The sequence below is a fragment of the Myripristis murdjan genome, chromosome 4, assembly GCF_902150065.1.
Source record: "Myripristis murdjan chromosome 4, fMyrMur1.1, whole genome shotgun sequence".
NCBI lineage: Eukaryota > Metazoa > Chordata > Actinopteri > Holocentriformes > Holocentridae > Myripristis > Myripristis murdjan.
This window is the reverse complement of record NC_043983.1, coordinates 6,411,470-6,553,533: the sequence shown is the minus strand read 5'-3', so window position 1 is coordinate 6,553,533 and position 142,064 is coordinate 6,411,470. Positions and strand designations below refer to the sequence as shown.

At 41.2% G+C, this 142,064-nt stretch overlaps 9 protein-coding genes, 1 long non-coding RNA gene, 1 other non-coding gene and 1 pseudogene across 21 annotated transcripts; 2 read left to right on the top strand and 10 right to left on the bottom strand.

Moving 5' to 3' along the window:
- The first annotated feature begins 8,315 nt into the window (after positions 1-8,315).
- LOC115357643 (vitellogenin-like) lies at positions 8,316-18,034 on the top strand. Of its 9 annotated transcripts, none has more exons than XM_030049225.1 (35): positions 8,316-8,355; positions 8,703-8,723; positions 8,941-9,092; positions 9,181-9,432; positions 9,515-9,676; positions 9,778-9,926; positions 10,020-10,170; positions 10,272-10,429; positions 10,511-10,676; positions 10,761-10,886; positions 10,974-11,192; positions 11,283-11,500; positions 11,581-11,678; positions 11,766-11,890; positions 11,981-12,082; positions 12,241-12,360; positions 12,465-12,651; positions 13,127-13,220; positions 13,326-13,511; positions 13,599-13,740; positions 13,821-14,037; positions 14,124-14,318; positions 14,421-14,588; positions 14,682-14,732; positions 14,840-14,907; positions 15,009-15,215; positions 15,311-15,453; positions 15,546-15,681; positions 15,783-15,909; positions 16,029-16,209; positions 16,326-16,420; positions 16,664-16,758; positions 17,039-17,204; positions 17,655-17,820; positions 17,947-18,034. In XM_030049225.1, the coding sequence occupies exons 1-35, from the start codon at positions 8,316-8,318 to the stop codon at positions 18,032-18,034; spliced, it is 4,971 nt and encodes a 1,656-aa protein (XP_029905085.1). The 9 variants fall into 9 exon arrangements, with proteins under 9 accessions (XP_029905085.1, XP_029905086.1, XP_029905083.1 ...); XM_030049226.1 differs by having other exon boundaries at positions 14,124-14,352; positions 14,494-14,575; positions 14,684-14,728; ... (1 more) ...; positions 17,655-17,816; positions 17,922-18,034; XM_030049223.1 differs by having other exon boundaries at positions 14,124-14,352; positions 14,449-14,575; positions 14,684-14,728; ... (1 more) ...; positions 17,655-17,816; positions 17,922-18,034.
- A 6,775-nt stretch (positions 18,035-24,809) lies between these two features.
- Positions 24,810-27,097, top strand: LOC115357914 (putative nuclease HARBI1). The gene is made up of 6 exons (XM_030049673.1): positions 24,810-24,957; positions 25,469-25,822; positions 25,904-26,019; positions 26,303-26,414; positions 26,682-26,968; positions 27,068-27,097. The coding sequence occupies exons 1-6, from the start codon at positions 24,810-24,812 to the stop codon at positions 27,095-27,097; spliced, it is 1,047 nt and encodes a 348-aa protein (XP_029905533.1).
- A 69-nt stretch (positions 27,098-27,166) lies between these two features.
- LOC115358228 (uncharacterized) lies at positions 27,167-29,948 on the bottom strand. Its single transcript, XR_003928165.1, has 7 exons — positions 29,850-29,948; positions 29,637-29,751; positions 27,827-28,001; positions 27,682-27,750; positions 27,526-27,594; positions 27,409-27,444; positions 27,167-27,338 (listed from the first exon to the last, which is right to left on the bottom strand). It is a non-coding gene; the product is annotated as an uncharacterized LOC115358228 (long non-coding RNA).
- A 3,064-nt stretch (positions 29,949-33,012) lies between these two features.
- Positions 33,013-42,242, bottom strand: LOC115358227 (afadin- and alpha-actinin-binding protein-like). 2 transcript variants are annotated; one of them, XM_030050108.1, is made up of 14 exons: positions 42,124-42,242; positions 40,547-40,651; positions 39,530-39,693; positions 38,981-39,184; positions 38,775-38,885; positions 38,090-38,225; positions 37,857-37,932; positions 37,422-37,602; positions 36,864-37,011; positions 36,633-36,769; positions 35,396-35,569; positions 34,839-34,956; positions 34,155-34,302; positions 33,013-34,064 (listed from the first exon to the last, which is right to left on the bottom strand). In XM_030050108.1, the coding sequence occupies exons 2-14, from the start codon at positions 40,563-40,565 to the stop codon at positions 33,917-33,919; spliced, it is 1,764 nt and encodes a 587-aa protein (XP_029905968.1). In that variant the 5' UTR covers positions 40,566-40,651; positions 42,124-42,242; the 3' UTR covers positions 33,013-33,916. The 2 variants fall into 2 exon arrangements, with proteins under 2 accessions (XP_029905968.1, XP_029905969.1); XM_030050109.1 differs by having other exon boundaries at positions 35,396-35,566.
- Positions 42,243-44,853: 2,611 nt separating this feature from the next.
- LOC115357913 (atrial natriuretic peptide receptor 2-like) lies at positions 44,854-59,102 on the bottom strand (annotated as a pseudogene).
- Positions 59,103-62,941: 3,839 nt separating this feature from the next.
- Positions 62,942-70,043, bottom strand: lpar3 (lysophosphatidic acid receptor 3). The gene is made up of 3 exons (XM_030050397.1): positions 69,944-70,043; positions 68,440-69,200; positions 62,942-64,400 (listed from the first exon to the last, which is right to left on the bottom strand). Exons 2-3 carry the CDS (start codon positions 69,185-69,187, stop codon positions 64,072-64,074), a joined length of 1,077 nt encoding a protein of 358 aa, XP_029906257.1. The 5' UTR covers positions 69,188-69,200; positions 69,944-70,043; the 3' UTR covers positions 62,942-64,071.
- A 2,524-nt stretch (positions 70,044-72,567) lies between these two features.
- Positions 72,568-89,809, bottom strand: mcoln2 (mucolipin TRP cation channel 2). Its single transcript, XM_030050389.1, has 14 exons — positions 89,655-89,809; positions 88,536-88,689; positions 87,820-87,993; positions 87,309-87,465; positions 85,451-85,529; positions 85,272-85,368; positions 84,952-85,051; positions 84,024-84,136; positions 83,474-83,623; positions 81,671-81,772; positions 81,260-81,382; positions 79,049-79,255; positions 77,882-78,015; positions 72,568-73,070 (listed from the first exon to the last, which is right to left on the bottom strand). The coding sequence occupies exons 1-14, from the start codon at positions 89,696-89,698 to the stop codon at positions 73,034-73,036; spliced, it is 1,671 nt and encodes a 556-aa protein (XP_029906249.1). The 5' UTR covers positions 89,699-89,809; the 3' UTR covers positions 72,568-73,033.
- Positions 89,810-93,812: 4,003 nt separating this feature from the next.
- clcc1 (chloride channel CLIC-like 1) lies at positions 93,813-120,191 on the bottom strand. Of its 2 annotated transcripts, none has more exons than XM_030049872.1 (10): positions 119,843-120,191; positions 105,179-105,465; positions 103,446-103,556; positions 103,048-103,269; positions 102,728-102,868; positions 102,516-102,615; positions 99,605-99,702; positions 99,155-99,301; positions 97,277-97,497; positions 93,813-94,233 (listed from the first exon to the last, which is right to left on the bottom strand). In XM_030049872.1, exons 2-10 carry the CDS (start codon positions 105,413-105,415, stop codon positions 94,194-94,196), a joined length of 1,317 nt encoding a protein of 438 aa, XP_029905732.1. In that variant the 5' UTR covers positions 105,416-105,465; positions 119,843-120,191; the 3' UTR covers positions 93,813-94,193. The 2 variants fall into 2 exon arrangements, with proteins under 2 accessions (XP_029905732.1, XP_029905733.1); XM_030049873.1 differs by lacking the exon at positions 119,843-120,191 and adding an exon at positions 105,592-105,696 and having other exon boundaries at positions 105,179-105,435.
- LOC115358070 (chloride channel CLIC-like protein 1) lies at positions 112,148-119,849 on the bottom strand. Its single transcript, XM_030049871.1, has 10 exons — positions 119,643-119,849; positions 119,436-119,543; positions 117,741-117,851; positions 117,342-117,563; positions 117,022-117,162; positions 116,835-116,934; positions 116,400-116,497; positions 115,950-116,096; positions 114,909-115,571; positions 112,148-112,590 (listed from the first exon to the last, which is right to left on the bottom strand). Exons 1-10 carry the CDS (start codon positions 119,790-119,792, stop codon positions 112,483-112,485), a joined length of 1,848 nt encoding a protein of 615 aa, XP_029905731.1. The 5' UTR covers positions 119,793-119,849; the 3' UTR covers positions 112,148-112,482.
- On the bottom strand, positions 120,036-126,927 carry LOC115357911 (solute carrier family 2, facilitated glucose transporter member 9-like). The gene is made up of 11 exons (XM_030049671.1): positions 126,847-126,927; positions 126,399-126,559; positions 126,078-126,202; positions 125,810-125,955; positions 125,064-125,196; positions 124,586-124,767; positions 124,387-124,497; positions 123,120-123,221; positions 121,939-122,115; positions 121,334-121,496; positions 120,036-120,136 (listed from the first exon to the last, which is right to left on the bottom strand). The coding sequence occupies exons 1-11, from the start codon at positions 126,925-126,927 to the stop codon at positions 120,036-120,038; spliced, it is 1,482 nt and encodes a 493-aa protein (XP_029905531.1).
- Positions 126,928-129,370: 2,443 nt separating this feature from the next.
- Positions 129,371-140,659, bottom strand: ftsj3 (FtsJ RNA 2'-O-methyltransferase 3). The gene is made up of 21 exons (XM_030050319.1): positions 140,456-140,659; positions 140,229-140,334; positions 139,420-139,466; positions 139,048-139,127; positions 138,464-138,563; positions 137,908-138,102; positions 137,683-137,798; positions 137,028-137,132; positions 136,406-136,506; positions 136,175-136,261; positions 135,866-136,012; positions 135,462-135,597; positions 135,133-135,326; positions 133,287-133,401; positions 132,934-133,018; positions 132,514-132,682; positions 132,064-132,158; positions 131,516-131,618; positions 130,870-131,053; positions 130,645-130,739; positions 129,371-130,120 (listed from the first exon to the last, which is right to left on the bottom strand). Exons 1-21 carry the CDS (start codon positions 140,520-140,522, stop codon positions 129,841-129,843), a joined length of 2,607 nt encoding a protein of 868 aa, XP_029906179.1. The 5' UTR covers positions 140,523-140,659; the 3' UTR covers positions 129,371-129,840.
- On the bottom strand, positions 133,967-134,101 carry LOC115358547 (small nucleolar RNA SNORA17). The gene has a single exon (XR_003928192.1). It is a non-coding gene; the product is annotated as a small nucleolar RNA SNORA17 (small nucleolar RNA).
- Positions 140,660-142,064: the final 1,405 nt, after the last annotated feature.

Genomic DNA, 142,064 nt, shown 5'->3' with positions numbered 1-142,064 from the left:
CAACATTAGCCTGCTAACTTTAGCCGTGCTAGCTATAGCCGCACTCCTGCTGCTGCTTGGTTGAGATTCATTAATGTTAGCCTCACTCTGGAGTGTATCGAAAACATGACATTCCTGCAGAGTAATTGCATGTTGTGTGGACAAATGTTTCTGCTGCTAGCACTTCCTCCCTTTGTCGAAATAGAATTTTTTGCAACTGTTGCAAGCGGCTCTGTTGTCGTCTTTCCAAGTGAAGTATAACCAAACCTTTGAACACCTCTGCCTCGACGCCATGCTGACTCTAAAGCAAGGCAGCGTGCGACGTCATAGCGCATGCACAGTGGACTTGATAGCGGAATCATTAAGCACTTCGGCAAACGAGTCCGAGGGTTAGGACCACTGAGAACCGGTTCTTAAATGGTAATCCCTACGTATACTGCAAGTTATCATGTTTATACTACAACCTAGAGGCCTTCACAGCAAAATAATCTTGCTCATCCAGCAGAGACAATTTTTAAGCTACTCTCCCACAGGTTAATAAAATTTTTACATCAAAACAGGGGAAGCCAGTTAACTGTTAGCCCTTATACCATGTTTTAAATTCCATCCATTCACCCTGTAAGGACTCCTTGAGTCCTTGTGATGGTTGAAGTCATAACTTTTTAATGGTTTTATCTTTTACGATTTTTTTTTTAATGTTATTTAACTTCTCTGCCACCGTGACTGTTGTAATTATAAACCTAAAATGAGTTAATGAACCCTTTACAAGCCAGTTTCTGTGATGTACCACTCATTTTATACAAATAAACAGCCCAAAAATGAAATATTCTAGAGTGAATAGAGGAAGAGTGAATTTTTTTTTTTTTTTTTTTTATCATTACAACTGTCTGAGGTCAGACAATGTTCATGGGAGATATCAGTTTTTATGCATTTTTACTTTTTTTGTAGTGTTAGATTGAAACTAAATATAGCTTTCAACCTGTTAAGGAGAGAAGTTACATTACAAAAAAGAAAAATATTGAAATGTTAAACCATTAAAAAGTTACACCTTCAGGCATCATGAGGACGCAATGAGTCATAACAGGATTTGGAACTTCAATAAAGAACTTCAGTAAAGTGGCTATGAAAATCAAATAATTCGACAGGGTACTGGTAATGTGATTCAACAAAAAGATAACATTTTGTCCTCTTAGCAGCTATGCTAGCTAACTTTAACTGAAAGCATTACCATGCATGCTTGCAACATGTGGTTCACACCAAATAACATTAAGCAGTAAATTTGACTTTTCAGCAAAAGCACAGTCAATAAAATGTATATTCAACACAGAGTGACAAAATGCTGACTTTGCATGTACCTTGTTAAGTTAGCCACAGGAGCAAAATGGAGCTGAGCAGGGAAGCAGCAGGTGATGGAGCAGGATTGTGCTCAAATGAAATGTGGACGGACTAAAGCTCAGTTGACTGAAAAAGACTAGCTCTAATGCCTGCTGAGTCATCACCAGGAACTCTTCATCCGCACTATCCCTGAAGAGCTCCTCATACAAGTCATCTTTGTGCTGTTCTGCAATCTCCTCTGGGAAGAGTGGCTCACCTTCCAGGAGGGAACTGGCATCCTTGCTCCATCTCTCTATTTGTTTTCTCATTGTGAGAAGGTGTTTGTTCAGGGTAAGAATATTGAATCCTGCTGTGTTCAGCACAGCAGGATTCTCTCCTGTGCATCAACGACAATGGCTCTCAGAAGTTGGTTGGGGTTGGGGAAGGACTGAATAAGGTCAGTGATGTGGTGACGGTGGTACTACGCAGCCGCTGCATTGTGACAAAGGATGTTCACTCGATTTCCAATGAAAGTCACCATTTCATTTTTGAGGCCAAGGGGGGCAAGGTGGGCCTCCAACAGATGAGGAATTCCAGCCTCATCAGATCCACGGGCAGTGAAAGCCTTGCAGGCTGTTCTGACCAGCCGTGCAGCCCCAGATTCAGTGGTGGTAAAGCTGTGTTTTTCCCCTTTTCCACCAAGAAGAACCCGATGCTAGTTCGGTGCTGGTGCTAGAGCCAGTGCTTAACTAGTTCCAACAAAGAACTGGTTTGCTTTTCCATCGGCCAAGAGCCAAGCGGAGCCAAGTCAGAGCCACGTCATTACGTCAGTGTAAAACGTGATCATGTTGGTGTAGGTGTGTGAGACGCTCGATCGGAATTACAACAACCAACATGGATGACAAATAGACGACCCATTATAGCGATGCAAATACTGCTCGTGTCTTTACAAGCCTACATTGCGATCCAGAGGCGAAAAACGCAATTATTGCTGGCTACCCGTCGTATTTGTGGTCAGAATGAACGAGGACTATGTTTAGCTATACGTTTATAGCTTTCGCTGTTCCCGTTTGGGTCTGTAACCCCGCCCACCAATGGTGTGGTGGGTCGCGTCATCGGTTCTTTCTCTGGCCCCTGTTTACCCCCTGCTCGAAGTTGGTGCTTGCCTGGAACCGATTTGGCAGTTTGGCCGGTGCTTGGGTGGTGGAAAAACAAAGAACCGATGCTAAGTCAGGCACTGGCTCCGAACCAGCCCTGGAACCTCTTTGGTGGAAAAGGGGTATTTGGTGGAAAAGGGGTATTTGTTCTTTCCTTCTTCCACTACAACAAGTGTCTTTTTTGCCTCCTCTTCAAGATTAACGATGAGATGCATCTTGCAATAAAAACTGGACATATCACTCAAGTCAAATTTTGTTTGAACACTAAGATTGTCCCAGTTCTTGATTGCCACAGGCAGAAGGTCCTCTCTGACTGCCTACAGGTGTCTGTTGAAAGCGGGGTTTATTAGACCGTGATCGCTCATGGTGGTTTTAAATGAGGCAATGAGCCTTGTGATATTTTCTTCTGTTCTTCCATCCTTGATGGACTCTGCAAGCTCCTTAATTCTGTAATGAAAAGACTCAAATGTTGTCTCCGTGTCTTCCCCTGCCTGGTTGACTAATCCAAGGGTCATGGTTTGTCCTGTCATCAAAGTCACTTCAAAGTCCTGATAGTGTTTGTGGAACTTTGAGGTCCCATCCCCATGCAGGCAGTGTCCCTTCTCGGTTTTGATATTATCTTGTAGGAGGTCTTCTGCTAGCTGAATATCAGCTGGCCCTCTGGCCTCAACCAGGAGCTGAGATTTCAGCCAGTTGCTGGGCAGTTGTACAACATCTTTTCCAGCCAACTTCTTTAAAACTGTCTTAACAACACTGTCAATCTTTGACATGGACACATTCATTGACAGATGATCCATTATTACTTCTCATATTTCATTGGTGTATTTCCCATCTTGAAAGGTTGTTATAACATCTTCATCCATCAGCACTTTCAGTTCAATTAGTTCTTGCTTCTCTTTTTCCAGTTTCTTCAATGTGTCTTCCATCTCTGTTAGTGTGTTCGTCGTGTCTTCTTGACTGTCCATTTCCCTGTATTGCTTGTCAGTCATCCTTTTGATTTTCTTCCAGCAGCTGTCCTTTATAGATTTGATCTTTTGTTTCAGGTCATCAATCTTCCTCACTGTTTCTTGCTCTCTTTTCTCAACAGTGTTCTTTGTCTCTTCCATTGCTGCTAGTTCCCTCTCTGCTATTTGTTTTGCTTCCTCTGCATTCTGAATTTTTTGGCAGAGGACCATTATGGTTTCCTTGTGTGTTTTGATTTGCTCTTCCCTCGTTTTCAGCTTCTTATTTAAATTGTGCACCTTACTTGTTGATGTTTTAGCCTGCTGTCTGCCCATTTCTTCTTTCTCATCCAATGTTTTTGTAGACTGTCACTTAACTCCTTTACTTGTCCTACCTCCTCTGTTTTTGTCCTCCAGACACTGCAGCTGGCTCTGCAACAGCACTCTCTCCTCCTTAAGTGTTCTGCTCTCCTTCTCTGCTTTAGAAAGCCTTTTCTTCATAATTTTCATCTCCTGAACCATCTGACCGTTTGGCTCCTTATTCTGCATTCCCTGCCTCTTACTTTTTAGAATTGAGTATGGACTGTTTGTGTATTCAGTCAACTCTGCATTACTTCTTTTTTGCAGCTTTCTGAAAGTCTTACGTATCCTGTCGACTGACATACGAATTGCATCATCACTGACACCCTCCACCTCTTTTCTTTGTGACTCAGAAGTCACCTGGCAGAGTTCCTGAATCAATGCCTGTGTGTTCCCATGTTTTCTTCTGAGTTCTAGTACCAGGCCATTGGTTAAGACACTGTTCTCCTCTCCTGATGCCATCTTGCCACAGAATCTGGAAAATGAATGAATGAATGAATGAATGAATGAATGAATGAAAAATACTTTATTAATCCCTGTGGGAAAATTCAAGGTAGAACCACCGCTCACATCTAACACAAGATGTACCGAACAGTACACAGACAGACACAGAACAATACACAGTAAAATATGCATAAAGTACTTAATGTGAATAAAGTGAATAAAAGTATGTGGGGTGTGGATATAATACAAGTCCCTGGATAAATACGTAGCAGCATTAAGAGCAGAGATAATAGAAATCAGTAGCAGCACACTAGGTCAGGTTGCACATGTTCATATTGCACATGTTTCAGTCATAAACAATCATAATTAATCAATCAATCAATCATGTTTCAGTCACAATCAATCAATCATGTTTCTGCCATAATCAGCCATAATCAATCAATCATAGTACGTCACAGTGCACACGTACAGCTCAGAGGCAGCGTCCCATCTCAGGTGAGCAGTCTGATGACTGTCAGGATGAAGGACCTCCAGTGATGCTCCATGCATGAGCATACAGAGAGGAACAGAGAGGTGGATAAAAGAGAAAAGTATGTGGATAAAAAGGGTGTGTGTGTGTGTGTGTGTGTGTGTGTGTGTGTGTGTAAATGTGGAGACAGGGATTTTGCGTCTTTCTCAAAAAAGCAGAAAGCCAGCACAGCTGAAAATTCCGCTCATGGCTTCCTATACGTTTCAGCTGACAATTGATGGAATATCAAAACAAACATGATAAAAACATTTTGATATGATTTATTACACTTACTGGTCTATTTTTATGGTGAAAATAGACAAATTGATGACATATTGTTTCAATACAGTAACTTTTTATTACAAGATGGATGGTATTTTTCATAGAATTTTGACATAGCGACCAGGTTTGTCACATGACTCTAACATCCTAGTATTATACCATAAAATTCTACAGTGGCTTGCCGTTATTTTTTGTTCCTCAAACATTTACGGTATTCAATTGTATTTATGAATAATGGTACATGACCATAAAAAACACCTGTATTTTTACAGCAAGTTGTTACAACGACTGTATTTTACCGTGAAATCTTACGGTGGCCTACCGTTGATGTCTGTTCTTGGTTTTGGCACCAAAAGAATCAACATTTACAGTATTTTACCATTTTTAGAATTAACGGTACCTTATTGCTAGAATTTGGCCGTATTTTTACAGTTATGTTTTACAGTGTATATGTAACAGATCCTTTCTAACAGGTATTTTTCCGGATAAAATGAAAATTGCTATGGTGGTTCCAATATATAAAAATGGTGACAAACACACCATATCAAACTATAGACCTGTGTCCTTGTTACTTCAGTTTTCTAAAATACTTGACTTGATAACTTTATTGAGAAACATGAGTTATTGAGTGACCATCAGTATGGGTTTAGGAACAATCGATTGACGTCATTGGCAGTGATGGATTTTGTGGAAAATACAGCAACAGCAGTAGATAAGAAACATTATGGTGTAGGTGTATTTATTGATTTACGCAAAGCATTTGACACAATTGATCATTTAATATTATTGCAGAAACTGGAATGTTATGGTATAAGACGTGTCACGCAACAATGGTTAGAAAGTTATTTAAGTAATAGGTTTCAATATGTAAAAGAATACTGCATCTAATCTTAGAAGAGTAACCTGTGGTGTTCTGCAAGGTTCAGTATTGGGACCTACGTTATTTATACTTTATTTAAATAATATTTGTACAGTATGCAATAAGTAGAAATTTGTTACATTTGCAGATGACACTAATTTATTTTGTTCAGGGAAGGATATAGAAGAATTATTGAAAACAGCAGAAAGGGAATTGATAATGCTAAAAAAGTAGTTTGATATCAATAAGTTGGATTAAAACTGAATATAAATAGTGTTTAAATTGAAAGAGTATATGAAAGAAAATTTTTGGGAGTGATTTTAGATTCCAGACTCAGTTGGAAGCCACATATAGAACATATCAAATGGAAATTAACTAAATCTGTTGCTATTCTGTACAAAACAAAGGATATGCTGAACAGAAAAAGGCCTGCATATATTGTATTGCTCACTTGTAATGCCATATATGTCTTACTGTGTTGAAGTTTGGGTAAATGTATATAAAACAAATGTAGACCCTATAATTAAACTCCAGAAAAGTGCCATTAGAATAATAAATAAAGCCTATTACTATGAGTCTACTAATCCATTATTCATAGCATCATGCACTTCAAAATTTTTAGATACTGTTTATTCAAGAACATTGGAAATACTTTTTCAAGTTAGGAATAAAAGTGTTCCTGTTGGTCTTCAACAACTGTTTAAATTAAGAGAAACACATTATAATTTAAGAGGGTTAAATATTTTTGAAACATTTAAAGTGAGAACTCATGTAAAATACAGATCTGTTTCAGTTTTGGGAGTTAAATTCTGGAATGGCCTCAGTGATGAGCTGTTGTGTAGCTCTCTGTTGAGTTAAAAAAAAAAAAAAAAAAAAGCCTTAAAGTGTAAATTAATTAAGGATTATAACTTAGAGTAAATTTTCTTTCATATTTCTTTCTGTTGTGATGGTACTCTGGGTTATCGTATGGATTGTACTGGACAGGCAAAAATGGACAGGCTTCAGCCTGTTCCCTTTTTTGGTCATTGATGTGGGAAATTTGTTGTGTGTAATGGATCAGTGTGGACAGGTATGATAATATTTTGTTGTAAATTCACACAAAGTGTATTGTTCTTTATAATGACCAAAAATAAACTATTCATTCATTCATTCAGATAAGTGTTTCATGAGACAAACAATGTAGTTAACCTGCAAACAGAAGTACGGAGGGTTTTTTTTTTCTTTGTATTCATTTGACATTTGTAGATGCCATGGAGAAAACATAGCATTTGGTGCCCTCTGGCTTAGAAGTACAAAAAGGCAAACTGACTGGTATAGGCCCATGCTGACATGACAGAAATGTAAAATGGATTAATAGAGCAGAAAACATCCAAAAAATTTAAAAGGATTCCTGGCCCCAGGTGTTTGTCTGGAGTATTATTCTCCAACTTGCAGGTCACGGGTGTTGTTGTTGCAAGATAACAATATTCAGTGCACTCCCAAAAATCAACAACCCTGATGCGCATGATGCTCACCTCCTGCCTGTGTAAGCTTGTAACACTGTAAAAACAGATACGCTGAAATGTCGTGTCAACAACGGTCACTTTGACCACATGAATAAAGATAAAGTGAGCAAACAGTCACAGTCATTGTGTCCTTTTATTTGAACTTTGAAACACCATTTCAACAATATGATGGAGAGATGCCACAAACCTCCACGGCTCTAAATATAACTTACCAAAATTCTATGGTAGCATTAGAAATATAGTGAGAATAAAAAAAAAAAAAAAAAAACACGCAAAAACCTGCAATGTATGTCTTATATGAAATACAGCGATACGAACTAAACCAGACATTTACTTCTGCTGGACAGGACTCCAACTGTTGACTCAAGCGTTGATGTCTTCATGTGTCCATGAAAACCATCTTCCTAATCTACTAATCTTCCTAAAAAGCAAAAAAAAAAAAAAAAAAAAAAAAAAAAAAGTCAGAAAGAAAGAAAGAAAAAGACAAACAGCATGTTTGAAAAAAAGAGAGGCAACCTATTTTTTGAGAAACAGAATTGTTGTCCCTTTTCTTTCTTTTTGCCAGATATCAAATAATAACATCAAACATAAAAAACAATTTTGCAAAAATCTTGCCATTTACTTTAACTAAGGCCTTAAAGTAAACTGGTCTGGAATTAATACATGATTTCCTTTTAATATGTTACCGTAAAAATGAAGTGTGAGACACAGAGCAAACAATGTGGATCTGATACTTAACACTGATATAACACTGGTATATTTGAGCAGAACAAGTCAGGTGGCCCTAACCTTCTAATGCATTGATGCACACCCTCCGTAGCCCAAAACAATCTATCCAATCAGTTTCCTCCGTGGCATATGTCTGGGTTGACCTGACATCCCACCTTATCGTGATATGGTTGTGTCAGCAGAAGGTTCTCTTTAAAAGGCTCCCTGTGGCTGCAGAGGATCACAACCCCATCAGCCATGAGAGTGGTTGTGCTCGCCCTGACTCTGGCCCTTGTGGGTGAGTACAATTTTTCCAGAGTGTGAAGATGTTTCACTCTTACACACACACCTTCGACTAGATCGTTCTTAAGACTGATTTTTAATATTCCATTTTTGGACACGTCTTCTAATGCTGCATTGAGAATGGTTTACTATTGATCATGAGCTTGAATCCAGATGTGATTTATCATAGTCCAAGCAAATATCTTGTACATGGGTGTCTGTTTTCACATGTAATTTTGAGGAAGTAGGAGTGTTTTTAAGATTCATTTTAGACATCAATTAAATTTCCAGCACATCTATTTGGATTTGAGAGTTTGATCATTGATATGCTAGATGATTAATTACTTTGTCACTTTCTTTCAGCTGGTCAGCATTTGAACCTTGGTAAGTGTAATACCGTAGTATAATTTTAAAGGATTGTTTCCCTTCAAGAAATGTATGATATAGTCACTAGTAACTGATGCAAAAATGTACAAAATTTACCAGCTGAAACTTAGTGAAAATGACTCCAGATAACATGAAGAATTTTGTAAAAAATTACTTAAATTACCTAAATGACATATGTAGTCTGAGGTGTCATGAGTAATAACTGTTTTCACAGCTCCTGACTTTGCTGCCAGTAAGACCTATGTGTACAGGTATGAGGCCCTGCTCATGAGCGGCCTGCCTGAGGAGGGTTTGGCAAGGGCTGGTGTAAAAGTTAGCAGTAAAGTCCTCATCAGCTACTCTGCTCACAACACCTTACTGCTTAAGGTAAAGTTGTAACTTCACCTTTAATCAACACTCAACATTTCTAAATTCAAGCTACCCTGCATTTAACACTGTTGTTTTTGCACTATAGCTTGTGGAACCTGAGCTCTACGAATACAATGGTATTTGGCCGAAGGACCATTTCATCCCAGCCACGAGGTTGACTTCAGCTTTGGCCTCTCAGCTCATGACTCCCATCAAGTTTGAGTATGCCAATGGTATTGTGGGAAAGATGTTTGCCCCTGAAGGAATGACACCCATGGTTCTGAATATCTATAGAGGAATCCTGAATGTCCTTCAGCTCAACATCAAGAAGACACATAATGTTTATGAGCTACAGGAGGTTCGCCGGAATCCTTCAAAAGCCATTACAAATCCATAACAGAAAGTAGGAGCTGCCTTGTAAGCTTTCTTCTGTCTCCTAGGCCGGGGCTCAGGGTGTGTGCAAGACTCTCTATGCCATCACTGAAGATGATAAGGCCGACCGCCTCCTTCTGACAAAGACCAAGGATCTGAACCACTGCCAAGAGAGGGTCATTAAAGACATCGGTTTAGCTTACACCGAGAAATGTGCCAAGTGCCAGCAGGTAAAATGATCTCATCAAAATCATTTTGTGTCACAAAAATGTACACAAAAGTACACAAGCTTCATGATAGAGCAATGACTGCATGTGACCTATCTTCACAGGATGCAAAGAACCTAAGAGGAGCTGCAGCATACAACTACATCATGAAACAAGTTGGTACTGGTGTTCTGATCCTGGAGGCAGCTGTTAATGAACTGATTCAGTTCTCTCCATTCAGTGAGATGAACGGTGCTACTCAGGTGGAGACCAAGTATGTTGATACTGTAGATATTCACAGGGAAACAAGAGCAGTGTTCACATTTCACAAAAACACTGCCTAACAGTTTGTTCCATTATATTTAAGGCAATCCTTGGTGTTCCTTGAGATTCAAAAGGTTCCAATTCTACCCATCGAAACAGAGTACCATCACCGTGGATCCCTTCAGTACGAGTTTGGCTCTGAGATTCTTCAGACACCTATTCAGCTCATTAAGATTAACAACGCACCTGCACAGGTATCATTTCAGGGTATTTTATAAGTATAGATCAATAGTCATATTTGGAAAATTGCTAATCATGGTTAATATTCAGCAACTTGGACTTCATTTGTTCTCAGATTGTGGAGATTCTGAATCATCTGGTTACCTACAATGTGGAGAAGGTCCATGAAGATGCCCCTCTTAAGTTTGTGGAACTTATTCAGCTCCTTCGTGTGGCCCACTTTGAGGATATTGAGATGATCTGGAATCAGAACAAGGCCAAACCTGCTTTCAGGTGATTTTCAATGTGTGAGCATTTGAGAAAGACTAAAAAATGTTTCCTTTACATTTACATAACTGCCTGCTAATTTCTTAGGCACTGGATATTGGATGCCATTCCTGCCATTGGAACTTCAGTCACTCTGAGATTCATCAAGGAGAAGCTGTTGGTTAATGAACTCACTCTTGCTGAAGCAACACAGGCTCTGGTGGCATCTATGCACATGGTGACAGCTGACCCTGAGGCCATCAAGATTGTTGAGGTAAGGAAATCTTACTGCCAGCATGTTAATTGCCAGTTATGATATTAGAAGTATAATACAATTTCACCGTTTGTACTGTTCTAGGCTCTGGCATTAAACCAGAGAATTGTGGAAAACCCCATTCTGCGTGAAATTGTCTTGCTTGGCTACGGTACCATGGTTGCCAAATACTGTGCTGAGAAGGTTACCTGCCCTGCTGAACTTCTGAAGGTGAAATGATCATTTTTAATTGTTCTACCTTCTTCTGCACATTTTTGGATGAGACAGAAAATCTCAATGGCTAATTTCTACCCACAGCCTATCCACAATCTCATGACTGAGGCCGTTGTTAAGCGCGAGACTGAGGACATCATCCTGCTTCTGAAGGTTTTGGGCAATGCTGGCCATCATATTAGTCTTAAACCCATCACAAAGGTCCTGCCCATATATGGCACTGCAGCTGCATCTCTGCCTATGAGAGTCCATGCTCACGCCATCCTGGCCATGAGGAACATTGCAAAGAGGGAGCCTAAATTGGTCTGTGAATTTTTGTTACTAAAGGATATTATATCTATACTAATACTGACAGAGCATTTCACATTAACTTTATCATCTCTTGCAACTTAGATCCAAGAAATGGCTATTCAACTCTACATGGACAAGGCTCTTCACCCAGAGCTCCGTATGCTTGCTTGCATCGTGCTATTTGAGACAAGGCCTCCAATCGGCCTCGTGACTACCCTTGCCAACATTCTGAAGACAGAGGAGAACCTGCAGGTGGCCAGCTTCACTTACTCCCACATGAAGTCCCTGACCAGGAGTACTGCACCTATCCATGCTTCAGTGTAAGGCCACTCTCTGAAACCTATAAACACTACGTACATCGTGATGCAGTCGTCATTCACTCATTATCTTTTCATTGCAGAGCTGCTGCTTGCAACGTGGCTGTTAAAATCTTGAGCCCCAAACTGGACAGACTGAGCTATCGTTACAGCAAAGCCATCCACATGGATATCTATAACAGTAAGCGTAATACATGGAGTTAAGTTTTCTTGAGTTTGATATTTACCATGGCATCAACTAACTGTACTGCATTAAACTCCTTGTAAGATCCTTTGATGTTTGGTGCTGCTGCAAGCGCTTTCTACATCAATGACGCTGCCACCATCTTGCCCAGATCTATTGTAGCTAAAGCGAGTGCCTACCTTGCTGGGGCTGCTGCTGATATCCTTGAGGTAAAAACAATTTAACTATGTACTTTCTAAATTATTCACAAATTAATAATCAAAAGATTTGATTATCTTAATATGATTGACTTTCCATAGGTGGGAGTAAGAACTGAGGGACTTCAGGAGGCTCTTTTGAAAAATCCTGCTGTTAATGAGAATGTTGACAGAATCACCAAGATGAGGCGTGTCCTTAAAGCAGTAAGTAATGACACATCACTAACTCACAGTTACAGGGAGGAAGTATCGAGAGATTTATCGGGAGGTCAAAATACAATGAGTATTGAATACAGGTGTAGTAAATAACAGGCACACATTTCTGATAAGATGGATTATATGATATCTTCTTTTTTCCACAGCTGTCCGAGTGGAGATCATTGCCTACCAGTGAGCCTCTGGCATCTGCATATATCAAATTCTTTGGACAAGAAATTGCCTTTGCCAACATTGACAAAGACATGATTGAACATGCCATTGCGGTATGATTCAAATTATAATCTCTCAACCTCAAAACTGAAAAAAGATGTCTCTGGTTTTGTGAGACATGACAGCTATTAAATTAAATTAGATCCTTTCCTTTCAGCTTTTCACTGGACCCTCTGCTCAAGCATATGGCAGAGAAGCTCTGAAGACTCTGTTGTCTGGTGCTTCTTTCCATTATACTAAGCCTGTGTTGCTTACTGAGGTACGCCGTATCTTGCCCACTGCCGCTGGTGTGCCAATGGAGCTAAGTCTTTACACTACTGCTGTGGCTGGTGCATCAGTTGAAAGTAAGTGGTTACAAACTACAGAAGATCCAGAATCAATGTTATTTTTCAGCCAATATGTAAAGAGTTTTGATGATCCCTTTGTCTAGGTATTATGACTTTCTGCAAAACAATGCAACAGTTTAACTGGCTCCAATAAAATTAGCACTGTTGGTATATCAGTGTTAATGGTGTGTGTTGTAGGCTAATGTTAGTAAGTTCTATATTGACAGACACTATGAAGAAGTGAGCTGCCTCAACTTGTTCAACTTCTAGTTTTACTTAGTTTTACGCTCAGATCTAAATCCACTGCTTCCTGTCTTTAAGATAAATTTTAATAGCTGAGGATGCTATCACTTTAGTGACAGGCCATCGGAAACCCACTTACCAGGACACTGGTGCCCTTAGTTTTAGCCCTATTTTTAATCTAGCTTCCAGCATGTGCTGGGTTAAATATGTTATGCCAGAAAGTGACATGCTTTTGCTTGCTTTTCTTCAGTCAAGGCAACCACTGTGCCAGCTCTGCCAGAAAACTTCCATGTTGCTCACCTCCTGAAAACAGACATGAAGGTTGAGACTGAGATCAGGCCAAGGTAGGTATGACATCCAGCACTAAAATTGTGCTAAGCTACAAACAGAATATATATCTACCTATAATGAAATCTATTAACTTAACCTAACATGTCCTCTTCCTCCAGTGTTGCCATGAATACATTTGCTGTGATGGGAGTAAATACTGCTCTGCTCCAGGCTGCTGTGCTGGCAAGAGGCAAAGTCAACTCTGTTTTGCCAGCTAAAGTAGTAGCAAGACTTGACATCACTGAGGGTAACTTCAAGATCGAGGCACTGCCAGTTTCTGCACCTGAGCACCTTGCAAATGTGCAGTAAGTAACCCTGTGTACACGCCAAACATTTAAATTTCTTCTGGTATTTTCAAAAACAGCATTCTAACATTTTCATTCCTTCAACAGTGTTGAAACTCTTGCGATCTCAAGAAATATTGAGAATCTTGAGGCTGCAAGAATCACACCCATCATCCCTGCTAAAATCTACGAGCCTATCTCAAGGGAGACCCTCACATCTAAGATGATCTCCTCCGCTGCTGCTAGTTGGGTGAGTTTTTTAACATTGTTAAATTTGTGAAAGTAGTTTATACATTCACCATATAACTTATCTCTTTTGTTCTTTTCTAGTCAAAATCCAGTGAGATTTACTCTGATGTGACATCTAACATGAAGCCAATTATTAAGACCAAACTAACCCACTTTCTGAAGAAGTATTGTGCCAAAAGTACTACTGTTGGATTCAAGAGCTGTGTCAAGGTTTCCTCTGAGAATGCTGCCTTCATCAGGAACATTGCTCTGTACAAACTGCTTGGAAAGCACTCTGTTACTGTTTCCATGAAACAAGGCAAGTATTGAGAATACACTTTGCAATGCATTATGTAGACATAGTGTACATAAAGGATAATATTACAATAAAATGCATGTTTTCAGTTGAAGGTGAAATAATTGAGAAACTGGAGATGGAGGTTCAGGTTGGACCAAAGGCTGCAGAGAAGATCATCAAACAGATCAACCTGAGTGAAGAGGAAGTTATTGAGGGAAAGCCTGTCTTGTTCAAACTTAAGAGAATCTTGGTTCCTGGTCTGAAGAATGGCACCAGATCTTCCTCCAGCTCCAGCAGCTCTCGTTACAGCAGCTCCCGCTCTAGCCTTCGCTCTAGGTCCTCTTCTGCCTCCTCCAGCTCCTCATCTCGTGTCAACAGCAAGATTATTGATGCAGCTGCCCCAGCCAGCAGACTTCATAGCAGCAGCAGCAGCCGTAGCAGCAGCAGCAGCAGACTTAGCTCCAGTAGATCAGTGAGCAGCTCCTCTAGGTCCAGATCCAGCTCCATGTCTAGCCTCAGTTCTTCCAGCTCCAGCTCTTCCAGTGCACATGTCTCAAGGGTAATGCTTCAAGATGATTACATGGCTTTTTATAAAAGAATATGTTCAGTTTCTTCATATCATAATGTTAATGGGTGGAATTTGACATAAAAATTATGTTCCAAACAGACTGTGGTTTACCACCACAAGTTCCAGAAGAACCACAAGAAGCAGGTAGGTTTCTAGGATGTTTTGTACAATGACAAAACATTATACAATTTGAGGTGGTTTCTCATGTTGGTCTTTGATTTTCATACACATTTTTGTAGATTATCACTTCTCAAGCCACCTCAGCAGGCAGGATGTCCAGGAGTAGAAGCAGTGCTTCAAGCTTTGAGGCTATTTACAAACAGGTGAAGCTTGATCATCCTGGTAGAAAAAAAATCTATGCAATTAATCTTCTTGCTTACATGGTTTGTAGATTTATAACAGTTAACACCACCTGTTTCCACAGAACAAATTCCTGGGCAATGATGTTGCTCCTACTTTTGCAATCATCTTCCGTGCTGTCAGAGCTGACCACAAGATGCAAGGATACCAAATCACTGCCTACTTGGACAAGCCCACCGCCAGGGTGCAGTTTATTATCGCTGCTTTGGCTGAGGCTGACAACTGGAAGTTCTGTGCCGACGGAGCTTTGCTCAGCAAGCACAAAGTTACAGTAAGAGCCCTTTCTTCTCGTATCACAGCATAACGTAAATATGGATATGGCACCCTTAAAAGTCAACTGCCTTATTACCACATTTATTTCAATAGGCCAAGTTTGCTTGGGGAGCAGAGTGCAAGCAATACAGCACCTTGATCACAGCTGAGACTGGTCTGGTTGGTCCAAGTCCTGCAGCCCGCTTGAGATTTGCTTGGGAAAACCTACCTTCTGCCCTGAAATACTATGCAAAGATGTATGGAGACTTACACATACGATCTGGAGCATATTCACGCATAATAAAGACTGTAGAAAATTGCTGATGTTGAGCTGAAATTTCTTTTACAGTGCATATGAGTACCTTCCTGCTTCCTTCCTGGCTGGCATGATAGAAGGAAAGGACACCAACAGCGAGAAGCAGCTTTCACTAACAGTGGTGGCAACATCTGACAGGACCCTTGACTTCATCTTTAAATCACCAAGGGTATGTATGATCAGATTTTGTTTGTTTGAGGACAAATGAAGCTGTGTTTGTTTTAATTTGGAAACATTTTCTCTAATTACTGCAAATTACTCTGGTTACAGCGGACCATCTACAAACTGGCTTTGCGTCTTCCAATTGCCCTGCCACTTGATGAAGCCACAGGCCTTACCCCCTTTGAAGACAACCTTTTAGACAAATTCCACTACTTGTTTACCAAGGCTAATGCTGGTAACACTAATGGTTGACCTAATTATTTAAAACAGAATACTTTTGGCAATTATTTTTGATTAAATGCCAAGGATTAATGCAAATAAGCCATTATTTGTTTTTGTATTCTTCCTTCTCAGCTGAATGTAGCTTTGTCAAAGACACATTGACCACATTCAACAACAGGAGATACCAGAATCAGATGCCCTTGTCTTGCTACCAAGTTCTGGCTCAGGATTGCACCCAGGAACTCAAATTCATGGTGCTGCTGAAGAAGGATCTCATCGAACAGAACCACATCAATGTGAAAATTGAAAACATGTGAGTGTTCATTTAACAAAAAAAATAAATAAATAAAAAAATAAGAAGAATAAAACATACAGTAAATATTTATGTTGCCATACCAAAATGTGACATTTAAATTTTTGCATTTTTAGTGATATTGACCTGTACCCAAAGAACACAGAGGTTACAGTGAAGGTTAATGGAATGGAAATACCCATCAACAACCTCCCATACCAGCATCCTACAGGTTTCTACAAAGTTTCATTCCACCTTGACACCTTATACTGCAAACTGTACATTGACACGTAATTTACCATATCAAATATACAATGTACATTATAGCATTGACAACATTTTTATTTTTCTTCACCACGGCAACAGCTGAGTGTATGATTAATACTTTACACTTTGCCCTGAGGGAATTTTGTTCAAGTACTTTGTGATAAAACTGACCTGAATAAATAACCAAAACAACTACTTTTTATTCCAGCTAAAATCCAGATCAGACCAAAGGGTGAAGGTATCTCTGTCTATGCTCCAAGCCATGGTCTTCACGAGGTCTACTTTGATAGGAACTCATGGAAGGTAAAAGAAAGAAAATGAATCATGGCCAATTTCAAAATATGAAAATTACTGCTCTTCAGACAAAAGTATTGTGACCAAAGGCCAAACCTTGTAGCTGTACTAAAATCAACATAGATGATCAGCAATTAAATCCTTTAAACCTTGATTCCCTGGAAACATCAAGTTTAAGTCACTTGACCGTTGAAATGTTAGATTCCCTCTAAAGATTATAATTGAACTTTTGGTAATTTGATAGATAGATTCAATACATTCTGATGTCCCATTTGGTCTTGCCATTCAGGTTAAGGTTGTAGACTGGATGAAGGGCCAGACCTGTGGACTGTGTGGAAGGGCTGATGGGGAAGTCAGACAGGAGTACCACACCCCCAATGGACGCCTGACTAAGAACGCAGTCAGCTATGCTCATTCCTGGGTTCTTCCAGCAGAGAGCTGCCGTGACACCTCTGGTAAGCTTTTACCTTGTTGCAGCATCATTTTGAAAGCAATAATCTGTAGCATTTTTTGATCAGTAAATGTCCTTTCGGCAATCTTTAGTGCATCTTGACATAGCAAAGTAGGTATACATCTTCAGCCAAAAGGAAGTAATGTGATTTTACGTTTCCACCAGTAGAACAGTAGTTTGTTTTAAGTAAACAAGAAGAACTGGGCAGTTAGAATGAACAGCAATAGCCTCCATGGCTGAACAACAAAAGACAAGAAATCCAAACTTGGACCACCTGTTTGATTGACATGTGATTCCCGTGAAGTGCAGTGTAAAAAATGATTGCTTAGCACCAAAGTTCAACCTTTAAAGCAAAGAATACACCATGATCATCAGCATATGAGTATATACCCATACATAGTCTCTCAAACATCTGATGACACACTAGGTACTTTTCCATACCTGTCCATTGCAGAATGCCGTGTGAGACAAGAGTCTGTGCTACTGGAGAAGCAGATGACCATCCATGGTCAGGAGTCTAAATGCTACTCTGTTGAGCCTGTGCTCCGCTGCTTGTCCGGTTGCTTCCCAGTGAAGACCACCCCTGTCACTGTTGGCTTCCACTGCCTGCCAGTCGGTGAGTCTGCAACACATGACAGCATCACAATAAGACAGACCTTTAAAATGTAGAGGAAGAACCACATTTCCCAATCCAATTGCTTTGCTCTCCTCACTGCTGCAGATTCCACCATGACTCTTCCTGAGAGTCTGCCCGGCATCTATGACAAGAGTGTTGACCTGAGAGAAACAACAGAGGCCCACCTTGCCTGCAGCTGCACTGCTCAGTGTGCTTAATACCATTGTCTTCTGTCACAATGATTTGTATTATTTTATATGTCAGATCTGAATTCTGAAATATTATGTTTTAAATGTAATTTAAATAAATTCAAAGCAGCATCCTGAAGTGTGTCTGGGAGTTATTTCAGTCTTGGTATATACTGGGGCAATGCACATCAAATGACACTCTAAAACCTGTGGAACATTCTTAGCTTTGTGTGCATAACTGGATTTAAGATCACAACATATATGTTAAGGATACAATTACTGGGCTCACAAATCATACTTACAGCCTGCATTCCTGTACTTTAACACATAACACACATCGATCTTTTAGCTGGTAGCTGTACAGGTATGAATTACTAGAGCATGACAACAACTGTGAAGTGTAGTATATCTTTCATTAATGTAGGCACTGGTGGCTGCTGGTTGCATATTATTTCTCACAAACCATTACAACAACAATTTGTCTCTGTTATGGGCATTGTTTTGTGTTTAAAGCAACAGAAAAATAGACACAAATGCACATGTTCAGATCTTTGGTCTAAAAAATTCTCCTTGCGATTGTAGCCGAAGAACTGTTTGAGCAGGACATTACTTTCAATGGATCATTAATAATAGGGGCACTGCAAAAGTCCTTTTTAAAATTATGTCTATCCCGGAGCCCCATGGGCGTCTTAATTTTGGGGGAGCAGATTTAGAACTGAAGTACTGTGCATGGAAGGAGCAGCTACAGGGACTGTTGGTGTGCTTGTCTAACAGAGCCACAGAAAGTGAGCATTTTACTGGGAGCACTGACTGGGTTAGCCAAATTGCAGGTTCAGGGTTTGCTGAGGGTAACAGCAATATAGCAGCCAAAATCTTTAGAGAAAAAGATGACCATTGCATTTAGGTTCCAACAGAGCATAGATGAACCGTTCACATAGGATACCAAATAAAATAAATTACCTGCACAATACCTGACCAAACTATGATTGCATATGCATAAGGCTCATGTAACCCCCACCCAAGTAATCAGAGATATGGCTGAGTTAAAGTCAACATAACATGATTTATTTAAAAAAAAAAAAAAAAAAAGTTTGTCATCAAACATGACAAGACAGTGTGTATTCCCAAATATAACATCTATGATTGGAAAGTAAATGAAAAGAAGCCAGTTTGCGTAATACATGAAACATGGATATACTCACACCTTTGCCTTATCCTCTGATGAGTAGACAGTTGTTGGTAGAGGGCTGAGATATAGCTAAACGAAAGGCAGCTATATAGACTTAGACTTAGACTTAGACTTCTTTTATTGTCATTGCACAAAAAAACACAGCAGTGAGATTTTGGCAACGAAATGTCGTTGGGGGGGGGGGGGGGGGGGGGGGGGGGGGGGGGGGGGGGGGGGGGGGGGGGGGGGGGGGGGGGGGGGGGGGGGGGGGGGTTTCCCGGACTGGGCTACACACCCTGGGCCTGAAGAAACCATACCTCCATAATCTCACACAATTTAGACTTTGGAAAAGTATACAAAAAAAAATTAAGTTCTTGTATCAGAAAGGAGGAGCTAATCAGTGAAATCACCTGGTGGAGGTCTTGGTTGGAATGAAAACCTGCAGCCTCTCGGCCCTCCATGGCACATGATTGGTGACCCCTGTCCTAGATCAAGGTGTGACAGGCCCACTGGCCTGTCATGTGTCACAGCACAGGGAGTGAGCACTGTCCGCTGCCTGCCACAGACTGAGCACAAATGATCTGTGCGTGCAGACCCCTAAAGAAAGCCCCGTCCCCGCCCAACTTCTGCAATCTGGCTGCTATCTTACAATTGCATCTTCACTTTTCCACTCCTGCAAAACTTTCAGCAGCTCATTTTAAGACTTGTCCCAACCTCGTGTATCTCATTCTCCTCAGGGACTCAGCCTTGTAAACAAGTGACATACGATAGAACACTAGTGTAGAGATTGCTTGCATTCTATTGCATTCTATTTTGCTGGTCATTCTGAGGTTACATGCAATGCATCCGTTTTTCAGAGCTTTTAAAAAATGTGCTCCTGCCCCTACCAGTAGGATCATGGTGGCGATGTTGTAGCTAGCACCTCAGCAGCTAGCGCTGCACCTACCCCTACCAGTGTTGTAGCTAGCAGCACAGCAGCTAACGTTAGTAGCGATCCTGCTGCCTGCATCATTCCAACAGTAGCTAGCATAACACCAGCAAGCACTACTTCTACTCTACCTCCTCCTTTCCCAGGTGTTGTTACAGTTAACCCCAAACTTCCCATTTTACCCAGTGATTTAACCACCATTGCACCATCCCAGCTATTATTAAATACCCAAAACGTGCATATGGCAAAAAACTGAGGTCGTTCAATCCTGCCTGGTACCACACACGACCATAGCTTGAATACTCTGCTGAACTGGGTGCATGTCTCTGCTTTCCCTGTCGCAAATACAGTACTGTGAATGAGAGGGATGTTGTGTTCACTTTGACTGGTTTCAACAACTGGAAAGTTGCACTGGAAAGTGATAAAGGGCTGCAGAGGCATGTGTCCTCCCGCAACCACGTGCATGCTTCTACTCTCTGGGCTGAGCACCAGAAGAGAGAGGCTACTGGGGGGAATGTTGACACATTATTGGTTGGCAAGACACAGGTAGAGAAAAACTGGTACTATGTAAAGAGTGTGGGCAACGCTGTGAAGTTCCTCTGTCAATGAGTTGTGTCTATGGATGGGTCAATGGAACTCATGCATGATGCTGCTGGTCTTTTTCTTAAGTTAATGGAGTATACCCTTGAGGAAGATGAAAAACTAGCCAGCATCGCCAAGGGTATCCCAAAGAATGCAACATATACATCAAATCACATACAAAATGAAATAATTGACACACTGGCAAGCATGGTGCTCGGAGAGTTAAAATATATATATATATGAAAATGCTGATGCTGTGGGGTTTTGCCTCAAGATTGATGGGACCAGGGACAGGTGTAATGTCGAAAACCTGTCAGTTATGATTAGGTTTGTCAGTGCTTCCCTACCCGAGGAGCATCTCATTGGGTTGCTTGACCTCGGCCAACTAGATGCACAGTACATAACCTCTGAGATCCTGAAGTGCCTCTCTGATGCTGGTTACAGTGCTGACAACTTTCTTAGCCAGTGTTATGATGGAGCTTCAATGATGAGTGGGGTGAGAGGAGGTGTTCCAAGCTCTGCTCAACCAGAAGCTGGGAAAGTATATACCCTACATTCACTGCTACAACCACCAACTGTACCTGGTGGTTGTGCATGCCATGCAGAGCGAACAATGTGATAAAAGATTTTTTTATCTGTCTTCTTCCTCGTACAACTTTTTTCAGCACCACTACGTCACTAGGAAATATGACGCTCCTAATCTTAGGAGGCTACTTCAAATCCGGTGGACAAGCGACTATGAGGTGACAAGTTGCATAACTGAGAATGAAGATCAAATCATCACTGTTCTGTCTGAGGTGGCAAAGGATGATGATGCTGCAGTGGATCTGTGCACTGAAGCATCAGGCCTGCTCTGTCAGATTAAGAGGCAGCACTTCTTTGAAATTGGTAAGTTTCTGGTGCAAGTGCTTGGTCTACTGAAACCAGCAAATGCTATACTACAGTCTCAGTCTGTGGATATGTGCAGAGCCTCAAATATGGTTGGTACAGCACTGGATTCTTTGAGGGCCATTAGGGATCACAGTGAAGAGTGGGGAGAGGGAGATCACAAAGCAGCTGGGGATGAACTTACAGCAAAGATAAGGAGAACAATGAATAGGCACCTCAGTGACAGTGTTGTAATTACAACAGTGGTGAACAGACACAGATGACAGTGTCCCCCCCATCAGTCACTTAAAAGACTTCTACTAAACATTCTGCACAGGCCAATTACCGAGATGGAGACAAGATTCTGCCAGAAGAATTTGGAGCTGATGAAGGCCACGTCCAGCCTTGTGCCTACATCTGACACATTCCTCCATGGAGCTCTGTTGCATCCTTTGGTTGAGCTGGCTGGCACTGATGCAGGATGTTTGAAAAACGAAATCCTGGTGGCAAAGCCCACGTTGCTTAAGGAATGCCCCATTGGGGTTTCTTCAGCTGCATGTGAGAGCTCTTTCTCTACATTGTCCCGTGTCTTAACCCCCTTTCGCAGAACTATGCTGCATCACAGAAAGAGGAACCTGGTTATCTTGGCCCATGTAAAGTCCATTACAAACAAGCTGGACATGGACGAATTCGTGAGAGAGTTTGCCAAGGGAAACAGGACGCTGACGTTGAACTTGAGATCTAGGAGAACATAACTAAAATTAGTGGCCAGCAAAAACTAACTGCGCCATTTAGCTAGCTAGCTCATCGACAGTGTTTTGCAGATTAATAGGCCTATGTTTTATTATTTTCATCTTATAAAAATAAAATAAATGCAAAAATGTTCATTTTGGTACATTACCAGCTATTCTAGCCTAGGCTATATCTGTTCTATTTGTTGATGTTGACAAAATGCTGGGTATTTTTCCAGTCAATTACAGGATACCAGGATGCCTGGGGCCTATTCCATCAAGCTGGCTAACAGGACAGCCTGGCTTATTTCGATAATCCTCGCTAATTAAGTGAGAGTTCCGTGGCTTACATGAGTTGCAGCTCAGTAACCATGGTAACTTAGTCAGCAGAACTAGCCTGCTCCGTGGCAGGCTTACGGTCAAGCTTAGCTCAGCTGCGTATCAAAGAATGTCCGACGGACGGAAACAAATGACGGTACCATCAAATTTAATTATGTAGCACAATGTCCGAATAGGAAATATAAGTTCAGACTTATTTCCCACAGTGTGACCAAGCATGAATGTACGTGTTTACTTAATAAAAATAAATGTAATGAAAATATGTGTTACTACTGTCAGTCTCCGAAATCAACCGAATACACAACCAATTACTCAATCAAATTTTATTCATATAGCACAAGTCATACATCAAATGCAACAAGTGTTGAACATAACACTTAAAAAGAACATAAATTTAAATTTAAATTTTTAAAAAAAAAGACGTCGTATTTTATTTCCCACCCGCAATTTGTGATAATAAGTAAGTAAGTAAAATTTTATTTATATAGCGCTCTTCTCAGTACGAATACACAGAGTGCTTTACAATAAAAAACAGATAAAACGAGACAGTCAGGTGACCGTCGACAACAACAACATTTCAATATCGACAACGTCACACATAAGCAACAAAAACAAAACATCATCAATAGTAATGCCATCGCAGTGTGCAGGAGGTAGTGCGACATAGGTGCAGGTGCATTTCACCAACAAGAAAGAGCAGACCATAAAGCTGTACAGATGAAAACTAAAACATAAAAAGGCCCGGAGAGGACGTAACCTCAGGCCTGTGTTGGGAAAGCTTGCCGGAACATATGGGTTTTAAGTAGCTTTCTAAAACTATCCACAGACTGGGCAGCTCTCAGAGCCTGAGGAAGCGAGTTCCAGAGGCACGGTGCCACTGCTGCAAAGGCCCGATCACCTTTAGTTTTTAATTTAGTGCGGGGCACTGCCAGGAGCCCCTGGTCAGCTGACCGCAGAGAGCGACTGGGGGTGTGATGGTGGATGAGTTCACAGATGTAACTGGGAGCAGAGCCGTGGATAGCTTTAAAAGTGAACAGTAATAACTTGTATTGGATCCTGAAAGTAACAGATAACCAGTGTAGGGCGGCAAGTATTGGTGTGATATGACATGATTTCTTTGACCTGGTGAGTAATCTAGCAGCTGCATTCTGGACCAGTTGGAGACGGTTTATGGATGCCTGATTTAAACAAGTGAACAGCGAGTTGCAGTAATCAAGCCTGGAGGAGATAAAAGCATGTATGGCCATCTCCAGCTCCGAGTGCGAGATGACAGAGCGCAGTTTAGCAATGTTTCTTAAATGAAAGAAACAATTACGACTCAGAGCCTTCACGTGGGTATCCAGGAGCATTGACTGATCAAAATGTACACCAAGTTTCCTGATACTAGGGCGGGCGTTGATTTTGAGGGGGCCCAGATGTTCTAATACCCTGGCTGTGACACTAACAGGGGCAATGACTAGCACCTCGGTCTTGGCCGCATTTAACTGAAGGAGGTTGTTCACCATCCAGCCCTCGATGGCGGCCAAACACTCCAGCAGAACACTGAGACATTGCATATTCTCGGGTTTGAACGAGAAATGCAGCTGGATGTCGTCCGCATAACAGTGATAAGCTACACCGGGAAATTCTCTAATGAGCTGACCTAACGGCAGCATGTACAAAGCAAGTAATGGGGCCAGCACTGAACCTTGGGGTACACCACAGTGTAAAGGGGTGGTGTCAGACTTGAAAGGGCCAGCAGACACTGCGAAACTACGCTCACTGAGGTAGGAGGCAAACCATTTTAGGGCACCTCCTGACACACCAACCCAGTTCCTCAGCCTGTCCAAAAGGATGCCATGGTCGACCGTGTCAAAAGCTGCGCTTAAGTCTAGCAGGACTAAAACAGAGCATTTGCCAGAGTCGGAGGCCATCAAAATGTCATTTGACACTCTAAGGAGTGCAGACTCAGTGGAGTGTTTTTTCCGGAAGCCAGACTGAAATTTGTCACCGATGTTATAGGTGGACAAGTACAAGTTGAGTTGGTTAGCTACAACTCTCTCTAATACTTTGGATATGAATGGAAGTTTTGAGATGGGCCTGTCGTTTTGTGGAGAGGAGGGGTCCAGGTTGGGCTTTTTAAGGAGGGGTTGGACTGCCGCCTCCTTAAAATAGGAGGGCACCACACCTGTGACCAGGGAACTGTTAATGATGGTGACCAGGCAAGGGGCAACAGACAAGATGACTTGCTTCAGCAAGGAGGTGGGGAGAATGTCCAGGGGGCTTGAGGAGGTCTTCATGCAGCTAACTACCTCTAAAACCTCGTCAAGAGAAACAGGTGAAAAACTGCTCAATGAAGGTAAAGCAACTGGACTGGGGACCGTGGGGGAGGGGGAAGGGGTGATTTTGGCTCTTACATCTGCAACCTTGTTAACAAAATACCGAAGAAAGGTGTTACAATCATTATTTGACAACACAGGTACAGGTGGAAGAGGAGGAGCAACAATTGTATTAATGATGTTAAATAACACTCTAGGGTTGTTCCTGCTAGAGGAGATGACATTAGAAAAATAAGCAGCCCTTGCCGTTTCCACCAGCTTATTGTATTCAGACGTGAGGTCTTTATAGTACAGTCTATGGACTTCCAAATTTGACGCTTTCCAGTCTCTCTCCGCTCTGCAGCGTTTTCGCCTGGGCGCACAGATCTCCTCATTAATTAAAACTCCACCAGGTGATTTCACTGATCACCCTACCTCCAAACAGAGAGGCGGGACTAATCAGTGAAATCACCTGGTGGAGTTGTTGGTTGGAATGAAAACCTGCAGCCTCTTGGCCCTCCATGGCACGAGTTTGACACCTGTGTCCTAGAGTGTTCAGAGACAGGAGCAATCCTCTGGCCTCTGATGAATACCTGTGGGAGAGATACAGATTTACTAGGCCCAGTATTGTGTATATATGTAGCCTGCTGGAGGCACACATTAGAAAGTGCACCCACCGTAACCAGGCATTAACCACTGTGCAGTCTATCTGCATAGGACTGCGTTTCTTTGCCTGTGGGACATTTTTATACAGTGTGGGTGATGCAGAACGTCTGTCAAAGGCAACTGTGTGCAGGGAAATACGTCGGGTGTACCTTGCCCTCAAGAATTATCTTAATAGTTTTGTCACTTTTCCTGGACATCTGGAGGCACAGAAGATCAAGGAGGCATTTTATTCAATTGCAGGTATGTCACAGTTAAAAAAAAAAAAACATGTAAAATTGCCTATAGTCTTACATGTTTCTGTATTAACATACTTTCTTTCAGGCTTCCCTAATGCCATAGGTGCCATAGACTGCACCCATGTCCGTATCCAGGCCCCATCTGGACCTGTGGAGGCAGATTATGTGAACAGAAAATCTTTCCACAGTCTAAATGTACAGGTATGTACGAGGGGCAGCTGTCCATATACTGTCTGACAATAGTAATCATAGGATCTGGAAGATATGTGCAAATCTGTGATAATAGATTAAATTAGCTTTGATGCCAACATTTCTTTGGATGTAAATCCTGTTACCCTAGCAGTTGTTCAGAGATGTGCATTTCAATGTCAGCCTTACACAAAGAGGCACTTGTACCTACTGTACAGAGATTGTGTCAGTGGAGAAGTCAGCTCTACCAAGCAAAGTGTGCCATATCGTTGACGGTCACTCTCTATGCTGACAGATGATCTGCGATGCAAGTTGCCTGATATCCAACATCGAGGCGAAATGGCCGGGCTCTGTGCACGATTCTAGGATCTTCCGTGCATCATCACTGTCCCAGAGGTTTGCACAAGGCAAGAGAATGTTACTACCCAAAAGGGTAGTTACTTCTGTAATATATATTGCACGCTCATAAATGTGGGAATTTGTAATGAGGGAGAAGGTGTAGATGTCAATTTAAGGAATTCAAAGTGGTAATTATGGTTCTTTTCCAGAAAACTATCAGGCACACATCATTGTTCCAATTATCATAAGTCGTAAATACATGTGTGGAGGGGATCATTAATCTATGTTAACCATAAAAATGCCATGTATACTGAACCAATACTTGTATTCTGCAGGGGAGTTTAATGGAGGCCCTCTCTGCAACGGATGCAGAGAGGGCATTCAACTGTGCCCACACAAGAACAAGGGCACAGATAGAAATGGCATTGGCCAGCTCAAATCAAGATTCCAGTGCCTAAAGAGCCCCAAGGTCACTCCAGACAGGGCCTGTGACATTATTATTGTCTGTGCTGTCTTGCATAATATTGCCTTTATACGTCGTGAGAGACTGCCCGCAATGTTGCAGGAGGAGCATTGGGAGGACATTGTCCCAGCTATTCAGGAGAACATGGATGGGAGAACAGTGAGGGACCTTTACAAAAACACATTTCAGTTAATCCCACTGGATTCATGGTCATCCCACTTTTGGAATAATCCTTTTTATTTGGATTTTTACATGTAGAATTTCAGAAAGACTGTGCCTAAGTTGTGAAATCATTTATTAACCATTAAAAAAAAAAGAAAAAACTCAAATCATTTTGTTGAAGCTGTGAAGACAAAGAATGAAAGCATTAAATACAGTCCAAACCTTGGTTTTGTGTTGTTTAAATTTATACTTCTCCAGTTTTGATTTCCAGCTTCCGCTTTTTTATTTTGAGTTTCTTGTATTCTGCATCAAGTTCCTGGTTTTCAATTTGGAGGAGCAGATGGCGTTTGTAAATAGATCTTATGTCCTGTGAAAGAGACAAAGTGTCAGAGAGTAGTCCTTTATGTAGATGGTAGGTAATACAAATAGTTACTTACTTCATTCCTTGCAGATCACCTTGTTCCAGTCACATCCTGCAGCAAGGTGTATGGTTAACCAGTATACGCAATTTGTAGAATGCAGATAAATCCAAAACATTTCACATTTGGTCGTACCTCTGGCATTTCTATATCTGCAGATACAGCGTCCTCATCAAGGGCCCTAGATGTACTGGCGCCATCTCCCTGCAGATAGATGAACACTGCAGTTGTTAATGTGAAAAGAGACAGACTTACATAAGATGCAGTGTTTTAACAAAAGAAGACACTCACACATGGGTCAGGTATGCCCTCAGTATCGTGAGAGGGGGGGATTCATCAGCAAAATCGTGTCACCACTCACTGAAAGATATAGACCAACTGTTAGTTATTAACATTGTGAGACTGATACCTGTGGAGGGAAGGTAGCAGACAATACCTTGAATCTATGGCTTCCGCGCTCCCTGGGGAATGACATCTGAGGACGTCCCCCTCTATTCCCTCTAAAAGTGGACACCCCCGGTTGCAGCTCAGCGCCAGCTCTTCCGCAGGGGTGAGGTCCTCAGGTGGAGGACCACCACCAGTAGCGGCTGCCTCAATTCTTTTTCTGGTGGCTACAATAGTACATATTTTCAGCTCACATAATATTTTAACAAATACATTTCATTATAGGCTAGCCTACTTACACTCTAAAAAAATTCCTATTTTCACCTGATGGCTGGTTCATTTTTCACTATTCAAATTTCTTCTGTTGAGATGTAGAAGAGAAGAATTAATATAGGCCAAGGGATACTTGGCGCACACACACACAAAATTAGGCTGATTGAAAGTAAATGCATTACAGTTATATCGGTTCTCCTAAGATAGCCTATACTATTATTTTAAACATACATCTGATATAATCTAGCATACTGATAATATCGCCAGTCTTACAGTATCTAGAGATCTGAATGTTCAATTATTAAAAAATAGAAATAAAATATTTAGACATGTATACTTACGCGTTTAATCTGCCTGCAATCTTTTGCTAAGCCATCTACCTCGCTTTATTGATTGCAACAGTGTTGCCTTTTTTGTGATCATCTCCTTATATTCCTCATATAGTTCCATCAGCAGTGTCTGCTCCGCCGCTGAAAACGTCGAGGCTCTCCTTTTGAGACATTTTTATCTTCGTTTCGACAATCAACTGTTTTGGGCTGCTTATGTACCCCGTGAACGCGCACACTTGAGGCTTTTTCAAAACGTGGCTAGAATTAGCGTTGACTTGACACAGGTGAATCGCGTTAGTGGAACGGGTTGAGGCTTTAGTGAAAGTTGACGCTAATTCAAGCCAGGCTATATCACGTAAGCGGAGCTTTCTTTAGCTGCTTTTATGGAACAGTCCCCTGGGCTTTTGTTTTGGACATGTTTTTGACATGCCTAATGGTCTCATCCAGTAGACCTAAGGAACTGTTAAGTTGTTTGTTTTGTCTAGGCTAATAGCCTTTGTTTTTTTTCTTTAATTTTATTTAAAATAAATAAATAAATACTAAACAAAAACGTCCTCCTAAGGGTATTATAAAAATTTAAAAAATACAATACAAAAACATCCTCCTAAGGGTATTATAAAAAATACCAAAAATACAAAATCATCCTCCTGAGGGATTGCCACCTTATTGTGGTCAGGAGGTTTGAGTGCCTCAGTGACCTTAAGAGCTATACCAACAGAAGCTAGTCTTCATAGGGACACCCAAGTTGGGCAGGTCTTAGGGTAGAGGCCTGACAAAGTGCCATCAGTTTAGGTTGAGGGTAGGACATACACACAGCAACCCAAGTTCATGAAATAAATATTGTTAGTCTAACAACAATAACTACAATAACACAAGTGCCAAGCATTTGAGACCACAGTACTTTACAAGGCACTTGCTCAGTGTCCCGCATCCTAGTGAGTGAATTTGTCAGTTAGACACGGTAAAAGGTGCTGGAGCACAATGCCCCATCAAGATTTGTGCCCCCTCATACATTCCTGCCTAGACCCGGCCCTGGTTACTGCAATCCTTTGAGATTTTGAAATACAATTCATTGTATTTAATAATTCTTAAGAGGCAATATGGTACATGTATATAAACTATCAAATTATATTTCAGTATATTAAATTGTTTAATGTACTTCTACATACAATAAAGAACATTCTAGTCATTGTACTTTTTACTTTCACATTCTTTAAGTTGGTTGTACACTGCTGATTTAAAACAGACAAACCGGGTCACCTTTGTCTGTTGTTGGAAAGTGCCTGTGAAATATTTGGTTCCACCAGCACTTGTAGTGATGTCTGAGAAATGATGAAAGTATCCAGATATCTGGTTTTGGTGGTCATTTTCGATTCTGCCAAGAGCAAAATAGAAGTGTGTGACTTATTAACTGATTTTTACTTCAATTTGTTGAAGATTGATCATGAAACCAAAGAAAAGTAGTTTACATACCTTTTGTTTCTTTTGTGTTGTCTGCTTTAGTTTGATTTTTTTTTTTTTTTCCCTGTTGCTTTTTCTTTGTTAAATTGTCTAAATTTTCTTTCAATGACATCCTCTTTGAATGAAGTGGGATCTTCAGCTTGGGCTTTTATGTCAGCTTGATTAAGTCAAATAACAAACACCTGTTCTCTGAAGTGCAGAGTCGTGTAAGCTATTTCTCAACCCTGCATGTCTTCCAACACACCTGATTCAAATGTTAAGCTCGTTATCAAGCTCTGCAGAAACCAGATAATAACATACATGGAGAGTGATTTCATAAGATCAGAGGTGAGAAGCACAGATAGTGACAGAAACCACAACACATCTGTAAAATATAACACAGCGGGGAAGGCAAAAAAAAAAAAAAACATAAAATAAAATATTTTCATGTACCTTAATTCACACAGCACAATAACCGAATAGGTATAAGATTCACTCATTCTGCCTGCTATAACCTGAATGTTGAACTTTCAACCTCTATCACCAAAGTCAAGAGATGATTTAGTTGGGCTATATAAGAACATTGAAAATTTATTTAGCAAGAATTTGCAGGTATATATTTACAGTAGCATTTACAGCCAAACATTTTGATGCACTGTGGACTCTGTACTGTAGATCAATCAAAATCTGTGCAGATCATTTGTATAGGACAGTCTGAAGATGCTCTGTAGCAAGTTTGGTGTTAATTGAGCAAAAATTGTAGGAGGAGATAGTTTTAAGAAGTTTTACAGTTTTTTGAAAAAAACAGAGTGATGAACTTAATAATTTTTAATAGGTGTAAATGTACAAAAGTTTTAGTATTAGGGCTACAGTTTGATGAAAAATGCAAAGCTGTAGCACATAAGGTTGATTTGTTATGAATTTACAAAGTTTTGAACTTAAGCCACTTGTTGTAGCACCACCATCAGGACTATTGGCTTGAATTTGCAGCTGAGGCAATCTGGGATGAGATTGGACCTTTGAGCAAAGTTTGATGAGTTTTCACCCATGAGAAGTAGGATTTCCTCGGAGGAAGAAGAAAGAAAGAAGATTATAGTTACTGAATTAGCACCAGTTGAGGATTGAACTTGCAACTTCTTACTCTGGCATTAAGGACAAGGCTCTATCTCACTGAGCTAATTGGCAAGTGTCAATTCATGTGAGGCTTCACAAATTGACTGATCCAGTCACATGATAGCAGCCGCCTATGCATGGAAAGACAGATTTCAGACCACTGTAAAAAAAAAAAAAAAAAAAAAAAAATCAGTCATCAAGACAAAAATCTTACAATGATGATCTGGCATGGGACTGGACCTTTCTGCAAAGTTTGGTGAGTTTTCACACATGGAAATGTTGCACAAGCTGAGGCTTGAACTCACAATCTTCGACACCGAGGCCTGACCTCTATCTCACTGAGCTAAAACTTCACATGTAGCTTCACAAACTGACTGAGCCAGTCACTGACATGCAGGGCAGAAGCCATCTATGCATGGAAAGACAGATTTTAAACAGCTGTCAAAAATCCAGTTATTAAGACAAAAACCTGAAAATACACTTATTGCATCTAGACAGCATGGAGATATTGATCATTTGTTTTTTTTTAAAAGATTGATTTGCTGCATAAGTGAAAAACTGGTGTTTAAAAATGCCATTCTTGCATTGACTCCAATTTTGTCAATTTTTTTCATGAACATTGAAGATTTATTTAGCAAGAATTTGCAGGTAAATGTTAACAGTAGCATTTACAGTCAAACATTTTGATGCACTGTAGGCTTTCTGTGAACATCGTTTCTGTAGGACAGTCTGAAGATGCTCTGTAGCAAGTTTGGTGACATCTGAGCAAAAATTGTGGGAGGAGATAGGTTTAATAAGTTTTACAGTTTTTGAAAAAGTGATGGGTTTAATACACTACTCACAAAAAGTTAGGGATATTCGGCTTTCGGGTGAAATTTCAGGATGAACCTAAAATGCATTATAACCTTTACAGGTGAACTTAATGTGACCTTCTGTAAACTTCTGAATGCACATGTCCAACTGTTCAGTGTTTCAGTACTTTTTGTACAAGTTGCTGTTCTCTAACAAGGAGTTTAACGGCAAAATTCACATCAGGTGTTTGATGCTCCAGCTCATCGAGGTCGTATCATTAGGGAACGGCTGCTGGAGACTGGGGTACCTCAGATGGAGTGGCCTGCACTTTCTCAGACCTGAATCCCATAGAAAACCTATGGGATCAGCTGAGTCGCCGTGTAGAGGCTCGGAGCTCTGTACCCCAGAACCTCAATGTCCTGAGGGCCGCCCTTCAAGAAGAGTGGGATGCCATGCCTCAGCAGACAATAAGTCGACTTGTGAACAGCATGAGACGTCGTTGTCAAGCTGTAATTGATGCTCAAGGGCACATGACAAGTTATTGACACTGACATTTTTTGTTGCGGTATATCCACCACTGTTGTTGGCTTTTGTTTCAAGAAATTGTTTCTTAAATGCCCTACTTTCATGATATAATATCACAGTAGCGTGAACATTTTACATTTTCCATAAATTTCACCCAAAAGTCAAATATCCCTAACTTTTTGTGAGTAGTGTGTGTGTGTGTGTGTGTGTGTGTATATATATAATATATATATATATTATTATTATTATTATTATTATTATTTATTTATTTATTTTTTTTTTTTTTGATGAGGTAGTTCACCTGCTGTCAGCAACAGAAACCTCCTCTGATGTGGACACAATAAGACAGTAGACCCCACTGCACTCTGCACTTGCAACCAAGCTGTCACAGGAGGGTAGCTCAGTTCAACTGAGAGACTCATTTTGTGAGATTTGGCACCTCAGGCTGCAAGACCACTGGCATTGCAACACATGTCAGCAAGACAGGATTTAAGGGAGAAAAAAAAAGTTGCATTATAGTACTTACCTCCTGTTCTCTAAGAGTAGATGGGTTTCTGCCCCAAGTTGCAGCTTACTGGTCTCTGTTTTGAAATGCTTGGCCTGTCATTCCTGTCGGTCTTTGCAGCTGTAGCCACTGCTCAAGGGGACTGTTCATGCCAGTGACTCCCAGTTTGTCATCAGAGGCTGATAAAAGTAATCAGTTACTTAATATGCTCATAATTTATGCAATTGGATTTTATGCAAAGTAACTACAGAGCACTCAAACTTATGTTTCAGATACATATAATAAGATTGTCTCAGGTACATTATTTCACATCTCACTGTAAGAATGACCATCATCTGTCAGTATAAAGCCACTATGATAATTACATATCTATGAGAAAAATGCTGAGAAGAATTCAAATTCACATTGATATCAGAGTGGTCTAATCCATAGCATCAGGATTTTGCTTTCGCCCTTTCTGTTTCTACCTGCACTCACTAATGAGTCACATTAATGTTGCTTATAATGTAGTTAACAGTACTGTACAATTCATAGGGAAAAAAATGTGGTTTGTTAAGCACACTTCTATGGTTACTCCTAGAAGCATATCGTATATTATTCCCAGTTTCTTATTGCATTTAGTGTAGCAGCATTTCATTCTACATTCTACAATGTTGTGCCAGTTCACAAAAGTTTTACCATGATAACATTACTTCAAAGGCAATAACACACAGGGCAGCATTTTTTCTGTGCAACACTAGCTGTGAGGGTAGTTAAACAATCAGTTATCAGTTACCCGTGTTTGATCATGTGTTACAGCCACCTTGCCAAAAAATACTGCTCTCTGTGTTACTGCTCTTGATATGATCAAAGTTGGAAAGCAACATTTACAGAAACAAATAAATAAATACAAAACAGTTCACCAAATCTAAGAATACAAAAGTAAGCTAATAAAAACAACAAAAATAATAAATTACAACTTATCGCTCATGTCACACAGCACCCAATACACAGAACACCTGGGGCCTGTCTGAACCCCCTCTCCGGTTTTCACTACTGATAACTATTTAGTCGTCCCACAAGGTATCTTCAAGTGTTTGGCATTCCCCATTCAGCTGCATGGTTGCAACTCCACAGATGGCATTTAATGTGTCGATAGTATCGCCACTGAATCAACTTTTTGGGTTCATATCGAGCTATTCTTTTCCTCATTAGGTGTGTGGCTCCTGGGGTCTTCTCTGTCGTTCCACTGTTTGTGCTGGACCAGGACATCACCGTTGCGAAAGACACTTGACTCTTGCACACATGAAATTCTTCTCTTTGGTTTGGCTGTGCTGGAAGGTACATTTTACACACAATCAGGTTTTTATCACAAACGTGTTTTTATCTTGAATCTTGTTAGGTCACTGTGCTAATGGTGGTACCTGTTTTCTGGGATAAGGCGAAGTGTGCGATACAAGTCTGCTGCGGATGGTGATTTGACCGGGGCACATTTGGCAGTGGAGAAAGTTGTGTGGGACTGGGATTTGTCAAGATTTCCCGAAGTCGACGCTGCACTAGCCTCCGGTTCAGCTGTAAAGGCAAGATGAGATAAACAGAAAGTTTTGAAAATTTGATCCCTGTGTGGGGATTGGCTCATTACAGCTGTAAAATAATAGGCTGCACCTGGGAAAAGGGAGTAGCATAAAAGCACACAACGCAAATATAAAAATAAGCAACAAAACATCAGAAACAATAAATACTACAGAAATAAAATCATAACAATTGTGGGGTTACATAAACATATGTTGCCAATTTCAAAAGTATAGGCGAAAAATGTATTACTAACATTTTTGCTACTTCAGTGTATGGAACGGTAGAATCATAATGAAAATCTACATACAGCAATGCAAATACACAACTTAATACTATAATAAGCAACATATTCAATACACCTCAGGAAGCAGGTGAATTTACACTAATCTACATGATATGGAAATGTCCATAGCAGGAACTCAGATGAAAAAAAACTTTCACATACTACAGTGCATATCATCCTAATGATCAGCGTGTTTCTGACATTGTTAGGAATAAACAGGATATCTAAGTAAACCAGGGCAGAAACTCACTTATTGAAAAGGCACTTTTTGACTTTGACATTGGGGGTTTCTTTGGGTCTGCGAATGGCGTCAAGTTTAAAAACTGGTGTTTGAGCCATGTTGCCCGGTCCTCCTCGAAGGCCTTCCTCTGCAAGTTAAACCACATGCACATTAGCTCAACAACAACCACCATACTAATACAACTAAAATTCATAAAAAGGGACTATTTCCTGTGGTCCTCTGAGGCTCACTGGGTAGAATAAGGCTTTTTAACACTGCCAGGGTTAATCAGCATCATGCAAGACTTACATTTTTTGTCATATAAATAACCTCTAGTGTTTTATTTAACTTCTCATAGTGCATGCCAACACTTTGACACAGGGGAATCTTTACAGAGGATAGCATGACCTGGCTAAACATCATTGCAAAAGCACCATAGCTGACCAAATATTGACCACACAGAGGTCAAAGCACAATCAATCTTTTAGTACACAATGGTAAGTTAAACAAACAACAAACACTTGTCAAATCCCCTAAATTAAATTTCTGAACAAATTTTTGCAGATTAAAAAGGAAAGAAAAATCACCTCATGGCTCAGTCTTATGGCTGCCTCAGTGAAGTTCCTTCTCTCCTTCTCCAAGTTCTTTCTCTGTCCCTCGAGGGTCTTCCACTCCTCCTTGAGGCGCTCCTTCTCCTCCAACATGTAGCAGTCGTTCAGCAGGGACGCCGTCTCCTCGTCGCATGGAGAGCTCAGCTGCTGCTACAAGGGAAGGAAGAAAATGTTACCGAGCTGAAACACTCGAACCATACTCTGCACATCTGAGGATTTGGTTCTGTCACAATTTATTGTCAAGTTTTCTAAAGGTGGCGTGTACCTCAGTCAAATAATGGTCCGCACCTACTAACCTTAATACTATCCCAGAAACTACAAGATATTATGGACTTGCTGACTGCCTCCACAGATCCTGGCTGTGAACACCATAACTCATACAACTTTTATGTAAATCTTTGTAAATCTGATGGACACACTCATGACCCCTCTACCCCAGGAGGAGCCCTGGTGATTTTTGTGACCCCATAACTTTTCCTCTAGCGACATCATCAGGCCAATCGCTCAATTTGCAATTTGGTCAGAACCTATGTTTGCTAAATGCTTGGACCTTAATGACAGGCATTGTATATTTATGTACTGAGTTAAATCTAACAATATTTAGTATCAAAGAAAATTCTACAAATCAGTTAATCTTCCAAAACACATGAATAAAAACACCCCCTGAATACAATTCAAAAATAGCTTTTTAAACCTCTACTCTGAGTTAATGTAGCAATACACAGACAAATACTGGAGAGACAGGTTATATCAAGTAAGTTTGACTGCATAAAATAAATACCATTTGAAATAGTAGTAAAAAATTGCAAAGTATCCAACGCTCAGCCAAAAACAAACATTCAATCATTTTCTATCTGACACTTTGTCTTTGACACTTGTGTTCCTTACAGCAGGATATTTTAGTTAGTATCATCTGAGAATTTAAGTTTTATACTATCGCTCCGGTAAGTTGGTCCAGATGCAAGTGTCTGCCTAAAAATTAGGCATAACAGACCTATTTTACTGCAGGTGTTTTGACATGAACTAGCAGGGTAAACACAGGTGTTACCAATGACATTGAGGTTCCATTTTAGTAAAACTGCATGAGAAATAGCAGGACCCTGGCTCTGTTAACCCTAAATGGAACAGAACCTTAATTAATGTCATTAGTAAAACCTGTGTTTACCTGCTGATTCATTTCCAAATAGCTGCTGTGAGACTCTTACAGGCATACCTGCAGGAGCTGCTGCTGTGTGTGAATGAAGTCTTTGCACTGCTGGATCTCCAGTTTTAGCCTGTTCATCTCCTCGTCGTGAGCCTCCCGTGGAATAGCGTCTACGTTGGTCCTCTCACCCATCTGCGCTAAAGATGCTGAGGAACAATCACAATACATTTAACATTAGAATCGCGTCAGTTCGGCGATTTAAATGGAAAAGAGGCAGGAAAATTGTTAGAAATGACCAACCCTGGCTGTCCAGTCTCTCAACGTGGCTCTTGAGTCTTCTCCACTGAAGGCGAATGCTGTTGGTCAGCTTCTCTCGGGCGTGTACACAGGACAGCTCTATGCTCTCCTTACTGGAATCAAACACTTCCTCTTCCTCCTCTGAGTCCACCTGACGTGACAATGGGAATTTAGCAATGTACTGTTGGTAGAGCAGACGAATATCAACTGCAAGTCAAATTCGGAAACATTTTGGCCGTGGGTTTCTTTATTCTACCAGCCCCTTTTAGTTTCAATTCCATCTAATTTTAGCTGGTGAAATAACAAAGTGACTTGTAGATTCTAGACAGAAGAAAACATGTGTTTCCTAACCCTTGGTAACAGCTCTCTTCATTTTACATGTTGAGATAAGGGTCTTTAAATGTGAATGTTATCAGTACCTTATAGGACTGACAACAATGAACTGCAAGAGTTAATATAAAGCTATAGGTCTACAGCTGGAGAAAAAAAAAATCGCCATCATACAGCGTAATGTGAAACCTGGGAAAAGAGGGGTAAAAAAAAACAAAAAACATGTCTAACCTGTATTATGCCATCTTCATTTTTCTCGCCTTTTGGAGTCGGCTTCCTTGAACTCAGAATGGTCACTATGTCTCTTTTCATCTGCTGCAACACTTTGCGCAGCTCTGTGTTCTCCAGCACCAGCTCCCTCTGTCGGTTGTCATAGTCGCTCAGCAGAGTCTTATACATCTCCTCCTCATGCCTTAGGGTGAGAAAAACAATTAGTGTTATCACTTTGGCGTCTAAAGTGACACTGTTAATTGTTTACGCTCAGGCCCTTTAGAAAACTGACAAAGGAGCTACTGTACAAATTCACATTCAAAACAGAGAAGGGCATTTTAATTTTCACTAATTTGTTCTCCTGTATTCTTTAATGTGACATTTTAGGTTTACACATTTCATGAAAAGGTCACAGAGCTCTGTTTAATGAAATAAAGCCGTAAGCAGCAAACTTACTTGGCCTCTGTCTTCACAGTTTTCCAAAGGCTCCTCCTGCCATCTGCTCTGCCAATGTAGTTTAATACTTCAATGGCTGAAAGCAAAAGTGACAAAGAAGAGAATCATAATTTAAAAGGTGAAGTTTGAAAAGGCATGTGAAACCGTCAAAAAATAAAAAAAATCTTAGTAGTGTTTAAATATTAAATGTCACTCAGTGCACAGAATGAGGCATAAGAGATTTTCCATTTAACCTTGCTTCTTCTCCTTTTTGTCTACCAGCAGTTGGTTCAAGCGCTCCTTCAGTTTGTTGAATTCTCTTTCCTTCCTTTTCATGTCATGATTGTACTGGATGGCCCGGCTGGAGATGATGTTCTGAAGTTTTTGTACCTGGTAAGGGTGACACACAAGCCATTACTGCTCAAACTGTAAAGCTATCTCAGCTGGTTTGAAAACAAAAAAGCTCAAATGGCCAATAGCTGTGACCACGTACACGCATGCATGCATTCACACACACACACACACACACCCTCACACACTTGACCTCCTTGACTTCCATGGCAAATTTCAGCCTCATCGGTAGAAAGTCCAATAACAAATCCTGCAAGGCTCTATGACAACTGGTCCATGAATTATGAAAAGGGATGTGGCAAAGTGGTGAGTGTGTATATGTGTGTGTGTTTCTACAAAGTTTGGCCATGTTAAGTGAATCCGTGCAGAAGATACACACCTTTTTGCAAAATGCTACCCCTATTGCAACGCCCCATTTTGGCCAATTGATATGAACACAAATACACACCTTCACACACACTTGACTTCCATGCAACATTTGAGCCTCCTAGGGCGGAAAACTGTGGCCACCAAAGGCTGGGGAAGTTTTTGTGCACCGACCGACAGAGCTATCTGCCATATTTCCTTAAAGAACAGATGCCTCTTTACCTCTTCCTTTTCATTTTTCAAGCAGTTCTGCAAGCTCTTCACTTTCAGCTGTAGCTGTCGTTCTCTCTCAAGAAGCCCTGTGTTTTCTCTTTTCGAAAGCTCAAGCTGCTCCTGAGATGACAGAGTAGCATAGACAGTGAGAAAAATATACTCTTGTTGACAACTGATAAATGGGTGGGGTTCAGCTGGTTGACCAGGTTTGTCACCTTTAGCCGGGTGTTGGTGAGCTGCAAGAAGTCGACATTACTGCTTGACTTAAGCTGCTCCACTTCCATGTCTTCCAAGGTCCGGAGGCCTTTGCGGTGCAGCTGAATCAGGTCATACATGCTGTTCAGCACAGCCACGACATTCAGCTCTGAGCTCCCACCTGACTCAGTCCAGACTGGTCGGAGACCAAGGGCAGAAACCTCCTGGAAAAGTAACAGAAAAGGAAAGGAAAATCAAAAACGGATATGATGAGTTGGAGCTAATTTATTTTTTCCTACCCTATCTGTCCTGGTTTAAATCCCAGCTCTAGCTTTAGTGTGGTTTGCAGTGCTTACAATATAGGGGGACACTTCATAATACACTCATTCTTATTACGTAGCAAACTTTGTGGGATGTATATGTGTAGAGAACACTCATGCTGTGGTGCACGCAACACAGAAAAACCAGCCTTAACGGATCTGTACAGCTAAACACTGTAAAATTTCAGTATAGTTAAATATCGGTAGCTGTGCTACTTGTGCATCACAGGTACATGCAATTTTACCAACCTGATTGATGTGTGATAGACATTCTTGCATGTTGTCTTCGGTGCAGAAGGCACTGAGCATGTAGGAGTTTCTGTGCACTCGCAGCGGCAGCAGCGATGATTGGCTGAACTGCCTCATGGGAGATGTTCCACATTTGAAAGAGCTGCCGGAAATGTCCTTGATTTCTGGAGAGGGGGGACATGCTTGAGCTGACAAATGTCCCAACATGTTTTTTAATACTTAAGAAAAAAGAAGTCTAATCAGACCATCCACTCTGCGGGGAGTATCTGCACTCAAAATATGAAGTTTCTGTTATGGATGGTTGTTGAGGTGTGGTGTTCACAAATGTCATGCCATTTCTCCTCCACAATCAGATCATCTGCTCTGCAGGGGTGCCAGCATGTAATCTCTATTAATATCTGTCATAATATCTGTGGTGTGAGCATGAAAGTTCCTATTTTATCAAACCCACAACATTCTGTCTAAACACCAGCAGGATGATATAATGCCCTACATACCAGGAACCGTGAAGGCAATGACATTTGGAAAATACCTTCATCTGTCATATGTAAACCCAGGCCTACCTTAATAAACTATTCATGAATACATTCATTACTGTCAGCATGTAAATAAATGAGCCAGAAATAAGCTGCAAAGTGGATCACCTTCAGACTTTGTAAGAGTAAGAAAACATTTTCTTCGGTTTCTTTCTCTGTAAGAAAAGGAATCTCTTCAAAGGAACACATTTCTGGAACTGAAGTTAGTGATGACACAGAATCTAGAAATAGCTTTTATCTTTAATTTGTGTCAATTTAACCTGTTCTCTGCACAGGAGGCTTGATACAGAGCCCTGGAGAGAGGACACAGTTGCAGCCGGCTCAACACAGCAGTGCTTTGGTTAAGTTAAAACCAGGGATGGATGGCAACTTAAAACCAAAAACACAGTAACAAAATATCCACTGGTGACATACAATAGGCAACTGTTAACATCATGTCGAACAAATAGATGTATTATTTACACTCTTAATATGTACTCACCAAGGGATGACTCTGGCATTATCGCGTCGTGCCTTCCAGGCTACGTGTGGGATTCTCCGCTACATGTGCAGGACACACAAGGCTCACCACAAGATCAGTGTGCTCCTGAAATAGAGGGTCAGATTAGCACTATCCATTAAACACTGTCTGGATTACAACGGGTGACGGGGTAGACACGTAGCAGGTGCACAACACATGCTGCAACCTAAATAACAGGGGTGGTAAGGACAGCAGATTAGGGATGGACAGGTCATTTATCCAGGCTAGGGGCTTAATTTTAAATACTTCATGGAAATTTTTCGTATGTTGTGACAGGATGGCAACTAGCTGACTGTGTCTGGAGTGTCATAATATGAGATTACATGACATGCAGTTGCTTTGTAGACTCTTGAATAAGTTTGAACAGCAGTGCACTGGACATTTGTAATCCTTTCCCTGATAGTAGTCTTAAAATGGTGACAGGAGATCCACTGTAACAGGTCACACGTTATAGTGGACCGGGCATGTTATCTCACAATGCTCTTAACACCTGCTGATCAACACAAGGCCAGACATTTACTGATTTATCTGAAGAGAGACAAAAATCACAGCGAACCGCAGACTATTTTCCTTCAAATGCTATGTTATCAGAAAACAGGCCGACTGTCTGTAAGCAGAACTGATCACATTTAGTGGAATACAAGAGTCCCATCTCACAACAAAAACTACCAGAGAATTAGCAAAAGCTTTTAATTTTATAACAAAACAAAACAAAAAAAATAAAAATAAAAAATAAAAATAAAAAAAAATCAACCTATTTGTGATATTTTGTTTCTAAGTTACTTTTTCAAATATTTCAGTGCAGTGTGTTTCATCAGAGGCTTGGAGCTGTGAGGACACTTAATCATGGCATGAGACAGATGGCAAGCCTGGCCACGAAGCTTAACAAGTCATGATCCTGCTTACCTCGGCTAACATGTCGTCTCCTGTTAACCTTTCATTTATTAGAGAAACAGCGTTACACCTCTAGTGCACAGCCGGTGTACATTTTTAGCTAAACTTTTACAGAGCACACGAGCCCTGTATCATGTAAACAGAGGACCGTGTTGGCACTCACTAAAACATCATGCATTCACATAATCTTTCTTAGTTACTTTGGGATTATATTATGTCCACAATATGCAAAGAAGACGCTGGCTAATGTCGCACATGCATAAATTGCTATAATTATGGAATATCCTCGAACAAACATGATGATGATGATGATGATGATGATGATGATGATGATGATGCAAACCTGTGGATTGCGCAGTCTCATTGCTAGCTATCACCGAGATGACGTTCAGCGTAGTGTTATGTAATAACTGTAAACAACAACAATAATAACAAACACTGCTGTTCTTGTCTTTTTTCTGCCCCTCATGCCGCACGAGGAGCCCTGCTTGTTTGGCTCCAGCCGCACAGCTGACATTGACGCACACGTCTAGCTAGCTAGCTAGCGTTAGCTAAGTATGCTGTCTATTCAGGTTGCGGTAAGTTTGGTATAAATACCTTATGTTTCAAAACGGAGTGTATGACACGGTGCACGAGTTACTTACAGAGCGTTACGGCAGGTGTCGTTTTAGTCTCTGTGCCAGTCTCTCCCAGTCGACAGCAGCTCCTCAGACTGGTCCCGACACAGAGTGCGACTGTGCTGGCCACACACGGGCTGTTAACGTAATTGGTCAGCTCGTTGTCAAGCAACCGAACGCTGCACAATTTGATTGGCTCTTGGCTGTGATGCACTTCCGGTGTGTTTAATTGGCAAAGTACTACAAAAGTCAATGCAGTGAGAGAGCTAACCGTCTCAGTCAGTGAACCGCAGTTTTCACTGTTTTTATGTGAATCCAACTTAGAAACACGAAAAAAGTAATAAAGCTGTCAAAATGCACTGTGGACTCTTTAAAGAGGAATAACTTATATGTTTTATTTTTCTTCTCTGATGATTTTATATTAATGGACCCAATGCTTTTTTTTTTTTTTTTTGCATATATCTATGTTTTGTTTTGTTTTGTTTTTTTTTTTTTTGTTTTTTTAATTTAAATTCATACTCACCATTATATTGAACATATGATGTCTGAAATGTGTTTTCAACAAAAATGAAAATCTAGATAAATTGAAAATTAAATAATTAGAATGACGATGCAAAAATAAATAAAAAAAAATCTTAAAATAAATAAATAAGGATGTCTTTATTTATATATTATACATTTGTTTATTTATATAATTTACATTTATATACTATTTTGGTCGTGATCAGCTCTCCTGTTTTGTGATGTATACTTGCTTGTGCCTGATGTAATATCTATATTTTATTGTGAATACAGTTGTGTAAAAAAAAAAAAAAATACAAACTCTTCTCAAATTATACTGATGTGCCTCCTCCCTTTATTCATTCATGCATTTATTTATTTTCACTTGTATCACATGTCTGTCCCTCATTTTGTACCTTATATATCTATTTTCTTCCTTTTGAAATTTTTCTGTATGTCCAATTTACTTTGTCAGTAAAGCATAAAAAACTTTACATCAAAGTGACAATAATAACTGATGTTATTGTTGAAGATCAATTATACAAGAAGTCAATGTTTTTCCTTTAATCACACATCATTTTGCGACAATTTCAATATGTTTGTTACTAAAACGTTTGGAATTCTTTTGCATTTTATCTGTAACCCAAATTTGTCTCAGTTACATGTATTAGAATTGTTTTCAGTTTCTTGAGGGAAGTGTAACAAGATTCATGATTAACAGATAATTGCTTTTTTTAGATAGAAAAATGTAAAGGAGCCCATCTATCATGTTGTCCAGTGTAAGAGGGAGAACTTAATAACTGGAAAACACATCAAAGTGTGCAGTATCCGTTTGGAGGAGAGTGATTCCGTTCTTTTTGCGTGCTATTCACATGATCAACACCAGCCTCATGGAGAAAAAGAGCCGCCAGAGAGCTGCTGCTGCTGCTGAGAGGGGCCAGACGGTGGGCTACACAGTGACCCACGATCACAGTCACAACAAAGTCCCAGAGCGTTCAGCGCTGGCTTTTGCCCGGCCAGAGTATTATGAGCTTACTGGAGAAAAAGAGGGGCTAAAGCCTGTGGCTCCAACAGAGCATTTTGGTCTCCAATTTGTAGATTCCAGTGAAGCAATCTAGTGATACATAGCCCCTTAAAGGCATTAGTTCACCAAACCAAGTCCGGGATTTGTGCATGTTGCATGTACACATAACTAAGTTCAAAATTTTTACGTCATGTGTATGTCTGGATTAAGCCAGAGCTGAACCCTGATTTAACTCTCAGCAGGTTTCTTCAATCCAGTGGCTCCCTGGTGTGTGATTGAACCAGCAACTGCAAAAAAGATGGATTTGCAGAGTGTAGATTTATAGATTCTCACCAGGAGAGTTCAGCTTGGAAAACGACCAGTGAGTCTACAATGAAACTGAACTATAAGCCAACACGGTGTTAAACGTGTCACATCACATCAGCAAACAGCAGCTGTTCAGTGGCAGAACATGATTTATAGCTGATATCTTCACGTGAGTCTGTCAGGCCATGGCAATAATAGATGATTTGCATACAAGTCCAACAAGATCCATGTTACAACATCCAAGACTCACTTCTGTCAATGCATTTTGAGCTTCAGTGTCAAAAGAGGGTCACAGTTCACGTGGCTGTGGAGAGTAAAGTGCTACCTGGTTACACTTGTGCTTGTTGATTTCATAGAGCTTCACTGCCAAACCCAATATGGTCAAATCTGAGCTTCTCAAATGAAGGATAAGTTTCATGCTACACTTGAATGTGACTGCACCCTCAGGGCAAGGAGGGGGGGGGGGGTTGGGAGGACACCCAGTGAGTCAACCACTTTTGTATCTGCTGTCTTTTCTGGATCCTTGAGTGATGAGGAGGCTTTCCAGAGGTCAGGGTGCAGAGCCTGACTGAGTCCTGATGACACAACCGTAATGGTGGACAAGACAACCTTTGTCCATGCAAGATCCATCAGAAAAGGAAAGAGGTAGTGGTGCACAAGTCCTAGTTATAACCCAAATGGACAGTTAGACTTCATTTGTCTTCATCTGTCTCCATTACATTCCGTGACATCAAATGACGATACGTGACATTATGTCAATTAGCAGACACTTTTGTCCAAAGCGACTTACAGTAAGCACATTACCTCGATGGTAGTCAAGGTCTTCATTAGCTAAGCCTTCAACAGGAATAAGTTGGACTCCTAGATTTATTTTATTTTTATTTTTTCAATGCTTTTATTACATTTTAAAGGTCCAGTGGGGTCCATCATCAATGACAGTATGACCGTACAGTAAAAGTGTAAGAAAGTCCTGACTCTCGTTCTACGGCACACAATTCAACACCGTGCTGATACAATCTCATATTCAAATTACGGGGAAAAGCCATGTTTGAATTCTGAATAAATGCTTTAGTTTATGATTGTGTCTACACATTTCTTCACAGTATCATTACCAAAACACACCACTGGAAACATCTTTACAGCACAGCACGATTTTTCAACACTTTTCATACAGTTATGGACGAATTTGAGGTTACACCGAGACGCCTCTCCTTAGTCGCTCACTGGCACTGGGACTCCTTTGAAGTCAATGGCTCTGAGCAGCGGGTCTGTGTGATCGTCTCTTTTCGCCTCAAGCCACCACGTTGTCATCTCCCCTTTGCCCTGTTTAGTCAAGAAAAAGGAGAAAGAGAGAGAGAGAGGGAAGGTTCATAATGTGAAGCATGTGTTCTCTCTCTGAATTTTAAATGAGGGCCATCAGGCTTGGTTGGGGAGCAGAGCCCAGCAGCTGAGGCCTGCCCTAATTAAGACATAAGACAATCAGTCAAGCGCCCCATCCCTTGGGACGAAGGAGCGCCCTCCCTCCCCATAACCACACTAGCACCACCCACATAGATGTCTTAGGTTACAATGTGAATACAAAGGCAATGGGACAAGACAGAGTGAATATTAGACACACCCAGCCCATGCTCTCTTGAAATCTCTTCAGTGGGGGTCAGATTTCCTGTGATCATTTTAAATCTCAGCTTCATCATTACTCCTGTGCCTTTTCCAGTCGGTTTCAAAGAGGATCACAGTGGCTTTCATGTGTCTATCTTTGCAGCTAACGGCCTTTTAAAAGTACCTTCCTCCCAGAAGAGTATTTATTGATAACCAGAGGTAATTGGAGAAAAACTGTGCATGGCAAATCTGCTCAGTCTAACTGGGTGCAGTTCAAGAGATTGAGTGGATTCGACTCTGTGAGATGTGCACCCATCCACAACAAAAGGTCAAGTTTCTATGGCAACCACCATGACCAAGTCCAGGAATGTCTTTAACATAGCCCTCTTTGCAGTGTTTTGAGGAGGCATGTTTTCCCAGGGATATAGGTGGGGTTCTTGGTGTGATTTTGCTGCCTCAGCAAACATTGCAAATGTCACAGTGCAAGTTGCACACATGGACTTACGTTTAAAACACAAGTAAGCTCACCTTCACATTGAGAGAGCCCCTGCACGTCAGAACGTACCCTCCCAGCGTGTGAAGCAGATCAGCTGTGGCTCCGCTCACCTGGATCTTCAGAGCTGTCAACACATTCATTAATGAGGAAACTCATACAGTGACTGATATGCAACATGCACGGTGCAAATTGACCAATAGGTTGAGAATAGTTTACTGTCTCATCCAAAGTGAATTAGTTTTAAAATACACTATGCAGAAATTTGCAGCACATTTTCTATTTAAAAAATTCCCATATTTTTAATACCTCTAAAACTTGTGAAATTTCCCCACCGTGGGACTAATAAAGGAATATCTTATCTTATCTTACTTCATGCTGTACAATCAACTGATAATATATTTCAAAACGGCCAAACTGAGAGCACAATAAAAATGCCCAACCTAAATATAATATGGCGATAGCAAAGACCTGGTGTTTGGACCATTTTTATGGATATCTTTTTAAAGTTGGACCTTTGTATTTTTTTCTGTTAGGCCTACAGTCTGCCCTTCTCTCCAGAGCCTCACTGTCTCCCTCCATTGTCCCACTTGCTTGGTGCAGAGGATTAGGTGCTTAGTGAGCAGTGTCTGTCCTCATTGATGTAACGGCACAGTGGGGGGCTGGTGAGCCTGCACAGAGAAAATCTATCCTGGCACAAAGGCAGCAGCCACAGCACAGGCCAAAGACTAATTCTGTCCTCCTGTCAGAGCCATTTACAACACAAACCGTACTGTAGACACATTCTTCAACCACAGCAGGACCACATTAGCAGCGACTATGCACGCGATGCAGTGCAATTTTACAGATCCTCAGAAAATAATCCCGACAGTATCCTTTATTGGGTCAAGGCCTCTGCACTGTATCAAATCCCTCATTACCTTCACTTGTTGATTCCATCCGTGAGGCCGTGTTCACCGTGTCCCCAAAGAGGCAGTAACGTGGCATTTTGGTGCCAACAACACCGGCCACAACAGGTCCTGTCAGGACAAACAGCAGCAACTGAAAGCACCGCTTTTAGCCACAAAGTGAATAGGAGAAATAATCAAGATAAAGGGAATACTACAGTAACTATTGAGGTTATTTAAAGGGGAAGGGGAATATCACTCAGTTTAATAGTTCATCTATAGTCCCGCAGTATGTCTCAACAGAACTGTGATGTCATCGTGATGTGAAATATAGAGCTGATCCATAGCATGAGCAACATTTGTGAAGAGAAACTCAAGTATCCCATGGGTCATCAAAATCAATGTCCCGCTCACGGTCTGCAGCTCCTGGCTTCACATCTTGATGACATCACGAGTTCAAGTGTTGGGCTCTCTGGTTTCTGTCTATAAGCACCTTCTGCTAAAAGGATGTTCAATGCCATATCCATTTTGTGATTACCCATACAGTCATTTATTCAAATTTAGGCAAATCTCTAAATAGTTTTTCACTGAGTTGATAACTTTTAGTGTGGTAAATTCACTCATTCTCTCAGCTAAATGTTTGCTGGTTTCTCACAAGTCAGTTGAGTTTCAGTGCTACATTTTAATGCTCCTATTATGTCTGGGGTTAACCCCATTCATTCATTTTTTTTTTTTTTTTTTTTTTTTTTTTTTGCTTCATATTGACTGATACATATGACTTTTCCTGATTTGATGGGGATAAGTGGGTAATTTTTTTTTGGGTAAAGTTGACCCTATGGATTTTTAGCTGTTTATTTTTATACATAACATTTTATACACCTTTGTTTTAGTTGTTTTGGATGACACTGAGGAACTATAACATGCCATTTATAACTCCCTCTGTTTTAGCCCTAACCAAACATAACCATATTTATAGAAGTGCGAGAATTACAGTTAATGTGACACATTTGGGAGGGAAAAACATGATTTCAGTATAATTAATTTCAATATAATTATAACTTTAATGTATAGTGTGTGTGTGTGGGGGGGGGGGTATGTTTTATTTAAAGGGCTGTGTAGATCGTCAACAAGAAACATAAAGTACCTGACACATAAATTTGGGTAACATTTTTTATGAAATTTTCCAGCGTTTTAAATTACTGGGGTCAAATTGACCACAATTGATTCAAAAAATGTTACAAAGATTTAAGATATAAATGCTTATATGTATGGATTCAACAAGGGTACTCTCTAGTCCTAAGGCTATAAAATCACCTTTAGAGGTTTAATCAGTTGATGTGTCATCTGAAAGCCCTTTCTTTTCCTAACCCATGGAAAAATATTGGTGTCTGTGTTATTGTACCAAATTTTAATGTACCCATACCATCCCATAATTCAATAAAACAGAGGTTTCTGGCTGGAAGACAGTCATTAAATGGACTGCCACAGACCGATGGATTACTTTTTTTTTTTTTTTTTTAACTGAGTGGCAGTCTGCCCTAAATTGGCTGGGACCCTGTGACCCTGGATGTGATTGATGCAAGTGGACAAAGAGATCCCAGTTGCAGACGGGATGGAGTGCAGTACCTGAGTGGATGCCGGCACGTATCCTCAGCTGCGTGGTGGGCTTGTGTGGGATCTTAAAAGCATGGCAGACGCTGACCAGATCCAGGGCCATGCTCGCTATCTCCCCAGCATGATTGATGCCGTTTTCATTCGGGACCCCAGAGACCACCATATCTAGAAGATTGGCCATTATTCCATACCAAGAGAAGTGTGGGATAATACATCTCTAAACATGGGTAAAATGGGGTACTATAAATTGGCAAAACACATATTTAGTGGTAGAATATAGACACATTGCTGCCTTTTCAGTGTTGCTATCCATTTTAGTTGTATCTTTGTCATATTATATTTTGTTCTTTTCTAATTTGCATGTTTCATGCTGAGATGCTCTCATATTCCTGTTGTGTGTTTCTTCCTGCAGCAGTTTTGATGTTCTTTCTTTTTGTTTTTTAGGCACTTCATCGCTATGTTTCATCACTTTACTAATATAATTCTCCATACTTACAAGCATCCCCTATTGTCTCAACTTTGTAGACGTCGTAATTGTCAATGATGTCATCGAAGGTGGTGTAGAGCTGGTTAAGGAAGTCCACTACCTGGTGGGGAGTGCTGGCACCTGATAGCTGAGTAAAGCCTACAATATCACTGCCACCAGGCAACAAGACAATGTTAGTTTTTCATTGGATCAACTGGTCTCTTTGAGATTAAAGTGAAAAAAAATAAATAAATAAATAAAGTGGCTCTGACAGAGAAATATCAAAGATGCAGGCAACCAGAATGCACAAGTTTGCTGATGAAAAATTTGCAAGTGAAACTGTATACTGTAGAATCTACAATTAGATTATATGTCCATTGAAAAAAAAAATCAAACTTTAGAAAACATTTGTGGCTATTATGCCACAATTGGATGAGCACACACCTGAAGTAGACTGTTGCATTTGAGTAACTCTGAGCCTCAGCCGTTCGGCCTTGACGAAGGTCATCAGCCACTGGCTTTGGTAACATACCTGAGCATGAAAAAAAAAAAAAAAAAAAAAAATCAGACACAGAGCAAATGCACACCTGGAGTATTGAGGTGCAGGTCAGACTGGTGACAAGCACTTGATAAAAGGAAAATGTCACCGTATACTCCAAGCTCAAATGCAAAAAGATTTATTTAGGTAACACACATCTCAGCAGCTGAAACATTTATTACATGAATCTTGGTTATCCTGGAGTGTGTGTTGACATTCTGCTTTCTTCGAACATATCTAACCACAGATGGCCTGAATGAAATGATTTGTGCTATATCTAAAAGATAACAGAAACTGACAGCTTTTTTGTTGTTAGAGTAATTTTTTGGGGGGGTCTGGTTGGGTAGGAATGATGTAAGTGCCACTCTTTCACCACTAGATGGCAGTGCTGATTTGGCCTATGTTATCTCAAGATACACCAGATGAACAGATGATTAGACAGTCACAACACTTCCTCCTACAGCTGCAGCTCTTGTGGAAGGGACATACATAATGAATGTATATGTACAGTGATTTTAATGGACCACTAGTTAACACATGTCTTGCCTTCCGTTTGCACCGTGTGCACTTTAAATCCTGTCCTGCCTGGACCAAACATGCCCAGTGCTGTCTACAAAATCACGGAGATAAATTTCCATTAGGTGTGCTTGGCAAAGGATTGTAACTGGAATCAGTGTGGCTCCTCCCTCATCACTCCTCGTGTTTATCCAGACTCACTGTATAACAGCCGATCTGTCTTCTGTTTCTCTTGAAGAAGGTCCTGTGTTCTCTCAGCGACTATGGCCTCCAGGTGCTTACTGTACTTTTCCATCTACAACAGGATGACAGAAAACTGTATCAGTGCATGCATCTGACAAGAACCTGACCTGAGGCAAATAATTCTTTGTATTTATTTTTGGAAGACTAGGTGGTGGGGTATGGCATATCAGGACAATTCAGACAGTCAGGAACTCGTCAAAGTACTTGTTAAAATCCTGCCTGCTGATCAGATACATAGGCCAAAATGAACCACTGAAGGAATTTGCAAATGCCTTTTTGCTGCAGGTTTTACAAGAATAGTTATTATTCTTTTATCTAATTATTGTGAGGCTGATTAGTTTTGATGTCATCTGAATCCTTTCCTAAAAAATATCCTCTGGAGGAGTTTTATGTGAGTGTAGGTTTTGATCCATACAGTATGATTTCACAGCTGGGCAGATTTTGCACACACTGTCTAGTTTGTCGACCCAAATAGTTCCATATTATTTCCATATATTTTCCAGCGAGTTATTACCAGGTTCATCATCATATCCACGGGGCTGACTTTGTGTGGGTTCATCTTGTCGAGCATCTTCTTCACCTGCTCAAACGTGGGTCTCATGGTGACGTTGTGGGACCAGCACTTCTTAATGAGCTGTTCAGGTGTTACAGAGGGGAGAGAACAGCCACACTGTCTGACTATGTTTGTGTCATGGGTATCATGAATAGTAAATGATAAAACTTAAATTAATAGCATAATAAATCTGTAGGTGTGTTGGTAACCTCTCTACTTTGATTTGCAGTTATTCTCATTGCTGCTGCACATTTTGTTCAATCTACAAGTTTAACTAATACCAATATTACCATTTACCCTACACCGTTATCATAGTTGCACCATCTGCACATCTGACAGACCTCACAGTAGTCTCCTCGGCTGGGACAGTCAGTGTCTGCCTTCCCTGGTTTCAGTTCAGGCAGAGGGGGGCGCCACATTATATCCATCTTCACTCCCTCGGCCTGGTCCTGTCAGGGACGCTCGCCAGTTACAAAGCAAACATCAAAGGCAATCCAAAGGTTGTAATCTATGGAGAGGCCTCGTCATACTCACTGAAATGAGGTCAGAGCGAGTTGCAATCTCAACTAAGATCATGGAGTAGCTGCAGAGTGGAAGGCAAAATAGAGGGGACATCATATTCATTACATTTTCCAGTGCTGGTAGCTACTTTTAGATTCAGCTTGCATTATTTCAATTCATTCATATTTTTGAGAGAACAGTGATTTTTATTGGCAATACTAATGAAAGAGGGAAGAAAAGCACCTGTGTACTGTATCTCCATCATCACTTCTTCAATTCTTTCACGCCTATAATGACTTTACTATGCTCCAAATCTAAAATGAGACACACACCTGTAGATATCTGCTGCTGGTGTGATGTTGGAGCTGCTTCCCAGCAGGACCTCTGGGGCACAGTAAATACGGTTTATATCACCACAGTGGAAGCCATTACTGACGGCATCAAAGTCCTCCTTTCTGTATGCCGTGAGCCCATAATCTGCAGCCAAACACACAGTCAGACAAGAGGGATTCAGGATGTTATTTTTGCACTTTGCCTTGATATTGATACTGTTGGATGTGGCAGAATAGTACAACAACTCCTGTGGAGAACTGTCTTTTTTCAAAGTCTTTGTAAACTGATGCGTATGTTGACCACTCTACTAAATTATGCTTATTTATCATCTTTTATTTTCTCAAAACTGAATATTTCCATATAAAAATAGGGACGGAAAAAAATTAACTTGGCTTACCCAGGATCTATATATATTCCCTGAGGACTAGGAACCTTTTCAGGGACTGTCTTCATTTCGACCGCAAGGATCGGGGTCAAAATTGAATTCCAGTGACCGCAACTAAGCTTTTTACCACTTTTTACCAAAATGTCTCTGCTCAGGGGTTAATATTTTCCAATGGCCCAGGAACATTATGGGTGAGGCTTGCAGGTATGACCATTGGTGATTGGTCAAACACACTGCACAGCTGCTTTAACTTGTGGACCATTTTCATTCACAAAACAAGGAAGTACTCTAGTGTCAACTTAGGAGCGGTTTAGGACAAGAGGATGACATTTCTCTTTGTTTTATAATGCTAAAGGTAATATGAGACTTTGCTGTTGACTTCCCCACTAATTATAAAAAAAGATGAGTGAAAAAGAGAGGTATAGCACGATGGAGCTGAGAGCACAGATGAGCAAGAGAGAGACAAACAAGTGCCGCGGTGCTGTGCATGAGAAAGCCAGTGAATGAGAGAAATAAAACATTATTTTCTATTTGGTTCATGGTAGTTAATTTACATGGCAGATAATTTACTTGTAACACAGATACTCTTTTCATTTCCTCCTCTGCATTTGTCCTCCTGTTGTCCTTGTCTCTCTTTCTCACGCTCATTCAAAGAACCAGAAGTTTCACTTCCTTTAGTTGCTTTTCAAGGATCTGAAACTTTTAGCTCTTTTAGTGCCTTGAAAAGCAGCTACCTGAGATTTTGCAGACCCAGCGGTCATCGATGACACAGTTCCTGGAGTGAAGTCTGCCATGGAACATCTTGTGCTGGTGCAGGTAGGCCATCCCCCGGGCAATATCAGTAGCAAAGGACAACCTGGGCGCAGGAATGACCAAACATCAGTCTGACTTCAGTGACATGTGGTGCCCTACAGTAAGGCACTTGGCTCAACAATACTTAATTGCCTTGGACAAGGCACTGAAAAGAAGAAAGTGTACTCACTTGAGGTGTACCTGTCTTATCTTCCACTTAAGTGAGTAAATTCCCGCATAAACAAGCATGAACCTGCTTGGTTTCAGTGGAAGGTTTAGCCTTGCTAGACAACTAGTGGGTCAATATTAGGGTGTGTCTATAATTGTGGTTGTACATGCACACACACAATGTGTCCTGTGGCTGCATGCAAGGTAGTACAACTAATATTATTATCACTATCACAACTCCTACCTCTACCCCTACTATAGCTTCTTCTAGTAATATTAATAACAATAACAATTTTAACAATTAAAGTACCATTGTAAATAATTGTGAGTGTGAGTGTTTGTCTGACCTGAAGCCCCAGTTGATGGGGATTTCCTCATTCAGCAGGACATCTGACAGGCTTCCTTTGGGGCAGTACTCAGTGATGATGCTGACGTAAGGCACCTCGATGGAGCCACCAATGAACTTGGAGAGATTGGGATGGTCCAGTTGCCTAATTATGATGAAACAGTTCACAAATAAGCACATAACGATGGCTATTCTGGAGGAGCCGTTATCTTATCATTTGGGAAACAGAGGTTGAACACTTAAATACTTCCTCTAACCTCCTTTCAGTTCTCTCAGATCTTCGTATTCAGTTTTGCACAGAATTAAGTGGAAGTTCTAATAAATAGGAATGCTAAGAGAATGCAAGAGAAAATGATGGCAATGACTGAGCTGATGCTCCTTTATTGGTGTCTTTGACCAAATTTCAGCCAAGACGAATCTTTCCCAGATGGAAATGCGCCCGAAGAGCACTAGTTTTGACCTTACTTTGCTGAGGAAGCCAGAAAAAAAGGCTTAACTCAATGTATGGGTATCTTCTTCATTTTCAAAAAAAAAAAAAAAAAAACACAGCAGTTCATCAGTTATAATTTCATCTTGATCTGTATTTTGAGGAAGTGCTGTATTTGAAATAGTAACATCTGCTACATTTACAAGTGTGTTCTAATGGATTTGGGTTGAAATTATGTTATTTTCATGTGAATATGTGTCATTCTCCGGTGTGAGATTTTCCTCACCTAACTTCTTTCACCTCCTTTCTGATGGTTTTGGAAAGGGTGAAGTTTTTCTTCTGGATGTGTTTCACTGCTACTGTTCTCCCATCACTAGCAGAATAAAAAAATCATTAAGGGATAATGTCAGCACTGATATGAATTTGATGGGGGGAAAAAAATTCATTATTAAATAGTTAAATAAATACTAGTTAAATATAGTAGATAGCATCTACAGCAATGTTAGAAACTGTTAACTATGGAAAGGACCATCATTTGTTTTAATTTTATGTTCTAAGTTTGAATATATCTCACTTTTTAGATGATGGACATTTTATTTTGTTAAACTGAAACTGGAAACTGTGGCTCCCATGAAATGATTGATCTGTCAATTTTTGGATTTAAAAAAGTCATCTTCAATCTGTAGGTCACTTTTTCCCCTCCTGTTTGCTGCACTACTATCACAAATGTAAACATTAAACAGGGCTGAAGTTACAGAGAAGATGTCTCACTAGATGCCTGGCTGGATGAAGCCCTGTTTGAAGGAGGTGTTGACCACCGTGCACACCGTCACATCCGTGGTGCGGCTCACGCTGGAGTTACTCTTGACCGGCTGGAGGCTGGTGGTGCTACAGAAGCCCATGTAGCACACTTTACCTGTGGAGCCCAGACAGTATCCTGCTTATATGAAATTACATCAGAGATGGAGTCACTGCAGCTTCATTTCCTTCCAGCCCAATGCACACACACCTGCAGCGTTTGATACTCCTCATCCAGCTGTTTCTGTGTGTATACTTTCAGGTTTCTCAAAGAAAAATTCAAATTCATACTGCAGTTCACATTATAATGATGCATTGGGTCTCAGTCATTTTATGCTAAATATATATATTTTTGAAGGAAAACCACTGAATATTTAATACAAAGTCTTGAGGTTTCAGATGATTGGATGGCATACATTTCTGTGGGAAATGGCTGTAAACGGTCAGGATTTCTTCCATATTCAGACATTTTACCGAACATTATGTTCTTGTAGTTGATGATCCAACTTTCGTCCCAAAACATCTTCTGTTTCTGGTACTGAAACCACTGTAGGACAGAAATAAAGAAGGCAAAAAAAACCCCTGTCAGAGCCAAAGATCTGAAAACTGTGTGTGTGTGTGTGTGTGTGTGTGTGTGTGTGCGTGTGTCTGGAGACTCACCACCATGGTTAAGATGAAGCCGCTGCAGAAGAGGGCGACAGGCAGCGCAATGGCCACCTTGATAGTGATGGACATGGGACAGATGCCACAGTCCGCAGGGCAGTTGAGACAGTTCTCCTCCAGCTCGCAGACGTCATCCCCACACACTGAGACACAGTCACACATCTCACAAGCCATACTGCCACCATGCTCCAGGTTCCACTGATACTGATATTCATCTTTTGCATGACTGTTGTGTTTACTGTGGTAAAATGTTCTCCATTTATGCTGATTTCTTTTGTCCAGATGAGTATGAAAAACTGAATGAAGGCTGGGCACTTTGATAAGCGACATGTAAATAAAAGCAAATCAAAATCAATCCACCCACTGAATTAAAATTGTAATGCAAACAATGAATGACTTAGAGCTAGGCCATCTGTATGTCAGCCTTTTCTTTGAGACAACTCTCCGGCCGGTGCTGTAACTCACCATGTGCCCTTGGTCACTTTACCTGCTTGGTAAAAACAGCTGTTTTATCTGCTTTAACTCCGTGATGCAAAACACCTACAGAAACAACAGCAGCAGGAGTTTCCTTCAGCATGACAACAAATAGATACTTTCTGAGTGCGAGCAGACTGACCTTGGGCGCTGACGACAAGCACCTTGGACTCCAGTGCCGCGTGCATCTGGCCTATTTTGATATGAGCAATGACTGAGGTGACTCCCACATGGATCAGCACCACCTAAACAAAACAACACAATGAGTGGACCAAACTAAAATGTCCAAGTACCATCAGTCCGCTCATGCAAATCAGTGTGATTTACATTTGCTGCGTTATTAGGAGATTAAAGAGATTCTGCAAAACAAAACAAATGAAGCCAACTCAATGCGGCTTTGAGTAACCTTTAAAAAAACAAAAACTGTAGAAGAGCCCACTGTCCACAAGGCCTTTTTTTCAATACTTCATAAAAGACAATATTCTGTCGTATTTTAAACAGCAAACAGAAATGCTTTTGAACATGAGCATGATGAGATTCATGTACTAGAACACTGGTGATACTGAATTATTTTTTATCCATTTATTGTTTAGTCTTTAATATATAGTGATTTATGATTTGTCTGATCCCATTCATGTGTCTGCACACCTGTACACTTGTATCCAAAGTGCATTATAATATTATGTGAATTTTTACTGGTGGCAATGTTAGTGCCATGTTTCTTTTTAGCATGTTAATAACAACATAGCTATGTTAAGTCAAATATGTGGCGGAATTAACACACATCTTGTTGAAAAGGCCCACGAGGGCGAGTTGTTTAGTTTGCTTACCTTTGAAGTCCAGTACTTCTGGGTCATCTTGCCAGCTTTGGATACGGTGTGCGTCACTATCTTGCCGTCATCGGGAATCCACGGGCCACATATTCCACCTTGTCTCTGTTAAGATTATTTGTCTGATTATTTCATGACCTCTATACAGTGAATCTGTGTGGCTGACAAGTGTTGATTTTTCAGTGGCAATTATTTGGTGTCCAGTAAGAGCCCACTGGAGTGTTTTCAGTCCAACTCATATCACTGATATGGCTCTGAAAACTCAAAATCCTACCCTAAATTAAGATAGCTGGAGCTAATATAATAACAAAGGTGATTTTGTGTTAAACAGTCGATTACAGGTCTAATTTGCATATACTTTTGAAATATCATATGAAGACTTTCAGGTAATGTTTCTTTTGGAAGTGGATGGACTGTATTTTAGAGGTCTTGGGAGTTTTTCATTGATTCACAAAGTAACCTTTTTTTTTTTTTTTTTTTTTTTTTTTACCATCAACAATTTTCACACTTTTATTACCCTTGGAAAAATGATTTGTCATTATTCTTTTGGTAAATATTGAGAACCCATATACCTGAAAACAACACATGGTTTAAAGACATATATACAGACATAAAAAAACGGGAACATTTTAACAATCCAATAAAACCAAGAGTGATGGAAGAAAAATATTTTATTCATAGTAATTGAAACCTTAAAACATGCCATTTAAGAAACAATGACGGAATATTCATTTTTTAAAAATTGTGCTGCCACTTGCTCATGTCTGCCAATACGCACTTCAAAGATTCCCGTTTTTTTGGGTCACCCTGTATATATGCCAAAAACAAACACAACGTCTGACACTGGTGGACACTGACCATGAGGGCAAGGGGACAGGAGTGGATGTTGGCGTGGTACACACAGCAGTTGAGCTCGTTGGCATTGTTCCAGTTTGCTGGGCACTCATGCTCATGACAGAATCTCTTGGCCTCTGATTGGTCACTGGAAGAAAAGGAAAAAAAAACAACCCTTAAAATAAGCTTGTCTGAAAATGAAAAGTGGATTAAGTTAGAATGTGTTTTGATCTTTATTCCTTTTAATCCTGAACTATAGCTCCTCTGATCATTTCTAAACCTGTACTGTGGAGTTCTTTTCCCAGCATCCAAATAACAATCAGTGAATCAAATCAAATGAAAACATGAGCATTTGTTTGAGCCTGCATGATTGTGCATATGTATTTATATCACTGTCTGTGTGTGTGCATGATATATAGGCATGGCAAAAGGGCTCAAAATTCCAGACTGGCGCTTCTGCACTTCATTCACCTGAACTGGAAGATCTTGTTCTTGACCGCGTACTCGTAGAAGGAATCTGAAGCAGTCACGGTGTAGGTGACGTTGAACTCCTCCCCGTTGGTGACTTTCTCTGGAGGACGCTGCACCCAAGCCATTTCCAGCCCTGCGGGAGCACACATGTGCCTGACCTCGCTTGCAAACACATGCACAGTTGACAGACATGCCTCATAATGCAGGAGCAAGCATGCATTAAAGGAAGGCTATGTGCTGTATCTCAACCCAGAGGAACGAGTGCAAGCATGGATTTTGCATGCACAGCTAACTTGCTAATAGAGAAAACCAGTTAAGCCAACAAATAAAGATCCACACAGACGGGCAGATGAAAAAGAAAAACTTACCTCCACAGCTAATCATGTTGTAGTCATTTGGGTTTTCAATCGGCCAGCAGTCAAACTCTGTGTTGTCCAGATCATGCCAGCAATTTACCCCCTGCACACAAGACAGCAAGCATTTTTATCTAAAGTGATTTTGCATTGCATTAAGGTTTTCTTTTGTATGCACACAGAATATTGCAAATGCACTCAAGTGTAATGTGTGTGTAGTAATTTATCAGTGAGTCAGTGCTGGCTGTGTTAGTATGTCAACAAATCAAACAAGCAACACTGCTCAACTCAGCACTTTTGCCTGTGATGCCAAATGATAATGGCACCAGGTACAAAATAAAAAAACATACACGAGCCAACATCACCATCACTACCAAAAGCAAGATGTCAAATTAATGATTTGATAACACACCACTCATAATAATAAAGCTATCTTTAAAACGGAGAGAAAATTGTATGTGTATATCTCACAATCTTATCAATCATTCTCACAAACCCCTCACCAGACTGGTAAGTAACCAAGCACACAGAAAGAGCACAAGCCATGCCAGCTGCAACAAGTGTTTCTGACAAGACAACAAAAGCAAGAGGGGTTACTCAGGCAAAAGGGAAAAATGTCAATATTATATTCTAAATTTCTGTACTGGCTCGTATTCCTTTCTCAGTGCGATATCCCCATTAGATGCCGTCTGTTTGCTTCGGCCCTGCCTCCATGTCACCAAATGGTGCAGTGCACTTACAGGCTAGCCTTAAACATCCCCTGGCTCTTGGTGCTCTGTGGAATTGCTTCCATTATAGCTGTTGTTGTAAATTGTCCCAAAACCATCCCCAGTGCAGAGAGCTTACCAGCAGGAAACACAGGGAGAGGGATGCCACTGTCCACAGAGCCATGAGGACTGCTGCCGCGGCTGTGGGAGCTCTGAGCTGACTGACCGGGAGGCTGAGAGAATGGCCAAGTGTGTGTGTGTGTGTGTGTGTGTGTGTGTGTGTGTGTGTGTGTGTACGTCTGCAGTCACCTTGCTCTTTAACCCAAGACCACAAACCATACCACACACCCCACCACCATAATTGTCCAATCAGCAGAAGAGCCTCTCAAATCAGTGTGTGAGCACTGGCTCTTTAGCGAGGTGCTTCAGCTCACCTTCATCACCCTTTAGGGCAACTTCACCAAGAGTTGCATCTGTGGCCCACAGAGCTTTCGAATGGCCTTATGTCATATTTACTGTCTTATAATAGAGGTGCTAAAAATGTTGCACGTCCTGTCACACTGGAGGATGGTGTCAACCTTTTTTTTTGTCTTTCTTGCTTCTCTTCTTCTATAACTATAAAATATACAGTACAAGAAATACGAAGAATCTACAACTATACGGTCACAGGAAAAACCTGTCCGTTTTTTTTCCTTTTTTCTTTTTTTCTTTTCTTGTTTTTTTTCCTCCTTCACACAGTCATTTGCCTTTTCAACTTATCCTTCACACTTATGCCCCAGGCTCTGTTTAATATAATGCCTTGTGTCCCACTGTAGAGTTGTTTGTAGGCTATGCATGCGATGTCATGTAATGTCTATATCACTTTACTTTACTTTACCCACTGCACTTTACCCATTTTATTGACTACCTCACTCTTCTATTTATTTCCTTTTTTTATTCCTCGATGTTTGTTATTTATGTGCGGGTTTGTATTTATGTTTAGTAGTTATGTTGCTATTTATGTGTGTTTTGAAGCCGGGAGTGTCTGCAAAATTTCGTTATGTTCTACATAATGACAATAAAGACTTGAATCTATGTTAAATCATTGGTGATGTATTTGTCTTGCTTCATCAAAATAAATAAATAAATAAATAAATAAAAATGTAACACACACACACACACACACACACAAACTGTGGTACTAACCTGGGAAAAGTGCTCTGATGCTTGTTACTTAGTTCATGCACATCAGATTTTCTTAAAGAAATAATTTCCCAGGATGTTAGGACATATTCAGTGGCTTCTGTCTTTGCTAGCTGTCAACTCACAGGTCATCTTGGAATACTTCAAAATAGACTAAGTGCAAATGTGTCGACACCGCTGTGTCAGTTTCACGTGTTTTTGACGTCTTTGGCTTTCCATACACACGTTGCTGAACACAGAAATACCAAAACACTATAACTGGGTATGAATGGGCACTGAATCAGGGCACTGGCAGATAAAAATGCACAATATGTACTGAGGAAAACATTTGAATATGTAATCCCAGCCAAATTTTCCAGAATCAAACAGGTATTTCCAAGACATTTCAGGATATTCCAGGATTAGTGGGAATCCTGATTTAGCTTATACCCTTATGGACACATTGGCCATTGATGGATACTGTGGTTGTTATAGGGATCAAACCATGACCTTTTGGTTACAGGATACTCCTCCATCCTTAACAGTGATGATGATTTCCACTGGGGACAAATTCTTAGAGCATGCACTCATTGAAATGTTATGGCTGATAAACACACTATATGTTCCTAAGAAACACTAGATATTGTCCACATATGTTGAATGTAAAATATTTAGTGTGCTGTTTATCATGTATAATTGGACTGTCTGTTTACACTGTATATGAACTCTTCTTGTCCCGATCATTTGTGCCACTATGTGAAACTCATGGCAACATGTACCAAGTACATTTATTGTATTTGGTGTTTCTTTAACCAGAGGTAATAATACCAGCTCTGTGATCATGGGTCTTGGAACTTAATATGAAAAACATGGGAACTTGAAATTCAATTTTAAGTCTTTCTCAACTTGTTGTTGTGCTCGCTGCTGAAAATAAATCTATGAATAAAACAATCCCATACACTTCTCATCTCTGCGTCCAACTGTTTGCCTGAGCCGGGATTAACAACAACCAAAAGACAGCATTTTTGACCATCTGTGAAATTTAATTGGCTTTTCAAGCACACATAATTACAGCGCTGCTGTAGAAGAAAGCCTGCCACACCACAGTTTACTGTTCATGTTTTTGGGAATGTAAAACCAGAGAGGCGGGCAACAGTCACGATAGATCTATGGTGGGCTCTGCTGATGACATTCTCCCTGCACTACGTTCTTAATGGGAACCACATGACTTAACTTCAATGGAGTTAAGACCTTAACCTGAGCCTTTATATGTCATTAAAATCCTGAATCCTTCTCTGTGAGGAAAACGTGTTGTGTTTCATTCTCCATCTGTTGTCAGTCAAGAGACACAGGCTCTGCTTAGAGGAGCCTTTGTGATCATTTCAATACATTCAGGCAATTAGGAATGTCATAAAATCAGATTGCTTATAATAATACATAACATGATGTAATGAAAGGTTGAAAAATAGGACTGCAGGTAGAGTACTGGACTGCATTTTAAAGACAGGGGCAAAGTGGAAGTCATGTTTGAAACAAGACAAGGATTCAAAGGAGCTAAAAGAAGAAATGTGTTGGAATGGGACTTGGTTATTGTGGCTTGTTGGAGATTTACATTTAGATGCACAGATGTGAACATATGCTCTACAGAATGTGTTTCAATGCTTTATTCTCCCAAAACATGTCTTACACAATAACAATCTTTAATGTGCTACAAGTACCAGTTCTTTGTGAAAATAAAACTGCAAATAAGTTTTAACCTGTGCTGGGTACCAAATAGGTGGGATTTACAGGATGACATCAGGACAATTCAGATAATGTCAAGTTAATTGTTTATCCCAGGAGGGAAATTAAAATTCAAACACTTTCCTGTGGCTATTAATATTGTTGCAAGGGCAGTCTAATTCCAAGAGCATCTTGTACCTCCTCTTTAACTTGATTGACTCGACTGACCAAAGGTCATCCGTTAATTGGTCTAACCAGAGTAAATCCCCTTGAAGTGCCACCTCTTGAGTACATGCAATCATGGACTATAGTTAGTACAGCCATCTCTGCTCTATCAGTGTCAGATGATTTCTGTGTTGGCTTTGGACCAGATGTTTTAGGTTAATCATTACAAGCGTCGTCACAGTTATTTTTACATAACATTAGGAGACCATATAACTTTAAGATCAACTTTAAGAACAGGAAAGTAATTTTATGGTTCGGTTTAAGTTACCTAGGTGCCGACTTAGGTGTCAATCACTGTTAGTAGACATTCTTTTTTTAATAAGTCACCTGACACTACTAGAAAAAAAATCTGATGGTGCAATCTCTACCCAACTGGTACTCCATGTTACAATTAACACATTTTTTGTTTTTATATACTTTGTGATCCTGTTTTGGTACTCAAAACTGGGTCACAGGCAATATGAGAGAATCATATTGCCCCTGACACACAACACGGGAATGAAATTTCAGCTAAATTAAGAAAAACATCACCCGACAATTGGCATATGAAGCATTCCTGCACTGCCAAGGTGAAACCAAAATGGCTTTAATGATGTCATGCCCTTTACAGAAATAGTGGTTGAATTGGCATAAATACTGCACAGCCGCTGAGGGAGAGTGCCACTGGAGCCTGTAAATGATTAATCATTAATCATCTGTCTTTAAGGCCAAGCTGGGGGGGGGCTGGGGTGTGGGGAGTTCCAGTATGCTTCAGTCATATCCTTTGCACATCCTGCAGGTACACAGCGAATACCTGTGTCAGGAATCCAGTGTGTTGCAACATCATTTTACAAACCCCTGTGCCTTCAGGTGAGCAGCTATTTCATCAGAGCAACAGCAGCCACCGAATGACTCAGGAAGGATGTGTAAAAATACCACAGGGAGAACAGGTTTGCCTTGGTGAGGAGCTGCAGCTGAGCGTTTTGTCTGTTTGTTTAGTTGAGCTGATAAAGACAGACAGATTGGGAGACAAACTCTTGACTCTTATCTCTTCCCTGGAGGCAAAACTGCTTTACAAAGCAAGATGATGACGTGTGATTGTCCAAACTGAGTTGTAATAGCTACAACAGACCAAAATAAGCATGTAATGCTGGATATCAATGCATACACATACAAAAAACAAAAAAAAAAACTCAACTTGGCGGTGATGTCCATGTTTTAAATTCAATTGAAATCATTCATTCACCTCTACAGCATTTAGGTTCATTAAAAGCCTTAAAACCAGGCAAACTGAAAAATGCATGGGTGTCAAGCTACTAGCAATGATGTTGAAATTTTTGGAATTTTATAAGGTTTTCAGCTGACTAGCTGTCTTACAGTTGAAATTACATCAGTTCTTTATGACAGTATCTTACAGTTTATGGTAGACATGTACAGTACAGTAGTATAGAGGGTTTTTTTTTTCTTTGTGTAAAAATGTTTTTTCATGAAAACCCCTTCCCCAAGCAACTTTAGTTTTACAGAATATGACTAGGCATTTCTCAACTAGTTCATCCATTACAGTATTGCTGCCTTAAAAAGATACAAATGGTAAACTGATATCAAAATTCCAGAGAGTTACAGAGATTTATGTTAGGTAGCAAACTAAGATCACCCTTTGCATCATTTTTACCCTTATTTCCTTTTAGGTAAAAAGAGAAATGTACTATTGAGTACTTCATATTGTGAACTTGCTTCAGCCACTCCTCCAAGTTTAAATAACCACCAGGAATGTCATCAGGAAAATGCAAAAAGCAGGATAAAACATCAACAGGAATCTCTCCTTAAAAAAAATAATGGAAGTTATGTGTCCAAAATCACACCCACTGTGGGCATTAATAGTGCATCAAAAGCCACTTGTCACAAGTCCAGCCAACACTGGAGCGGTTCACCTGTTTGAACCTCGTCATGTGTTTGGCTTTGTCTGTTAAGTCAAGACCCATCAATGGCTTCACTAAAGACATCCGACCAGAGCTAGGTGCAAGTTCTTGCAAGTTCACAGGAGAACTGCCTCTGTCTCTCTAGTTTCAGGTCTTGAGTATGCCCTGTTCGTCACTCTTGGTCTCGTCTGATGGAGGCTGACTGTTGCCCGTGTCCTGCGCAGAGCTAAGCGGCCTTGCGTTGGCCCTCGATGACCGCTGCCTTCGGGTGCCGTTGCCTATGCAGCGGAGGAGGTTCTTGAAGGTTGTCCACATTTCCTCATCCTTGTAAGAGTAGATGCAGGGATTCATGACAGAGTTGAGCACAGCAAGGAGCAGCAGCCAGCGTTTGAAGAGCATGACCTGGCATTTCTCACAGTGGAGGCCATCCAGCAGTAGAACCACCAGGCCAGGGGTCCAGCAGATCACAAAGGCCCCTGGAGGGTAAATTACACCAAAACACACATGGTTAAACAGCGGCTAGGCCATTACTATGTTTTTGTAACCTTCACTTAAGCAGGGAATGTTGGGCTTGGCATGCATTTTAAGCAATGCTTTGCTTTTCACTTGTATAGTTGCATGTATTTACACCTGGTTGTGCGACCACAGACTTCTAAACAGCACCACTGTGGTGCTGGAGATTAAAGGGTTACTTCATCCACAATGCCTGACATTTGTTTCAAGTACTAACCATGTGCTGCAACGGACCCCTGATGAAGTTTTACTCGCAATTTTTTGAGGTAAACTATGTTTACAACAACAAAACAAAAAATAAATAAATTGAGTTTAAAAAGCTCACACTGATCATGCAGTATAATCCAAGTCTCAGGTATCCATTTGTATGCACATTACTTCCTAATACAAATACTTCCTAAAATGTTGCACACAGACCACATGTGGAAAATCCCCTCATGTGTGGCCATGTAGCACGCATGGCAAGTAAGTATGCATGAACATACGACTGGATCCCACAGAGTTGGACTATTTTGCATGACGAGCTTGAGCTTTTTAAATTGAACTGAACTTTTGAGATCACCAGTTATTTTTGGAATATAAGTTTACCATGATGGCTGGCAAGGCAGCTTTTCTTATCAGGCATTCAACAAACAGGCTGACTACTTGATATACAAATATCATTCATTATGGGTGAAGAAACCCTTTACGTGTCTTGCTCATGGGCACCTTGACTGCCCTTCTCATTTACTCTCATTTCTTTAGTCTTACTTATTTACTTTACCAACCCAGACTTTCCCAGCTGTTCCAAAGATTCAAAATAGAACCTTATTACCAGTCCCAAGCCTCTTTTGTCAGGGGTTACCAAAACTCACCAATCTCTTGATGGTAATAAACTGCTCACATTGGCAAATAATAAAAAAACTGCCGGAAAAAAAAAGCTGATCAAAACTAAATCAAGGGATATTTATTGGTTGCCAGTATTTCCACTTATGAAGCTCAAGCATAGCAAATTGTTAATTGAAAAACTGTCCTAACTATGAGGACTATGATTTAAATTACTAAATCATAGAAGAGGTCTAATAACATTCTCATCAAACACTACCACCTCTACTAGAAGCTGGAGCACCGGTTCAAAAGAATACAGTGTCGCTGTTGTTTTAAAAATGCAACTTGGTTTGTTTGTTAATAAAACAGTAGCTCAGTGTTTGGGCTATTGGAGCATCCTCAGCCAATGAGTCTACCGTTTCAAACATGTTGGGGCACAAAAAACGGCTTCTATGGGATTTCTGGGACTAAGCGGAAGCCACAAGTAGGAACTTGTCTATGTGCTGCCTGCACATCTAAGGCTTCAATACATCTGCACAACAAAAACAAGAGTAGTGCTATACAGGCTAAAAAGACAGTGAAATCTCTCTTTGTCTCTCTCAAACACACACACACACACACACACACACACACACACACACACGGACACACGCACACACTCACACCTGCACAGACTGAAACAGTCTGATAGAAGTGCTGACATCAGTTCTAATGTGTTCACTGTCATTAGGACTGAAAGTGAAAAAGTTCACCAGATATTTTACTGTAAAACCCCATCAAATGGGGTTCCTCTGGCAGTTTATGATATAATCCCCCAATTAAAAGAGTACTTTCTTTCCCTGTAATCTTTGACGTTGAGGAAAAAAAAAACATCTGGGCTTTGGAAGCAGCCATGTTTCTAGCACATGTGTTCCAGTGCTCAGGCAGCATTCATTCAAAAAGGCTTTGTGAAAAACGCAGTGGCCGCACCTCAAGAATAAAAACAGTCGCTCTAACCTTTACACAGTGCAGTGTGATGCACTCTGTGATATGCACCAAAACAAAGGCCAAGAGTGAGAAGACTGTGATGCAAAAGGCTACCAAAATATTCTTCTCACTGTCCTCTTCTTTGTCTTTGACCTACATTCAAGAGGGATGTACAAACACATGCAAACTACACAAATGAACTCCTTTAAAAACACGCTCTCTCCATTTGTTTTTAAGTAGTCCACTCATTCCTGGGGCAAATTTACAAGGAATAACCTATTTACTTCCATGGTTTTTCTTCTTCAGCACAGGCCACCCACAGTTAAGATGTTATAATTACCTCTTTATGAGTAAACATCTGTCTGTATCCATATGTAACATTTCAACACTCATTCATTTTGATCTGGTCACAACGCAACACGTGTGGGTTATGTGTCTCTGAACTGGTTTGTCCAGTTGCCGTTTCCGCCTGGGCAGACTGTTTTTCACCTGGAACAAAGGTTAACTTTCTTCTTGGTTAATCTAACATGTGATGGGTCCGACCACCTGCTTCTGGAAATGACAAAAGATTCTCAGATTCCTTTCCGTTCCCTCCCCCATACTCCCTTTGTCTTCACCACACCACATAATGGAGCATGTCAGGCATGTTTAGGGGCCAAGAAGCTTGACAGCACCCTTTTTTGGACTGTTTACATCATTTAGTTTGTGGCGTGCAGTTCCATGTTGGCAGGTGAGGTCAAATCTTAGCCACTGATTCCCTGCATCCACATTTCTTCTTGATGTGACAGATGACAGAATACAAAAACTGTTTGATACCCTCTATTCATTAAACGCTACACCGCCAGTAGATGCACTTTAATCACCACAGTACAGCCTCACTAATCTCAGCTGGAATTTTGAAGAAGACACTGCGGCAACAACAGTTTGGCGGGCTAAAGGAGACAATGGTGCATCTGAAAGCAATTGTAGAGTGATTGCAGGCTTCTAAAGTATGTGTAGTATAGGTTCTATTTTTTTTTCTTTTTTTTTTTTGTTTTGGATTTTTTTTTTTTTTTTTTTTTTTTGGTTGGGGGAGGTGGGGTTCTTCAGTGAAGGCCACAGAGGAGCAGTGTGTGGTGTTGCCAGCACACCGCATAGGCGGAGGAGCAGTGTCCTTGCAGGAAGAGATAATTACACAGCCGCCTGGAAGACGCTGCGTACTGAGACAGGCGGCTCTTACGCCACATATCTAGCAACCCGGACAGGCGCTAAGAAAGACAATGAACAATGGCAGACCTATTTATCCTGCACAAGGACTGCTCAAAAACGTGACAAATTTCATGTAGTTTGATGTGATTGATTTATTTGTTTTTGGGAAGATTTTAAAGAATGACTGCCAAAAAAAGACTGGGAAAATATAACATCTTAAACTGGGGTTGATAGAGATCAAACTCACCTGACCTGCAGAGCTACATGAAAGGAGGGTGGGAGTGGTGTGATAATAGGTATTTTGCCCTGACTGCAATGTATCCTGTTACAACACCATATTCTCTTTAACACAGAGGCACAGCAAAGGATATGTGACAGTCTTATCGAGGGTGAAAATGCACGTGGTGAAAATTAAACTTCAGCTTTCTCACATTTCTTTACTTGAGCTAATAACAAATTCAGTACTGTGATCTGATGTTTTCCAAGGTACTCATTACGCTAGAAGCAGTGGAGAAAAAAAGAACTACATGAAGTTGGCATGAGACACATGGTCCTACGACTGAATCATTACATAACTTCTTTCTTGTGTTTTTTTTGTTTCTATTTTATATTCATCATCACTGCTAATGTTGAGAGATGGTACTGTTGATGCATTGCTCTTTGTATGTGGAACCTAAAGTCTCACTGAGTGTGACTCACTTGGCTTTATAAATATCACCGGCAAGCCCTTAGCACATTTACCAAAAGCATAAACAGCATTTAGACATAGGAATAGCAAAAGCCTCAGTTTGTCAACTTGCTCAGCATTTTCTCTCCTATCAGGAACACACAGATTACAATCAAACGTGTTCAGCACTGACTCAGTGAGCTGTGTGAACTTTGTGACTGGCTTCGGAGTGCCTATAAACCCAAAGAAAAAGCACATGACAGCACAGCACTGGGTCACAGAGCTTACTGTAGCAGAGACATGGTATGACTCGCCGCTTTTTCATCAGATGCACTGCACTGACTGCATTTTTGTGTGTGACGTTGGACACCTACCAAGCACAGTCATGACCGTCTTGATGAGCTTGATGGGCGTCCTCTTGCGGTTAATGGAGCCGCTGGTGTGTGGATTCAGCACTGACGTCTTCTTCTTGACATACATGTAGATCCTCATGTAGATGCACACCATAACCAGGAACACAATCAGGTTAGACACCGACCAGAAGATCAGGTAGCTCCTGCTGAAGATGGGAGCCAGCTGGGAGCAGTCCTCCAGGTTACAGATGCAGTGCCAGCCCAGGCTCGGCACAGCCCCCATGAAGATCGAGATAGCCCACACCAGCACGATCAGCAGGGTCACTCTCCTTTTTGTCAGGTTGCTGTGGACTTTCCAGTTCATGACAGAGATGTAGCGCTCCAGGGCTATCACCAGCAGGTTGGCCAGCGAAGCCGAGAGACTAGTGTCCAGGAGGCCTTGGCGGATGAAGTAACCCTTAACTGTCAGTAGTCTGGACACTGGCCCCGTGTTAAACATGAGGTACACATACGCTATCCCAGCCAGGAAGTCCGAGGCAGCCAGGTTGGCGAGGAGATAGTAAAAAGGGTAGTGGAACCTCTTGTTAGTGATAACAGCGGCTATGACCATGGCGTTGGAGACCAGGATGAAACAACAGAAGAGAGAGCCCACCACCTGGACCAGGATGAGCTGGGTGGAGTCCCATTCATCTTTCTTTTGGCTGCTGTTGTTATAGAAGAACTCCATGATCTCGCCATAGTGGCACTGACTCTGATTCTGCCCCGCCATCTTGTTGGGGAGCCTGTGGGGAAACATTGAAAATACTAAACAACTGGCACAGGTTGAGAATGACAAAAGCAAGACACCCTTTTAGAAAATTCAGGCTGTTGCACTATCGAGATAAGGGTGAGACTGTAAGAGGTGTTACATTTCAGGAGCGACACGTTTTAATACACCAGGTCTTTGTGTGGTGCCAGTTCTTTTCATGGCCAAATAGCTTTTGGGCAGTGAGAGATTAAATGACCTGACTCCAAAGGGAAGCTCACGTGCCAAAATCCTCTGACTGGAAGAAGCTGCTTTGAATGCAGCTTAAATCACAGTGGCTTCCCATCGCTAGGCTGCAATTTAACTTGGACTAAAATAAGAAAGGAGAGTTTAAGTAATAACTTTGGTTCAATGAAAAGACATTCGTAACCAGAGCCTTAGCTTTTGAAATTCTTTGATATGCCAGTCTACCTGTCAGATAACACACATCAAAATAAAGTTTTTTTCCTCGAAAAGACGACTCTTCCCTTATTTTGAAACCTTCATTATAACATGAGGCTTCACACGTGGGGAAAAAAGGAGATAATTTCCCACACTGGGCTGACAAAGAATAATAAACCACTCGAGTAGTGAATACAAAACGTGAAAGAGAAACATTTTGTTTGTCTTTTTTGTCGACAGTAGCCGAGCCAAAACATAACTGAACAAGAAAAGCGCGCGACATGCGTAATATAGAGTAACAAATGGTAACAACTGCTCATAATTAGCAGGTGAGCTCACCTGTAGTGGCCGGTAAACTGTCCGTGGTCCGTCAGCAGAACTGGTGACTCATTCCGTGTCGGACTCTTCCCAGCATGGTGTCGGAGCTGCTCTCAGGAAGGAGGTGACAGCAGCGACTGAGAGGGAAAAGTCGAGGCAGAAAGTTTTGAGTCCTGGGCTCGGTGACGCAGAGGGCGTGAGCGGCGCAGCCTCGCATCTGAATTCCTGTGTGTGTGTGTGTGTGTGTGTGTGTGTGTGTGTGTGTGTGTGTGTGTGTGTGTGTGTGTGTGTGTGTGTGTGTGTGTGCGCTTGGTTGACGGCACGAGGCCCCAGCTGTTTCCCGTGTCTCTCTGTACATCACGGGCTCAAGTCACTGATCTCCATGACAACCTTATAAACACAGTACCGTTCATCAGACCATTGAAGAGAGCAGATTTGACCCTCCGGTTATCTTTAGGGTCAGTTTGATCCTGTTCAATGTTTAACGTCTCTAAATGGATGATTAACACTGCCTTATTTTGGCTACATATTTCATGACTTTTCCTAATTTAATTGGGTCAACTGTGTAAATATAAATTAACTTAGTTGTTATGGATGACACTGAGCAACTATGACATGCCATTTATAATCTTCAAAAAACTTCCCTCTGCTTCAGGGCCCAAACCTAACATAACCATGTGTGTAGTAGTGAACCACAGATAGTTCACATGACCTTGGGGAGGGAAAAACATGAGTCCCACATGGGGAGGGGGGATGTTTTATTTAAAGGGCAATTTTGGATTTTAGATTGTCAACAAGACTCATAAAGGAGGCAACACATAAACCTGGGTAACAAGTTTTATCATAATCATGTTCTGGAGGCTTAATTAATGGGGTCAAATTGACCCCAGTTAATAAGCATTAGTAAATTTGAAGGGAACAGGAGGGTTAAGGCAATGTGCTCTCGAGACCTCCCCTCTGACCTCTTGCCTGTGGGATATCTTCTTTTTTTATGCTTCGTTTTCTGTTTCTCATATAATTGTGTCACAAGTGGCTGTTCACTGGACATTTGCCCCATTCATTGTAAACAAAAAAGGTCAGTTTGGGTAAAAGGCAGACTATGTAGTTTTAAAGGGGAGGGCACACAGGGCTGAGGAAGGTTCCTGCCAAAACTAATAATCCATAGAAGTAAGGAGACACTTTTGAATGCCTGCATTGAGTGTGTTTTGATGTCAAATGTAGACAAAACATAAACTGTAGGGAAAGGAGCTCTTATATCTTGGGTTTTGATGGGGTAAAAGAGTTGTCCTGAACTCCTGAGGTATTTCTAAGTTGTATTATTTTTAGAATTGAGTGCCATTCATAATTCTTTACCACATCATAACAAGATGGGGTGACCTCCCATTTGAAATGGTAATAGTATGCCATTAAAACATTTTAAGGGGCTTGGCTGGTGGAAACCTGTGTATAGACCAGTGGTGGAGAGGACTGGTCATGTCTGAGATCTGAGTCTCAAGTCCTAGAAATGCCTATTGTTATTTTATTTTATTTATTTATTTATTTTTAAAGAAAAAGTACTGTATTACTGAAAATTTATAATGAAGTAAAAGTAAAAAGTTGCTCCTTTGAAATGTACTCACTGTTAAGTTACAGGGTACAGCAGGACAGGGCAGATTTGCAGAGAGCCTCCATATTCATCTTTGAGGATTTCCACTGTAAAATGTAAAACATAACATACTCTATATTGCTTATTTTGGTATTGGTCTATCAGTCACATAACCTAAATGACCTAAATGACTACTTACACAAAAAGTCATTTCCACTGAAAAGTGCATCTCACAACAAAGATAAGCATCAACACTGCATGGCTAGTATTACCACATAGGAAAAATACCACATTACATGAACGCACTGACGTGTTTACTCATTGATGGGGAATGTGTAATCAGATTGATTCATTTAATAATATTTTAATAGTCTCTGGTATAACCACATCCATCTTAGGCACTTGATAGATCAGCAAGTCAACTGTAGTAAGTGCGGATCACTTAGATTTGGCATGCTGTTGTCGTCCACAAAATGCCAAATCGGTGAGGAAATGTTCCTTTGATTTTGTTTAGGGCACTGCCTGCAGTCATGCTCCAACTTGTGCTAAGATCCTCACATGCTGATGGATTTTATGGAGATAACGCTTACTCACAGCTCTGAAGTGCTGGTAGTCATGATGCTCACATCAGTCATTCAAAAGTCCCTCTTACTCAATCTTACCTGGGTTAAAATCAGGTCACTGCTGTTTAACACTCTCTTCCAGCAGTTCTTAATGTTTTCTTTCGGGTAAATCTGTTGGATTATGTAATCTGATGTTTCACTGTGGGGTAGATCACTCCATCAATGAGGTCGTCTGTCATGTGTTGTCAGCTTACTCAAACATATCACCTTTGTCTTGACAAGCATCTTCCACTGCTCTAGATCCTGCCTGTAGGCGGATGTCCATGTTTTATTGGCTTATTGCACATAGCAATTACAGATGCAGGCCAGCAGTGAAACAATATTGACTGTGTAAATCATCTGTGGTTTTGACTGCTTATATGTCATCTGCTGTCCAATTCAAATCTTAGACAATGAACAGCTGAATAGGTAACGAACAGGTGACAGAAGTCAAGAAGTCAAATGAAAATTTTTCTTTAATGTATGCAAAATTTTATCAACACACATACCCACACAACACTTTAAAAATAAATTACATTTAGTTTTGCAGTATTTTGCATAGCTGTGGTGTTTGCACCGACATACAAATTGAGGAAACAGTCTATTAACATTTAGTGCATGTGCATGCCTGAAAAAAAGGCCCAGTAAACTTTTGAACAATATCCCTGAATTCCATTAGATAATATAAAACCTATTGCACTCAAGCTTTGGTTTCACGGTTAAGAGAGGGATTCATTAGCATTTTATATTGCACTATACTTTTCCCTACAAAGTACACAAAATCTTTTGCTGGAACCATAAACCTGCACTCTCAGCACTTTCAGTTGGGGCACTTTGATCTCCCCTGTGGAAGAGCGTATCTCAGACATGTGAATCCCTGTTCCCAACATCTCCGGATCGTCCTGTCTGGAGCTGGGACTGCTGTCAGCTGATGAGTATGACATCATCACTTTCTGGGACTCTGCAACAAGATCCAACAAGAAGTGCATGAGCTCTCAAACGTCCCACCCTAATCACCATGATAACCAGTTATGCAAATGAGGCTAAACTATAAACTGCTCTCTGGAAGAAGGCGACAGCAGCTAGTGAGAGAAAAAACTGACAGCAAAAACGTTTAGAGTCCTCAGCTCGGAGACATGGAGGGCGTGTGATGGAGCCTCGTATCTGAATTCCTCTGTATCTGCGTGGTTTACCGCACGAGGCCCCGCAGTTTCATTTATGTTCTGCAGGGCTAAAGTCACAGAACTTCAGTGCACTGATTTCCATGACAACATGATAAACACTCTATGGCACCCACTGTAAGTGTGCCAGCCATATGACTGGTGCAACAAGAAGTAGATCAGCTCTCAAATGTCCCTCACTAATCGCCATGATAACCAGTTACGCAAATGAAGCTAAAAAAACTTCGCAATTATAACTGAAAAAGCACTTTTCTCCAGATATAAGGGTAAGAGTTAAGATGGACTCTCTATCTTAAGCATTAAGGTGTAACGGTAATTTCATGAACGTGCCCTGAATCTTATGAGACCTCCATGAGTACCTGTGATGTAATTATGATTTTTGTAATATGTAAGATATTGTTTGAATTACTATATTCACAAGAATGTGTCTACACATAGACAGAAAGTTACCATCATAGACGTATTTACGGTTGTCATTTCAGTGGTCATATGCTTGAGTCTGACTCGAATCTTTGATCATAACCAAATGAAAGGAATTCAGTCAATAACATTCAGCTGGTTGACTGAATATATACAGTGTTTTGTTTTTTTTTTCCCAAACAACACTCTGCCTCACACTCAGGCTGAATAACAAATCCAAGAATGCCAAGCAGATACTTGTGTCCTTGTGGAGAATAATCCTTCAAAGATGTTTTGGACAAAAATAATTTCACAAAAATGTGAAACAGAGTAGCATGCTTACACTTTTGAGATTGGTTATGTGCTCACATGTCACAATCAAATAAGACTAACAACTGTTCATTTTCCTGTTGTATTGTAAACTACAGCGCTGCGTGGATGTGATGTGATGTGATGCTCTCCCTATTAATTCTAGGGCTTCACATTTGTTCTCACTGGCCAAATCACCTTCCATTGCATCCTGCTGGGATCCTGTGTCCTTTCTGTTTTGTGTCATCCTTTCACCATTTTAGGTATTATGTCAAACGTGCCATGAAGGACACCAGCATGTGGGAAGTAAATATGTTGCTAAAAGGCAGCTCAGCACTAGGTGGTTAGGGAGGGGAGATAATTTCTCATTCACTGTCGCCTCCTACATTTTCCTTGACTGGTCCTTGGATCTGAATAAGCAACCTTCAAGTCAAGGATGCCTCTTTAAGCTTTAGGCTTCCAACCACATGCTAAGTGCAGAGATAACCCCCATACAAAAAGGGCATAGCAAGCGACAGAGAGAGGCTGTAAAAGGTCTTGATTTCTGGTGCCAGCATGGACCTCGTTCCTAAAATGAGTCCCAGCGACAAGCGCTTTTGAAAACGATAGCCTTGTCACAGCATTTCTTGCGCAATTTGGCTGTTTTCCCCATAGCAGAACAGTTACTGTGTGTTTCTGCTTTACATCAGATGTGTAAGAGATATGACTCCCTTTTTGCCTTCATCTTTAAAGTCTGTTATAACCAGCGCATTTTAGTGGTAGCTTGAATTTACAGCTGTGTCTGCTTCAGCTCTACACTGCTGCAGCAGAGCAAGCCTTTCACACTCTGCTCCTTAGATCTCTATAGCTGTTTGAGGATGTGAATGTAAACTGTGGTGGCCAAATACACTTTCACAGAGGACAGATGGCATTTTCAGTTCTCCAAATCATTCTGTAGACAGCAAAAGTGAGTTCATATCACCTAGAACACAGACTTGAGAACAGGCCTTAGTGCGTCTAAATATTGCTTCCAAGTATGGTTTAGTATCGCCTTTGTCTAATGTCTGTCAAGCATAGTGTATCATCAATCCTTTTCACAAAGCTGCCTAATTGCTACGGTGTAATCATATGGTCGTTATAAACTACACCAATTTTAAGTCTACAGACAATTACTTGGTCAATAAAATGTATTTATGCATTACTGTGTGGCTCTTAAGTGTTATTTGAGTGACACGTATTAAGATTTAGCATAAGCCAAGTTTATACTTGGCAAAACACAAGATTAAACAGGATGCTGCATGTGCTGTGGTAACAGTTTTGTCCACCCATAAGCTGACATAGGCTTCACATTAATTATGTAGCATTCAGCCAAATTCATGTGACACATTTTCTCCACATAGTCATGTAATTTATTATAATGACCTGATAATTTGGTTCCAATAACAAGTAATAAACTGCAGGCTGATTCCTCTGATCATCAACTTGTTTTCCAAATAAGATAAGTGAACTCACAGTGGAAGAAGATAATAGGAAGCAACTAATGTGGATGAAATTTCAGCCAGACATTAACATGCTTGCTGAAAATGCTGATCAAATTTGTGTGACCGCACTGAGAGATTTTCAAAAAATTAAAGCTGGACAGAATAGTCGTGTAAATTGCTGCAATTACAAAATTGGGTAATGCTAATGAAGGGAAGTCACTTTATGCCTGAAAGCCACTGTCTTTTACGCTAATATCCGGAAGGAAGAAGAATATCAAATCATGATTCTACTATTACATTGCACTGTTACACATTATGGCCCTGTAACTGAGTCTGCACATCCCCAAATGGGATGGAGAAAAGTAATGACAGAAATGGTTATGAAACACAGAAGAAATGTGTGTAATCAAAACTTAAAACAATATTGGCAGATACTCATCTTAAAACTGAAGAGTCACTGGCAAAGCCGTTCAATCACATTACTTTACTAAATAAAGTTTGCTTTTAATGAATTAAAGCAGTTCTTTCTTCCTACAGTGAATGCTGTTCTGTTTCAGAAGGATCAAAAATCTATCATTTATACAGAATTCAGTACAATCACAAAATGTTTGCATGCATCCGATACAAATGGACACTGCAAGCTAGAGAGGCAAAGCCTGCTGGCTTATTACCAGTCACCAGTCAATCTTGACATGTTGAAAGGTTATGAAACATAACAGTCTAGTCAGAATGCAGAGCAGAACAAGGTGACTGACCACAGTCTGGTAAAACTGCAGTTTCAGAGGAGATTTGCAACTTTTTACTTTGTTAAAAACAGAAGATTGAAAAGGAACTAATGATTATGTTTGACATGCAACGGACACAGCTTCAAAAAGGATGGTGGTAAAATACAACTCGAAGAGGCCGTACTGTAAAATATTAAGTCTTATCACAAAAAAGCAGAGAAAGTGATGGAGGTAAATAAGCTATGCAGATCACTGTCCTCTTCATCACAAATGTGTTCAGGAGCTCCAAACATAATATTTAACCCTTGTTGAAAAAAAACTGCACACCAGATGGGAAAGAGCCATGGAAATGTATGCCACTGGAAAGGCAACGTTCACATATCACCCTTGGTTCCAAAAAAACACTTTGCAACTAACAAGCAGCCTTGCTTACACAAAAAGTTTTCTAGCTCAATTTCAGAGTCTTAATGTTGGCCATGGCTTGTTTATCTGGGAGCCTACACAGCCAGAGGGGGGGTGGCTCTTCCCAGTGCACAGCCTCAGTTTCTCTGTAATCAGCCCATCACTGGGTGTGTCTGCATAGCTCCCACCACTAATTTCATTGCTCTCAGACCACATAGGGCCAAGCCAAACCACAGCGTGGAGGAAACTCCACTCCGGTCTGCTGCCTGCTGATGATAGAGATTGGCTCATAGAAAAGGAATGAGCAGAGAGGAAGGGATGTATAGAGCAATACAATGTCTTGCTGAAGCAACAAGGTGCCGGTGATGCAAAGTGACTTTTAGGGTGCGCCAAATACTGATGTTATATGGAAGCAGAATGGCATTGCCATTGTCTAGTGCCTGATCCATTTATACTGGGACTGAACACAAAACAATAAGGGACATCGATTGTATTGTTGAGTGATGTAACCTAATAGTAATGCAAGTCGTCCCAGTTCAAGAAAGCTTATATAATTTTTATTCAACACACCGGGTGTTGGACAGGTCTTTCCTGGGAAAAACACTCCACTGTGCAGAAGTGTTGCATTTTAGGCCTCCAGCTGCAGCAACAGTGGTTTGGAATAAAAAGAACAAAAACTGGGTATGACTAGGGGACAAATTTGTCGTTGTATTGCTCTCTGGGTTTAAACTTTCCAGCATGTTGCAGTACTGGCCACACCTCAGCCAATGATGTCAAAGCAGTGTGTTTTGCTTATGACAGTGGATACAAGACACCCACTTTGACAACACTGATGGAGGTTAAGTGTTGATTTGCTCTTTAACCAGTTTAACAGCAGGGGAGTGCATCATCACATTCGTCTTATGTTACTACAGTGCAACACAAGGCAGCAACCTAATATAACCTAATATATAACCCTAATATAAAGGAGAGAGACGTGCGCTTGTGACTGAAGGTTACCAATTTGAATCCTCAGAGTGAATAACATCCGATCCACTCTCTTTTAAAAATCTTTTTTTACTGTGTTTTTTTGGGTCATATTTTATTTATTTATTGTCTGTATATAGTGTACTGACCTGAACAAAATTAATTTCCCTTGTGAACAATAAAGAACATCTGTCTATCCTCACCAACTGTTGACACAGTGCCCTTAAACAAGGCATTTGATGTCCTACCCTGCACATCTGCAGGCTTTTGCTGGCCGAAGAAGGTTAATTAATTGTTTATTTTTTCAGCATTACTGTAACATTGCCATACCGTTTGCAGCAGCAGAATGTTGAGAATCCCACATAAGTGTCGGCCTGGCTTCCCTCCTCAACAAAAGGAAAATCTCTCTGCTCTCTGAGGAACTTATGCAGGTCTGTCAAAGGGAATCCATCCTTCTGGTAATTCTGTCAGGAGAAACAAAAATTAAAACAAACACCCTCAAAATTACCATCTGAAACCAAATGGTAGCGCCTGGTTGCATGCTAATTGCACTTAATTGCATGTTACTTCTCACTCTGGAGACTGGAGAAAAGCAAGCATCCAACATAGGGAAACATGATATGAACCCTATGACAAACAGATCAAGAGAAACCTGGGCATTTTTCTTCAGAGAATACTTGTTGTTTAAATGGAACTGAACCTTAATTAAAATTATTAGTAACACCTGCATTTGTCCTGATATTTCATGTCAAAATGCCTGCTGTGGAAAAAGGTCCTCTGCTGTGGTGTCTTTACTGCCTCCAGAAATGAGTTGTGAATCTAAGGCCATATATATGAATAAAAATGTCAGATTGCATTAAGAAAACATAAACAGTGGAATTTTCTTCATTAAGTGAGTAAATCTTCAGTTTAACAGAGATTCACTGGTTAATTATAGACTTTTCTTTTTTAAGCAATTTATTTCCATTCAAAGGGATAAACCACACCTTGAGTCAGTGATTCAATTTAGTACTTTAAGCTCAAATTTTACATCCAGTTAATAAAACCATGAAATAACGTGAATACTTTTTCCTTCTGAAATGTGAAAATGCATCAAAATTCCTTATTCCATAAAAGAAATTCCAATTTGTATTATTCTGCTAGATTACTACCAAGTTAGGTCTTTTTTCCCTTTTCATTATAATAATGACCGAATCCATTCAGAGCATTTCATATGGATCCAGGCCAAAGTCAGAGTGAGTCATTCTAGTTATTTGTTTTAACAGATCTATGCAGCTGAATCTATAGTCAGTGCATCGACATAATGAGCGAGTCATTACACCCCATACTGTCCATCTATTGTCCAGCATGTTTGAGCACTAACACTGAGGCTTTGATTTGTGATGTGGAATCAAGATTTGGAAGATCTGGATGATTCTGCCCTGACCTTGACATCACAGCGGCATTCTGGGAAAAATAAACTCCAATCTCCATGACCCTAAATTCACACACAGATACCTTGATGGTTTCATAGGCGTCAGTGATGAGGGCGATGAAGAGCGACAGCACCATGTAGATGAAGAGGGAGATGAAGGAGTAGAGGTAGGCGCGACTGAAGAGCCATACCAGGATGTTCTTGTCCTTTAGCTGAGCGAAGGTTGTGAACATATCATCCCCGTTCACCAGGGAGAACAGACACTCAGCCACACGACTCAGGCCTTCAAACTGGGAGGGGGCGGAGGAGAGGGGGGACGGGAGAAGATTTGATAATTAAAAAGACAAACAGTTTACACAAGTTTAATGAATCAAAAAGTATTAAACCGCAGTGTTTAACCTAGGGCTGAGAACACAAAAGCAATTTCATTTGCGGTCCACCAACATTTATGCATAAACACTAAGCAATGTGTTCAAGACAACAACATGTTCAACCCAATTAAAAAACTAAAACGTAGCTGTATTTAGTGTATTTTTCCAAAAACCAAATAATTTGTGAATTCCACCGCAGAGGGAAGAGTTTCCCAAAGCAAGAGAGGAATGTCAAAAGGGCAAAGGGATGAAGAGGAGTGACAGAAAGAGAATGAAGAGATGTGGTTGAGAGAGAGTGGGAGAAACACAGAGGGGAAAACAAAGAGAGACAAGGGAAAGCCTGATATGCAGACATGCACATTATGAAAGAGCCAAGCTCCTGCAGATTATGATGGTATCTAAACACAACAAGCCACTCAGACGGTATGGATGCAGGGCACAGCACTTGAGGACGTGTGGGATGGCAAGTCCAGGAACATCCTCTGTTTATGCCTTCAGTAAATACACAGAGAGGAGCCTGGAAGGGCTGGCTGTGCAGGGGACTCCCCCAGCCACCGCAATGTAAATATCGTGACTGCCTCTTGATGGACTGCAGCACTAGATGTAGAGGCAACTGAAACCGGTTTGTTGGTGTAACTTGAAGGCAAGTGTAGCAGAGTTGAGGGTCAATTCAAATTGAGAACTGAAACTACAATTTATATGATCTCCACATAATGTTCATATGATAGTAACTGTTTAGCTTGGCAATGTTATAACAATTATAATTGAATTTGAGAATTTCTGAATTTACTGTAGGATAAGCACTATATTTTCATTTCATATTGCAGTGCTGGGGTTTTATATGTTATCCTGACAGCCGCTTACAAATAAAATCCATGAGGAACACCTGACGGGTGTTTTTGGTTTTGTTGTGGCCTATCAATCTTCATCATGTGACTTTTCAGTAAAATGATCTGTCAAAATGAGGAGAAGTTATTGTAAAATGTATTTTGTTACTCTTCTTAAGTTAAGATTATCAACCAACTCGATTTGGTTAGCGCAACATCATATGAGCCAGAGCTGGTTAGCTCAATCTATCTGCCACTCCTGTGAGGACAGCCCTGTTTAGAGGCCTACGGCTTTATGGACTTCCGTAAATAATTTATCTTAACAGGCAAGGACAGCTAAACACACTCACATACTTTCCTGATGATATTTTGATTTTCATGGATGGTGGGTTGCTGTTTGGAGACATCACACACAAAACATGTGTAAACACTGCCCCCTGCTGACTGTACATTTACAGTGTAGGAGGCCAAATGTGGACTTTGGATTTGAAGTCGCTTGTGAATGGAGCAGTTTCTTGAATTATATGGAAAGCACAGTGCTGAAACATTTCCAAGATGAAATATCCTGAGTCTGGTAAGTTGTCCTGTGACATGGCGTGGCAATTTCTAAGCAAGAGACTGATTATAGGATAAGGGTGATTGCTCATAATTAGTTTGGAATAATTACAGTACTCCTCCTCACTCCTAATCTTTGTCAAAGTCCATCTCAGCTAGTGCAAAACACCTGGATGCCTTTATTGTGAAGGAACATAACTGGTATTCCTATATTTTTGACTATATATTGTAATCAACGTTTGCCAGGATCATTCCCAAATTCAGCCTATGCCAACTCACGAAATGATTTCATGGTAGTTTACCTCAAACTTTTTTACCTGTAGGCAACATTGACAAAACCAATTTACAGATTTACACACATACGGATTCCTAAAGGGCATTTGCTGGATGAAGGGAGAGCACTTGTAGTTCCCTTATCTCTCCCACCCAGGTTTTACAAGCTTGTCCATGGACTCACAGCAGTGACAACCCCATGAACTCTCCCATCTAAGCTTCCATTGCCTCTACTTCCCTTAAACTAGTTAATTTTGTTGGCAGTTACTTTCTCATGGTATGGCCCCAGTACGATCCAGCCACAGAAGGTGTAGCCCAGGTAGATCATGCCGGCACAGCAGCAGAAGCGCAGCACCTTGGGGAACGCTGCTTTCATGGTTAGAATCAGCACCTAGACACAAGGATATGTGTGAAGATTAAGAAAATGAAAAGCAGAATCACTTAAACTGCAGATGAAATTAAAAGGAGTTTGTCCTTGAGGCACAGGTGCAGAAACATAGTAACATTTTATTATATATTGACATAACTGTATTGCATCTATGTTTTGAAGTGGATCTGTGCCTCTGAGGTTATGCTTATTTTACTAATGCACATAACAGTGCTAGCTAAAAAATATAAAAAGCAAATGTTACACCATGGACATGCCTGTGTAATGACACGAGATGGTTCATAGACTTACATTGTACTTCTGGAAGTAGCCCAGGTACCTGATCACTCCGACCCATACCATCAACGTAGATGTTCCCAGGAAGATACTACACACATCATAGCTAGTTAGACTCTATAAGAGGGACAGAGAGAGGGGACAAATCACACAAAGAACTAACAGAAGTTTGTGCCTTGACTAGTTTGTGGCCGTAGTTTGGGTGTCACACTTCAGTGAACTGGCAAGTATTTATTAGTGTTTGTTTTAAGCTACTTGGAGGAGCAGATGGCTGGGGTTTGCCACATAGGCTACTACACTGAGTGGAAGAAACTTCAACCTAAATCACAAAACGGAATAGCTGTAGAGTAGAACAACATTAAGTTCTTCCTGATTTAAACTCAGTTCTCCGGTCTAGCCCAAATACAATGTGTGCAGTTCACTAACATCAAGTCACATAAGTTCTGGATACTGAAGTTCACGTTTTTGCCTCTTTCTGCCATTTAGAGTTGTCAACATGTGCAGCTTCACTGTTCTTTTCTATGACTGAACACTGAGCTAACTATTCAAACTACCACATTCAGCTGGTGTGCCAAGTAGCGTAAAAGGAAACGCTAAGAATGATCTTTTCCACATCTGCTTGGGGTGCTCAGTGATGAAGGATTCTGTCATTGTGGGATCAATGAAGAAGTGAAAATACCAGCGCTACTCCAAAACCAAATCTGACTACTACTTCAAAGAGTGTGTTTCCAAAGCACAGTCACAGCTGACCACACCGGCATACACAGCAGCGCGCCACAAAATACTAGCAGGGACCTCCCTTGTAAACACAAAGCCTTGGTTAACGGAGAGCGTATATAAAGAGAGAGTTCATTTCTACCTGTCAGTACATACTTAACATGAAGGCTATAAAGGACAGGCAGAGAAATCACACTCAGGTTAAAGTAAACAGCTCTTTTACAGTGTCTACATTCAGCCATCTTGCTCCAAAGTCCACCAGCCACAGAGGGGGCAATTTGATGTTTTGATTGTTTCTAGTCATTTTATTTCTCAACTGATCGTTACCAGCACATAGTAAAATCACAACAATAAAAGGTACAAGCCATGCAGTTACTTCCGCATTATGACTAAGAGTGCTTGAGTGACAAAATATTCAAACATTGGTATTCAAACACAGGTAAAGCAAAGTACAAAACATTGTTTTGTACTTTGCTTTACCTGATGGTTGCCACAGCTGACAGATGACCTGATCCTAATTGGTTGCATTTTCCTATCCTGGTGACTATAACCTCACCATGCACAGTTAAAGCCATATATGACTTTTTTTTTTTATTCTTCCTGCTTTTGCAGTAATGCGATATGAGTCAGTTTTGGATGGTATACACCAGGGTTGAAAATGTTTCAAGTTTAATAACTGAGTAGTCGGTTACACAAAGTTGTGTTTTAAAAAATGAATACAATTGTGCTTATTCACCTACAGACGAATTGTGTAAATGTAACAAAGAATTTCTTTGTCACATTTATGATATGGATGGACATTTGCAACACAAAGCACTGGTCTTAAAACATTTGATAATGAGAGGCGGGTAGGCAGCACACACAATTGTGCTTGTCTGCTTTAACTTAGTCTATAATGACAGTGGATAATGGATAATGAATAACCCTATAATATCAAAAATGTTTTTTGAAAACATAGGAAACAGCCTAAATCAATACAATAAGTTAATCAATTAATCAAATATCACTAATAAATGCCATTCTAAATGGTGATTAATCATGAACACCCTTAGCACACAATAACTTTATCTTTTTTAAGACAGAAAGACATGGCTAATTTACCTTTGCTTGTATTTCCATCTTCAGTATGGATCCCACTATGGCCAAGAGGTCGCTGATAATGATCAGGAGGTACCAGCCATTCAGAAACTCTCGTTGGTCGTCCTCACATACTTTGCGATTGTAGTTCTCATGGAAGAATCTGGCGAATCTCTGTAAAGACACTGACACAATTCAGTCTCTTTGACATAAAAAAATGAACTTGCCAAGTCGACTATCTCATCATATAAATCAATCATAAATTTTATGATAGGTGATCTTATCATGCCATACACTATGTACATGCAGAATGTGTGCTCAACCCTTGAAACAATTTCCCCTATCTACAGCAGTGAATGCAGGCTGAGACATCACTTTGACCAACTTCTGCTTACTGGGACATTTGTCTTATTTTAGGAAAAGGACAATGATGGTAAAAGAGTTGGAAATGCAGTGACTGAGCAAATGAGAAGTAAGAGGTGAAAAGAGGAAGGAGAAATGACTGACAGAAGGAAACCTTGGGGGGAAAAAAACATTGTATGATATTCCATAAAAAAAAGACTGCACAGCCCACCTGCAGTAACCTGACAGCCAGGATGATGGAGCGGGTGCACAACACGGCTGAGGTGAGGCACACCAGAATGACGAAGCCGTCAAACACCAGAAGATAGTGTGTGTTCTTCTGGGCTGAAACAGATACAAAGTGTGTGTGAGTTTATCTCTTACATAACACTCTGTCCTCTGTTACTGATAACCATGTGCTTACAGGAAAAAACCCTATACAGCAGACAGTGTCCAGGCCCTGTGGTGCTGTCATAACTGTCATTTTCTTAGAGGAGTAAGTCTTCCTTGTATTCCTGGGTATTCACCGGTATATATAAGATTATTTTTTGTCAGTTATCTCTACCAGGCGGCCATGTGTGCGTGTATTGTTTTGTGCACAGTTATGACTGTGATGAAAAACCTCTCAAGGTTGCAGTAATACATATGAAAAAACATTTTTATGCCACAATGGAGTGCTAACTCCTGATTTTTAGCCTAAGTCAGACATACAGTGCTTAAGTATTTTTCCTTCTCTTGGTAGGTGAAAAAAAAGGGGTGGTTCATTACCAGAAAAGGGGGCACACTCCCGGTAGAGAGCTGCACTCTGAGTGCACTCTTATAGTTCTTAATTTTATTTTTTCACTTTGTAACACAGGACAAGGGGAGTTTGGCAAATAGGCTGATGCAGTGCATGCCAGAGTGTTTCCATAATCATACATAAGTATTTAAAAGTGAAGTAAATATGACTGACAAATGATGTGATAATGTAACATACTCTAACACCAACCTGTTAATCTCAATGTGTTTGTTATGTGATATATTTATTTGTACCTTTTGAATGTCCTTTTACATTGCTCCATGTTGGGTGAATTAAGCTATATTAAACAGCACTTAACTTATATTAAACAAACAATTTCTCTGCAAATACTTTGTCCAGATATTGCAGCACCGTTGCTTACCCGTCCCTGATATCTTCCAGTCTCGGCACGCACTGCTCAGGGCGTCCATGTCAAGGTACATTTTCACCTTTCCACTGTGACACTGGTTGTCGAACGTTATCTACAGGCAAGGCCAAGAGAAAGCAGATTACTAAATTTATAGTGCATCTCTACCACCTGTCTGTAACATGCAGAGTATCGTCTGTCTCACAGATTCTTTAAGTTCCTTCATGTCAAACTGATGAATAGATCTAATAGGTGAAATCAAGACGGCATACAGTAACAGTGCTCCTAATTTTGCTCACTCATGTGTATAGTGACAGGAAATAGCTGGAACATACGGTGACATAGAAAGAGTAGCAGTCAGGTAACTCGCGGGACCGCACTGTCTGTAGGTTGATTCCTTTCAGCTGGAATGTGATTTTGATGTCAACAAGCCTGAGGGAGGAAGTAACGGATGTAAAATGGATATACGGAGAAGTAACAAATATCTGCCATTCAAACTGATAGGCTTACATACCTGTAAAAGTCCAGATCAAAAAATGATGAATTCTCAGCTTTCCATTGGTTTGCCGTCTTTGGATCATGTGTCATGCAAGCTGAGAGGGAGACAATTTGCTGAGAATTTGGTTCAGAAATATTGTAATAAAGATATCACTGTAGTTCCGTTCGGGTCGGGCTCACTGATTTTACAGTTGTGTATTTAATATAATGCCATTGAGTGATTTTGTCATACTATGTCATATTGTCATACATACTGTCACCAATGAGAAACTAAAAACTATCTATTTACAGCTCAATTTTCTATTGTACATGAAAAATGCACGAACTGAAGAATTTACATGTCTTGTCTGGTCATGTTTGTTTGGACTCTTGACACTTCTTACTAATTTCTCATAAAGTTACAATTTAGTAATTCAGCTCCTACTACTGCAGTTATTCTACATAAGAGAGTCAACAAAATGCTTAAATGCAGTGTCCAACATTTGCAGTGTGACTCACCTGTCAAGGCCTAGTAAAGTACTATATCTGCCAAGAACACTTTTTAACTAGACAAAATACCAAATAATTGCTCCACAATTTTTATAGAAATGTCATCCTATGTGTTTTCTGTGCGTTTTATGTATAGAACCAGGGAATGCATGTTAATTTAAAACTTGCTCACTCACTTGTGTGATGGATCACGTTTGCATTTCACCATGAAGTGCAGCAGAATACAAAATTACAAGAGCAACATGCATTTCTGCATTTCTCTCCGAAAACCTACAACAATGGATCTGATCAGCTGGTCTCTCAATGCAATTGATCAAATTTTCTCTACAAGAAAACTGGGCAAAGGAGAACCCGCATTCTTTTCGTCGAGGATGTTGAAGACGTATACATGATTGGATTTATGATAACAGTATTTCTGCTGTTTGGTGCTGGCGGATTCCTGATTTATCGCAAAGTTCAGAGGGTGTTGATAGCGCTTTTGGTTCTGGAGAAACTGCCAGCCATAGAAGGTTTGTGCCGAGCTAACAACACTTAGACCCATGCGTTATGCGAATTAATTCGCAAGCAGGAAGCAATTCCGGGACTTTTACGCCAGATGGATAACAGCTTGGAGAAGTTGGAAGCTCGACTCAGAGGAAATGTGCCATAAATTGGAAATTTTCAGAATCACCGAGAGAACCACAGAGACTTAAGGCTGATGGAAATTGCATAGTCAGCCTGACCCAAAACAATCACTTTATCTACAATTCGGCGCCCCAGCGACCTTGGAAGGCCGCTATCTTCACTTTCTCCTGGATGTTTATGCAGACAGCCGCTCTCCCCCACTCCCTCCCCATCACTCTCCACCCGGGAACTTCAACTCTGTTCAAGACTCACGATGCCGTCTCCCGGGCAACAGCCGGGGCTGTCATCTTATCAGACGGCAGAGACAATGTTGAGACTGAGTAGTGAAGAAGGTCCCTGGACTTATGCACACACACACACAAGGACACACATACACACATCCCTTGAAATTCAACACCTCGTTGGTCCCGCGCCCCCTCTCCCTCCCGTTACAGTGCAGTGTCCCCCAATGTCCTCCTTTCTCATCTAATGTAAGGGGCGCCTCGCACGCTGGCTGACCGATCCTGTAACCCTGTATTTGACATGTCATTTTTGTGTTTCTTGGACGGGATGTAACTTAAACTGAATTTCACCTTGTGGGACAAATAAAGTATGATTGATTGAACATTATGAGACATGACCCAAGTTTGAGCTCATGCAAAAACAAGACTATATGGGTGAGGAATTTACACATTATCGCCTAAAAAACAGGGTTTAATGTGTAAATTAACACAACAATTGGCGAATTCAGAACGTGCCTGAATATGAATGTTGCCCCTCACCTTCCTCCAGCTGGGCGTCTATGTCGTAGGCCTCATCTGAGGGCTGGATGCTGCCTCTCTTGTAGTAGTGTTTACACACGACAAGAGGCAGGAGGCTCCCATCTTCATTCTCAGCATAGCTAATAGGACCGACAGAGAGCCGTCCCAACTGGCTGTACTGTAAACACCACAAGTCTCAGGTAAAACACACTGATCCTCAATGATTTGCATGATGTGAGACAGACAGCAAACACATATCATAGCTTACAAAATGACTCAGTGTGATCCACAGCAAAATGAGCAGTGGATTCAAGTCACAACCTACATTTTTTCACCTTGTTTGCCATCTCTATATCTATTTTAAGATAAATGCCAAGACAAATTTATCCCATCATTTTTACTTCCTTGGGAAACAGCATATTTTTAGTGATTACTTCATGGCACTACAGGAAAATCACAATCAATAGTACCATCACAGACTGGTAAATCTAACAGAAGACACCACTAAACTTCTATGTGACTGTGCACTTGCCTGATCCAGGACATGAAAGAGACTGTCATAAACGCCTTGCTGGGTGTAGACAGCAATGCTGTAGTCGTCCTCGTCCACCCCGCTATAGTCTTTGAGGAAAAGGTTCTTGAGGGCTATGGTGTTCTCTTCCTTATAGGACACCACCAGCTGGTTGTTGAGGCCGAACAGGATGAGCTGCAGGGAAGACGGGAATGAAAAAGAGAGTGTTTACTTTTTAGGCATTCAGTGGAGGTTTGTATCAACAGTGACTAAGTAGTGCAGCAGCAGCGGCGTCAGTGTGTACTGTAAATTTCACAGTTGTTGTCAAAATGTTTCCACACTGGTGCCACCAGAACAAATCCATGCGTGTTTATTATACTTCACAGGTTTTATGAAGTGTGAAAATGAACAAAATGGATTCATTGAGCACAGGAACTGAACCCAGAGGCTTAAATGTTATTACCACATGTCACAACTACAATCAATGGAAACTTTAAATGACTAAAATATCTAATTCCTTCAAATTCCCCAAAATTTCGATTTGATAGTCTTCTCAAATCTCACGGTTTCAAATCTTATCAGGGGTTTACGATCAGAGCGACAGACAGTAGAGGAAGTCATCTCTCACTATATTGCCTTCATACTCCTCAAGAGCTGGCACAGCTAGTATAAGATGAGTCATTCTCAAACAGATAAGGAGGGCTTCTTCTGTCCAACGTCAAACTTGCAGTGCGTACTTGTGTAGTGATCATGATGATTTTCAGAATCTGCACCCCCAGTTTCCAAGGGATTTGCCGCCGGGCCCTGTACTTCTCACATGGACTCATGAAGTAGTACCTTAGGTCATCTCTCAGGCTCTCCTCTTTGATGATGTCTTGAGTCATTATGGAGCTGAAACAGGAAGGAGTCGCCACAACTTAACAGACACATCATGCAGGTGACGGGAGTACAACCCTTGTACCGCTGAGCGAAAAAGGAGACTGATTCATTTTGTCATGTTTATTTTCCTGACACGTTCTTTACAGTTTACACACCACCCCACCCTTTCTATGAGAAAGAACAGGACATTCAGAAAGGAAAAACAAAGAAGTGAAACTGTGAAATGAAGGAGGATTTACACCAGCACGTGTTATTTCAGTGCAGTCGACCATACTGGACCTCTGTGACAGGAAGAGCCCTATGTACAGAGTACACTGCCTGCATTCATGTAGCTGGGTTTAAGTCCAAGGTTAGCTAAGTGCACTTTCAATATTTTCCTTAGTACGTGGCCTACAAACTCTCACTATTGCTTACTGCTGTAATCTCTCAATACTCTATTTCACTGTAACTTTTAGATTATATTAAGTAGAGTATACAGTTTACAACTGCTTTCAAGTGTTTTGTTGAACTGTCAGGACTCATCATGACATTATATCAAATGATGTAACTTGACAACTAGCAACTTGACGACTAAGAACGGCAAAGGTGTAGTATTAAGGTTTTTTAAAACTTGTGGTTTCTTTTCGGCAACTCATTATCCAGCCTTTCTGTTATAGCTAACAGTTAACAGATGTAAATATATTCAATAAAGTCCATTTGTTACAGTAGCAAGCATGGGCACATAGGTCTGGGTAGGAGGATAAAACGCCTTTACTTCAAACGAGAGGTTAAAAAATACACAAAATTATGTGCTTGTACATGGCATTTTTTCCACAGTATTTTTCTATGTAGCCTTGCCAATACAGTATATTGTCAAGAATTAACGTTACCAATTTTTCAGTATTCTGGATACACAATTTAACTATTTTTAGTAAGCTGTATGTCAAATTGAGTTTTGTTGCAGCGTGGTTGATAACTTGAAAATTTCAAAAACTCACCTAACTGAGTCGCTCCTGTCCAGATATCGAGCCAATAATTCCATTATTGATATGGTTATTGATTAGAGACACGGACACACCGCCGCCGACTGACCAGCTGCACTGACAGTGAGAGTCAACACGGAGCCGCGAGCTGCTGCTTCCAGCTCACAGCCAATCAGGAAATGAGTTTCAGCTGCCGCGGGGCTTCCCAAACTGCAGCCCAGGGACCACCAGGGGTCGCTGAGAGGGTCTAGGTGGTCCTCTGCCAAAAAAAAAACAAACAAACACAAAAAAAAAAAAAAAAAAAAAAAAAAAAAAAAAAACATGAGAATGAATGCTGGTTAGATGTTATTGTTATCAACACATCAACAGTATTGTCAGTATAGTTTGTCATAAATCTTCCTACAGGGACTGTGAGTGTGTGTGTGGTAGTCTAAGCCCACTCTGTTTGGGATCATATATAATTTGTGGTATTTTTATTGTCAGTGTTGTTCCAGTTAGTGCCATATGATAGCCTACTCTACTCTTCCATTGCTGTCAAACAATTAAGTAAAATCATACTATCATATCTTAGTGTTTATGCAATAATGACTGATTGAAATGATTTATAGGTTGACATTCTGCCACATCGGTGAAAGGCCAAGCTAAAGTCTTGGGTTTAGTCATTCCTGCTCCAAGCCAAGTCTGCAGTTTCCAGTCCTTATGTAATTAGCCAAGGGGTGTATTACATTTTTCTAACTGCTAGGACAAGTGTTGAGTTTGAGGCTATTTAATTCCCATATGAAGTCACAATTTTCTTGTTTTGCAAATATGAAAATCATCAGTTTCTTTTCAGTATTTCTGTTCCCAGATCTTCAGAAATTCTCTCTGGTCTGACATGCTCAGAGGTGGCTGACACATGCTGCCTTGGCTGTGGGATGTTTGGCTGTTCCTGCCTGGCTTCTCCACTCCAGCCCCTTTTTTTCCTTTTTTCAGTCAAACTAAGCCTGAACTCAAAATGAAGCACAAACTGTGCTTCATTGTCAGAGCAAAGGTGAAGCTCCACCTTGGATAAAAGTTTAACTTAAACTCCAGTGTGCCAAATGTTAGTGACAGGATGTTTCAGACAACCACTGGAAACTACCTGAGAGTAAATCTAGTTTGGCTTGGTAAATTTTGTGTGACCAGCACACTGACCCCCCACCATCTGAGCTGTCCTGGTACGGTTAACCCTACACATGTCAGGCTCTGGGAGGAACAGAGCTGGTGCAACTGTAACGTGTGGTCAACTTGTGCAATCAGTTTTCAATTTTTAATTGCAGAAGCTACTGTATTTCAAAACCACTAGGTGGTGATCACCGCAGACAAATCTCCCAAACTTCAGACACAGCACATGTTGTGTTGTGCCAGCAGGCGCACAACTTTGCTACCAACTCTGGAATCTCAGATCTGGTGCAGCTGATTACATACAGTTTTCTGAAAAATGAATTAAATATCCAAATATTTTCTGCATTAGACTAAAACTAAACTAAACTAAACTAAATTAATTAAAAGGGAAAAAAAACAAACATTGCACTGCTTTCTGTGGACTGAAAACTCCAACCATGTTGAACTTGCAGCCACACCTCAATAAGTCATGCCAGGGGAGGTATTTCATCTTTGGCTGCAGCAATTTGCAATCACAAAATTGTCAGATTATGGCTAACAGTCGGATAACAAACCACTTGTGATGCCACATTATGTCACCCCCATTTCAGGCTAATGAAAAATAAAGAGATCAAACCATGACTCAGAAAAGCCTATGTTAGCCTTCCACATTGGCTGAAACCATGGGTGCAAATTTAGATGGGTTGGGGGGGACAAGTCCCCCCAATATTTATAAATTATAATATATATTACTTTGGCACCCCTCTTGACCCCCTGACCCCCTGCTAAATGTGTCCCCCCAAATGTCTAAGGGAAATTTGCGCCGCTGGCTGAAATGTTGCGGTGAATTACAGTGAAGAAGGTGCTTGAGTGACCACTCCCTTTACCAAACCTTGGAAATCCCAAACTTTTACTGAAAGTAAATTTTTTTAGACATGATAGACAAACTCAAAGCTGGTAACAGGAACTGGAGGATGCTTCCCCTTTCAATAATTGGCTGCATCAATGTTAGAAAAATTGTTGCATGTCCGAGGTGAATGTACCTTTTTAAAAACTTTCTTTGTTATTTACCATCTTTCTTTAAACAACTGGATTGAACTATCCTCTCATTTGTCTGGGCAAAGAAACCCCCTCACATCACTGAATCCCACTTACGGAGGAATGTAAACGGGGTGACCTCGGTCCTCCTGTATTCAGACATTATTACTGGGCTGCAAATGTGAGGGTTCTCACTTTTTGGCAGTGGGGATCCCCTGGTGATGACTGATCTGTTGTCTTCCCACTCTGATTGAAAACCAAATCCATGGCAGCTTCAGAGACCTCTCTCCTAGAGCTGCTCTTCTCCAGGACACAGCACTCCTATAAATGACTTGGTCATAACATCATACTCAGAAACTCCCGAAAGATTTTGAACCAATTTAAAAAAAAAAAAAAAAAAAAAATCTGTAAACTGCCAAATGTCTCAAACATTTGATTTCCAGCTTCCTCACTGCCTTCATGATCCCCATAAGTGATTGATCTGAGGGAGGCCTGGTCCCTAGAGCTGCTGTTCTATTAGGTCTAGAGCTAGATTGATTCAATTTAAAGTCTTACATAGATTGCATTATTTTCAAACCTAACTTAGTAAGGTATTTAAATCATGTGTATAGATGTGGTATTCTAGCACTGTCCAGTATTAGATAACTTCTGGTGTGACATTTCATTGGTTTCATTGCTTTTCCAAACAACATAAAACAAGCATTCATCTAGATGGGAATTTGGCAATACTTGCTTGCTCTGACAGGATGAGGGCCCTTCCATTTAGCACAAGAAATTCACAAAAATAGTCCCTGAAGGTGTGGAAGCCATTTTTGACATTATGTGATGACCTAACTTTATAAAGATTTGCTGTCTTTATCTTTATTCTGTGCAAATTCTGCCCTATTTTGCATACTGACTCACTGGTGATTCCCCACTTTTTTTTCTGTTTTACTAGGTGCTTCATGATTGTTGTTAAAAAAAAAAGTCAAAAACAAAATAATAAAAAAGAAGGCCCTGCTTAACCTGAAACTGTAGTAATCAAGTCAAGTCAAAGTTTAAATATTCAAGAGTTGCCTTGTAAAAAGGTTTTCTGTCAACCTCCTCGGGCCTCAGGAGGCGGTGATGTCGCTCGTGTCCAAAGTGCTGCAGGGCCTCTCCTCCCTCATGCCTTCACTTCAGCTCAGTCAACTGTCTGTGGGGGTCACCAAGGCTGTTCTGGACCAGCCCTCCTCCATGGAGCATCAGGTCACCTCCTGCCACTGCATCAAGGAGGTTTTCTCATGCCAGATCCCCTGATAGAGGAGCTGGACCAGACATCACAGTGGGGGAATCTTAACAGTGATGGAGGCCCAAATACACCCAGAAACATCTGAGGTGCTGAACACTGATGAGTTGGGAAAAGCTCATATTAGAGAAGAAGTTGCAGTGAAATAGTACAGAAAAACCCTTTACTAAGTTTAATTTTCCAAAATGAAAATAGCTTTCCTCCCTCTTCAGCTGGAACTAGATAATTCCTCCCAGCCACTTGCAGTCGATGAAGCTGTGAAAACCACCAGCCATGACAGAGGCCTGCGCGAGGGGCGTGGCCTGGAGGAGGGCACAGCAGTGAGCCCAGAGAGGACCCTGCCACTCATTCAGCTCTGAGCCTCTGATTTTATTGTATTCAACTTCAGCTGAAAAATGACAGGCTTCCTCACAGGTGGAGGAATAAAAAAGTATGACCCCTGTTACTTTCAAAACCCTTTCAGTGACCCTTGGTGTGCTCGTGGACTGTTCATGAAAACAGTGTTTGGACATTTTGAAATTGCCCTCCCAGTTTAAAAGAATGCACAAAGTCCAGTGATAGGTTGTGTAAACCATGGTTAACAAAAAGGTATTGTGCTGTACAAGACCCACTGGGAAAATGATTATACCTGGTTACACACTAGAGGAACAATCATTTGCCCAGTTATCATAAATTAAGAGTGCCATGTAAGTAAAGAGGTTATGGCAATTTAATAGGATGCTGATCAGTCAAGTGAGAGTAATATATTTTTTAAAAAAACTTTATTATAATGGTGTACACTTAGCATTCTTTCTTAGGTACCTGTTGTAACTTAACAATTATCTATATTTATTTAACCAGACTGACAAGATCAGAAGACTTAAACAGTCCACCATAATTAAGTGACTCAAATATCAAAGCAGTGATTCAATTCCATAAAAATATCTTCCTTATAGGAAAAAAAACAAAAGCAAGGAAGAATTTACAAATTACAATGATAAAAATTATGTTTCCCTGTAGTGTTACGGCAATGTCCTCAGGGCTCTCAAAGCCCTGCTGAGGCCACACGTGCTGTTTTGACCGGAGACCGGGCGTTTTAATGTGCCAGTGATGTGGGCGAAGTCTTCTGAACTGGGCTCCCGATACTTTCAATCTGTTCCATCGAGGCAGTGGTGATCCTTCTGCCACCTGCAGAGAGAATTTACACCAGGAAAAAAAAAAAATCAACCAATCTGCACATTTAAGGCTCTAGTTTCCCGGCGCAGGGAGGCGAACCCCACGCAGAGCTAGTTTCGAGCAGCGCAACCCGAGGTTTTCCTCCATATACGGTGCCCCTGCTCAAAGCTCACCATCTGAAACCAGAGGCCTGTATCACGAAGCAAGCTCAGTTCTCCCTGGATTTCTCAAAGCTATCTGGCTGCTACACTAATCGAGATCATGGTGATCAGGGATAAGCGGTATCATGACACTGGTTATCATCTTCCTCACTCAATCCAGGCTTGCCTCATCAAGAGCCATTAACACGCACGTATAAGGGGCGGGTTCCGAGGCAGCAGACCAATCACAAACACGAGCAACAAGGAAAAACGCACAGCATGTTTCACGGCGGAGGAGCAGCGTATTATACTGGAAAAGCATGAGGAGGAAAAACTAAATTTACTAAAACCGAGCTTGCTTCGTGATACAGGACTCAGGCTAGCTTTCAGGACAGGTTCAGGATAGGTTTCCTATCCCGATGAGAGGTGAACCAGCTTTGTGATACCTGAAGTTATCTCGCTAACGCCTTAATCCCGCTTCATGATACAGGCCTCAGGTCTACTTTCAGAGCAGGCTGAGCGCACCCGGTGTAGTGGAAGTTTGGCTGACCGGTGCGCAGTGCGCACACGTCACCAAAACCTCACAGGCAGGTGTCCAGAATGTCAGGCACATTAACAATGCAATAAATACCAACAAAAAACACTATTCAATGCTACTATCTCAATCAGCACATACATTTATCTCCATATCGACTGTCCCGTCACATCTGATGTCAGATCAAAGGAGACTGGCACCGTTTGGCATGCGTAACGAAAACCCAACCTGATCACCTGTCAGTCAAACAATGTGTCCAGTACGGTGATGTCTTCTTCTTCCATATATATAAATATTCCACACAAATCGAAAATGTAAAAGGCATCAGTTCCTTGCCAGGGCGTTTAGAACAGCGAATGTAAAAGCTTTCAGGAACCGGATTTTGTTTGAATCTCTAGTGTGTGAGGATAGATGCATGGATGGATGGATGGATGGATGGATGGATGGATGGATGGATGGATGGCAGGCAGCTCCAGCAACATTCCAGCAGCCAAGACTGGCTTCATTGTCCTGAGTGTGTGTTGCGGCTGCTCTCTTCCTCCATGTCAATTGTGTAAACTTTCATTACGCCTTCGCGCAGCGCATTTTAAAGGCGAGGGCAGGGGCTCATTTGATTGGTTTAAAGTCAATCGGCTGTGTCAAACCCCCTCCATGCCTTCTCTCCTCCCTTCCGCCGGTAGGAGGGACGGTGAAGTACTTGCGTCACAGCGCATGGCATGCCAAACTTGCAAAATCCACCTGGTAACACCCAGTTGGCAAAGCGCAGGTGCGCTGCGCCCCTGCCTCGCCTGGTCTGCGAAACTAGAGCCCTTAAACTTAAGACACCCTGTAGCAGCCGGTAACACAATTTATTACTAATGAGCAAGGTGTATTTACAGAGATGCCAGTGCCATTGAATCATCATGTGGGGGCAGCAGCACTTTGTGGGCTGATAACTTGATGATCAGCTGTATTTAGTTGTGTTACCTTAAAGACAGGGGCAGAATTGTTAAGTGGTGGTTTTACCCTCATACAGTGATACTGAACTTGTTTACTGCTGGCAGACCTGATTAACTCATATTTTCCTAGTTTTGCCTCATGACAATTCATTGTGTTCAGAATTTATTTGTGGAGCTTGATGTGGTTTCAGCTTCACTTAAGAACTGTCGAGACATGCCAGTAATAACAGCCTTTCTGATTCTTCTTCTTGATGTTGCTTGACTTGTCTCCTGCTTGTGCCCGCCTGCTTCCTAAAAAACCTTCTTGTGATTAGAGCTGGACAATATGGCCACAATTTTTTCCCCCAAACGGTTTACAATTTTACTCTACATTTTTCTCTTTTTCACTAACTAGAAATGCCAGCTGATGGGAATCTTGGCAGGGATGATTAAATAACTGGTGATTCGCACATACATTTCTGGACATGCACGCTCTGTGTAGATGAGTTCATTTTTTGGCTTGTTTGACAGCGCTCAGCTGCTTTTCTAACGTTATAATACATGTAGTCAAATTTTCTAATTTTATGATTCAGCTTCTGCATTTATTTAAAACACAAATCCAAATTAACTGATTTACTGCCCAGCCCGACCTGTAATTACAACTTTAAAGGTCAAAGAGAATTCATTTTCTCAACTTAGTATTTTTACAGAACATTGGACATGCAGTGATTGCAGCAGAGTAATTGAGGGTCTTTCTCGTGCTAAGTGCCACAATATATACACATTTTAGGCAAGGGTTGATAATAAATTGAAGTGATGTAATACTGACACAATCATCATGACGGCAAAACAGAGAATACAAGGCCCAGGTTTAAAATATCCTTTGATACCCATGATGACATTCATTTAAGAGCAAGTGGAAAAACATAAAATGCTGTAAAGGAAATGTAAAGGATGTGGATGTAAAGGAAATATAATCCCAAGGCTTGCCAGAGTTTACACAGGTATGCCATGGTATACCTGATAAGAACCTCTGCACTGACAATTCATGTAATTTACTTTAGTTAAAAAAAAAAAAAAAAAGCTAAGATGAATGATGTGGTGACCCCCCAAAAAACATGCCTTCTTGAGAGATATTTAGAGAGCTATAACACATGCATAAGGACGAGTACCTGTGAACCTATGGTGGCAACAACACAAAATGGTAAAAGGACTGGAGAATAGCTAGTGTAAAGAATTATGCCAGAAACATAACATCCACAATAGTTATTTACCAATTTATGCAGCATCTGAATCACTTTAACTGTCCCTTTAACGTATGTACACTGCTGAAGCATTTAAAAAAACAACAGAAAAGTGCCTTCATTGTCATTTTTCAAAGACCCATCATTTGATGGGTTAGGGTTAGTCACAGGGTCTCCACATTCACCCTGGCATGCTCCTCCCTCACACCGTTAGCCCACCTTTGACGGACATGAGGCCTGTCTGGTCTGCCCTGGTTGGCTCGGGCTCTCGGGATGTGTACGTCTCTGCCTGCCAAGTGCTTGTGGTCTTTGTTCCTCAGGCGGAGAGGCTGAGGCTGGCGCTGCTCCAGTGGTGGAGGAGGGGGGTCCCTTCGACGACGGCGTAATGGTGCAGTGATGCCATGCTGGAAAACTGCCTGCACACCTACATACATACACACCTGTGGAAGAAAAAATTATTTCACCAACACTGACAGCCTGGCTGAGGAGCCTGGCAGTGGCCATCTGTACAATTTACATGAGAAATGTGCATATAGATAGAAAGTCTGTGCACATCTTAAGTAAATACGAAGACGCAATGCAACCACAAGAAGCCCTGTCCTGACACTTGGTACTGGAGAAGTTGTTGACCAGTCCTACTGGGGATATACAGCCCTGTAGGTCTCCATCTGTTAGGTTGTTTCTAATGACACATTGCATGGTAGCAGCATCATTACATAATGCCTTAACAAATAATACTAAGTAGTAAAGTCATTGATTTATTACGCCTTATCAAAGGCGCAAATCCACATTGTTAACATGGAAATTCCATTGTTCCAAGTTCATGCAATGGGGCTAAATTAAACTGAGTTAAAGCAATATAATACTTTAAAAAAAAAAACAAAAAAAAAAAACAAGCACATTTTATATTTAAAGAAAATGTACTGTTGTACTAATGCACTAACACAGGGGTGTCCAATCATGTGCCATGGAGGGCCAAGAGGGTGCAGGTTTTCATTCCAACCAAGTGACTTCAGTGAAAACACCTGGTGGAGGTCTTGGTTGGCCTCCACGGCACATGATTGGACACCCCTGCACTAACGTCAATACTGCAATAGCCTGTATTGTGTGAAAAGTTTCCACAGTGCAAATGTGCAGAGATTTCTATAACTTTGTGCAATGTAAACATAGAAAAAAACAAAAATCGGCTGTAGTTGTCTGTAATAAAAATACTACCCAGCATGCACTGCACGCCTCCTTCAAAACTAATTGCCCCCCCCTTGGGGACACAAATAAAGGTTGAAGGTTGAAGGTTCTTCTGAGACGCTCACAGAATGTCAACAAGCATGCAGTTACACGACCAGTCACCGCGCTGCCTGTAGTCTTCATAGGGAAGTGAGGCCTCTCTCTTGGACACTGTCATGGTTTTGTGTTGCTTGTGTTTTGTTTGGTTCTGTTTCATGTGTTTCTGTCATGGTTTTGTTTGTATCTGTTTCCTGAGTTTCTTTTGCCTAGTTCCTTTCAGTGATTTCAGCTGTGTCTTGTTTGCTCCTCCCTGTGCCACACCTGTCCTGTGTCTGTTAATCATCCCTGATTGTTCTGATCCCTCCCAGTGTTTCCCTCAGCCTATCCTCTGTGTTCTCCTGTCTTGTGCTCCAGCCCCTTCCCCAGGTGTGTCTTGTTTGATGATTAGTTCTTGTCTATTTAAGTCCTGTTTGAGTTCTGTTCTTGGTCGGTTCATTGTACTGTTTTGTTCTGTTCTGTTCTGTGCCTACCTTAGTTTCTTTATTAAATTTTATTTTTTCACTGAGCATTTTTCTGCCTGTGGCTCCTGCTTTTGGGTCCTCCACCTTCCAGCCCCGTGACAGACACAGGTGCTACTGTGGCCTCCTCCCCTTCCATATGCAGAGTTCCTCTATGATGTATTCAGGCTCAAATAAGCAGCCTCAAATATGTGACTTCAAAGCATCAATAAACAGCAGATTTTTGTCCATGTGCTCCATGGTATCAATGTATTCTATTGGCTTCACTGACACAAATACACTGTCAAACACTCACTAACTGATGGCTGTCTCTTCTGACTGAAGATATTTGTGTGTTTTGTGAATGGTGACCTACCACAATGGAGAGCACAATCGTGAGAAAAACAGGGATCTGCAGGGTGATTGGCAGGTCTTTGAGGAGGGCTCGGAGGAACTCGCTGATCCCCTGTCCAAAATACTTCATCGGTTCCGTGATGAAGGCTGTGATTGTGACTAATATGGCCTGAACGGAGAGAAAACCGTTGTCTTACACCATTTCCCTATAGATATCAGCTCCAACACTTCAAATCTGCTTTTAAGATCTGTGCTCATGCTTATGGAGGACCGTGTATGTTGAATTGGAGAACGGCATTATAAAGTGTACATTGTTCAGTATTTCCTCAAAACATGCTCACAAACACTATGTATTATACAAACACAACATTCTGACAATTTGATGCTTTGATACTTAGAATATTGACAATAGCAAATGCTGGGTGTTATTGTCCAGGCACTCAAACAGGTGGGCACCATCACACTGACTTACCTTGGTTGGAGGTACCAGCAGGATGGGGTTGACCATCAGGACTTCATAGTATCTCTTACAGGGGTCATCCTGTAGAGTCCAGGTGCTTCTGAACCACTCTGCAGTGCCAGGTTTAAGCAAAATTACTCAAATACAAACCAAATGTGGTTTATGGGAGGCATCTACAGTTGCATACTTGAGTGATTTCAGTTTCATTATGTCTAAAATACGTTTTTTCCTTCCTGCTTTCCTTTTTTTTTTTTTTTAATTTGCTTTATGTTATGCATTATATTAAAAAATAATAATATTTCCAAATTCCAAACAGCAGGTCCTTAAAGGTCCGTGTATGATTCGTTCAATTGATATTCAATTGATAATCAAAAAACAGTAAAATGAAAAAATGACTTGATATTCCATAGTTTGTTTTTCAATGTCACACAAAAAACAAATAACGAGTCGTTTTTCGAACCTTTGATGTTATGCTCAGGTCAAAAAAAGAACATTTAAAAAACGGTCTCAGGGCCGAATTTGATTTTGATATTCAATCTTTCTGATTTGTGTGGCCCGGAAATTATTAGGCGTATGGACTTCTTCGCACCAGTCGACCGCGGCATCAGGCGAGCCGGCCAAGGCACCAGTTGCTCACCTTGTTACAACTGGCCATATAGTTCAATGTTTCTTGCATTATCCAATGTATTACATAGTTCAGGACAGCTTGGCTGCTAAGCAGAGGACAGACACAGCAGGAGCCAGATGTACTTTCTCTATCTTGTTATTTAGGTCTGTTGCATTAGATACACGCCCAGTCAACATTCACACACATAGCATCACACATTCTAGAGACAAGGCATGGACAGTGGTTGGCCTGTCCATGTCCGGGTAACTGGCAAATTATTCTCGGTTGCGTTTAAGTCCAAACTATGTACGGGGCAGGCCCAAGCCCAAGAACATAAATGTGTATCATTTCCTGATATCGGGGCGCTTTCTGACTGAGATCCTGCGGGAGCTCTGTCACACTGAGACCAGTGCTGCTTTGCTTTATATGTGACCATAATAAATATTGCATCAGAAAATTGAAGACTGACTCTGGTCTGTACTTGGGCTTTCAACAAAAGAATCGGGAGCTAACAACCTGTAAGGTCCGGCAGACCTGACCGGGTGGTCTGCCGACCTACCCGCGGCCGGCCCGTCTGATGCCAGCCGGGGGCTTGCCCATAGCAAAAACCTTCCCTGATTTTGTGCAAGACACAACCTGAAACGTAAACGTCTCGTTATGGTGTTACGGATTAACTGGTTTCCATGTTATCTGGTGACCTTTGTTTGTTTTCAGCGTGTTGGTGGTTCATGTGGTTCAGTGAAACAGTGGGATCAGAAATCTACTCCATATTTTGCTTAATTTTCTTCAAAATAAAAAATTGTTCACCAGGGGATCGATACCGGGTGGGAAACGTAAAGGAAAGATTGTAAGTCCTTTACTTGGACCACCAGGCTAGCGTACCTGCTACGGGATTAGTCCAACCACGTAAATGTCAGGCAATAATCACACGGCTTCTTCCAGGCTCTGAATACCTTTGCCAGATTAACTTGTGACCGCTGTTACAGCGATGATAACAGCCACACACACATAGCAACTATAGCGACTACAATGAATTTGACACATAGCAACATGCATACAGCTGGCCGTGCAGTTTAGCCTACCAAAGAATCGATTCCCCAGTGGATACAACAACTGCATCCACCGCCACACTATAAAAAGGAGAGCATCAAACTTTATCATGAAGGGTAAGTTGTTGAATGTGGTTGAATTAGTGTCACAGCAGGTACGATAGCCTGGTGGTCCAAGTAAAGGCGTTACAATCTTTCCTTTACATTTCCCACCCGGTATCGAACCCCGGGTGGACAATTTTTTATTCTGAAGAAAATTAAGCAAAATATGGAGTACATTTCTGATCCCACTGTTTCACTGAACCGCATGAACCACCAACACGCTGAAAACAAACAAAGGCCACCAGATAACATCGAAACCAATTAATCCGTAACACTGTAACGAGTCGTTTACGTTTCAGGTTGTGACTTGCACAAAATCAGGGAAGGTTTTTGCTATGGGCAAGCCACCGGCTGGCATCAGGCGGGCCGGCCGCGGTACCGACTGGTACTGCGGCGGGTAGGTCGGCAGACCACCCGGTCAGGTCTGCCGGATCTGACAGATGAGCGACCGGTGCCTTGGCCGGCTCGCCTGATGCCGCGGTCGACTGGTGCCGTGGCATCAGTCGGGGGGTGGGAGGTTGGGGGGAGGTGGGAATAGTAACATGGAAGGGCGCAAGCCAGTAATTTCGCCTAGGGTGGCAACATAGGCAGAACCGCCACTGCACAAAATCTTCTAACACCCATTTCTGAGCATCTCTCGACTCCCATCTGCTGCAGTGTGGTGGAAATATCCGCATGAGTCTTGCCTGTTTTAAATAATTACTTGATAAAGTCAGCATGCGACTCCAATGAGGCCATTGTAAGCGCCTGAACGTAGCCTACTGGTAATCACAACAAACGAAGAAGTCCATACGCCTAATCATTTCCGGGCCACACAAATCAGAAAGACTGAATATCAAAATCAAATTTGGCCCTGAGACCGTTTTTTAAATGTTCTTTTTTTGACCTGAGCATAACATCAAAGGTTCAAAAAACGACTCGTTATTTGTTTTTTGTGTGACATTGAAAAACAAACTATGGAATATCAAGTCATTTTTTCATTTTACTGTTTTTTGATTATCAATTGAATATCAATTGAACGAATCATACATGGACCCTTAAATGTCAATATGCAGCTAAGCATCTATAATGCAATTCATTCAGATGGGTTCAAACACAGGCATGACCATTATTATCACAATCATTACTATGTGTAATTTGTGGTGCACCTTTAAGAGTAGCTTACCCTTCAAGCTATCGGTCCAGTCAATCCTCCTCATGCCAATGCATTTCTGATAGATGCTGTCCATCTTCACTATGTTGTCTTGATGCTCAGCAAAGGCAATCTGACAGAAAGACATTCGCAAGGTACATTTTTTTGGCTTAAAAAAAAAAGAAAAAGAAAAAGAAAGAAAAAGCACTGAGTGAAGGTCAAGCAAGCCAAAGAAATATTTTTACCTTGTACAGATAAAACCAGTTCCAAACGACACTGACGAAGAAGGAGATGGCAAACATTCTCTTGAACTGGACAAACCAGGAGACCACTGACCACAGCTGAGTGCAGATGATGGCCACTACGACCAAAACACACAAACACACCTGGAAACAAATAGAAGAGAACACAACTTTGACTTCACAAAGTAGAAAACTGATTTTGGACTTCTCCGGGATGGGAAATAAACATCGCCGTGCGGCATAAAAAAATGAACAGCATTAAAATAACCCAGTGTGCAGTGGTGTGGGTCCGGACACTATACAGCACTAGAGAGCGAGCTCACCTTCAGGACCGTGTCAACCTCCACACCAACAATGTCCTCAAAATGCCACCTCCAGGCCTCGTAGTCATGTGGTTTGAAATCCACCAGGATCTGGCTCACAGCGTCATCCAACGCCCCCGTTCTCCAGCTGTCTTCACCTTCCAGAAGCTTTCGGATCTCCATCACGGCTTGTTTGGACAGCCTCACTTTAGCATCATAGTGGACGTCCTTGTGGTCTGTGGGCTGTGGAGAAAAGGGGGCAGATGACCAAAGTGACAGGTGCAATATCTCTACCATGTTTTTGTTGAAAAAGTTTTCACTGTGATACTACTCACTAAACAGTGTTCCCCTACATATAACCAACACCACCATCACATACATACTAATGCACACCCCAAATGAAATAAATGAAAACCTACCTGACCAACTCGTTCTATCTCCTTCAGGAGCCTGGTGAGGAATCGCCTGAACACAGGATTGCATGTGGGCTGCTGTGATAGCACTGTGAGCTTCTTCTTCTGATCTTCAATCTGCATGAGAGCACATTTTTTCAAATATCTTTTGATCCCATAACAGATAAGTGCCTTTTTGTTGTGCATGGTAGACGTTAATGCTGGGTAATGTATCAGCATTACATAATATCATGACAATATGCTACAAAGCTCTAAAGTCTCGCGCATTGGGCGTGAGACACACGCATTTCAACCCGTTCACACGCCACAACAACTTGTATTTCTGACGCAGAGAAATTACCAGGAAAAGGCCCACCAAGTTGCGCCACTCTTCTACCTGGAACAGGTAGAGGAATCTGTATTTTCTGTATTTTTATATTTGGGCTATGTTTGATCTGCTTGGCTATTATGACCCTGACACATACACGATTTCGGCCGTCGTACGCCGTCGGCGGTAGCTGTTGCGCCTATTATTACTAGTATTATTATTATTACACATGTTGAACCGGCTGCTTTTCGGGTTTTTTCTTTTTCATGTATCCATTTTTGCAGATCTAGCCGGCTAGATAGCAGGGGAATTTGGGGTGTAACATTATACCATGCTACTGCGACGGGTTTATATTTTTACAAAGATAGCCATTTTATAATAGGACACAGATTACACACAGATTACATTATTCTAAAGTCAAACTGCATAAGATGTATCCATCAGTATCTCCTATGTGCAACAGATGCTGTACGGCTGAAGGTTCACTCTCTCACCTTTTCTGGCATTGCCCAAAGCTGGAGAGTTTTTGGAGTGATATATTTAATTGGTTTTCCAAACAGCTGGAAAGGAATATCCCCCCACACTGTATGTTGGCCGCATTTGGATGCTCTGATAACTTAGCAGCCATCCCCTCCCATCAGAGGCAAATTCTTAAAGCAGGTATGGTTGCAGCAAAAAAGTTAATCTTATTGAATTGGAAGTCCCCTCTGCCCCCATGTTTTAACAGATGGCTTAATGAGATGCTTTCCATTGCTAAAATGGAGCAGATTCGTTCTAGCAAAGGAAAATCTCAAGAGGCCTTTCTTCGAACATGGAAGCCTTTCCTATGTCTGTTAAGGAAAGAATAAAGCTATCCCCCTTTTTTTCTTCTTCTTTAATTGTACGCTTGGGTGTGGTTGCCCCCAAGCCTTTCTTGTGTTGGGGGTCCGGGGTGGAGAGCTTAAAATGCGGAAACCCATGGAGTGGACAATAGAGTGAACCCATGTTACTTGCAGTTTGTCCGTTTTGTGCTGCTATAAATGTAATACAACGATGGTGCAAAGAAGACCGGCTGGAAATTCCCCATTTAAAGAATTGCTATATTATTTCCTTGTCCTTGTCGAATGCATGTTATGTTATGTCTGTATGCTTGTGTAGACAACATGTTAGTCCCTTTTTTTTTCTCTCTTTCCTTCCTCCCAGGGTCACTACTAAATGACTGTTTAATGTTTAGGGTTAACTTACATTACTACATCAGTTGTAAAAGATAAGACCTTGTACTCAATGTGTTTTGCTACTGTCCTTGTCTGTTTCAATTTATGAGAAAATTATTATATAATTATAATATAATTGTATTATATTTTTATAATTGTTATAATAATTTTATAACAATACCCCGACAATACACAATACCCCGACAATATAACAATACACAGAGCCTCTTATCACTAACCTCTCTCTGTAACACAGTTACTTGTTGGTGACACGCTGTCAGCTCAGCTGGGTCGGAGTCCTCACTATACTGTCTTCTTGTCGGTGGCACGTTGGGTTTTTTCATTGCTTTGGTGGCTGCATCGTAGTTGAGCAAGTCGTATGGGTCGATCCAGTCGTCCTCCGCTTGTCCCAGTGCAGACAGTGCCATGCTGCATACCAGGACAATGAGGTGCATCCTGACGGAGCGCTGCAACATTTTCCGGGCTCAGCCGCCACCTAGCAAACGATGCAAGCCGGCTAGCTCACTTCTCACTTGACTTACTGTACGGCATCAAAAACAAAGTTGAGCTAAAGGTAGCTAACGTCGCTAACCAGGATAATGTCAGAGTTACGGCCGCGCAGAGTTACGTGTGGCAATGCTGGCTCAACAACCTGCGGCACTTCACGATGTTCAGGCCACGGAGAGTAAAGCTAACAGCCAACAGAGTTTCACTTTCCACTGTGTCTGCTGACAACATCAAACAAGTATGTCTGGGGTGATCATCCTGGGGCTATTCCATGAAAGCAGTTAAAGAAAGCTGCGCTTACGTGATATAGCCTGGCTTTAATTAGCGTCAACTTTTACTAAAGCCTCAACCCGTTCCACTAACGCGATTCAGCCGCGTCAGGTCAACGCTAATTCTAGCCACGTTTGAACCACAGACATACATGAGTCAATATCAATATAGGGTACCATTTGGTGTCCCGGGCAGAAATCACTCACTTTTCATGAAAAATATGCAAAATAACAAAACTCTGAGGGTTTATTATAAATGGCCAAACATTTAAACACACATTGGTACAGAGATACATCTTTAAAAGGGTGTTTTTCATATTTAAAAAAAATGTTCTATGATTAGATGCATGTGATTTTGCCATGTCCCAAACTCCTCTCTACTAACTTCACTGAGTGAAATAAGTAGATAAATGATATACAATGTACAAACCTTTTACATGCTCTTGTTGCTCTCATCAAGTACTTGAATAAAATGAGTCAATTGGATCATTTATGGTCTAATTTCATAATAATAATAAACGTTTTGCATGTGTCCCTGGATTTGCTGTCCACCCCGTCATTAGGTGGTTGCTGCCACTAAAAGAAACCCCCTGCTGTAATCAGTGACATGACTACCACTGCTTTGTCTTTTACAAATGGAGTGAAGAATAGCTCCTGCAGAGAGAGTACATATCAACATTTATATTTTGACATTTTCATCATTTTATGATTGAACCTGAATGTATTCAATCTTAATGTGTCCACCCTGTCATTGCAAAATATGAATCTATATAAATGCTTTTCAGAAATTCAAAATATGTTTGTTAAAGTATACACCGTCACCTTCCTAACTGATACATGTTGCTAGCTAATGGCCCACCATGTGCTCATTAAATGCAAACTTCAGCCAGAAACGTCCTCCCTGTCATTGTCCACCCCGTCATCAAGTCTAGTTTTATAATAGTGTTATAAGTTTTTCAGTGTTTCAGAAGTCAAGTGGATGACAAAACATATGCAGACATGTTGGTCCCTACATTTAGGGACCAACATGTTTTTGTTTTGTTTATATCAATCTTGTTTGTTCCTCTAGTTGAAGGTTTTATTTATTGATTTTTGCTGTTGTTGAGTGTCATTTCCAAATGTAGCCTACCTGTGCATAATTCAAAATACAGTAGGTGAAAAAAGTCATGTTTTGACAAAAAACATTTGTTGACAAAACCATAACATTTTTTCCTTTAAATATGAGGCACTTCACTATTGTCCAACCCGTCATGTCATTGTCCACCCCATCATGTTCATGTTTTATGTGAATAAATAATTATTTTCACAAGTTATCAAAACCTTTTGTGTGATTTTGCTCTGAAGAGATTAGGGCCAAACAGTATTATTTCAAAGTTTGACCAGATACCTTTATTTATAGAGTTTATTCAGAAAAGAAAGTACAACTTTCACAGATTTTACATATACAAACATATTTTTCCATAATTTCTGTATTTTTGAGAGATGTTTTCCAGAAACTAAAATATATTCCTGAACGAGGGACCAAATACCTTTCTGAAAATGTACATTTTGTAATCAATATATGATTAGAACATATTTACTCTATTTAGAAATTGTCCCATGACAGGGTGGACACATTTTGCAATTTGCTTGTACTTTCTAAGCTTGCAGTCAATTTATAAAAGGTGCAGGAGCTTGACCAACATGCATTTCTAACAGCTTAAGGTCTACTTTATACAATGGATATGGAGTTCAGTGGAAAATCTCATCTTTTTTTGTGTGACATTGGGAAGTCTCAATGGCACTCTATACTGATATTGACTCACATACATACACTCTTTCTATGTCTATGGTTTGAACAAGCCTCAAGTGTGCGCGTTCACGGGGTACATAAGCAGCCCAGAACAGTCGATTGTCGAAACGAAGATACAAATGTCTCAAAAGGAGGGGGAAAAGGAGAGCCTCGACGTTTTCAGCGGCGGAGCAGGCACTGCTGATGGAACTATATGAAGAATATAGAGAAATCACCACAAACAGGGCTACCGCTACTCTATGCATTCATAGAAGACTACTGATCACCTCACTAGCACTGTAGGATGAATGGCAGCATATTTAGACATACTATTTTAGTATTTATAATCAATATTTCAGGGGTAGCATATTTCGATAGTACAGTAACAGCCTATCAAATAATGCTACCGCTATTCTATGCATAGGCTTTGCGCATGCGCAGAAACGCAAGGCAGCATTTCTCAACAAGTAGCAGAAATCGACAGAACACTTTTGGCATAGGCGGTATAGGCCGCCGCCATACATCCGAGAGAGGGAGAGAGAGAGAGAGAGAGAGAGACTAAATTCTCTCCATTAAGCCAGTTTATTTTAAAACTCAAACGATACCTTATATTTTCAATCTTTGATGCTGAGCAAATTAACAAAAGAAACACAGACAACTTCCTCAATAAATATTCAAAGGGGCCAGAGCAAATGTGAAATAAAAACAAAGTGTACATTAGCAGAGGAGCTGCTGTTAGAATTACACACACGCACTGTATACACACACACACACACAGAGAGAGAGAGAGAGAGAAGTAAAAATAACAAAGAAAAAATAGCAAAAATTAGACTTGCAGTTTAAAAATGTATATAAATACAAATGAATGGGAACTGTACAAAAACTGCTTTATGAATGTATTTAAAGATATTTGTTCTGTATTTGAGTACAGTGAGAATGTCTAATATGTACAGAGATCAGTGCAAATGGTCAGCACAGGAGCATAAAGGTGATTGACAGTCTTCATGATGCTTGTCTTCCATTGGACGCTCTTTTCTGCTCACAACAGCTCACAAATCCTGCTGCTGTATTTCACGCAGCAGATATGATTGTTGCTTGCCATGTTTTCAAAGTGTTTTTTGACTTTAAATGTTATTTCGAAGCACCATTGAAACTCCAAAAAACATTTTTGTGGTCAACTCCAATAAGCCTCCAGCTTTCCATTTCACTTTTCACAGTGAAATCATGTTGCCTTTATGCACTCTGATCCAAATGAGTGAACGATTTTGATGTCAGTTTTCCTTTATTACACAGCAGGGATGATGGGAGAGAGTTGATGACATGTAACACACATCATGACCTTCATGAGTAATCTGAATGGTGTGAACTTTGACCCAAGAAATCATCTGCATACAAAATGTCGTCTTCATCTGAGATTGCCAGTGCAGTGTCTTTGATTCACAAGTTATGCACCATGTGACAGGCACCCGTAACTTCTTATCTTCTTTTCAAGTCTGCGACGCGACTGACCATCCAGTCTTGCTGTTGTCAGAGGAATCTTTTTCTTTGCAAAGCTTTGACTGATGTCCGCAAAGGTTTTATTTTTGGTTTCGGGGAGGAATAAACAGAGATACACAGCTGCAAGCGTGCACACCGCCGCAAACACCAGGAAGACATATGTCACGTTCCTGGCTCAGGGAAAATGACAAAGGTGGAGACATCACACATGGAATTGTTCTTAAGAAATTAATTTATTAATGAAACTCAAGAAAAGATAATGGTTGTAGTGTGTGGCTGCGTGTATGAAAGTAAATGTGTGTGTGTATAAGAACATAAAGAAACCCCAAAGCAACCAACTAACCAAAAGCAAAAGTTCTCCCACTGCCCATTGGCTCAAAAGGCCAAATGACTAGGGCCTGATGACGGAGGTCTGTCCAGCATGGAGAGCAGAGAGAGACTGACTGACCTGGCGGAGCATTTATGCATGCTGCCACACCCAGCCAGGTGCCAGTCATCCCCCTAATGAGCTCCTCCAACTCTGGCAGACAGGGCCAGGAAGGACCAGGAGGCAGCATGACCTCTAGAGGCCATCACACATAGGTGCTTAGAGCCTCCTGCACAAACACAAAAATCAGTTTGGTGAATTAGAGAAAAATACAGATGAATCAGACACTTAAAGAAGCTGATGCAAACACTACTGAAAAAACCCTAACCTTCTTCAAGAAATAGGCCTTTTTCCACAGCAGTGATTTGCAAAGCAGTGATCGATTAAGGTTCTGTTCCATTTAGGTCTAACAGAGCTCACTGCAAAGGCTCAGGCACAATTAAATGGAACAGAAGCTTAATTAATGTTATTAGTAACACCTCAGTTTACCTGCTGTGAAAAAGGTCTGTTGAAGCCAAAAGGCATTACAAAGCGGGGATAGCAATGAGCGCAGAATGACAGAGAGCAAATGAAAACTTCTCACTTTATCCCTCTCTCTCTCTCTCTCTCTCTCTCTCTCACACACACACACACACACACACAAACAAACACACACCTGCAGGAAAGGGAACACGAGGCCCACTGTGAAGTTGGACAGCCATAACACGGTACCCCCGATCATGAAGGCAGCAGAAAACTCCAACCATGTTGAACTTACAGCCACACCTCAATAAGTCATGCCAGGGGAGGTATTTCATCTTTGGCTACCATTTGTCTGGGCAAAGAAACCCCCTCACGTCACTGAATCCCACTTACGGAGGAATGTAAACAGGGTGACCTCGGTCCTCCTGTATTCAGACATTATTACTGGGCTGCAAATGTGAGGGTTCTCACTTTTTGGCAGTGGGGATCCCCTGGTGCTGATTGATCTGTTGTCTTCCCACTCTGATTGAAAACCAAATCCATGTCAGCTTCAGAGAACTCTCTCCTAGAGCTGCTCTTCTCCAGGACACAGCACTCCTATAAATGACTTGGTCATAACATAATACTCAGAAACTCCCGAAAGATTTTGAACCAAATTTTTTTTAAAAATCTGTAAACTGCCAAATGTCTCAAACATTTGATTTCCAGCTTCCTCACTGCCTTCATGATCCCCATAAGTGATTAATCTGAGGGAGGCCTGGTCCCTAGAGCTGCTGTTCTATTAGGTCTAGAGCTAGATTAATTCAATTTAAAGTCTTACATAGATTGCATTATTTCCAAACCTAACTTAGTAAGGTATTTGAATCATGTGTTTCGATGTGGTATTCTAGCACTGTCCAATATTAGATAACTTCTGGTGTGACATTTCATTGGTTTCATTGCTTTTCCAAACAATATAAAACAAGGATTCATCTAGATGGGAATTTGGCAATACTTGCTTGCTCTCATAGGACGAGGGCCCTTCCATCCCACCATAAACAGGCTTTCAAGTCAGGCTTGGTTGCCGTGAAAAATATTGAACAGATTCATTTTAGCACAAGAAATTCACAAAAATAGTCCCTGAAGGTGTGGAAGCCATTTTTGACATTATTTGATGAGACCTAACTTTATAACTCATTAGATTTGCTGTCTTTATCTTTATTCTGTACAAATTCTGCCCTATTTTGCATACTGACTCATTGGCGATTCCTCACCCATTTTTTTTTCTTTTTTACTAGGTGCTTCATGATTGTTGTTTAAAAAAAAAAAAAAAAAGTCAAAAACAAAAAAATAAAAAAGAAGGCCCTGCTTAACCTGAAACTGTAGTAATCAAGTCAAGTCAAAGTTTAAATATTCAAGAGTTGCCTTGTAAAAAGGTTTTCTGTCAACCTCCTCGGGCCTCAGGAGGCAGTGATGTCGCTCGTGTCCAAAGTGCTGCAGGGCCTCTCCTCCCTCATGCCTTCACTTCAGCTCAGTCAACTGTCTGTGGGGGTCACCAAGGCTGTTCTGGACCAGCCCTCCTCCATGGAGCATCAGGTCACCTCCTGCCACTGCATCAAGGAGGTTTTCTCATGCCAGATCCCCTGATAGAGGAGCTGGACCAAACGCCACAGTGGGCGTAATCTTAACAGTGATGGAGGCCCAAATACACCCAGAAACATCTGAGGTGCTGAACACTGATGAGTTTGGAAAAGCTCAAATTAGAGAAGAAGTTCCAGTGAAAGAGTACAAAAAAAAACCCTTTACTAAGTTTCATTTTCCAAAATGAAAAAAGCTTTCCTCCCTCTTCAGCTGGAACTAGATAATTCCTCCCAGCCACTTGCAGTCGATGAAGCTGTGAAAACCACCAGCCATGACAGAGGCCTGCGCGAGGGGCGTGGCCTGGAGGAGGACACAGCAGTGAGCCCAGAGAGGACGCTGCCACTCATTCAGCTCTGAGCCTCTGATTTTATTGTATTCAACTTCAACTGAAAAATGACAGGCTTCCTCACAGGTGGAGGAATAAAAAAGTATGACCCCTGTTACTTTCAAAACCCTTGGTGTGCTCGTGGACTGTTCATGAAAACAATGTTGTTTGAAATGATGTTTGAAAGAATGCACAAAGTCCAGTGATAGGTTGTGTAAACCATGGTTAACAAAAAGGTATTGTGTTGAACAAGACCCACTGGGAAAATGATTATGCCTGGTTCCACACTAGAGGAACAATCATTTGCCCAGTTATCATAAATTAAGAATGGCATGTAAGTAAAGAGATTATGGCAATTTAATAGGATGCTGATCAGGCAAGTGAGAGTAATATATTTTTTTAAAAAAACTTTATTGTAATGGTGTACACTTAGCATTCTTTCTTAGGTACCTGTTGTAACTTAACAATTATCTATATTTATTTAACCAGACTGACAGGATCAGAAGACTGAAGACAGTCCACCATAATTAAGTGACCCAAATATCAAAGCAGTGATTCAATTCCATAAAAATATCTTCCTTATAGGAAAAAAAGCAAAAGCAAGGAGTAATTTACAAATTACAATGCTAAAAATTATGTTTCCCTGTAGTATTACAGCAATGTCCTCAGGGCTCTCAAAGCCCTGTTGAGGCCACACGTGCTGTTTTGACTGGAGACCGGGCGTTTTATTGTGCCAGCGATGTGGGCGACGTCTCCTGAACTGGGCTCCCGATACTTTCAATATGTTCCATCGAGGCAGTGGCGATCCTGTCCTCCCCTGAGGCTTCTACCACCTGCAGAGAGAATTTACACCAGGAAAAAAAAAATCAACCAATCTGCACATTTAAACTGAAGACACCTTGTAGCAGCCGGTAACACAATTTATTACTAAAGAGCAAGGTGTATTTACAGAGATGCCAGTGGCATTGAATCATCATGTGGGGGCAGCAGCACTTTGTGGGCTGATAACTTGATGATCAGCTGTATTTAGCTGTGTTACCTTAAAGATAGGGGCAGAGTTGTTAAGTGGTGGTTTTACCCTCATACAGTGATACTCAACCTCTTTATTGCTGGCAGACCTGATTAACTCATTTTCCTAGTTTTGCCATCATGACAATTCATTGAGTACGTTTACATGCACACCATATTCCGGTTCGGGTCAATATTCCGGTTAAGGTAACTGCGCCGCGGCAACTGGAATATTCCGTTTACATGTTACTTGGCATGCCCCCGTGTTTCGGCGTATTCCACTCTCTGACGTAATGCGACACTCAGCCGCGGGGGGCAGCAGTACGCGTATAGGCGTCTGGTCTGCCGGAAAAACAGACGAAGAAGTCGTCTTCCTCGTCTTCTTCTTCTTTTTCTTCTTCTTCTGTCGCTATTTCTATGTTTTCTCCCATCGATATATTCTGTGATATTTAAGTCTTTCATTAGCTGAAGGCGGACTGCAGTCTCCTGGCTCTTGCTGCTGTTCGCCCTGCCGTTTTCCCCGCTTGCAGGTAACCATAGCAACAAAGACGCCACGGGATTCCTTGTGAGTCGAACATGCGCAGTCGCGACTGAATATTCCGGTTCGGGGAGTTTTCCGACTAAGGTGGTTACATGCCCCAATATTCCGGTTGGAACAGGAATATTCCAGGGGGCTTATTCGGAATTCTCTCCAACCGGAATATGACCTTAATCGGGTTCGGTGCGTGTTTACATGACACGTGCGCAACCGGAATATTGCGAATATTCCGGTTAATACAGGAATAAGGTCTGCATGTAAACGTGCTCATTGTGTTCAGAAGTTACTTCACAGTGGAGCTTGATGTGGTTTCAGCTTCACTTAAGAACTGTCGAGACATGCCAGTAGTAACAGCCTTTCTGATTCTTAAGCTGCTCACACACCTCATTAGCTCCTAATTTGCTGCTCCTTTCCAGTTATGTGTGAAGAAGTAGAGGAACAGGCTTGTATTGCTTTAGCTGGGGGGGTTCTTGATGTTGCCTGACTTGTCTCCTGCTTGTGCCCGCCTGCTTCCTAAATAACCTTCTTGTGATTAGAGCTGGACAATATGGCCACAATTCTTTTCCAAACGGTTTACAATTTTACTCTACATTTTTCCTCATTTTTCACTAACTAGAAATGCCAGCTGATGGGAATCTTGGCAGGGATGATTAAATAACTGGTGATTCGCACATACATTTCTGGACATGCATGCTCTGTGTAGATGAGTTCATTTTTTGGCTTGTTTGACAGAGCGCTCAGCTGCTTTTATAACGTTATAATACATGTAGTCAAATTTTCTAATTTTACGATTCAGCTTCTGCATTTATTTAAAACACAAATCCAAATTAACTGATTTATTAATTATAGAACATTGGACATGCACTGAAAGCAGCAAAGTAATTGAGGGTCTCACTCATGCTAAGTCAAATGATGCCACAATATATACATGTTTTAGGCAAGGGTTGATAATAAATTGAAGTGATGTAATACTGACACAATGATCATGACGGCAAAACAAGGAACACAAGGCCCAGGTTTAAAACATCCTTTGATACACATGATGACATTCATTTAAGAGCAAGTGGAAAAACATAAAATGCTGTAAAGGAAATGTAAAGGATGTGGATGTAAAGGAAATATAATCCCAAGGCTTGCCTGAGTTTACACAGGTATGCCTGATCAGGTATACCTGATAAGAACCTCTGCACTGACAATTCATGTAATTTATTTTTGTTAAATAAAAAAAAAAAAAAAAGCTAAGATGAATGATGTGGTGACCCCCCCAAAAACATGCCTTCTTGAGAGATATTTAGAGAGCTATAACACATGCATAAGGACGAGACAAGCTGTGAACCTATGATGGCAACAACAAAAAATGGTAAAAGGACTGGAGAATAGCTAGTGTAAAAATTATGCCAGAAACATAACATCCACAATAGTTATTTACCAATTTATGCAGCATCTGAATCACTGTCCCTTTAACGCATGTACACTGCTGAAGCATTTAAAAAAAACAACAGAAAAGTGCCTTCATTGTCATTTTTCAAAGACCCATCATTTGATATTGGTATTCGTATGGTAAAAGACACATGTTGTGACGTGTGTATTTTAAAGGGAACTTACCTGAGCATCACTGTCTGCTGCTGTTTGTGACAGCCCCGCTGGCCTCTCAGCCGCTGTGTTACTATCTCTGTTATGAGCTTGGGATTTGTTTGCATTCGTGGTCAAAGGTTTAGCTCTTGCTTGTGATAAGTCTGAACTTGGTTCAGTGGGTTTTGCTTTAGCAGGGGCTGGCTTTGCTTTGGCTTCAGTGCGTTTCACCTGCAGGTCCCTGCCTGCATTGCTAGCACTAGCTCCTCTGAGCCTCTCCTGCTGGTCGTCTGAATGTCCCTCAGTCTGAGAGTCACTGTCAGAGGCAGAGAGGCTCTCTGGCTGCTCTGTGTCAGGATCCTCCTCTGCCTGATGAGCGTCAGGCACGTCCTCGCCGTAGAGCTGGCTGACAGTGCGCAGGGTCTCCACATTCACCCTGGCACGCTCCTCCCTCACTCCATTAGCCCGCCTTTGACGGACATGAGGCCTGTCTGGTCTGCCCTGGTTGGCTCGGGCTCTTGGGATGTGTTGAGGGACATCTCCGCCTGCCAAGTAGTCCTGGTCTTCGTTCCTCAGGCGGAGAGGCTGAGGCTGGCGCTGCTCCAGTGGTGGAGGAGGGGGGCCCCTTCGACGACGGCGTAATGGTGCAGTGATGCCATGCTGGAAAACTGCTTGCACACCTCCATACATACACACCTGTGGAAGAAAAAATTATTTCACCAACACTGACAGCCTGGCTGAGGAGCCTGGCAGTGGCCATCTGTACAATTTACATGAGAAATGCATATAGATAGAGAGTCTGTGCACATCTTAAGTAAATACGAAGACGCAATGCAACCACAAGAAGCCCTGTCCTGACACTTGGTACTGGAGAAGTTGTTGACCAGTCCTACTGGGGATATACAGCCCTGTAGGTCTCCATCTGTTAGGTTGTTTCTAATGACACATTGCATGGCAGCAGCATCATTACATAATGCCTTGACAACTAATACTAAGTAGTAAATTCATTGATTTATTACGCTTTATCAAAGGTGCAAATCCACATTGTTAACATGGAAATTCCATGTTACTTACCACAATGGAGAGCACAATCGTGAGAAGAACAGGGATCTGCAGGGTGATTGGCAGGTCTTTGAGGAGGGCTCGGAGGAACTCGCTGATCCCCTGTCCAAAATGCTTCATCGGGTCCGTGATGAAGGTTGTGATCGTGACTGATATGGCCTGAACGGAGAGAAAACCGTTGTCTTACACCATTTCCCTATAGATATCAGCTCCAACACTTCAAATCTGCTTTTAAGATCTGTGCTCATGCTTATGGAGGACCGTGTATGTTGACTTGGAGAACGGCATTATAAAGTGTACATTGTTCAGTCTATTTCCTCAAAACATGCTCACAAACACTATGTATTATACAAACAACATTCTGACAATTTGATGCTTTGATACTTAGAATATCGACAATAGCAAACGCTGGGTGTTGTTGTCCAGGCACTCAAACAGGTGGGCACCATCACACTGACTTACCTTGGTTGGAGGTACCAGCAGGATGGGGTTGACCATCAGGACTTCATAGTATCTCTTACAGGGGTCATCCTGTAGAGTCCAGGTGCTTCTGAACCACTCTGCAGTGCCAAGTTTAAGCAAAATTACTCAAATACAAACCAAATGTCGTTTATGGGAGGCATCTACAATTGCATACTTGAGTGATTTTAGTTTCATTATGTCTAATATATGTTTTTTCCTTCCTGCTTTCCTTTTTTTTTTAAATTTGCTTTATGTTCTGCATTAGGTTAAAAAATAATAATATTTCCAAATTCCAAACAGCAGGTCCTTAAGTGTCAATATGCAGCTAAGCATCTAAAATGCAATTCATTCAGATGGGTTCAAACACAGGCATGACCATTATTATCACAATCATTACTATGTGTAATTTGTGGTGCACCTTTAAGAGTAGCTTACCCTTCAAGCTATCGGTCCAGTCAATCCTCCTCATGCCAGTGCATTTCTGATAGATGCTGTCCATCTTCACCACGTTGTTTTGATGCTCAGCAAAGGCAATCTGACAGAGAGACATTTGCAGGATACATTTTTTTGGCAAAAAAAAAGCACTCAGTGAAGGTCAAGCAAGCCAAAGAAATATTTTTACCTTGTACAGATAAAACCAGTTCCAAACGATACTGACGAAGAAGCAGATGGCAAACATTCTCTTGAACTGGACAAACCAGGAGACCACTGACCACAGCTGAGTGCAGATGATGGCCACTATGACCAAAACACACAAACACACCTGGAAACAAATAGAAGAGAACACAACTTTGACTTCACAAAGTGGCAAACTGATTTTGGACTTCTCCGGGATGGGAAATAAACATCGGCATGCGGCATAAAAAAATGAACAGCATTAAAATAACCCAGTGTGCAGTGGTGTGGGTCCGGACACTATACAGCACTAGAGAGCGAGCTCACCTTCAGGACCGTGTCAACCTCCACGCCAAAAGTGTCCTCAAAATGCCACCTCCAGGCCTCGTAGTCATGTGGTTTGAAATCCACCAGGATCTGGCTCACAGCGTCATCCAACGCCCCCGTTCTCCAGCTGTCTTCACCTTCCAGAAGCTTTCGGATCTCCATCACGGCTTGTTTGGACAGCCTCACTTTGGCATCATAGTGGACGTCCTTGTGGTCTGTGGGCTGTGGAGAAAAGGGGGCAGATGACCAAAGTGACAGGTGCAATATCTCTACCATGTTTTTGTTGAAAAAGTTTTCACTGTGATACTACTCACTAAACAGTGTTCCCCCTACATATAACCAACACCACCATCACACACATACTAATGCACACCCCAAATGAAATAAATGAAAACCTACCTGACCAACTCGTTCTATCTCCTTCAGGAGCCTGGTGAGGAATCGCCTGAACACAGGATTGCATGTGGGCTGCTGTGACAGCACTGTGAGTTTCTTCTTCTGATCTTCAATCTGCATGAGAGCACATTTTTTCAAATATCTTTTGATCCCATAACAGATAAGTGCCTTTTTGTTGTGCATGGTAGAGGTTAGGGCTGGGTATTATATTAGTATTGTATCACTGATTCTTGGGAATTTGGATAAAACAGGTTTTAATTTTGAAAAAAAAAGTGCGTTAAATTACAAAATCTGAAGGTATATCATTATAGGCCAAGGTCTTGGCTGTTCAGCAATGTACCGGTGCAACCTCCTCATTTTGCATTTTTTTCATAAAATAGGTTTTTCCAGTTATTAGGCTACTTTGTTTTTGTCAACACCGTCACCGCAATGTTTTTTTTTTAATTTGAAAAACATATTTTTGTATTAAAGAGACTATTACTTTAATAATTCAACAGCACCAAAGAAACATATTGTAAGCATATTCATTTAAAACCAATATAGCTGCCTCTGACGGTGGTGACACTAATCTGACGGTGGTGACAGTCGCCTCATTAAAACATACAGTTCCAAAATTTATATCACTCAAGTCAATGGCTTCTTGCTTAACAACTTTATTTAACTATTTGGTATAAAAAGTAACAATCCTGAGCTCTGTTATAAGCATTTTTCAGACTTCAGTCATCACCGTCACACAGAAAACCTGACGGTGGTGACATCTGACGGTGGTGACAAAAACCTGCTCTTTCACATGATAAGCATGAGTTGTTCACATTAGCCAGCTTGTTTTCGCCCTGTTGCTACCTGCATCAGACCTCTTCTTAAAAAGCATACATTTATTCCATAATCTAATTTAATATTTTTTATACAGAAGTAACGGTGTTGACAATTTATGGTTGTGACAGTAGCAGTGTCCAAAAATATGAAGAGATTTAAGAGAAAAAAGAAAACTTCCAGGAGCCTGAGCGGTCTTGAAGCATGCAGTAGAGCTGAAGGTTTGAAAAGGGATCCTCAGAAATGTAATTGACCTTGTAGTTTTTTTATTATTATTTTTTAAATAAATATCTGACGGTGGTGACGAATATCTGGGACACATTTTGAGCAACCACAAAATAATAGTAAATATTGTTCAAAACCCATCGTTTGTAGTTTCTAATACATATTATGATGTACTCTTTCATGTGGTAAAGATATTATTCAATGAAATTATTACTTTCGGTTGTTTTAACCAAGTTGAAATGATTATCTCCTATCCGAGGACAACTGGTTTTGTAGGCCATGGGCCAACATATAATCATTAAATTAATACAAATTAAAAATAAACCTATAAAAGAACCTTACAAATGTGCAAAGGACCCCCTGATTATTCCCTTGATTCTTTTTATTCATTAAAATGTTGTAAATTTCCAGCAGAAATAGCATTTTTCTTAGTGGGACGTGATTTATCCAAATTCTCAAGAATCAGTGGTATATTATCATGACAATAAACTATATATGATTGGGATTTTTGATATTGTACCATCACGATATGGCATAAGTGTTGTCAACAAGACACATAAACAATTTTGATTACAATGATTTTTCAGGTTCACTTGTTTGTGAACCTGAGCAGAGTTCCTGGTCCACGCGGAAGTGTACACAGAGCCTCTTATCACTAACCTCTCTCTGTAACACAGCTACTTGTTGGTGACACGCTGTCAGCCCAGCTGGGTCGGAGTCCTCACTATACTGTCTTCTTGTCGTTGGCACATTGGGATAGTTTACGGGCTGTGGAGCAAACATACCCACCGTGTGTTACAAACCATGTGGTTAGCCTGGGCTAACATATCTATGAACATGTTCCTGTACTGATGAATCGCACCTCACCTCGGGAGGCTTTCTCATTGTTTTGGTGGTTGCATCGTAGTTGAGCATGTCGTACGGGTCGATCCAGTCGTCCTCCGCTTGTCCCAGTGCAGACAGTGCCATGCTGCATACCAGGACAATGAGGTGCATCCTGACGGAGCGCTGCAACATTTTCCGGGCTCAGCCGCCACCTAGCAAACGATGCAAGCCGGCTAGCTCACTTCTCTCAGGAGCCCCGTGTCCATTAAAGCATAGTGTACACAAACTCAACACTCCCAGCAAAGCGACGATGACCATCCAGCTGCACAGAGGTATAGCGTTAAGCTGACTTACTGTACGGCATCAAAACAAAGCTGAGCTAAAGGTAGCTAACGTCGCTAGCCAGGGTAATGTCAGAGTTACGGCCGCGCAGAGTTACGTGTGGCAATGCTGGGTCAACAACCTGCTGCGCTCCACGGTGTTCAGGCCACGGAGAGTAAAGCTAACAGTCAACAGAGTTTCACTTCCAATTGTGCCTGCGGACAACATCAAACAAGTATGTCTGTTATTGACTGGGGGTGAACATCCTCTTCTTCTTGTTGGGTTTACGGCGGGTTTAAGTAGCTTTACCGCCACCTGGTGTCGAGTGAGGGTAGCAGCAGTTCCCTGTTCCAGTTAGAGCCAGGAGAGAGAGAGAGGGCGATAGGGAGACACTAAATCCTCTCCATTAAGCCAGTTTATTTTAAAACTCAAACAATACTCTATATTTTCAATATTTGATGCTGAGAAAATTAACAAAAAAAACACAGACAACTTCCTCAATAAATATTCAAAGGGGCCAGAGCAAATGTGAAATAAAAACAAAGTGTACATTAGCAGAGGAGCTGCTGTTAGAATTACACAAACACATGCACTGTATGCACACACACACACACACACACACACACACACACACACACACACACACACACAGAGAGAGAGAGAGAGAGAGAGAGAGAGAGAGAGAGAGAGAGAGAGAGAGAGAGAGAGAAGTAAAAAAATAAGTAAAAGAAAAAATAGCAAAAATTAGACTTGCAGTTTAAAAATGTACATAAATACAAATGAATGGGAACTGTACAAACACTGCTTTTATGAATGTATTTAAAGATATTTGTTCTGTATTTGAGTACAGTGAGAATGTCTAATATGTACAGAGATCAGTGCAAATGGTCAGCACAGGAGCACACAGGTGACTGACAGTCTTCATGATGCTTGTCTTCCACTGGACGCTCTTTTCTGCTCACAACAGCTCACAAATCCTGCTGCTGTGTTTCATCCAGCAGATATGATTGTTGCTTGCCATGTTTTCAAAGTGTTTTTTGACTTTAAATGTTATTTCGAAGCACCATTGAAACTCCAAAAAACGTTTTTGTGGTCAACGCCAATAAGCCTCCAGCTGTCCATCTCACTTTTCACAGTGAAATCATGTTGCCTTCATCCACTCTGATCCAAACGAGTGAAAGATTTTGATGTCAATTTTCCTTTATTACACAGCAGGGAAGATGGGAGAGAGTTGATGACATGTAACACACATCATGACCTTCATGAGTAATCTGAATGGTGTGAACTTTGACCCAAGAAATCATCTGCATGCAAAATGTCGTCTTCATCTGAGATTACCAGTGCAAGTTACACACCATGTGACAGGCATCCGTAACTTCTTATCTTCTTTTTAAGTCTGCGAAGCGACTGACCGTCCAGTCTTGCTGTCGTCAGAGGAATCTTTTTCTTTGCAAAGCTTTGACTGATGTCCGCAAAGGTTTTATTTTTGGTTTCGGGGAGGAATAAACAGAGATACACAGCTGCAAGCGTGCACACCGCCGCAAACACCAGGAAGACATAGGTGCTTAGAGCCTCCTGCACAAACACAAAAATCAGTTTGGTGAATTAGAGAAAAATACAGATGAATCGGACACTTAAAGAAGCTGATGCAAGCACTACTGAAAAAACCCTAACCTTCTTCAAGAAATACAGGCCTTTTTCCACAGCAATAATTGATTAAGGCTCTGTTCCATTTAGGTCTAACAGAGCTCGCTGCAGAGGCTCAGGCACAATTAAATGGAACAGAAGCTTAATTAATGTTATTAGTAACACCTCAATTTACCTGCTGTGCAAAAAGGTCTGTTGAAGCAAAAAGGCATTACAAAGCGGGGATGGCAATGAGCGCAGAATGACAGAAAGCAAATGAAAAGTTCTCACTTTATTCCTCTCTCTCTCTCTCTCTCTCTCTCTCTCTCACACACACACACACACACACACACACACACACACACACACACACACACACACAAACACACACCTGCAGGAAAGGGAACACGAGGCCCACTGTGAAGTTGGACAGCCATAAGACGGTACCCCCTATCATGAAGGCAGCAGGTCGGTAGGACTGATCAAACAGTTCACTGGTGAGAATGAAAACACCCCCGGCTGGAAGAGAGGAAAGCATCACGTGTGTGAATACACAGTGCTGGAAAACCTGCATAGGTGCCCACACAGAGAGCTGGACCTACATGCTCACAAGTTGTGCAATCTGTACACAAAGAAGTGCAAAAGTCAGCTTACACTGACGTAATACACTCAGAATATTATATTCAAGATATTAGCTCATATCTCTTTATATTAGGGTTCAATTGGGTTCAGTTGGATTCAATTCACTGAAACCCATACTACTAAATTTCTGAAAGTTGGTAACTCATTAAACCCCAGTCAAACACATTCAAACAAAGTTACCACCAGCTATTCTATGGTGGGGGAAAACTCAGGCCTTTATGAAGACACAATTAAAAGAAAAAAAAAAAAGGCTGTTTATGTAGATATGATCACACCGGGATCACAGCTATATCAATATCACATCAGTGATATTGGCTGTGGATGACACTCAGTGGTCGACATCTGATAATTAATCCAAGGCCAAGTCTAACCTCAGTTTCTATCAGTCTTCATATCCAAATAATATCCCCTGGATATTCTCAAGGAAACATTACCTAACCCTAACCCTAACATCAGAAAATGGGATATGGTGTTTACATGCCATAGTAACCCTGTTAATCTCAGCACATCCTTAGAATGCAATTTCATAATCCAGCTCTATAATATTAACATTTTGTGAGGAGAGACAAAACTGAGAATCCACACCATTACCTGGACCAAGAGCAAATGAGGCAATTGAAGCCAATATACAGGCAAAACCTAGGTAGGGCATCCATGGTGCTCTGTCCTGTTGGGAAACAGCAGTGGAGCAGTGATTAGTCATCAGTAGGTCATAATACGACACTGTTTAAATTTCTGGTAAGTAACCCAGGTACAAAGGCCAATGAGTGCCGATGGAGGGCGGAAGCCTGGGCACCGTGTGGATAGCCCTTTTGCTTTCAATAGCAAATACTTTGCCCTTGTATGTGTGTGAGAGAGAGTGTATACAGCATGTGAGCGTGTGTATGCAAGAATATGTCTTCGATTGATGATAAAAAATGTTTTTTTTACCTGCAAATTGAGAAATGCAGTGAGAGCACTAAAGCCCACCGCCATTCCAGAGAAACCAAGTATGAGCAGGGGTCTGCGTCCCACACGCTCAATAAGAAGACCCTGCACGAGAAACATGGATAAGGACATGCAGCAGCTTATAGCACTGCTGTCAAAATCTCCTCTTCTCAGCTGTTATGTTAAAAAGGAAAATAAATCACCCTTTGACACTCTTACATTGTGAAAAACTCCTACATTTTGTGATTAGGTGTTGTAATGTACTTTTTAATGTACCCACCTCCTTCAGTTCACCTGGCCTTGTTTAAGTTAATGAATACCTACATTTCCCAGAATCCATTATCAAATGAAGTTGATAATTGGTTGATAATGGATCCATTATCAAATGAATTTGATAATGGATCAATTGAATTTGATATCAAATGAATTTGATAATGGGTGATAAATACACAAGCTATTGCTTCATTGCGTTCTGGTCTATTGAGATTTCTATCCATGGAAAAATATGTATCTATGCCTTTTCTGCAATCGCTTTCACCTCGTATGACTGCTGAGAGGTGAAAAATGTGGAAAATGGTGAATCTGTAGAGAAAACTTGATTTGGCACTGATGTTTTCAGTTGCTGAAAATGTGTGTATAAAAATACACAACCCAAAAAGGAACCAGGAATGCAATGTACAATAACTATTTTTAAAACAATTTTTAAGTCTTTAAAGGTGGATTTAGTTCGAAGAGATTGCATTTTCAGATCCCTCACTCAGTTGTGAAAGTCTTGGTGGGGCACATTAGAGTGCGGATCAGGCTGCATGTTTTTGTCCGAATCCGACCCGAGCCCGAGAGCATGGTAACCGACCCCGACCCAAACCTGACAGGCATTCTTTTTTTTCTGTCTGAACCCGATCTGAGGCCGAGATTTTGCTCGTCCTCCATTGGGTTACATTTACCTCCTGAAATAGCCCATGTGTTGCCTTCAGTGCCATCATGTAAACTCCAGTACTATACAGGAAGTTGCCCAGAACAGACAGTAGGTCCATCATTTTTCACTAACATAATGCTGATGTGACCGAATCCGAATATAATTTCAAAATTTTTGACCTGTCCAGACCCGATGGGTTCGGGTCGGGTATCCACACACTCTAGGTCACATAACACACAGTACAGTGTGTGTTTGCCTTGTCTTGTAACTGCAACCACTGATGCTGCAAATAGGAGTGTGTTCGTAGACAAATTGCCTGATTAAATGTGGTTTAAAATTCAGTTTCATACTCACCGAGACGACAGAAGAAATGATTTCAATGCCGCCTGTGCACAGAGCGATGTAGGGGACCACACTTGCTTCAATGCCAGCATCAAATAGGATCTCATTGGTGTAGAAAAACAGCTGTGAAGGGTGAACGAAAGAGAAACACACATCACAGAAATATTCCAGGACCGTGTGAAGAAGAATATTGACGTGCTGAGCATCTCACAGCGTTGAGGCCACAGAGCTGGTAGCAGGTCATGGTGACGATGACGGTGGTGACCTGCCAGCGGACGGCCGGGCTCCTCAGCAGCTCCAGGACGGAGACGACCTGCAGGTTGTTCTGGCTCTCAGCCCGCACCTCCTCAAGCTCCCGCGAGACATCCTCTCTCCCCAGGAACCTCCTGAGGGCTGGCACAAAGACAACTTGAATCTTCAAAGAATCAATAACCAAACATCAATCATCACAAAATGCCAGATTAATACCAGGAGCAGCTTACATGACATTCTACCTTTTGAACAACTACAATATAATTTCGTTTTATTCAATAATCAGATAGCAGATTTTGATACACAGGTATTTCTGCAGATGCACATGTGTTTACGAATGTATGCTTGTGTATCATTGTATATGTTATTATTGCTATTACATTTCTACCATTCAAACTCCACACAGAAAGGCCCGAGACATTAGAAAGGCGATAAACCTTTTTCAGCTGCAGCCTCATCCCTCCTCTCCATCAGCAGGTAGCGGGGCGACTCGGGGAGGAAGGGCAGCACGCTCAGCTGCAGCAGCGCAGGAAGTGCTATGAAGGCAAACAGGAAGTTCCACCTGGACTCCTGTGATCACAACACCACCAGAGACAGCAGGAAAAAATTTCAAAAAGTGAATCAAGTACTTCCTAAAAGAGCAACTTCCAAACAAGGCATTTGCTCCCCTCTGGTTCTTTGGAATACGCCTGGGTTCATTTATTTAATTTCCTTTCTCACCCGGACTCCGTTGTGCTACATTTTTCAGATTTTCGACAAACAAATGAGTTGGTCTCACCAATGATGTGCGCAAAGGCTTGAGATTAAAATAGAAAAATAAGCTCTTATATACCAGCTGACACAATTACTGCCTCAATCAGCTGACTGTCAAAGGGGAGTGTCTGCACAAAACAATTCATGAACACAATAATGGGTCTATTTCCACCCCCTTTCATCATATTGATGCATAATTCATCAAAATAAAAGGTGATGTCAAAATCATAACTTTGGCTCTAACATCCCGGCCCCTAGTTGTCATGGAATCACACATTATAAAAAATGTACATATACTGGAGCCAATACACATCTAACTTTTGACTTTGGCTCCAACCGTTGGTGTGCATTCTCATTTGTACAAAATGAAGACCACAGCATCAACACCATGCATATGTATCAAAACTACCCCCTCCCTCACAGCACTTACCTGGCCAAGTAGGTCAGGCAGTCCCAGCACCTGGCCAGTGAACACGCCCACATTTATCATGATTCCATGGAACTGACCAATGAAGCCTCTGCTGCTTTTTGGAGAAATCTCCCCCAAGTACATTGGAAGAGCGCTGAGTGCAATACCTTGGAGGAAAAATGTAAATGGGTGTAAACCAAAAGCTGTTGTGGTCAATAATACTTGTTCTTTGCAAACATAATGGCTACAGACGCCAAAAAGGCTTTGGTTTAGTAGAGGAGAACCTCACCGCTGTGAACCCCCATGATAAGACGGCCGATGATGAGCATCTCAAAAGAGCGTGCCCTCTCCCCCAAGGCCAGCAGCAGAGCAGCCATCAGCGCAAAGCTGCTATTCACGACCAAGCTGCCCCGCCTGCAGTGAGAGAGGAGCACAAAGGAGGGGGGGAACAGAGACAAAGAAACATTAACAAACAATCTGCAGTGTCTCCTTGCTGCCTTCCTGCTGTATTTTCGTGTTCTGTTCCTCTGAAATCCTGTTTTGAAAATGCAACTCTGGTGTTGTTTTTAGTGATCCATTTCATGTCACTGAATTCACTTCTTCCACTTACCTGCCGAGGATTTGGACAAGGAATTTGACCACAACTGCTCCAAGCAGTCCCCCAATAGCCAATATGGAGACGGTTACTGACCACAGTAAATCGGCCGTCTCATCTCCAATGGGCATCCCGTACCTCTCGAGCCACGTCTTGTTTGTGAAGTTCGCTATGAACTGCAGAAAAGGAGCACAGGACACTGGAAATCATTGCAGAAGTCAACTGTATTTATGTGATGTTTCGGTTCAGCTGGGTTTTTCCCATCTGCCTATGTTTACTTCATACATGCATAATGACCTGCTTTGAAATTCAATTCTGAAAAGTATCCAAAGTCTTATTATACACTGTATGTCAAATGTATCATATGAGAATGATATCTTATGATTGTTAATGATGATCATTTTCAGTCTAGTGAGCAAAGTGTGTAAAGCATGTTCAAGAGTGCATGGTTGGTTTGACTCACCTCAGCAGGAGCATTGACAACTGACAGATTATATCCATACAGAAAAGACGATCCCAGGGCGCCAAAGATGGCAGCAGACATTAGACACACTGTGACATGTTTCTGCTTAAAAAAAAAAAAAAACATGTCAAACTACCTGTGTTTGTTAAGTTTTTTTCTTTTTTCTTTGCAGTTATTTTAATTTGGGCAAGTTACCAAAGACTGAAAGACTTAAAAATTGAATATTCTCAGCTTTAGTTTTATGGGGGCATAATACTAAAGCTGAGAATATTCTTCTGTGAATATTTTACTCGGTGAGCCACTAACCTCTTTGTCATCACCTGCTGTCGGATCCCTGTCTGGCGTGTTAATTGAGCTGTTGTGATAAACTAAAACAAGCAGGAGGCAAATGAATCAAATGAATCACCAGTCACATTTTTATTGTAATTTTATTTAATTATTTAATCATTCATTCATCGGTAGGAGGCTAAACACAGGAGAAAACTAATGCTGCTGCTAAAATTTGTTTCTATTTGTCTTTGTTACTTAGTTAGAACATACTTATGTCTTATTTTTGCACATATTTTTATATTTATATAGTTCTAAATCTTGGGATTATTCATTTGTATTTTCCAAATATGTCCAAATATCTGAATAATATCTTAAATTAATTATTAATGGCATGTGTTTAAAATGTCCTTTTGGCTTTCATGGTTATAGTAAACAAAGAGAGAATTTTATTATTAAGTTTCCACCTTTTTTAGCATTAAGAACTCAAATTCAGTCTGCCTGTCTGCTTTTTAAAACTGTTAAAACTAGGACCTTGTGTTAATTTTAATAGTTTCACAGTTTGCATAATGTCACCTGTGTGTTCAGTCTGTTGCCTGGAACTGGTCTATTTGTATTTCTGCTTATTTCCAGAGAGATGAAATGAGCAAAAACATACCTCCTATGGAACTGCATCTGGTGTCAATCACAGCAGCTCTGCCCTCCGTTTCCATGATCACAGCACATCAGTGTTAACCACAACGGGGAAAAAAATCAAATCAGTCTGTCACACCAAACAGGCTTTTTTGATAAAACTAACAGGAAAGAAAGCTTTAATCCACCACTGCTTTGCCACACGTCTTCTGTTTTGGACAGGTGTAATCTGACCTGAGCTGAGCTTGTAAATGGCAGTAATTAGTGACCAAGTGTCACTTTGGACATGTAAAGCCTCAGTGCATACATGCCGCTCTGCAGTGGCCTGTAAATAATTAGCCTCAGATGACCAGCAGGGATGGAGCAACAGTGAGTGTCACTTATCAGACAAGGAAATGGCAGTCCCAGCCAGTTAGATTGGGACATTTACGGTTAGCAGGATGCATGAGTGTATGTTGGAGGAACTGGTTTCTCTGTCAGTGAATCCACTTTCCCATAACAGAAACACTGTGCCAACCAGCCAGATTAAAAAAAACAAGGCAGACAGGTATTTGGGCTCATTAATATAATTCACCCCTCAGTCTAAATATTCATATGATTAGGACAAACTGACACTGTGAGCCAATCATAAAACTATGACTAAGCAGATTTGCCCCCATGTGGTGACCTGTCTCACACTGATTACAGTCAGCAGGGATGTACTTGTGACTTCCAGGTAGGCTTGACAGGAAGCCTCATCGTCACATATTTATTATGTCTGTTCTTTTTACCAGACAAAGGTGTGGTGGCAGCTATGAGTTTAACTTCTTTCCTTTGGGAAACTGGGCCAGAAAGTCAGCCATATGTGCACAAAAGGTTAGAAATAATTGTGTAGTCCTGAAATAGTGACTGCACAATTAATTCAGCTGCACATGCATCATATTTTCATACTTACCTTGCAGAATATTACTCAGCATATGCATATGGCCTTGTTGATACATTGGCCTAACCCTAACCTCTTCCAGCATAAATCAGCTTTTAAAATGATCAAAAATTTAAATTTTGTAAAAAAAAAAAAATTAAAAAAAAATTAAAGGACCATACCAGCAATTTTGAATGTTTGGCTCACTCACTACCACATTTTACCATTTTTCAAATCATTTAGGGGTACTTGGATTTTTAAACATTTAATCAAAATCCCTGTTTTCAACTTTGAATTTTTGGTTTGAACACCCACCCCATACTGTTCTGCCTCTGTGACTAACAAAGTCATAAACCACAGAACTGATAAGTGGATGAGTGAAGCAAACATATCCCCAAGGACTATTTCCATCACCAAAACAACAGTGCCGCTAATGTGGAAGGACTTTATTACGGTGATGGAGTACTGGTGTGAAGAAAGTTTGAGGTCTCTGAAAGCTCATTTACATATCATAGTGAAATGAATGGAAACCAATGGCTGGAGAAAAGGGACAAAATATGACATCAGAGTTCTAAAACAACTGTATGCTTTGAGGAAAGATTAGTTAAAAGTATATGCATTTTGTCGATGTTAGGCTTAACATACAGAACAACTGATGTGAAAAATGTATACTTTCACACAGGAGACATGTAGGAACCCTCGATTAATGAACCACACAACTTATTTCAGTCAACATATTTATTGCTAAAGATGTGAAGTTCATATTTACAAGAATAGTAGAAAATTTCCTCGAGAACGCATACAGTTCCACCTAATAACTTTAATGTACTGTAGACACGGAACTTATTGTGTGAAACATAATTTCTTGCAGCAGCTCATGTTACTGACTGAAACCGCTGCAGTCAAGACTGGATTTAAAGGCAAATAATATATATCTCTTTTAAAAGACATACACAGAACATTTTAATATCCCAAGATGATACCTCACATTTGAGGGATCTTGGTCAAGGCTGCTAGAGAGAGGGTCTGAACAGAGTTCATTTTAGGCTCCGCCCACAGTCCAGGAGCCGAACCGGTGATCCTGGTTCACCGACCTTTACTACAGTCCCACCTGCAACACGACGGCAGGCAACAGTCAACAGTCACATGTCAAGAGGTCACAAGTCAGGCCTGCGGGAGCGACAGGTTCATATTTATTTTCCTTTGCGCCCTTTTCCGCTCTTCACCCCTCCTTTACCGCCTTTTGCCGGCCTGCCTTTGCCTCCCTTGCCTTTGCCTCCCTTGCCTTTGCCCCCAGGGGCGCGCTGCTCTTTCCTCTGCATTCCCCGCATGTCTTTCTTCATGCGGCTGTCCACCACTTTGAAGACTCCTTTGACGCCGGCGGGACGACGCACCTTCTTGCCGGCGCCCCTCTTGGCCACCACGTACGTCACTTCTCTCTTCTCTTTGCCCACGCCTGCTTTCTTGTAGATACTGGAGGAACAGGGGGTTAGGGGGGCAGAGTTAGATTTGAGATAAGAGCAAATGGCAGCATGGCAGTGGGTGTTGCACAGGTTTGCTGAGATTTATGCTTTTTCAAAAACTCACCTTCCAAGCTGAGTGCACAATTATTTCTGGTGGGTCTCTGCTCTAAGTTACCATTACAAACATGTGACTTTATATCAATTATGGGCCAATGTAAGTTGTGACAAAGACCTGTTGATCATATAACTCCTTGGTCATTGATTGGTCAATAAAACTTACTGAATACACCTTTAAAATAAAGAGATTACAGAATGTTCAATATGCCATATTTTAAGAAATAAAAATACTATATAATATATATATAACACCTACTAACATCAACTAGTGAAGTTAAATTTAACTTGGTGCCCTACATGAACAGATATGGCGATTTGTCTGCCTGCAGTAAAAACCTCCTGATGTGCTTCACTCAGGGTCAAATAGCAGATTTTCTCCTCACGTTTGAGTCCAGCCCTACACGTGAGGTGACGTACCTCTTCAGCTGAGCCATTTTCTCCCTCTCAGAAATGTCCACTGTGTTGACCACCGCCTCCGCTTTCTTCTTCGCCTGCTCCATCTTCTTCAGCATCTGAGGAAGTCACACAGGACGAGCGGCAATCAGCATCTGGTGAAACACCTTCTACATTCCCTGATTTCTATTTTCACCGACGTTTACTCAGATTACTGTGTGTGGTCATTTATGGTTTCCCCTCTCTCACCCTCCTCTTCTTCCTGGCCTTGGCCTCGGCCACCCGTTTGATGGGCCGGGCGTTGATCTCCTTCCATTTCTCCTTGTACTCCTCCACCATCTCCTTGGTAACGGGCACCGGCTTCTTCCGGTGTTTCCTCTCGTCTTCCACAAACCAATCAGGAATTTCCCACTCCTGCTCCGAGTTTGCAAACCTACAGTCGTACACAGGCCCATTATTTTTACTGAATGACGGGGATTTAGACCATAAGTTTGGGGTCAAAATGACTGAGATATAATCAGTCTCTGACATCACCTTCATGAAATTTACATGCCAAGAAAAAAAAAACGTATTAAACAACAAAAACATATATACACACATACATCTTCATAGAAATGTCACCGTTCCTCTTATCAGTGCTATTTCATGTACAGGCTAACGCATTGTGTGTTCATTTAAACTTGGTCACACACGTCTACAATGGATCGAGTTTACGGTTCATCATGAGGTAAACCAGAACTCATGATAACTGAGGAATTCGACAAATCTTATTAGAGAAATTATCAGTTAGATTCACACTTATATCTGCAGAAATGCTCTTGGCTAACTATGATACAGTTAAAAGAGAAGAGCTGGGCCACACACTGGACTGAGTCTCTCTGTCTCACACACACACCTGTGGAAGGAGCCGTCCACCAGGTCCCTGGCTCTCTTCTTGGACGTTGCGATCTGGCAGCCCAGCGCCAAACCTTCAGCGTCCAGGATCCTGGCTCGCTTACCTGGGAGAAAGAGCAAACAAACATCCGTTAAGTCCCACGCCGCCTGAAGCCCTCTCACAGGCTGCATGTAAATGGGTCAAGAACTGCGTCTGTCACTTGGTTTTGCGTCGGCCTTTGTGTCATGAAAGTGGGCTTGAATCTCCGTATATGAGAGCAATAAATTGAATGATTTACTTTCTTCAAGAGATTATTCTGATAGGAATTCATAAGGAATGACATTAATAAGAAGAAACAAAACTACAAATGACAATCAATAAACTCCGAATATCAAACCCGAGTGATGGCGCGTGCAGATCTGGTAAAAAGACACAATCTTTATTATGTCCACGTCTTAGTCTTTGACACATTAGCGTCTTTGGATTATTGCTGCTGTGAGGCAACAGTAAGGACCAGTACATTTACACTGTAAGCTAAATGCTCAAAGTGTAAATGTTTCTTTACTCACTGGTGCTTTCTATAGGAACAACTTTGAAGTCGTCGTCATCAGCCGCTCCTGAGAGCCCACCGGCCCCTCTGCCCTGCTTCATCCTGGCAATCTCCCTGGAACAACAACAAATGCCTTGTTTTTAAAACTGTGATTCTGCAAAGAGTGAAAATCACATTCTATGGAGTACAACAGGTGGTGACAACACCTGGCACCAAGGATCAACACACACAGCAAACACCATTTTCAGGGGAATACTTTCCTTTCAATCAGTAGATGTCAGGCTTCGAGGTGGTTTGGATATGGGGTTTAGTTACTCTTTAGGCTATTTTTTAAATTGATGATTAACCCAGTTCATTATAACAAACATGTTTCACTTCAAATTATATGTTTGCAGTTAATTAGCCTGCAAAAAAATGCAAAATAACGCCATTTAAGTGGGATCATTTAAATGCACAAATGAGTTTTTACTTCTCATCGTCGCTGCTGTCATCGTCTGAGTCGCTGTCACTCTCCTCCTCAGCTTCCTGTGAAGGTCCCGCCTCCACCTCCGCCTCCGCCTCCGCCTCCGCCTCCGCCTCCTCTTGCTGAACTGGTTCCTCTGCCTCCTCCTCCTCAGCCTTCCTCTTCTTGCCTTTTCCTTCAGAGATTTGACATTTTATTTACACCAATCCCATTATTTCTACTTCACATATAAACGACAAATACAGTCTCAGTAAACAAAGGTCAGTTTATTATGTTTTTTCTATTAATTTCATCTGGATTCCTTCTGAGGTGAGTGGTTTAGCTTAGTGTTTTTTTTTTTCACCTCATTGATAGATACAGCACCTATAAAATAATGGATATTTCATCAACATGTGCAAACACAGCTGAAATAGTGAAGATGGTTACCTGTTGTTTGCCTGCTCTGGAGCCACTCAGCCTGTCTGAGTTCGCTCTCTGCGTCTTCTTCCAGGCCGAGCTCAGAGAAGATGCCCTGTGCAGCAACCAGGGAGGAAGGCAGAGTCTCAGGTCAGAGTTCACACACACACACCGACTTCAAGAAATACTTAAGAGGAAGATCAGCAGCTTTGTCACACAAGTACAAGTGACGAACACTCATTTTATTACCCTGTTCCACACAACAACGAGGTGAGGGGGGAACTTAGCACTTATTTGTCTGGAGAATTACTGACAGGGGAAATATGCCTGAGCTCCTGCTTCTGTCAAGATGTGTTTTATGAAGGCAGTGCACGTGGACAAACCTTGCTGAACCACAGGTTTGTCTCTCGCTCTTTTTTCACATCCTTTTCTTCCAGTTCCACCAGCAAGCCACTTTCCTCTCCTTCGTCATCCTCCTCCTTCTCACTGAAGGTCACCCTGAAATGCACACACAAGTCAGTTAGAGCTAATGTAATAAATAATAGAATAAAAAATTAAAAGCTATCCAGTGGAGTTTGTGACCAGGTGCATGTCATGGACAAAATATTAAAAAATTATAATGATATTCAAAATGTTTATCAGGCCTCAAAAACAGTGTTTTTTGATAAGAAATTTTCAGTGGAAAGGAAACCAACAGTGTTTACGAGGTTACAGCTATATTAGGTACCATTATCAAAGCATGAGGTTTCTTGAGAATGTCTACAAGTGCATTTAGTGCACACTGAAGGGTAGCAGATGGTCAGAAGGAGCTTAGATGCCAACTGATGAGGCTGTGGTCATACCACTTCTTGACTGAAATAACAGATGGTAACAAGTGGTGACCCAACTTGGTCCGTGGGCTAAATATTATTCCAAAATAACTTTTTTTTTCTTCTTTTTTTGAAATCAGCAACAACACACAAATCACTCACCCATCAAAGGCACTGAAAACTGTGAAGTGCACCATGTACACATATCAACTAGACACATTTTTAGACACAAGATGTAGTTGGCCAATTCTCTGTTTGTTGGTGCTGCAGTCAATCCGAGCAACCCAACTGTTTTGAGTGCCCGATGTAGACGAAGCCCACTGACTCTTTGCCACCTAATGACACAGTCTCCACACTCACAGTTGGACTGCAACGCCTCTAGGGGCAGTAAAATAATACATTTTATGAGTTAGCAAGATCTAACATCCTTCTGTGCTTGACACAACAAGCCACTTTTGATTCTTGACATGCTCCTGCTGATTTTGGTATTGCATTATACACTGCCTGGCCAAAAAAAAAGACGCCACCTGGATTTAACTAAGCAAATAGGTAAGAGACTCCTATTGGATAATTACTGCATGGGCGATTATCTTTGTTGTTTAACCCCAACTGATGCAATGAGTAGCTTCTCATTTCTTAAACAAACATGTCGAAAGACACATCCTGTGGTCGTGGAAAAGATGTTGGTCTGTTTGAGAAGGGTCAAATCATTGGCATGCATCAAGCAGAGAAAACATCTAAGGAGATTGCAGAAACCACTAAAATTGGGTTAAGAAATGTCCAACGCATTATTAAAAACTGGAAGGATAGACCACATTTAGCCTGTTCCAGAGTGATGGGCACATCAGGGTAAGAAGAGAGGCAGATGAAGTGATGCACCCATCATGCCTAGTCCCTACTGTACAAGCCTGTGGGGGCAGTGCTCTGATCTGGGGCTGCTGCAGTTGGTCAGGTGGAGCTTCAGCAACATTATGTGCCCAAAGAATGAGGTCAGCTGACTACCTGAATATACTGATTGACCAGGTGATTCCATCAATGGATTTTTTCTTCCCTGATGGCACGGGCATCTTCCAAGATGACAATGCCAGGATTCATCGGGCTCAAATCATGAAAGAGTGGTTCAGGGAGCATGAGACATCATTTTCACACATGGATTGGCCACCACAGAGCCAGTAGTCCGACTCTCAATACAAGATCTTGGTGAAAAAATAATGCAACACTGGATGGAAATAAATCTTGTGACATTGCAGAAGCTTATCGAAACCGTAATCAAAGCTAAAGGCGGTCCAATGAAATATTAGTGTGTGACCTTTTTTTTTTTGGTGGCGACTTTCCTTGTTTCATCTTTGAGGTTTCAGCCTGAAACATGACACCACAGCCTGTGTTGCTGCATCACTACAAAATAAACACAATCCCTTACTTCTTCTTTTTTGCTGCCTTCTTCTCCAGTTCCTCCTGTCTCTGCTCCACCTCTTCCAGGTCTTCATCGTCCAAATCAGAGGCCAGGGACATTTTGTCGTCATCGTCCTCCTCCTCAGAGAAGTGGAAGTCCTCCTCTCCGTCTGCTAGGGCGTCTGCTCCCTGCATGTCGCCCTTGGATATTTCAGCAAGCGCCTGGGGGGGCAGGGGAAGGGTGGAGAAAGAACCACAGGTACGTTAAATTAACATCAGCACAAAGTCCAGCGGGCTGCGGACATGAACAGTCAAACTTGTTTTGGATGCGTGTGTGTGTGTCTGTGCGTCCCTCACCTTGGCTTTGTTGATGGTGCTGAGGGAGAACATGGCTGAGTCGGTGGTGTCGGCGATAGAGACGCCTGGCAGGTCCATCTTCAGCTCGACCCTCTCCCTCTGCTTCCTCCTCTCCTTCAGCAGCTTCCTCTTCTTCCTGAAGCACAGCCAAATGACGATAACACATACAAAAACTTACAAGCTTTTCAAACAATTATACTCTGATTTTATGTTTGTGTTTTGACTGACATGAGTCACATCACTGGAACAGCAGCAATGTCAGACTTTGCCACTAAAATGATCCTAATTGAGAAAAAAAAACACAACAGCTACGTGGCCGTAATCCAAACAAGCAAACAAACCTGAGGGGAAAAAAAGAAACTAATATCTTTGAAAAGGTCTGTCTGACCAGCTTGAAGCCGTACCGTTTGAGGTCGGCCACCTCTTCGGCTTTCAGCTGCGCCAGTTTCTTCTCCATCTCTGCCTCCTCGTCCTCCTCATCTTCCTCAACCGCCTGTTTCTTCTGGTCTGGCTCGTCCTCTGCATCGCTTGCTTCTTCGTCAGAGCTTAAGCTATGGAGAAAGCCAAGAGGATGTTTTGACATTTTAAATGCAGGGATGCATACTGGCAGAGGATGTATGAATAAATTCACTGGTGTCATCGACCAATTACAGTGTTTCATTTTTTGGTTTGTTTTTGCTGTGTTTTATTAATGGCTGTGCTCAAGAATTTACTTGATCTCCAGGTCGGGCTGCTTGGCCTCCGTCCTCAGTTTCTTGGCCAGGTATCTCCTCAGCTTGGTCCTCCAGTTCAACAGCAGGCTAATGTTGGATGAAGGGACACACACACACACATAAGCAAAATTCACTAAAGACACAATTAGATACTAAAAAGGACTATAATAGCCAGTTACAGGCAGCATACCTCTACCTATATCATAACAGAGCGACAGGGTTAGGGCTTACCGGAGCTCTTTGCGGCCCAGGACTTTGATGTCACGACAACACTCCTTAATCTCATCGCTGGTGGCTTGGTGTGACCCCAGGTCGGCGTTGTCGAAGGTGATCTGGATAAACAAGAGCAGCAGGGTCAGCCTAAGACAAGAAGGCTTCTCCTCTGCCTGTTTCCCGTCACTTCTCCACATTACCATTCAAATTAGACTGAGGAATTTTCCATGACATCTAAAGCACCACTGCAGACTGTTCCTCCTGCTGGCTTGTGATAATGATGGTTGAGGAATTCAGGTTTATGTCAATTCACAACAGATGAAATTTCATTGAGGAAAAAAGACCTGTGAGGCAAAGAACTAAAACTAAAAAACTGGAACTAAAAATGATTCATATAATGTGCATGAGTACAGCGGCTTTGGTATGAACAAATCATATTTGGTTCTCAAATTCTCCAAGTTCATCATATTTTAGCACCTACACTAATTCCGCTTCACTTTTTTACTGGAAAAATGGAAAAGATAATTTTGGTAATTACTGTGTCACAGACCGTGGCTGTTTTATATCCTCTATTGGCCCTCCATAATAATAACAATTTGGGCAATTACCAGGCATATACAATCCCAAAAGGAAATCTCACCTCGCTGGCTTTGCCCAGGAAGTCCACAGGGTTCTCCGCTTTAAGGAAGGCCGTCAGTGTGAAACTGTGGTAGAGTGTCAGATCACCGTCTGTGTATCCCTCCGCCTGGAGCAGAAAAAGACCCGTTGATCAGTAATGGATAGATTGGTGTGTTTTAACTGACCAAAGTATCAAATGTGGCCTGACTGTCACGTAGGTTAAAACAGAGTGAAAAGTCAGTCTCAAGAAAAGGGTTTCCCACAAGTCTGGCAGGCTGCTGAGCCAAAGCATCATGGGAAAATGAATTTTAAACATGGATGCTTGGGGCTGCTGCAGGTGCTGGAGCATCTGCGTATTTCCCAAACAATTCTGTGGAAAGGTCACTGAATGAAACACATCCTGAGCAAAATGTCAAAAAAAACTTTTCTTATTGTTTGTTTCTCAATAGCAACTGTATTTCCTGATCGCACCTAATTCAAACAACAGTAATATTTAGAGCGGTATCTGCTATTAAAACTGCTTATTATTTAGTTACCTCATTAAGTAGTTAACTCATCTATCTGCCTATCCATTTCATTTCAAACTCATTCTGAATTCACAGTATTTTACAAATATCACATCATGTGTATGATGCTACATGATGAGAAGTGGTTCTTTTATGTCGAGCCACACACACCTTGGGCTTCTTGACAGGAATCAGGTCTTTCACAGTCTTGGCCTGAACCTCCACCTCTTTGAAGGCATGCTTCGGGTCAAAGAACTTGCTGTCGATTTTGTCAGGGGCAACAAAACCTACATTTGGAAACAAAAAGAAGTTAAGTTAGGAGAGTTATAAAGACACGCAATCAGAAAAACACAAAAAGACATAAACTACTAATCACAGACTGCAGAATGCACTGACCCTGGCAGATGACGAAGATCTCGGCAGACTCGTTCCTGGAGGCCTGCGGCTTGGTGGCCTGCACCTTCTTGAAGAACTGCTGGAAGATCCAGAGCAGCGGCTGGTAGTCTTTGGAGCGGAAAACCTTGGTGACAAAAGTGCCGCCTTTGGCCAGGAACTCACAGGCCAGTTTGAGGGCCATGAGGGTCAGGTGAGCTGGAAGGGGGGCAGAGAGAGAGACAAGGAAACCGGCTCAACTCCAATCACTTCAGCTCAAATGTGAACATAACAGAAAAAACAGGGGATAATGGGAGGAAAAACCCTTAACTTAAAAATTCATGTTAACGTACAAAAACAGGATTGCATTAAATTTATATGAAATTACTATGTTGTTATAATAACTATATACAACAGTAATGTGTATATATAATGACTACTGCACTAAAGAGGAAATTCACTGACACTGAGTGTGTTTCTTAGGCTGTACTGGAAAAATATCCATAAGCAGCATCCAGTCAGTACTCCTAAAGCTGTGTCCTCTCTCAAACTCCCAGCCCTTGCTGCTGTGGCCTCTTACCCTGTGAGAAGGCATCGTGCTGCCAGTTGGCTCCCACATTAGGGGCTCCGTCGTTTAGGACAACGTCCACCTTCCATGTCTGCAGCTCCTTCCTGAGAGCCTGACGATGGGATGAAGAGAACCTCATCAGCCAAGCATGCTTTAGCTTGACCACATTTGAAATACCAAAAATCCCACATGGAAACCTTTAAGACTCATGTATTTCATATATGTTTCACTCAGTTTAACCCTCTGCTGCGTCATTTGGTTGTAATTCAGAATTTGACTGAAGTGACCCTTAAAACAAGCAGTTTGCACTCCATAAGTATTTGTGATGCTACTTTGTGGACAAAGGGATCAGCTAATAACCTCAAGGTACAAGTACATACCATCAAATCCCCATATTGTTGTAGGAGTAGCACATGTTGTCACATTTAGATGACAGTCTCTCTGTCAAGCATCAACATTAACACAACTCTCCAAAGAGAACCACTCTGACAATATTTCCACGTTTCAAACAATCATAACAGTAGGAGGCAGAACAGCGGGGTGAGTGTCTGTGTGTGCCGAGTGTCTGACCGTCTACAGCGCCAGCTCCGCCTCACCTGTCTGCACTTCTCAGTGGTGATGTCTTCCTGCAGGGTCACCACGTTGGGGATGGGCTTGATGGGCACCAGGTCAACACCTGCAGATGAGGAAACAGCGTCAGGACCCAGTCTGACAACACTTTTTGGACATGATCACAGAACTAAACTACTGGACTAAACTGAGATTTTAAAAACTAGCTTGGGATACATTTGGGTCCAACAATAAAAAATAATCGTGGCGCCACTGGACGGTTGGATTCAGGTTGGATTTAGAGATGGGACATTAGAGCTGACCATAAGGACAACGGGACATTCACACACATCAAAGCTTCTGAAAAACTGGACCCAGATGGTGCGTTTAAGCCATCATGACCAGGAGGTTATACTCACCGATTATAAGACTTGACACAGGCATGAACTTGGATGCCACCTGCAACCTGGAGGGAGATTTTGAAGGTGTAAATTAATAGACTCACGGTTTTCAATCCCATTTCTCCACACTTCCGACCATATTTGGATCAAATCTCAAATATCTGCCTACCCGCTACATATTCTACAAAGATTCATACAAAAACTCTCAGCCACACTATCAACTACTATTTTCTGCTCTGACTCTGTTACTTCAGTCTCAACTGAAAACAATCAGACTAATTCTGTTCAGTCTCACATTCAAACTAACAATAATACCTTTTTTTCTGTCAACAATTACAACTGAAATCACACAAACCAGGCCTTTTACACACAAGAGAACCTAATTTACCATCAATTCAGTCCATCAATGCAGACTAAACCATTAACTTACATATTTATTCCCTGTTTTTCATATGTTTGAGTTTAAACACTCTTAAATCACTGCTTGCAGTAAATGCACCCATTTCACTCATGCATAGTATGATAATATCATAATTTTGCAGGCACTGAGATACCCCACTTATGTCATTGAGAAAATCCCTGTGATTTTAGACTATCAGAGTGGGTAAATATGAGTGTCAAATACATAAATAAACACATAAGTAAGCAAGTAAGTATCTAAACACATTTTTTAAAAAAACACAGACTAGAATATTCTCATTTAAGTAACAAATGCCTCTGGTTTAGCTTATATTTGAAGAGGGAAGAGTTGCACTTTGCAGCACTGAGTTTGGTCTTAGCTCGGGGGTAAACGTGGTGTGAGTGAGACAGGTTAGCAGGCTGCTCACCATCCTCCCGGAGCGGCACACAGGTCCACCAGAGCTCTGGCCTTCTGCAGGAACGAGAACTTTCTGTTCAGCTGGATGAGCTTGAAGGAGGACCGAGAGCGGTACCCTGACAAAACACAGGACACGGTGTCAGCATGCTGCCTCGCCTGACGTTTCTAAACGGCGTGGCTAGCTGGACATGCTAACGCTAACCCCCCGCTGCTCTCCTCTCACTCCACATAACCTACCTGTTTCCTTGGCCAAGTGGTAGAACTTGTCTTTTCTGGTCTTCCCGACTTTGAGTTTCTTCCCCATGCCTGTAGCTGCGGCTTTCCGCCCGACTCCGCGACAGAAACAGTTGAATTTGTCAGGACCGGCGACACGCACAACTCTCACGAAAACAAAACACGTGCCGCTGTCTCGGCGCAGATGCTCTACGTCACGAGGCAAGTCTTCTTCTCTGCTGTTACGGCTGACATCCAAGGTGCTGCACGACTGCCCTCGTCTGGACGTGTCATCTTTCCTGGTCCACGATCCATCATGGCCTTGAATCCCATGAATTCAAAGAAGATTCCTCCTAAAATTTAAACAACTCGTCCTCTTCCCTCCGGCAAGTTCCTGTACTACAATATTAATTTAGCAATCTTTCTCTCTTCTCTGTTTCTTGCAATGCCCTCATCATTTCCTCTCTTTCTCATATTTCTTGCACATGACTAGACCGCAATCTGTTGTTTCTGGCACTTGCTATTCTTTATATTCTCTATATTCAACCATTTATATATTTAATACTGTGTTTTTAATATTGATATTGAACATGATGCATGCAGAACTCAACAGTGTGCAGCTACATGCTGTATTGGGCTTCCCCTTATCCAAGTGCTTGGTGTCCTCCTATTGGCTTGGCGCTTTGCTGCCACCGTGTGGTTAATTTCATGTATGATCATCTGCTGTTGTGGGCCTCTGTTCAGTTTAACAGTGCACAGACTGACTTCACTGCTGGGTGAGAGTAATCTACAAACTGTGTCTGCCCTTGTCATTTATTAATATCTGTATTGGGACGACAAAATATCAGGTGGATTAAACTAAAAGCTGTATTTCACCTGTTAAGAAGGGAATAAATGTGGATGACAGATCGGTGGTGGCAAATGGGGTTTATCTCAACATTTGGAAACATACATACAAGTTTTACATACATTTATATTTTAGGCGTGAAGCTGAACTCTTGCCAATCGCGGCATAGAGTGAGCCCAGCTGTAGAATAATCTGTAATTCCTGGATTACATGCAACAGTCACTTGAAGTGCCCTTGAAAGACAAAAAAAGTAACTGCCTAACTTCTCTAGCAGCCTGATGACTTTCCGACATCAATGGCACAAAGACAACAAAGCCATGTGTCTGTACAGCTCTGAAGAAAGGAATTTAATCCTTTAAATTCTGTTATTCTGTGAAAGCAGAGTGACATTCACTTTCACAACGTGTTTGAAGACTTTTCCTCATATAACGAGTGAACCAGCTCAAATGCTTGTCCTGGTTACAAACACTGATGTCACTCACTAACCCAAATGTAGATGATGAATATACAATCCAAGGAGAAAGGCAGGTGGTGATGAAGTTTGGCAGCTTGTAGTCAAATTAAAAGCTTAGAAAAATGGAAATGTTGACCCAAAATTAAATAGTCTCAACTGCATAGACCAGGGGAGCCAACTGTGTGTTATGGAGAGCCAGCAGGCTGCAGGTTTTCATTCCAACCCAAAACTCCACCAGGTGAATGCAAAATGAAATGTCACACTGTTGTATGGAAAAGTTAGACAGCTTATACCTGACACAGCACTTTCAAAACTAACAGGAAGCCATAGCA

Excerpts from the sequence above, each read along its gene's own strand:
- LOC115357643 (XM_030049218.1), top strand. The coding sequence starts at position 8,316 with ATGAGAGTGGTTGTGCTCGCCCTGACTCTGGCCCTTGTGG. Across the intron at positions 9,677-9,777 it reads AATGTGCCAAGTGCCAGCAG|GATGCAAAGAACCTAAGAGG; the intron begins GTAAAATGATCT and ends CTATCTTCACAG. Across the intron at positions 11,501-11,580 it reads GCACCTATCCATGCTTCAGT|AGCTGCTGCTTGCAACGTGG; the intron begins GTAAGGCCACTC and ends TTTTCATTGCAG.
- LOC115357914 (XM_030049673.1), top strand. The coding sequence starts at position 24,810 with ATGGTGACCAGGCAAGGGGCAACAGACAAGATGACTTGCTTCAGCAAG. Across the intron at positions 25,823-25,903 it reads GGCATTTTATTCAATTGCAG|GCTTCCCTAATGCCATAGGT; the intron begins GTATGTCACAGT and ends ACTTTCTTTCAG. Across the intron at positions 26,415-26,681 it reads GTCCCAGAGGTTTGCACAAG|GGGAGTTTAATGGAGGCCCT; the intron begins GCAAGAGAATGT and ends TGTATTCTGCAG.
- LOC115358227 (XM_030050108.1), bottom strand. Across the intron at positions 37,933-38,089 it reads CAAAAAGGAGAAGAAGCAAG|CCATTGAAGTATTAAACTAC; the intron begins GTTAAATGGAAA and ends TTTTGCTTTCAG. Across the intron at positions 35,570-36,632 it reads CACAGCAGCAGCTCCTGCAG|CAGCAGCTGAGCTCTCCATG; the intron begins GTATGCCTGTAA and ends CTTCCCTTGTAG.
- lpar3 (XM_030050397.1), bottom strand. The coding sequence starts at position 69,187 with ATGGCGGGGCAGAATCAGAGTCAGTGCCACTATGGCGAGATCATGGAG. Across the intron at positions 64,401-68,439 it reads GACGGTCATGACTGTGCTTG|GGGCCTTTGTGATCTGCTGG; the intron begins GTAGGTGTCCAA and ends TTTACCCTCCAG.
- mcoln2 (XM_030050389.1), bottom strand. The coding sequence starts at position 89,698 with ATGGAATTATTGGCTCGATATCTGGACAGGAGCGACTCAGTTAG. Across the intron at positions 88,690-89,654 it reads GACAGGAGCGACTCAGTTAG|CTCCATAATGACTCAAGACA; the intron begins GTGAGTTTTTGA and ends TTCCTGTTTCAG. Across the intron at positions 87,994-88,535 it reads TCATCATGATCACTACACAA|CTCATCCTGTTCGGCCTCAA; the intron begins GTACGCACTGCA and ends TCTTCCCTGCAG.
- clcc1 (XM_030049872.1), bottom strand. The coding sequence starts at position 105,415 with ATGTTGCAGCGCTCCGTCAGGATGCACCTCATTGTCCTGGTATGCAGC. Across the intron at positions 103,270-103,445 it reads AGATAGAACGAGTTGGTCAG|CCCACAGACCACAAGGACGT; the intron begins GTAGGTTTTCAT and ends TTTTCTCCACAG. Across the intron at positions 102,616-102,727 it reads ACTGGTTTTATCTGTACAAG|ATTGCCTTTGCTGAGCATCA; the intron begins GTAAAAATATTT and ends TCTTTCTGTCAG.
- LOC115358070 (XM_030049871.1), bottom strand. The coding sequence starts at position 119,792 with ATGTTGCAGCGCTCCGTCAGGATGCACCTCATTGTCCTGGTATGCAGC. Across the intron at positions 116,935-117,021 it reads ACTGGTTTTATCTGTACAAG|ATTGCCTTTGCTGAGCATCA; the intron begins GTAAAAATATTT and ends TCTCTCTGTCAG. Across the intron at positions 115,572-115,949 it reads CGATTGTGCTCTCCATTGTG|GTGTGTATGTATGGAGGTGT; the intron begins GTAAGTAACATG and ends TTTCTTCCACAG.
- LOC115357911 (XM_030049671.1), bottom strand. The coding sequence starts at position 126,927 with ATGTCTGCTGCCATCTTTGGCGCCCTGGGATCGTCTTTTCTGTATGGA. Across the intron at positions 122,116-123,119 it reads CTGCATTTCTCAATTTGCAG|GTTTTCCAGCACTGTGTATT; the intron begins GTAAAAAAAACA and ends GCACCTATGCAG. Across the intron at positions 121,497-121,938 it reads TCGTGTTCCCTTTCCTGCAG|GAGGCTCTAAGCACCTATGT; the intron begins GTGTGTGTTTGT and ends GTGTTTGTGCAG.
- ftsj3 (XM_030050319.1), bottom strand. The coding sequence starts at position 140,522 with ATGGGGAAGAAACTCAAAGTCGGGAAGACCAGAAAAGACAAGTTCTAC. Across the intron at positions 135,327-135,461 it reads GCACCATCAACAAAGCCAAG|GCGCTTGCTGAAATATCCAA; the intron begins GTGAGGGACGCA and ends CTGCCCCCCCAG. Across the intron at positions 130,740-130,869 it reads AGGCCAGGAAGAAGAGGAGG|ATGCTGAAGAAGATGGAGCA; the intron begins GTGAGAGAGGGG and ends TGACTTCCTCAG.